Genomic DNA, 144,179 nt, shown 5'->3' on the forward strand with positions numbered 1-144,179 from the left:
CTAAAATTTAAACTATGCAAATATAGTTTCTCCATCCTAACTGAAATAATTTAGTTTTCTTCCAGTCATGTCTTCAATCTCCTGATATTTTACTCTTCATAAGGGTCACTGCTTCAGAGACAAACCTTGCTCACATTGGAACTCAACTTTTAGAGGAGAATTTGTGGTTGATTTTACAGATTTAGCCTTAATTCACCTTACAGCACATAGGCATGCAATAAGAAACTGCCTTTCCATGGTATCTACCATGTCTGTCTTTGCAAGCATATCTTGTTACCCACACCTGGAAAGACAAAACTTGTCAGTATGACAAGTGGTTAACAGTGAAAGTTTATACTAAGAAAACAGGAGGGAAATTAATCTCTTTGTTTATAAGAAGAATTTAATAAGAAGTGAGTTACATTTCCAGCAGGACCTCAGTAAGTTGGGACCATTGGGTACTTCTCAGTAGGTTCTCATGGGGCTTTTTCTGCTGTCACTCTTGGGGAAATATATCCAGAATTTCCCACTTGTAGCAATAACATTTAGATCAATCCTTAGCAAAACCATGTCAGGAGGGAGTTTGCTCCCTAACTTCAATTATATGTATTTTTTGCAAGTGTTTAACATTTACTTTGAATTTAAACGTGTCTTTTGTTCAAATGATAAATTAAATATCATATAAAAACCCACCTGCGTACAAAGGTTACTGAGGGGGCAGGAAGGAGAGCTCAGGAATGTGTACCTGGTATTTCCATGAGCTGTGGAAGGTGCAACACAGCAAACACTGCACTAAGTCAGGCAGCCAGACTTTATCCTCCAGGAGGGGAACAAGGATTTCTCTGCTGGTGCTGTCCATCAGGGAAGAGAAGGGAGAAACCTGAACCCAGGTCCTGAGGTCTTCATCTTCAAGCCTGGAGACACATTTGCTACAGGCCCCATCAAACAGTCCTTTACATGATTTTTTCATCTGCTTGGAGTGATGCCACCTGACTGAGGAATAACGAAGTCCATTACTGTGGTGCCAGGGCACCTGAGCTGGAGTCAGGGATGCAGCTGCATGGTCCCTTTACTCCATCATTGCTCCACCAGGAGTCAAATGAGGGCTCCTCCACCACCAGGCCCTCCTGAAATCTTGAGGATTTTAGTATCACAGCTTTCCTTCATGAAGAGATTGATACAGAATTGTATGGGTAGTCAGACCTTCCCTGAAATGAAATTTACCCAGTAAAATATATAAATATATAGTAGACACATGAACTATTACAAGTGATTAATAATTACATTTTTGGTTCAGTGTGAGCTCAGGTGGTGGAAAATTAAGTGCACACAGATTTCCCTTGATGTTTTTTCTTCAGGTGCTGAGTCCTGTGAGCTATGACAAGGCACACCATGTTTGTGAGCTCTGTGAAATTCAGCAGCACACCTTGGTGCTGTGAGATGTAGTCAGAAACATCCTTACAAACAGCTACATTTTTTGCAGCCAGAATGGAAGTAAATGCACAGCAGTAAAGTAATACTGTAAGTGATAACATGCACCCTGCTCATCACTGCCACAGCTTGACCTCTGCAGTAATATTGTGCTATCATATTGAGCTCAACTAGCTCCATTCCACAGGGCAGAATGTACAAGATAAAGTACAGAACTGTATGAGAAAGAATATTTATTTAAACATTGTTATTAATGGCTCATTGAAATACTGTGTGAGGGACACATACATATTAAAACAGAACTATAGCAATTTTCAAGTTTAATAAAAGGTTTTATAATTAAGGTGTAACGTGAATAAATTTGTTCTAAATGTGTAGTGAAAATACTGCATTTCTTTTTTCTAATGAAGCACATGGAATCTAAGCTTACAATCACCATGTGGATACCTGATTGTGAAAATAACAACTATAATAATTAAGATGGTGCAGGCTGCCATTTTCTCTTCATTTGCAGCATGTACTCCTTCTTTTTAATAGCTCCTCTCTACCCAGGCATGTTTCCTTGGGGGAGAAAAGAAAGTGATCTCAGAATTGTTGTACCCATTATTACTTTAAAGGAACTACCAAATGAATGCAGTAAGTAGAGAGGAGACACAGCTAGAGTTTTAGGGTCACAGCACTGAGCTGTAATCCTTTCTTCAAAGTAGAGACATCATTCCAGCTAGTTCTGAGGGAATAAACAGGAGATATATCACTTTAAGGAAATGGATAAAAGGAGGAAAGGTAAGAGGTACACTTTTTAAAGGCAATACATTTTTTCTTAAACATTCAATAGATCACGTTGGTGAGCAAGAAAACACATGAAAAATAAATAATCCACAATCAAGCAGGCCCTCCACAAACAATTTCCAAGTGTCTAATTTAGTTGCACAGGAAGGAAATTTAATGTGGGCAGAGGCTTTATACACAACCTGTATCTTTTCCTTTTTTCTTCTTTTAGGCATAAACAATGAAGAAAAGGGATTGTTAAAAAGCAATGGGAAATATCTTGGGATTTTTTACTTTTAAAGAAGAAAATATATGGTGTTGAGTGTTACAGAGAATGTGATGGTTGTATAATGAGTGCCGTAAGAGGAGATAGACTGATTTTACAGGGCACTTGCACCATAAATGAAACATGAATACAGCCTAATTAACCTGATTAGAGCTATTGCTTCTACACAGCAATTGTCTTTACATAACACATCCTGCTTGAGTAACAGAGTCTTATTATCTGCTGTTGTACTGCCACCGATAGCTCTGCACTCTCCTTGTTCTGTATTCACATGGCTGAATTATGGTGCAGTGATGCCATTTCCATCCTGCTAATGTATAGCCTAATGACAAAGCAGAGATTAGCCAAACAGCTCCCAAGCAACCACAGCAGGTTAAAACAGATATAATCAGTTGGCTTTTTAGCCTTCAGTTTTCCTCATTTCAAAAGATTTTTAAAAGGAAGCTTCACACCTATTTCATATTTAACATTCACTCCTTGAAATTTTTGCTCAAAATATTCAGCATTTGTAAGAGTGGCACAGCCTCCAAGATAATGTTTGATATTCTCTCCAGAGACATCGTCTAATGAATGAGAATGTGTTCGAGGTTGGGCTAAATTGCCATATGCTTATTCTAGTACATTCACAAAGGGATTTTTTTCCATTAGATTGTTTTAAAAGGGGTTTTGGTTTTTTTTCGACTGTTATCCCAGTTTGATGCTGGCACACCACCACTGGAGTGATAACTGTGGGAATTGAATACAAAGTTTAAAAACTAAAACAGGTAGAAATGCTATTTATATGTTGTCTAACTTTTGATGTATGCATGGTTTGAAAAATACTGTTAGTCTAGATTAATAGAATGCCTGTAGAATTTTATTCTGATAAATTTGCTTTTTGCTAATATATGCTGCTAAGATAAAGCCACATTTTGGTGCATTTTGTGAAGTAGTTGTTGGGACTGTTCCTAAGGCCAAGTGTGCATTGCCTGTCATTTCCAGACAAAAGATTGAAATTACAAAGGGGAATGGGGAATCTAACTCTGACATTCTCAATCTGAAAACAGATTGCTTTGATACGACTTAGTTTTACTAAGAAGCTCAAAGGTTTTTATTTGTATTCAAATATGGAAAACACATTCTGAAGCCTGACAGTCCACCACTGTGGCTACCATCATTGGCTCATCAGCCAGCATACTGATTCAGTGGCTTCAGGATTTCCCCTCCCCTTTCAGGATATACTATTTCCCAAGTCATTCAGTAGGGTTAAATGTTAGACAACTTGCATCTGAGGTTTGAGTCATGTCATATTTGAGGACTGGTGTTTGCTATGTAATTCCATTGCACTAGAAGATAACTAATAAGTTTATCTTAACCCTTAGGCTTCATGGTCACAGAGTGATTAGCTCCTGTGGGGTTGGTGCTGACAGCAAGCCAGGTAGCCCTGAAATTCAGCCGTGTCAGGAGTCCAGCTCAGTCACTTTGGGGATGAAATGGTGACAGCACAGACAGGACACAGAGCTCTGTGCACTGCACTGCCCTGCTCAGCAGCCTGAGCTGCTGCTTGGGACTGCCTGCCTGGCTCCAAGTGTCATGGCTGGTAACTCACCTGAGGGAAGAATACTTGTGTAAGGTTTGTTGTGACAACTATGGCTCTATAAAGTGCAGGCACTGCTGCAGGGAGGTGAGGAGAACCCACACCACCCCTTGCACCTCAGGATGAAAGCAGGAAGAGGGAGAATCCTGGTTTAGCCAACTTAGCATCACAATCCTTTTTTAGGAGGCATTGTGAACACAAAAAACAGCTTCTGCCACTTTAGAAAACAACCCATGACCCTCTGCTGTACTGCATGAGGATGCCTTTCTATCCCTGGAGAAGCAATGCCCAAGTCAGTGGTGGAAGAACTTTGAAAAGAAAGAAATTCTCAAGGCTTTATTTTTCTTTACAACAGTCCACGTTTATTACACTGCAAAAGTTCAGATTCTCCTAAGAAAGGAATTGGGCTTATTGTTTTTTATTTTCAAAGTGTGGAGCTGTAAAAATATATAATGATTTCTCAAAATTGTGGTCCCACTCAAAATGTGCAAAATTTCTTAATAATGAAGGGGAAACCACTGATTTTTCTTAGAAGTCAACATTCTCAGTTATAATGATAGTTCTTTTTTTGTTTCAAAGACATTCATCTTACTAACACACTGCTTTATATCTTAGCAGTACTGCAAGAACAGGATGGGTCTGGATCATCCCTTTCTAGTGCCAGAGTAACAGACAGGTCTATGGCATCAGGAGGAAGCTCACCATGAATTTACTCTCAGCATGGAATATGTGAGGTGGGTGATACCTTAGTTTCACTGTGGGTCACTGTGACATTAGGTCATGGGTCAGATTAGATAAGATGTGTATTACTCCTAAGGAAGGAGCAGATAATACCCAGCCAATTCAAACAACAGGCATTGACTTTACTCTCACAAAATAGGTAAAAAAGGCAACATCACCTACCAGGATTTAATGAAAGACTGTGACTTCCAAAGTATAAAAGGTCTGATCCTATACAAATAAGAACACATTTTGTTTTTAAGTTATTGTGAAAGTTAGTTCAGTTATAGATTAAGCACCATCATTAATTTTCATCAGTTTAAAAGAAAGTTGCTACATGGTTATTCCCACAACATGTATGTATTAATCATCATAGTATTTTCTGTCTAATTCAGTTACAGATAAAGGGAGTACTGATATTCATACCTGCTTATCAAGGACTTCAGTACTATGGTTCAGCATTGCCCATAAAAATCAGAGGGCAAATTAACTCTTGAACACACCTTTGGCTAAGACCCTGAAGATTTAATTTAATCCCCCTAGTATAAGGAATTAAGGCTGAACAAATTTGTATATCCAGGAGAAGTCGGATCTGGATGCAGATCCAGGCCTGCTGGATCAGCACAACTACACAACTACATTTTCTCCCATCTTGCAGAAAATCTTTTAACCATTTGACTGGGAATAAAGGAAGATTAAAGTATGATAAAAACTTATGATAAAGACTGTCTTTTCCTGCAAGAACATATCACTAAAATTCTATTCTCCACTGTGGTATGTGCAGCCTTGATGTGTAACTGCTCAAATTCTATTTTCAAGACTTTTAAATATAAATATAGGAAAAAGTTAAAGGCAGGCCCCTGCTCTCTACTCTCTGTACCCTGCATTGAAGTCAATGGTATCTGTTCATGGAGTTTAACTGGAGTTATAACTAGGGTGTGCTGACACTAATTTGCTCTTTGAGAATTCACTGTAACTTCAGTGCAAACACTCGAGGAATAAAACAGTTCTCAGTATGAATAGGACTTGAAAATCTGCTCTAGTATGGGTACCACTCAGAACACTAAAAACCTATGAGAACTTTATTTCAGAAGCCATCCAATTTTTTAACTATTCAATAATTTTTAAATAACAATACCTAAATTAATTTCCTTTTGCTCACCTTTGGAGAGAACACTAGGAAGATGGTTATTTTCTTGGTTTTCAAAAGCAAATAACTGGGAAGAAAACTTCTATATTTAATTTTCAAGAAATGCCTGCACTGAACAACAAATAATGTCAATCTCAAAACTTAAATTGGACATAATTATCCATTTTTTAATTCTTCAGAGAAAGCAATGGAATGAAGCCAGAGAGATTCCATGGATGTTTTCTTCAGTTTTGTCTTGTTGGCTTTCCTTTCCTCTTTGAAAATTTATTTGTAATTCATTCACTGTCTGAATTTCTTCTGGAATAAAATGATGTAGCTCCAATTAAATGGAATCGGGTCACTTTACTGCTGCTGTGTATTTAGTATTTTACAGTTGGAAGATGTGAATGTAGGAAGATGTTGGTTGATGCTGACTTGTTTTTCTAGAGACTTTCTAACAGGCAGCTGAGTTACCTTGAACTGATTATTAGTGCATAAACCCTCTAATTGAGGACTTATACTGTGCAAAACACAAAGAACCATAAGTACAGCCTAGCAAATAATTCAAGCATTCCTATTCACCTTCCCAGAATTTCTGGACACTGTAACACAAGTGAAAGGAAATTTGTCTTCCTCTTGATTTAGATTGACTTAAGATCTTTCCTACAGCAAAAAAACAAACAAACACCCCCCCCCCCCCCCCCCAACTTGGATTCATATATCTGTGAGTTTTCTGAAGTGAATTTTAACTTTACCACTCCATTCTGTACTTGTGCACTTCTAAATATTTGCAGCATATACCACAATCAGGTATAATAAATATGTGCATTTAAGCATATATATTTTTTAACTCCTAATTACTTATACAAACATTTTATACCACTTGTGTTCTTGGTCTAGCTATCACAGACATCTACACTTCAGTGCAGGTGCCAGTGGCTGCCACATCACACAGAGCCACAGCAGAGGAGCCTATTAACGCAGCCAAGGCTCTTAACACAAGATTTTCGTGTCTATAAATATCAACTATCTTTATTAGTGTAATTATTATTTATAAGCATTAAAGATATTTTCCAAATCTGCATATGTTTAGCCTCTCCAGACAGCTCCTGGGCTTTCTGTAGCAGCAGAGTGCTTGAGCAGATCATGGCAGTGCCACTGTTGAACTTGGAGTTAAATGATATTACCATTTTAGGTAGAAGTGGTGATACTAAGTGGCACTGCAGGCCCCCAGCTGGGTAATAATTAGCACTGATTCCATAATTGCAGAAGGCTGATCAATTGCTTTATTATATCATCTTATACTATATTATACTATACTTATTAAGAAACTCAGTAACCCTTGCAGACAGTCTGATACAGCTTTGACCTAATTGGTCAATCCATCCAAACACTATCTAGTGTCCAATTAAGAAATCACCCTTTGGTAAACAAATCTCCATGACACATTCTACATGTGCACAACAGCAGGTGCAACAAGTGGAGATAAGAATTGTTTCTTATTATTTCCTCTGATTTTCTCACAGCCTTCCCCGGGAAAATGCCTGGGAAAGTCTGTGCCTGCTCTCTATGGCCAGAGCTGCTGCCACAACTGAATTATTCAGTGTCTTTCTGGAAGATAGCAGCCCTACAACCTTTCAGCTCTCCTCACCAACCAATCTACAAAGAAACGTTGCTAGGCAAAACTATGGAGGAGTGTGGGAACAGCTAATCTTCCAGGCATAAAAGTAACTGCTGGTATCAGCAAAGGAAAATTAAAATATGAGACATACAACTGTAAAACAAAATATGATCTAAATGAAAGCACATCAGCAGATCCATCTGTAAGTTTCTGCTCACTCAACATGTTGGGAAACATATAGAAAAAGATAAAAGTGCATGTACAAAGACTTAGGCAACGTCTGAAGACAGGATAACAAATGTTCTGTCTTAATGAAGCATGGAAAAGAAACCAATCTCACAGTAAGTTTGAAAAGCCAGGCCAGTCACCTGGGAAACAAGAAAAAAAGGCAAACCAAGAAAATAGGCTATCAGCCTAAGCTCCACAAAGCATTCACAAAATATAAGTACCATAGACTTGTAAGTTAGTGGTTAATGGGCTCTAAAATGATAGAACTGTCTATAGCACACATGGAAACACAGGTATGTGAGCCAACCTTGTCACTGAAGATTACTGGAGCAGCAGGTTCAAAGCACATTGCAATGAAGACCATTATAGGAGTTTCTAGATACCTTTCTCTGACTCCAAGGAGCAGTTTAGCAAAGAGTTTGAAACAGCCTTTCCATTCTGAAGTTACAGCAAATGAGATTTCATTGCCATTTAATGGGTAAAATTCCTCATACAGGAACAGTTAGACTTGTGGACAGTTCTTTAAAATGGACCTGGACTGAGGTGATGAACCTCCAGCTATAAGAAATAAGGTGCAAGGAGCACGACTGAAGGCAAGAGGAGGATTGTGAATCAAGGAGTGTGATTCTTCAGAGCCAGGGGAAAGAATGTCCCTGAGTCAGCCTGAGCTGCCTGCCATGAAAGGTGGCACAAGGTGTGAGGAGAAGATCTGTGACAACTGTATGGAAGTGCAGGTTCAGAGAAGCAGCCAGGTTTTTCAGGAGGGTATTCCCTGACCCCAAGAGATAAGGGGAGCCTACTTTGCTAAAAAGCATGAGACACACAAGGTGCTGACAAACAGCCTCAGATTGATCTGGAGAGCGGGAAGGGATGATGGACTTCTCAGGGAAGGAGCTATTCGATTTCTCATCAGAGCACTTTGCCCTCACTGTCACTCATTTCGCTCTAGAGCCTTATAAGATCTTTAACTCAAAACAGGTGGTTTTGTCCTACTAATGAGACTTAATTGGAAACCTATTGTTTTTACAGGGAGACTCTAAGGTCTCCTCGATAGGCAGATCGAAATAACATGAGGGAGAAAGGGATTTAAACTGAAAGACACGAGTGACATTTTGTCCGTTATTACCTCAGTATTAAGTAGTTTATTTTTGTCTCTCTGTCTTGGAGAAAAATGGTTTGGATTTGCCCTTGAATATGAAAGATGATAGAGAGGTTTTAAACAGTTTAGATAAATACATGGTAAAAATTGCTCTGGAAACAAATGAGAATAATTTGAAGCTACACAATAAAAAAGATAGAGATATATAGAAAATTCTACTTTTCCATTTTGAAGTCCATTTAATATACTTCAGATTAGCAGACTGGAAAAAGGTGTCTACTTCAGTCTCTTATCTGAAGCCAGGAGCAAGTGTACAATGCAGAAGAAAGGAACCAAGGAAAACTTTTTATTTTTCTCTTTGATGCCTTCACAGATCCTTCAGAATAGAAGAGGGCATCAGATACTTTCTTTTTCTTAGTCTTGAAGAACTTCTGGAATAACTCTGAATTTTATGTATTCTGTTTTTTCCAGTTACCTTTTCTTTTTTATACAGAAAACTTATTTTAACATCTCCCACCATCTTTAACTTGTCTCTTGCTTTGTTGCATTGTAGAAACAGTGACTGTCTCAAAGTCAAGTGATGGCAACAATATTCCTCAGATGGCTTTTTTCTCTCCCTGAAAAAGCCCATCCTGCAGTTCTCTACACCTTTCACTAATATACATTACGTCATGGGGGCTTCAGGAAAGACTGAGTATAACTAGGGAGAGGTAAATACTCCTGTTAGATGTCCAGAGAATGGGAGCTCCATTTAAGCCATCCTTTAGGTGCAGCTGCCTCCTCCTGTGGTGCTCTGACTAGTCCACTGTGTCAGGTTTGGACACCAACCTTGCCCTTTCCCTCCCTCCTTTGGGACCTCACACAAGATTTGGGGGACTCTGTCTTCCCAGACTTCTCACAAAACTGGTCTTGTGCTCACCATAGGCATTGCTAACAAATGAATGATCAAAAAAACCCCAAAACCCAACCAAAGAACCCCAGATACCAAAGCAGAGTTACCTTCTGTGTGTGCGTGCCGTGTTGATTACCAGGGATGTAAATAGCTGCCACAGAGATGCCAAAAGGCAAAAAAACATAACTTCACCTCAGCATTATAGCACAAGGGGCAAATGGAAAGTGAGTAATAACAAATATATGAGAGGAGAGTGCAAAGACCTGATTCATATGCTGGTGAAAATTCATGTGCTGTGGTGGGAGTAAGGAGCTCTAAGCAGGGGTGTAAGGAGAGAGAGTAGAATGCTGACTTATGAGCTTCACTCCTACAAATACATTACTGTCTGACAGTAAAGTACCAGAGACAGCACTACCTGAGGTGTATCTGCCTGAAGGAGGTTAACAGGAATGCCATCTCTCCTCACATTTCTGTTTCTCATTCTATTTCATCAGGTAAGATCTCTCTAGCAACAATTTATCATAAACTCATTAGCAATCTCTGATAACCATGTGCTCTCCAGCTTTGTTTTCTCTCAATTCTTATGATCAAGAAATACACAGTTTTCTCTTCCCTGATTTTCTTCAGGTTTTTTTTTTTTTTTTTTTTTTTTTTTTTTTTCTAATGAAAGCCTGCAGTATGTAATGAACGATTGCTGCCAGGAGCACATTGCACGGTGTCTATGTGATGATTATGTGAGTGGTTCACAGTCTTTCACGTTCCACAGTATAGAAGTGAGCCTTTGGGGCAACTCAAAAAGTTTTAAAACACTTGATTTCATTCAGGGAAGAATCAAAGAGTTTCACTAGAAGAAATTGTCTTTACACATATAAAAAAGGGATCTTTTGGTTAGATGACAGAAAACCTGCATTTTGTAATACCGCAGGGGTTCTTTTAATAAGTCACTGAAAAGTTCCATTTGACAAGTCAAACCTTGAAATTTTTTTTCATACTTATTATAGCCAAGGAGGTGCTAACCCAATACAATGGGCAAAGGAGTGTCATCACAATACAATAGACCAGACAGAGTTAGTACAATGCTGGGCAATAAGGGATCTCACTATAATGAGTTGGAGAAGCAGTGTCTGCAGCATAAGAAGCATGCTTCAGAAAAGAGAAAAAAATGTGTTTGGTTTGTTACTGGTCATTTTATAGCTGCAATTGTAAGTCAATGCAATGACCTCTAGATGCTTAAGAGTCTTTAAAAAGCAGAATGATCATTTCAAAGGTTCACAGGCCAAAAGAAACCATTATAGTCCCTAACTGGGGGCCTCAGTAACACAGGCTTATGATTTCTGCACAATGTTGCCTCTATCTGACTTGGTAATTCCGAATTACATCAGTGGTGTTAGGCTGAGGCTCAGTTTGGACCTCTTTATTGCTCACATTGCTGCACTGTGAGAGCTACAGAAGTATCAGAGGATGAGATGAGAGTGTTTTCTCTTTACTTCCATTTAATTACATTTGAAAAAAAAATTGCATAAATTAAGTCAGCAATCTCCTTTTCTTGTACTTTTTCAGTATTGGTTTCCAAAATCTTTATTATATTTTTGGCCCTTAAGTCACTTTACTACATTTATGCTCATGTTCAAATTTCAAGGTGCACTAGCTCTGGCATCAGGACAATCCTATAGCAAGTATGAAAGATGTTTGGCTGGAAGAACATTCCCACTCACCACATCATTCTAAAGCACAACATGGGCAAAGGATGCTCAGAACAAATCCATACAATATGCTATATGTAAATCTCCACAGGATTTCAGCAAACTACACTCTGCAAATTTATGTGACCTACTTTTTCAGATTGCTTAGTGCATAATAGCATCCTTGCTGTCAATCACATGGCAACTGCAAGTATAATATATGCCCTTGATGTGGAAAGAAGAGAACAAGGCATAACTTGAATAAAACTTGGGCAAGATGTAGAAGAAAATGACGTGGGTAAGAGTTCAAATTTACAGCACAACAATACAAATGCTTGGTGGGGGGAAAAAGCTCTGCTCAGTTGCTGGAGACCAGAATGAAATATATGGGGTAAAATGGAGTAATTGTATACAGAGACACAGTTTGGATCACTTAGATATGCATGTGACAGACATCTGAAAGTCCAACTAGCACCTTTCCTGATTACCCAGAAGCCCTAATGCAAAGCTTCATAAAAAAGAGTGACATCACTGAATCACAGAAGAAGCTGAGTTGGAAGGCACCTCAAGGATAATTGAGCCCAGCTCCTGGCCCTGCACAGCACCATTCCCAGGAGTAACTCCATGTGCCTGAGAGCATTGGCTAAAAGCTTCTTGAACTCTGTCAGGCTGACTTCCCTGTGGAGCCTGTTCCACTGCCCAACCACCCTCTGGGTGAAGAACTCTTTTCTGATATCCAGTCTGAGCTTTTCTGATGCAGGTTTGAAGAGAGAAGGCAAGCACAGTATGTTGGAGTTAGCTGGTGCAGTACAGTTTAAGGAGGAGTGCATTTCTGGACCTGATTTTTAAAACATTTTTAATAGTTTAGTACTAGTGAAAAATGACATTCTTATTTAACATGGAAAAGCTGTAGTGGTATATAAGCTTTAATTCAAACATGGCAAAACACATCCCAGCTGCAAACATCACTTTTGACTTCAATAAGACCCAATTTACAGTTACTAAGAAAAAGAAACTATGAAATATTTCTGAGTTCCAATTGCTAAATGGCCTTCAGGAGTCAGAAAACTTGGTTTTGTGGTTCAGGCAGTAGATAAAGCCTGAGAAGAACTGGTTTCAATTTATGGATCCGTGTTGGTCTTGGAGCAAATCACACTTAATACAAAATGTGGATAGTATGTCATGCCTGTTGCACTATAAACGTTTTAAGGCAGGGAAAAGCTCTCACTAGGTGAAGACTCAGCATCTACCTCAAAGAAATATCTATCCTGGCTGAGAGGATGAGGTATTCCTATATTAGAAATACTGATCAATAACAAAAACAAATATTCCTGTCTTTTCCCAAACTCTCCCTGGTTGCTGGAACTTATCTCAGATGTGAGATTTGGTACACAGATTTTCTTCTGCACTTAGCTTTGCTGGGGGCAGACAGTTCCTGCTTGCTGATAAACATCAAGAAGGCTGGCAAATAAGAAAATGAATCCCAGTTTTGAGGGAAAAAAAAAGAAGAAGGACCTGATAGAGGAAAATATATGGTGGAGATATTCTGGTCTGCAGATGGTGAAGAACTTATCCCAAGTGCTTTCAACTTCACCAGCTGGCACTAGCTAGAACAAAAAGTTCTCAGAGAATTAAAAAAGGCTGCTTTCACCTCAAAAATAACCCAAATACAGGGCTAATGATTAAGGAGAAAAAAATATGTTTATGTAGCCAAGCATCCAGAGTTCAGAGAGTGGGGGAAAAGCATAAGCAAGCAAAGATGAGAGATCTAAACCTATGTTGTGTTTTTTTTTTTTTTTTTTTTTTTTTCCCTAGCCAACATTCAGGGCAAAAACTAACCTTTGCTCTGAATTCTCTTCACCTTGTTCCTCTGTTTGATGATCCATGCAGTCCTCACCATCCTACTTCTCTCATCCTTTCTTTTCAAAAATCCCTGCATCTGCAATATCACTGAGATTTGCTTCTAGGACATAACCTGGCATGTGGGATGAGGGCTAATGGTTTCAGTAGATATCTATGCTTTTTGTTCTCAAGGGAGATGGCATAGGTTAGAAAATGAACTGGCCCCTTTCAATCAGTGTTATATTCTTGCTTCTCTAAGGGACATTTGGGGTATAATGTGGTGGTAAGACATGCTACAGATGGATAAAACATGGTGAGAAGTTGGTTTTATCTGCCTCAAATTAGACATGGAGACAGAAAGGACAGCAGTTTCTGGACATTAGGAGGAAAGTTTGTTTGGCAGGGTTTTTGAAACTCAGTCACATATTTTTTGTTTAACAGCCTACAAGATAGTGTATTATAAGACTGAGTGAGTGTTTATGATCTGTGTTAGAAGAGGATTATGGGATGTAAGCTTATGTCTGAAAGGCTGGCAAGGATGAAGGAGGAGGCACTGTTTAGGGCCCTGAACCCTGGAGAAATGGGAGCTGACCACCCCACCTCTGCTCCATGGCTCCTCCTGGGGAGGAACAGCAGCTGCCCCCATTCCCTGGGGGGATTTCAGCACACAGGGATTACTTCACTCTGGTATTTTTGGAGGAGGATAGCAACTTCCTTCAGTTTATACCTACATTGTATTTATTGCTAAGGGAATCTAGCTTCCCATTAAGTGCCTCTGATCTCAAATAGCTCCAATTTGAGCCTTCATTTTTGTGAAAGCATGTAAGGAAAGACCTATGCTACCAAAGACAGCTCTACTTCTTATTCTTTAAAGGCTTTGCCAAATGTTCTTATTTAATAACAGTTATCTTTATGTAGTAGCTGTATCTTTTCATAAGCTAATAGTTGTAAAGCACTGTCTACTTTGCTTAATGATACTACTTTCCCAATATAAAACAGGTCTAATGGGTGTCAAATGTGAAAGCAATATTCCTGCAATTTATCACTTAAGCCTTCTTTCACTCTTTTGGGGTGAATTGTTGTATTTTTAAAAGGAAATTGATTGCCTTGAGTGTATTCTTTTGTTCTTCTACATTAACAATTCATGAATGAAGCCAATTGCTGCAACACAGTCTTCAGTTCCTTGTCCCACCAATAACCTCAGCTGTATCCTGGAGGGTAAACTCACACTGCATCAATCAGCTGTCTCCGTGGTCTGCAGCACAGCCATGTGAACTGTGGCTTACACTATGTTCTCCTTTGCTCCCTTGACTTTTGGCAGTAGGGAACTCCACAAAAATGAATTAACTGCTACAATGTTTTCTGGCGTGCTGTACTTTACATGATTGGAAAGTTATGTTACTAGAAAGAATATAGACATTTACTCTGAAGCTCAGAACCAAATGCCAATGGTCAAATGACCCTGTGCACCTTTCTTCTCTGCCCTGCTCTTTTCACTATCATTGTTAAGAACTGGGCCAGTCCAGTTAAAAAGATTCTGGGAGATTAAAGAAGTTGCTGTTAGGGAACATTTTGGACTACTTATTTTTTTTTTTTAATAACCCAATGACAGAAAAATAACCCTGAACAAGCCCTATAAAATGAGTTGGGAAAGGCAAAGAGAACTTTTAAGTTTAAGAATACATTGAGATTGCACCTGCAAATGAGTTCATTCACTTCTTTCCATGAGCAAACCCTGTGCTTCTATTCCCAAATGAGAAATAAACACCCAGGGCTGGTCAGGCAGACATCCAAATGCCCAGACTCAGTGTAGCTGTGTGCCCACAAAACTCAGATGGAGAAAATGGAAGCTGTGAATGTGGACTTCAGCCTAACTTGCAAAGCTGGAGCTGTTGTGCAGGAAAACTCATCAAAGTCTGCTGCCCTGGCTGGCCTTCAGTCACTAATGGAACCTCTCTGGCATGTCCTCCTCACCGCTGCTGTCTCCTCCCTTGAAAGACACCTGCTCCTAAGCACATTTCCCTCCTTTACTCCTCCTTATTTTGGGTCAGAGTCTGCACATAAGCATGGGTATACATGTGCCTTTTGCTGCTTTAGCTCCCCTCCAGCCAAGTTTGCTGTCTCCATGCAGCACCCTGTACCCACACACAGCTCTGCACACCCCAGGTTGGACCAGAGCAGGTTTCACCCAGGAATAACACCTTGGGCTCCCTGGACACACTTATTTGTATCTCAGTTTCATCATGGTACTTGGTGTGGCTGGTTATAACAATTTGTACAAAACAACAAAAAAACCCACTGCTGGATTACAAAAAACCAACTGAAAAACCAATATTGAAAAAAGCCGTCTTTTGTGACAAAACCCAAAAAACCTAGCAAACAGTTACTTTATTTCCTCAGGAAAACAATACATTAAAATGCAAATAAGTAGATCCTCCTTTGTAATTTAAACTATATTTAAGAGAAGCACATATGGCCTAGCTGCTTCAGCATTTGACCTCAGTGAGATAGAGGAGGTACAAAAGATTATTGGTTTGCAGATTGCAAGACAACAAGCAGTACATCTGAAAATGTAAAACTGAGATAACTCTTCTTATAGATGATCCTAGGAGAAGATGAACAAGTACAAGAAAAAAAAAAGAGTCAGAGAAATAAATGACAGACCTGCTGTAGGTATTATGACTAAATATCTAAAAAAAGACCTGTGAAAATAATTTATTTTTCTGATTCACCACTTAAATTTCTTGAAAGTCTCCAAGAAATCTGATGTCCACCTGATCCAATTTTTTTTTTTCCTAGAATTATCCACATTTGAAACAAATACTGCCTGGGATTAAATTAAAATGTTTATTTTAGCTGATGTTTTTTAAACTTTGATGCATTCTCTGAGAATTTAGAAAATAAAATAAGTACTTGAAAATAAAGGGATTGACTCATAGAGATCACTGCTAAAATAGAAGAAAGAGAAGAGCAAGTAATGACGGCACCTTTCACAAAATGGAGCAGAAGCAATATCTGGGTTGTGGAAAACCCAGACTTAGATTTCACCTCTCCCAAAGCTGCAGTCCAGATATGAATCCACCTTTCCTTTCCTATGCTCATGCCATTTTTTTTCAGAGAATCATTCAATAAGAGTTTATTTATGTGTTCATTATTCAACATGATATAAAATTATATCTATAGACCCAAGTTGCAATCGGGGTCCCACACGCACCAGGAAGAATCAACGAGAGAACCTCACGTGGTGGAGAGAGAAGATCTGCACCCTGTTCTTAGGCTGTGGCAAGACACAAAAAGGCAAAAGTTTTCTTGTTTGTCCAAAGCAATCTGTGGAAAATGGGATCAGAAATTCCAAGTCCTGTACAGTGATTTTTCTGAAAAACGTTCCACAAGACACACTGTAAAGACTCTCAAATGTCCCTCCACCCTTTGCCCCCTGAACTGGTTGTGCTGAGACTCCAGGAAAGCTCTGACCAGATAACCTTGATCGACAAAACATTTCACAAAGACAAGGGCAAGGTAAACTTCCCTGGACTAGTCTGCAGTGTCATAAATGTTTGCAGAATTGACTGTTCCCTCCAGAGGCAGCCCCATGCTTCACTGTCCCTGCTGCATACAAATGAAGTCACTGCACAGCACAGCCAAGTGCATATGCTGTGGTGTGACCTTCTGTTTGGTGACATCCATCAGTGAATTGCTCTGTGCTAGTGGCTGTCTGAAAATCAGCTGGTACATGAATTTCTACTCTGATTTCACTAAAACCCAATCAATAAGGGCACATAGCTTTAGTGCTCTCATATACCTGCTCTGTGAATAAAATAAATGAAATATTTGCACAGACTTTTGTGATTCTTTTTAAAGGGCCTGTCCAGAAATTGGAACATGTCAGGAGCTCTGAGGAGGGGACTACAGACAAGCAGCATTGTATGCACAAGAACAGCAAAGTCCTCTCTTCTAGGTGAAGAAAAAGGAAAATCAACCCAAATATCAATGAACACTTATAAAAAAATCCTGAAAGGTTAATTGAGCATAAGTTAACATTGCTAACTCTCTGATGCTGGATCCTTGTGAGCAGGTAATCCTGATGCAACTAAAGAAGCATTATAGATAACTTCCCAAATGCAAGCACATATCCCAACTATATATATATTTGAATATAAATTTGTAAAATAAAGCTCTCTTGGCATGATAATTGTAAGGATATTATGGGGGAATTTTATTTTTCTGGTAAAAAAACCCCAAACATTAACCAACCCAATAATTTTGTAATTATGGAAAAATTAGGTAGGAAGTGGAAACAATGGCTCACTTTGTATTCTAATAAGAAAACTGGGGCAAAACAAACAAAAGTGCAAATATTAGTTTCAGAACAAAAGGAGATTCTTCTGTACTGAGTGTGTCACTAAGCCCAACATGCCCCAGCTATTGAAAAACATCCATGACTAATTTGAAATCTTCTGAAACAAATTGCTACTAAGGCACATACAGAGCTGGCCCACTCAGACCAAAAAAGATTCAATGCCCCTGGTGGCAACACTGAGAAAACATAAATACTTGCTATTTTCTGAAGTCCATTCTTAGGTATTGTCTTTTAGTTGCAGACAGTACGTGTGGCTCTGTGAGTAAGAACAGCAGAGCCAGCTGAGACAAGGGGGTTATTATTCCTAAATGTTATGTTATTGTCCTTAAAACATTCTTTTGCTAAGAAACAGTGCAGCAAGATAAAAACAATGGCATTATACTCAGGAGGAAAAAAAACAATGGCTTTGGAAAAAAACATCCCTGGGAAATGGAGAGGAGGCTTTGTGAAAGAGCTCTTGTTTTGCTTTTCAAGGCTTTACACGGGACCAAGCACACATAATGGTTAAGAGCAGAGACCAGAGCATTTAAATGAGGTTTTCAGAAATTTACTTAATAGATACATGTTTTACATCAGGGACAGATGATAATAACTTTCCTTGCTCTGGGATTTTGATTCTGATAAAGGTGTAGGAAAAAGATAAACATATCTGCTCATGTTTATTACTGTTCTAGTGAGAGAAAGAAATTTGATTAAAACTGTCATTTACTTTATAGCTACAGAAGTTAGATGCTAGTCTTTGGTGTTCAATAAGAGTTTGTTATGTCATCTCAAGAATTAAAACTTGTAGGTGTCCTATCTTAAATCTTAAAACTTTCTTGCAAGTCCTCTTAATTTTTGTTCTTATTCCCCTTTTCCAGCTGCCCACAATTATAAAAGTAAATGATTTCAATATGATGCAAAAGAGTAAACAAACCCTTACCCTGCAATTGTTCTAGGCACTGTGAAAGAACAAATAATAGTTTTGACAGGTAGACAGGAGACAGGTCAAAGTGATCTCCTGAAAGTCTGCCTTCAAGAAAGGGCAGCAATGCAAAGCTTCTTTCCTTTACTTTTCTTCTACTTTGTTTTCTTTCCTTCCCCTCACTCTCCTAAATTTCAGGGTGACCCAACAGCATTCATAGATACTGAACTAAAATAGTGACTTTGTTCACAGCAAACCATAAGGCAGATATTGTAGAAATATATTACCTTTTCTGCATTTTTAAAGTAGTATGAGATCCCTTTGCTTTCACATAATGATATAGAGCCATTGCCATTTTCTCAATCTATTACAATAAAATACACTTTGAACATTAACTACTTGAAAATATGGTAATAAGAAACTTTCTTTCAAGAGGAAAAGTTTGGACACAGGAATGGGAAGGGTACAGCTCAGCAACTTTTTGCTTCTGCTTCTCACTGCTGGAAGAAGACATCCTATCCAGTTAAAAAAAGGCAAGTTTGAAATAATAATTTGGAACCCTAAATTATGGACCTTCAAAAATCATGCAAACTCTGCAAAATATTTATAGCGACATCTATATATATTCCACATATATCTTTATGTGAATAATAAATTTTAAAATTCTTTTTAAGGACCTCCTGTGTCTTTTTCTGAAAATTCATTCATGTTCTCAAGCTTTGGCCATCCCCCAGGCTATGGAGGTTAGATTTTTCTCCCCCTAATGGCAGCTAGCACCAATCATCACTTTCCAGCAGCTACTCTGGTAGCATGTGGACAGCCTTCCCCTGCTCTGGGGACAAAGGGCAGCGGGGACACCTGCCCTGGCACTCGTGGCTGCTGTGGTTCACGGGCACTGCAGCAGAGCTGGGGCAGGAGGCAGCTCCTGGAGCAGTGTCCTGGAAGCAGGCAGGGGCTGGAGGTGCTGATGCCCTGTGCCAGAGCTGCCACCTGGGTGTGGAGCTGCCAGAGGGGCCAGTGCTGCTCACAGAGCGGGGCTGCTCCTGCCTGTGCAGGGAGATGGGCTCCAGGAGGCACCACCAGCACACACCAGAGGCTTTTGTGTTCTGGTAGCTCTCAACTACACATTTGCTTGTGTTATTACTTCTCATGCTGGCAGGCTTAAACCACCAAGGGTAATCCTGGGACAAGCTACAATTACAACTTCTTTCTGTTGTGGAGACATGACCTTTGACTGTTTGATTGCAGCTGGCTTTGGATCAGGGCCTGTAGCCAAAGCTGTGTCGCTAGCATAACATGCAACACTCTCTGCAGAGCCTCTAAGTATAAGCCATCACTTCTCTGATCTAAAATACACATAACTGCAATGAGCTGTGAGATCCTCCAGCATTTCACAGCATATACAAGAGATTTATTAACAAAGATTTTCTGTTTCCAGATAGAGAATTATATAGAAAGGCAAATTTTTAGCTTTCATGAAGAAATGAAGCCCTGACTGTTTTAAGAAGGGGTGAATTCTGTGTGTGTGTGTGTGGGGGGGGGGGGGGAGGGTGTGTGTGGGGGGACACACCTTTTCCATGTACCACTTGGTAGCTCTATGAGAACAAATTTTCAGAGGAGCCAGAAAAAGCTGACAAAATCATTGTAGCTTTACAGTCCAGTTTAGGTTAAAACAACTACTAAAAAGGTGACATGGGCATTCCACATTCTCTTGCTAGATAAATTTGGGTCATGCCTTTTACATACAGAGTGATGGCAAATTCTTATTGGTAATCCATACACACAACAGAATTATACTTCTGAGTTCATGAAAGAACTGTGGTTAAGGCTAGTCCAGCAGTCAGGCTGCTACAAAGGTTGTGCTACTGTCCCAGCTTCAGGCACAGCACAGTGTGGATCAGTGGGACTCTGCCTGCAGCTCTTCTGTGCTGTGCAAGCTGGGACCAGCCTACTCTGACAGCAAAATGGGCCTGTGAGAGGAGCACTGCAGCTACCAGTGCACTAAATATCACTGAAGATTCCAGCATCAAAAAACAACCCTAAAAAACTCTCTCAAAAGCACCTGCCCTGTCATCTTCTTCATAATACAGTTTATCTGCCACATGTGCTTTGTAAAAGCATCAGCCTATTAAATTCAACAGAGTCGACTTCAAACTCGCTAAAAAGGGAAGAGGACACCATGGATATATTTTGGTCAGTCACAGTACAATATTTATGGCCTTTCTTCCACACTGCAGTTATGCTACAATGCATTTTACCTGAGTAGACCTTGTTAGACAAGGAAGTGTTTCCAAAACATTACAAATGCAATGAAGTATAATGAGTCCACTTCCAGAGAGGATATTCTGCTATGCTCCCGGCCTTGACTGGGCAGCTTGTTTAAACATCAGGTTAAATCCTTTTAAAGTGAAGTGCCTTATAGACTTATAGAGGTTTGGCAGCAGTGCCTTAATGATAAAAAAAAAAAAAATAAAAAAAAAAAATCAAGAAACAGAATAAGGTCAGCTCTCATTTTCTTTCAGCTAACTACTCCAGCAAATCTATCCCTAATTGTTTTTTCACACACACGAATTCTGCTTGGAATTAGAGGGAACAACACGTGTTTTCTTCTTCCTCCCCAGCCAGGCATCCTCCCGATGCTCCCCCACCTCCCCTGCTCCGGCCCTAAACCTTTGTTAGGTCCCTCGCTCTGGGGCGGTTTTTTGCGGCGGGCCAAGCACCGCGCCCAGCGGTTCCAGCGGTTCCAGCGGTTCCCGGCGGTTCCAGCGGTGCCAGCGGTGCCAGCGGTTCCAGCGGTGCCAGCGGTTCCAGCGGTGCCAGCCCCCGGCAGGTGGCACTCGGGCTCCGCGGCGCCTGTCGCGGTGTCCGCGGGCGCGGGGAGTCACGCCGCGCTCCTCCCGCGGGGAGCGCAGGCTCACGGCTGAGCACGCCGCGGAACCACCGTGGAAGGAGAGTTCAAAGCACAGTTACTACTCCCCTCCATCGAGAGGGGAATATATGTGTAACTCCTGCTAGTGTTAATGGGAATTGTGTGTGTAAATCCCCAAATTCCAGCGTACAAAGATGAGAGTGTCCCTGTAAGGGTCTGAATTATGCATTTGAATTAATTCTGACTGTTGGGAAACTCATAATGCTGTGGCTCTTATTATAAATTTATACTTAGTAGGACTAAGTTTCACCTGAAACAACAGAGCCTGAAGTGTTATTTGTTCCAGCACATTATTTTGTTAGATGTGATAATCAGCTCACAGCAGGACTGTGAGAGGCTACTCAGCTTGTTGACAATTCTGGGTCCCATCCAGCTTCAAGCAGCTTCTGAAGCAGCTCTGAAGGCTGCAGAGAGGGATCCCAAGCCTGGCTCTTCAGTGAAACATGGCCTGGGCTTTGCTGACTGTCCAAAATCCCTTCCCAGGACATCCCTCTCCCAGGCACAGAGTTACCTGCTCTGTTTCGTGTGCACTCCCACCCTAAATCAAAGACTATAGGTGAGACTCAGGAGAGCTGCTGCTGTTTCCAACCCCCTGTATTTTGCCAGGTGGATGAGATTTTTTTCTTATGAGCTAAGTGCCTAAAAAAGCAGCCTGAGGTGGAGGAGGAGCTTCAAATCAGTTCTCCTTGATTTACTGGGCTACTTTCTAGACTATTTAAGGAATTATGTGACCTAATGGTATGACTTCCATTGGCATTACCTTTGAATTAGGAAGGTGCCTTTCACAGGAGCTTTTGTCCCACATTTATCATCTCAGCCTCAGACCTCTTTTAATCTCAAGGTATCCCTTCTCTCAAGGCTGCACATTTTCTGTCTGGTGTGAAAGGAAGGAAATCCTGTCCTGACCCTCATGTGTCAGCAGCTGGATTTGGTGATTAGCCACGGTGCTGCAGGAGGGATGCCTTGGAGCTGGGGGAGTTCCGAATGGGGAAACATGTCTAAAGAAGCCATGTCCATGGCTTCAGCCTGCCCTATCTTACCTTCATCACCTTATCATATGGCCCAGCACCTGCAGGGAGGAATAAAGAGAAAAACATAGGACAGCTGTGGAGGGCCTGAGGCAGCAGTGCATGTGTGGCAGGGAGAGGTTGCCTTGCCAGGGGTGTGCAGCTTACAAACCTCAGGGATGCAACAGTGCTGGGTGTCAGCATGAGCTCCATGGCCACCATGGTGCAAAACAACTGCCAAACAGCCCCTCACCTCTTCCTATATGGTAATATTTTCTCCTCCTTCCTGTCTCTTTTTGTTCAGTGCTCAGACACTTCATTCCTCTCAGCTACCCCATGCGAGAGCAGCCATGCGTGCCCTCTAATCCTGTGCAGTCTCAAGCTTAGGCTGAAGCACACCAACACTTAATGCCACCCTAGATTTAAATACCAATCATAAAGGCAAGGAATTGCTTTATTGTGAATGAATCCTTAATCTATTGAGTTATTTGGAACAGCACAGTTAATTATTTTTAAACCTTCCTCCCCTACCTTAAGCCTGGGTGCGTCTCCAAAAAATTCACTTTCAAATCTTGTAATGGAATACAAGTATTGCCAGTCCTCATTAGAAACACCACAAAAGCCACAGCAGCAGTTCTGTGTTCCTTGTAATGATTTGTTTTACTGATAGATCAAGCAGCCTGTTGACAATGGCTGACTGCAACTGATAGCCTCTTCTAACAAGATAAAGAAGCTGTACATTTTATTGATTATAAAACAAATTGGGTTTTTGTCTCTTTAAGTTGTTTATTGGATAAAATTGGAGAACTTAGGCCTTTGAAACTGCAGCTTGCCATGACATTATAATGAATTATAATCCTAAACTATTCATGCTTCCTCAAAGGTCTGACCCATTTGCCTGCCTTGCAAGCGTGTTGTAAAATGCCCCACATGTACATACATATTTTCAGGAGCTTTTTATTCAAGAACTGTGGCAGACTGGAGAAAGAAGCTGAATGGGCATGAGTCCTCAAGATCCTGGAATTTTAAGACTCTTGCAATATTTTTTTACAAGCTGAGAGCTCAAGGCAGACATTTTCGGATAAGGTTCTTAGTTTTTCATTACATAGCAGTGGAAATTTTTAATCCTTTCTGGCTCTGAAGATATATGTTCCTGAACATCCTGGGGATGGAGCCCATCTTGCTGAAATAAATCTAACATTTTCTAGATCAATTTTTAGGGTCAGATCTTACAGAAGCTTAAGGCAAATCAAGATTTTTAAAGACCAACTCCCAGTATCAGGACCCCCAAATCTGCTCTCAGCACTTTCTTGCAACCCCAGATGTCTCCCTGCCTGAATCCAAGCTGTGCATGCGTCTTCAGCTCTGCCTGTGCCTTTGCTCAGAGTGGAGCAGGTAGATGGGGATGTGTTACTGAGTGACACTAAAGTCCCCTGCCTGGCATGGTTTGAAGGGGAAGGCCAGAGAACACCTGTGACCATCAGCTCAGAGTGCCTCAAAAACATCAAAGTGTCAACTTTACTCTTCTAGCAGACAGAGAAAGGGAAGGAGAAATATTGCTTGTGCCTTCCCTGACACATCCTTGTGGGTAAGAAAGCTGGAGCACCCGACTGTCAGTAAAGCTGCACAGTTGACACAGCAGCAAGAAGGAGCCCTGACTCCTGCTCTCCACTCTCAGGGCTCTTTTTGTTCTGTTGCTCTTCTTGCTCTTTTCCTGCTCACCCATAGCAGTGATAAATGAGGAGATGGGGGTGGGGTAGGGAAAGTTTTGGAAGGAGCTGTCAGAGCACAGGCTTCCACCTACTGTCTCAGGAACTTCCAAAAGGAGAGACACTTGGGGCCCTCTTGGGCCCATGATTTCTTGCTTCAGCAGCTGAGATTTGTCAGGAAAGCACACCCCTTCCATGCTGAGCAGCAGTTGATGGGCAGGTTTCTGGCAAACACTCCCAAAAAGTCAGATTTGGATTTGAACCTTACAGGAGCTGGAGCACATGCTACCTGGACCCACTGCTCTCAGTTACGAGGCACTTAGGATAAGTGGATCAGTGTCACCACTGCAGTTTGCTATGAATCAAGTGTAAAAAACAACCCTGGCTCTGTTGTTATGCAACAGGAAGTAGGCTACCTCTCCCAGAAATACTAATCTAGCACACAATAATAGCAATTGCCTTTCTAATCACATCTCTCTTAAAAGGACTTGCTATTCCAGTATTCCTCTTTTTCTAAACTAGTTTGTATATATGAGAAAAAAATACAACATATCAGATACCACACCACCCTGAAAAACATCACTCTGGACTGAGCATGTTGACCATATGACCCTTTCCAGCCTCAACCACGTTCAGTGAGGAGGAAACACAGAGGCGGAATCCACAGCAAGTGACAAGGGAAAAGTGAAACTCACTTTGCAGTTGCTTTATGGTGGGCAACTTGTGAGCTGCTGCCCACAAAGTGATGAGGCACCTCAAATCACTGCAACCAGCATGGCACTTTCACCTCTGATGGACCTCTGTCTCCCTGTAAGGACCAGCTCCTAGATCTGCACCTCTGCTCTGTCAGCCTGGAAACTGGCTCTGAAACCCAGCTCTTCAAACTGGCAGTATTTCCACAAATGGTGACCTACTGATTACACCCACACTTTGGTGCTTATGTGTCTTATTTTTTTTTAAATTATTATCCGAAGTGGTTTAGTAACTCCATCATAGATTTCAGTGGGGTGCTTTGGATTAGGAGACTGGTTTGAAAATTTTGACCCAAGTATATGGGTTATTACCAGGCAACATCAATTCACTCAAGAGGATCAGTTAAAAGCAGCTTGCAGTGCAGCAGTTCATGCTACCTCTGTCCTACAGGGATGAAAAGTACTTTGGTTTCCTGTTTGTTGATTGGGTGCTTTCTCCAGTGCTCGAGTCAGTCAAAGGAACAAAAAAAAATTAACAGAGCTTTATAGAAATATTACATTCTTTCTTGGAGTGGAGGCAAAACAAACAGAAGTTTAAAGTAAACAATCTCTACCAGCAGATCTTTTCCCCTTTTATTGCATGAATTACAATGCCCTTCAGCCAGCAGAAGGCAGAGAAAGTTCTGCCAGGAAAAAGAGTTATTTGAAAAAGTTTACTTTAAACTTTTGTTTGCTTTGCTGAACACACACACACATAAAAAAAAAAAAAAAGAAAAAAGAAGAGAGAACCTTTCTTTTTCCACTTTAGTGCTAGGTAGAAAGAAAATGGATTTATCTTTATCGACTGGTATGTGATTGGCAGAAGTAAAGGCAAGTTTCCTTATAGTCATGCCTCTGTGCTCAACCATGACCTGGAAGAACATTGTGAGAGATAAAGCAGGACTGTCCTGTTCAACAAGGACATGCAGAGTAGTGGAAAAACAAAATAGGAGTATCTCTGATCATTCCACTGATATAAATAAGCACAAAGCTACGACAGCCCAATTTTATTCTAATATAACTTCTCAATGAATCTTTTTCTTCTAAATCTCTGTCCCTTTTGTAATGAGGACAAAAATTGCTGTTTTCATTCTCACTCTTGTAAATCTGGAGTAACTGGGAAAGATAAAAAAGCTCTTTGTTGGCTAGGACAAAAATTCTGACTAAAAAGTAAAGTGTTCTCAAAACAAAAACTATCACCTTTTGTGAAAAATGTTCCCATTTCTGATCGGTTCTAATGTTTTCATTTGAAACAGACTTCTTGATCAGAAGTTAATAAAAGTATGTTGTGAAATAGAGCATTTTATAAAATGTATAACAAAAATAGGTGGTTTCGTGAAGATTTTATAATAGAATAAGAAAAAGAGACAAAGGAAGATAAAAGGAGAATTCTAGCAACGTATAAGCAGAGGGGGATAAAGCTGAATAGCAGTTGGATTAGTGCAGCATGAGTTTGTTTTTAAAGCACATCCCTTTTCTGCACTTCCACCCTCTCCTGTTTGCCCCACAACCCTGACCTTGTTCCTCCCCATTTCAAAAGAGCCGTCCCTTCTTATTTCCCTTCTGACCTGCATTCCTCACTGCTGGCTGTAGTGTGGTGATAAAGGCACCAGCAAACCCAGCCAGCTTGCCTAAGATCAGAAGATACGGAGGGTGATGTTAGCAAATTAACTGACTGGTATAAAACAAAGGGGGAAAAAAAGTCGTCAGGAAGCTGAGAACTTTTGAACCCATTTAAACAAATACGTGGCAGAGGAGCAGGCTTGTCTTTTACAGGAATAGCGTCTGCAAGAGCCAAGCCAGAGCTTGGAAACCACAATCAGATGCAGCCTGAGAGCAGCTCCTGGTAGGGGAGCAAAGCTGTTTGAGAAAGGGGAGTTCCTGCTTGCAGAGGGTGGGACACAAAGGGAAGCTCCTCGCTGCCCTTTCTGCCCTTGCAGACCTGGGCTCAGCCCCTCCACTCTGCAGCACCTGCAGAGAGACAGCCAAGCCTCTGAACACTCCCCTGTGACTGTGTGTTCAAGGGCCTGGGTGGCAAAGAAAGCATGCTGTACTGAAAATGATTGCAGTTAAGGCTTTGAGGTACTCAGAGACTCATTTATTTAGTACTATTAACTGGTTTTCCTGCTTCTCCACCAGCACTATGAGGGTTAATACCTTCCTCCTGGGCTGGCCTCCAGAGATACTGCTCTCTGAGGCTCCAGCTGGCTTTCAGAAATCTCCAAAGTTTTGCTGCCCTCATTAGGGACAGATGTTGGATTTACAATTTGAAATGTAGTGTCCCTAAAGTAAAGAATTGTGAAATCCCAGGAACCCACAGAATCGCTCTTAAACTGTGCCAGTGGTACAGATCACAGAAAACATGTCCTCATATAATGCTGAACACAAGGCTTTATTACCAAGAACATCACTTTCCTTCTCCCCCTCCACTTTGTCACAGAATTCCAGTGCAGCTTTCCCTGGGTGCCTCCTGCCTGCCTTTTGCTGCTCCCCCAGAGCCCCACAGCAGTGGAGTCTTGCTGTGCTGGGCACACTGGGACTGGGCCTGGCAGCACCACGTCCCAAACTCATCCCACACGGCTCCCACATCTGCTGACAGCACAGGCACAGCTGCCTGCCCCAGCTGGAGCTGCGTGCTGGTTCTGTACTGGAACCTGCTCTCCTATTCCAATACATTTATTACAACCAGCACCTAAAATAACCTGACCCAGAACGCACCTCAGCTACTGCTTTTGTCATCAAAATGGACAGAATTTTTCATCACCTCCATTCAGCATACTTGAGAGCCGCCTCTGGAGCATGCCTTTGTCACAAATTCTCTTCCTCTCTTCCTGATATAGAAAGGGGGGACCTGAAACGTGGCTGTGCTCCTGGAGAGGACATTTGCTTTGTCGAGCAGCCTGTATCACTCCTATGCAGAACTTGACAGATAAAGCCTCTGAGGTCAGCCTGCATGTCACCACACACAGCCCTTCCCCAGCAGCTCTTGGGCAGGGAAGAGACTTGGTACAAGTGCCACTTGTACCATCCCCATTAGCATTGCTTTGATTTTGGTCTGGGGAGAAGGCCTAAAATGACACAAAACATGGGATGATTTCCCTATGGGCTTGAAGTAGATTGTATATAGTAGAGAGAATCTAATTTTTTGGTCATTCAAGTAGTTAAGATAACACTGACCACTTGAAAGGATAGGTTACTTTAAAACATGGTTTTATGTAACTATTGTACACTATGCATGACCAGAGAGCACATTTCTGTTCATCCTTCTCTGCACAGACATACAACGTATGCAGAGAAAATATCTCTGAAATGGATGCAGCCTAAGGTTGCCAGATTCAGAAGGATGCTACTAATTTATAGCTTATAGCATCTTTCTGAAGAACACAATAGTTTTAAAGGAATAAAAAACAACTAAACAAGACCATTCAAGCCATGCAACAGGCTCACATGGTTTTATGAAAGCTGTGCAGAACCACAGGGTCTGTCCCTTCTCTCTTACTGTAAACTTTTTCCTGATCTTCCTGCAAGATTATGCTGTCTGATTCATTAATGCGTAATATTTTTAGTCTAGAAATTTTGCACACAAATAATTAATTAAAAAGATAACATACAGGATGTAATTGGGAGTTGCTTCAAGGATCAGGTGATTTTTTTCACTTTTGTTTAGCTTCAGGGAAGACATTCTTACAAAATTACCATTTAATGCTGCTCTCCTTTTCCCAATAATTCATAATCTGTTTGTGTTGCTACCATACTCTGAGCCTCCTTTGAGTGCTACCACCTCCGCTTTCCCAGCACTAGTCCCTTTTCCTTTTGGCAAATAGAGTTATTCAGGTAGGGAACCATGAGGTTCTCTAGATGATAACTCTCAACTATCTATTTTGTAGTAAAATTTATTAATTTATCTTTCCCCCCCACTTTGAAAATGTTACATATTAGGGTAAGGACACACTCATGCCTTTGTTTTGCTGCTCACCAAGTATCACTGTTTATACCTTTGTTTCCCTGTAGCAGCACTGGTATCCCTTACTGAGTCCAAAGCCAAATGCTTCTCTCCAGCCGCCTCAGCTGTGCTGGGGGCTTAGGCTGGGGGCTGGAAGGGAGCTGCAGGTCAGCTGAGGCAGCTGGGTGCACCACAGAGTGGGGGTCTCTGGGGGCTGTGTCCTCACCAGTCCCTGCCAGGGAAGGGTGGACACCTGGTCCTTCCCCATCCATTTACAGAGGGAGTAAATGCAATAATGATCTGAGAACGAGGAATCAAACCCCAAAGTCTTCAGGAGCTGTATTATAGGTATTAAGTGTCAATCATAATGAAGGCAACGCTTGACAATCATATGAAGACAGAGCTGAGCATGAGAAGGGGGATTATCCTTCAGCAGGACATGCACTGTAATTTCAGTGAGGATATACTTTACTGTTTTCTGCTTCAATGCGACCCACCTGCCAGAGAGGAGTACAGGCTGCCTCTCCCTGAGCTGGCAGCTACACTAAATGGGTTACAGCTGCTACTCACTTCATTTAGGGTCTAACCCCTTGGGGACAGAAGTCATGACTTGCACCCAGGATTTTGATGAGTCCTAGTTGGCTATTTGCAATTGGTTTTTCTGCAGCTCTCTTACACAGCATGGAGCATATTTTCAGCTTAAGAAGTGTGACCTGATCTTTCATCTTGAGCATAAATGAGCTCATACTAACATGGCTAAGGTGGGCATCTGTAAGTGGTGGGAAAAAACCCACATATGTTAAGTGATAGGGACAAAATCAAAAATGGCTGAGGAGTGGTAATCAAAACAACTTGAAGTTCACTTAAAAATAAAAAAAGAAAAGGCTTATAAACATCATGGAATGAAAAACAGCTAAATTAATTCCACTACTGATAATGAGCAGGAAGCCCAGTGCTTGGGATCATGAGTTTATGCAAATCTGTTATTACTGCAAATTGGCATCCTAAGACCCTGATCATACAACACTTGCACATATGCTTAACTTTATGCACATGAGCAGCCTCATTAACGCCAAAGACTTAGTCGTGCATAAAAACTGAGCAAATACATGAGTGTTTGTAAGATTGGGATTTAAACACAAGGGATAGAAAACAAATTTACTGTATCATCAACAATTATTTCTGAAACCCAGCAGAAGCCAAGGTGATGCCAGAAGTCTGCATAGTGCAGAAGCATTCGAAGAGAGAGAGGAATGGGATTTTGAAGATTGTAGCTTTTAACTCAATCCATTAGACCAAATAATGGTGAGCCAGACACAGGAGGAAAACATCCCTGCCCAGATTAAAATATCACTGATTTTAACAAAGTAAACTGGATTGTCTCTTAAAAACTTAGTTTTAAAACTTATTTATTATAAAGAAGAACAGTTTATAATCAACTTGGATTTGACTAAATTAACACAGCCTCACAAAAGTCTTACAAAATTAATTTAAATGGTGTTGGGTTTATGTGGATACAGAGCTGACTGCAGCATTTATATAAATAGTTACAATAAATACAAAGGCTTACATTGGAGGGAGGTGCTTATTGCACTGCAGTGAAGGCTGATGGTCAGTCTTGGAGCTAGTTTTAATTAGAATATTCAGCAATGCTTCAGGAAACAGAGGAGCTTCCCCTGTGTTTGAAGAAGATACACATTTTCCTTGGGGAATCCAGAGGAGTAAATACAATAAAATATGAGCACTTACCAGCAAGGCAAGAAAAAAAAAAAATAAGGAGCTGCAAAACAACATCTGTAGAAGTAAAGTTTCTGCCAAATTTAAAGCGATAGTTCTGGAAAAGGAATTCTGGGAATAATGTAACCCTGTATTGGGAATAATGTAACCCTGTATTGGGAAGATGTAAAATAAGGCCTCTTCAAAACATAATTGTTATTATAAAAAGAATCAGTAATAATTTATGTTTCATGATAATTTCACTGTGCTTTTTAGGTATTTTTTTGTTCCACTTGGGAAAAGAGTACACTCTCAAAAGTCAGTTTTACTGTTACTTCTTGGTGTGTATGGAATTTTTTTCATACTTTCTGTTCTCCTGACCCAGTAGGACTGCTGCTGTCAATATTGCTGTGTCACAATAAAGCTGATGGAATTACTGTATTTCATATTAGTCACATCTTGCCACGTGTTTTGAAGCAGTTCCAGGGCCTCCAGGTTTCGTGTGTGGCCATGGACCTGACTCCTGGCAAAGTCTGGATGTGTCAAGGGCTCTGGGTTGTGCACAAGGTTTGTTCAGGAGCATTGTCATGGAGATGCAGAGTCTGAGGACAGCAGTCCTGTCCTCCTGTGGCTGCAGCTCCATGGACAGGCTGCCCGCAGCCACGGCCGTGGGGCTGAGCTGGCAGGGGCCAGGCAGCTTGTGAAAGTGCTTCAGCACATCTGCACTTGCCACTTTGGTTGTTTTTAAATGGAATATCAGTGCATTGATGATCAGCTGTTTTCATGTCTGCATTCATCTTGAAGGCATAATTTTATATAAAAATTGGATGGGGATGGCTTTGGTGAGGCTGCACTGTCGCTTCTGTCTCAGCACAGCACTCAGCACTGAATGTGTGAGAACCAAGGGAAAAGAGAAACACAGGCTGGAGGAAGCTGCTGGCCACTGGCCCTCCTCCTACCACCTCTTTTCCCAGAGGAAAGTTTTAACTTTCTTAATGGGTTTTGACCTTTTTGTCTAATCTATACAGAATTCAAAGAAGGAGGTAGGGCTTTTCCTGGGGTTAATTGGCACATGGCAGGAGTGTGGTTATGAAGTATTATGGTAAAGATATAAAAAGTGAAATTATTGATGAGGAAAGTGATGATGTAAGTGTAGCAGCTGGAGGAATCAGCCCTGAAAATACTTGCTCTGATTCACATAATCATGTGCAGCATTGCTTTATATGGGTGATCAACAAGGTGCTCAAGTTCTGGCTTCAGAGCATCCCCATGCTCTGAGCTGAAGGTCTGTGACAATTGGGGAGTGGAGAAAAGTCTGAAATAAATTTGCACAGAATTTATCTTGTTTTAAATGACTACCTGCTTCATTCCAATAGGTAAAGAGCAAAGAAGATCTGTTAGCACAACTCCAGAAGACTGAACCTCCCAACAGGTATGGTGATAATATTGCAGTTTCTTTAAAATAGTATTCTAATTCTGTGAGGAAATATTTATTTCAGAATAGATGAGACTTCACCTTATTTATTGTATTTTGAAACACACCTTGAAATGCAAGAGTGAACACAAATTTCTGTTTGGTTTAATGGAAAAAATTTCTTCATCAAGCATTTACTTTCAGAGTGAACCTTAATATTTTACTTTTTATATGTCTGATCAATCAATGATTTTTTTACTTTTTTATTTTCCTGTTGGCCCCACTGGACATGTCACACACCTCTAAAAAGTGTTTAGTCTTAAAAAGTGTTGAAAAATACTTAGTTTTCAGACCAGTCAGCTAGTTGATCTGATAAATAGATTACATTAATTTACTTTTGTAAAAACAGTTTGCATAGCACTTGGGTGCAGGTTTGCATAACGAAATTGTAACTAATGCCTGATTATTATTTTTCTGATTTGATACCATAGACTAATAGAATAATCCAGGCTGGAGGGTCATCTCATCCACCTTCCTGCTCAGAGCAGGGTCAGGTTAAGATCAGATTGCTGGGAATTTTATGCAGTCTTAAAAACCTCTAAAGATTTTAACAGAACAATATGTATGAACTCTCTGGGCAATCCTCTCCAAACCTTGACTGTCCTCATGGTGAAAAGGATTTTCCTCATGTCTTGTTGAAACCTCTCTTGTTTTCAATGTATGTCCAATCTCAGTCCTTCTCTCTCTGCTGGGTTGGGGTTCATGTAACTAAGGGCTGTGACAAACAAACTTTTAATTGCTTGTCAGTACATCTGCATGTCCTGGGAAGTTGCAATGTCCTTCAGGGTCGGAGGCAAGAAATTGAAAAAAATTTATCTGTTCTTTATGTGCTATATAAGAAGATGAAAACTCATCCTTGTATGCAAGGAAAACAATTTCAATGAAGATCTGACCCAGAGACAGGAGAGCAGTTTTCCTGTAAAAGATGTTCTTTCATTACAAAGACTATTGTAAGCTAAACACTTATGATATATTTTCTTTCCAAGGAACTTTTTCAATCTCCCTGAGCATGCTGAAGTCATTATATAGTTACTAGAGATGCTTTGTCCAGATCAGCTTACTATAGGTTACAGTTCTGCAGGAGATTAAAAATGATGGGCTGCTAGATATCCTTCTAAAAATACTCTTTTAAGTAATATGTATCTGCATTTCCCAACCTTAGAAGAACATATACAACAGCAAAGGAAATACAGCAAATAATTGAGGGCAAATGATATGTAACAATGTGAACTTTTACCGCTGTATTTATTTAAATGAATGGAAATGTCAAAATGTGAAAGCAAAGCACTCCAGTTTATTCACATATTTTACATTCAAAGAACCAGGAGATTTCTTTAGTATTTTTTTGAAAAATAGACTACTCTTTTTTCAAAAAACTAGACACAGGCATGGAACATACTTAATGAAGCCTATCATTGAAGTGCATACAATGAAAACCTTGTGTATAAGGAAAAAAGATAAAAACCAAAGTTACCATTACTAAAAAAAAGATTTCCTTTAATATAAATAAAATACAGACTAGTGCTTTATTTTAACAGACAACACAATAGTGGGATTTATTAACAACTACATATTTACAGTGCCTCATTGGCAAAAATATTGTGCTTCATCTGAGATCCTAGACACTTCCTGAGAAGGCAATGTGGGCAGGAAATTGCTCAGCACTTCACATAATTTGGGTGCTAAAAGGGTGAAGTTAAAGCATACTTTTCAAATAAGTCAGATGCCATAGGTGGAATGGTTGTTGCATTGTGTTTATGCTCTGATCTGCCAAACTTGCACCTCGGTACTCCCTTTGATTTTAGTAGTTCTAGACATACTCCTGAGGTTAAGTGCAGGATTGATTCAAACCCAGGAGCCTCAGAGGAAGACAGCTGCTTGGCTCAAAGATGCTATAGAAAACTGCTCTACTTGGAATTTTACACGGTACAGAGCCACATTACCTTGAATTTAAATCCGTGTTCTTCTGCCTAGGTGATTTCTACCACTTTAATTTGATCCTACAAAGTCTGGATTCCAACTATCTGTGAAGTGACAAACCTGTGAAAGCATCTTCTTCCCACAGCCTCCAAAATCATAGTGCCAGTTAAGCAGATCTCAGTCTTTTTGGCAATTAAATAAAACAAGAACCAGATCTTTTTCAAAGTATTCACAAAATAATCTTTCAGTTATAAAATGACTGTCCCACCATTCTTGTATCAGATCTGACCTCAGCTCTTTAGATCTAAACAGTTCTTTAGAAGTTATAAAAATAAAGGATTGATTAATATACAAATATTTCAGAGTGATAAGAGAATAATATTAAACAAATTCCTTTTTTAATCTACTTTAAATTAAAAGAAATGTTTTCAAAAGTCTAGCCTGAACCAGATCTTTATCTATTGACTCTTTAATGGAACCCATTCGCTGCAGATGGTCACATACAACTTAATGTATGAAGTTCTATACTACAAAAGGATGGTGAACATGTTTCCATGAGCAAAGCACTTCATAAAATCTGCTGTGCTGGTTGGTTTTTGATATCTTGCTTTCAAGAACTGCAGATATTTTTAATTTTAGAAACAAAACCTCAGTCATGAAGTCTTGAGGTTCTTTAGAAATTTGTTTCTTTCCCTTGTCTTTATGAATATTTGTTTTGCAATGATCCAGTTTCTTTTGTATACTGTTAGTATACAGAATAATACAGATGTTCTGCATGAATGCACATGTATGTACAAAACCAGTAATTCAGTTAAGAGATATGCTTGCTCACTGGGTCATTTCATACTTTCACAATACCATATTTTGCAGTAATATCCATAACAACACCATGTAGGTTTCTTCTTCTGCTGAGATGCTTTTGGATGTTTTCCTTCCCTTTATCTCAAGCAGCCAAAACAGCAAGGAACATTTTTGAACAATCTATAATACTCCTCCTGAATCTGAAATAAAAATATTGAATTCCATTAAGAAATAAGTTTATTAATAGGTCTATATGTCTTTGAACTCATTTTGTACTGCTCCTGTCACTAGATGTTTTAGGGTGGGGCTGACATTTACTTTAGGACAGACTACTGAAGAAAGTAATATCCCAGGGTAGTGTGAGTGAATCTTGCTGCTAATTGAAAAGACTGGAAGTTTTATTGCACGTATTGTATTATTTCATCAGGTTAATGACATTGTAACCAGTTTTACAGTTAAAAAGCCCAATTTTCCTATGTTTCATACTTCAGTTTTAAAATTGGAGAAAATAATGTGAGAAGGTAAAAGCCAGACAGAGGTTCTGCCTCCACTGAAAGCAGAAGTTGAGCTGGACACCCGGCCAGTGAAGGGACATGAGACTGAGTCACTTCCCACAGGGGGTAGGATACTTACCTTTCTAGACAACACACAAAGAAATATGAAGATAAACATCCCCTGGAATGCATTGAAGATTGTAAAAAGATAGGCAGTAACCACAGATCCCTGGACCACATGGAGGACCCCAAAAATCCAGGTAGCCCCAAGGAGGAAGAGGAGAGCAAGGGCACCACGAGCACAGGATCTAGAGAGGAAGAAAACATTGTGAACAACACACAGGCACATGCTACTTGCCTTTTCCTCCACTTTGTGTGGTGAATGCTGCCTTGGAAATTTTTTCACAACTGCGAGGGCCTGAGAAATGCAAGTGCAGGGGCTGCTCTTCAGGGTGTGCTGTAGCACTGCAGCATGAACAAAGTCACATAATCACTTTGGAAGAGCAAAGGAGTAAAACTGGAGGGCCTCAAAACACTGGCTTCTTTAATCTTCAGATATGTTTTCTCTGGTGTACTGCAGCACCATATGATTTGATTTAAATCTACTGTTAGTGTAATTCCCCAAGGAAAAACATATGTCTGTTATGAAGCATTCCCCCACTTTTCTTCCTCCCCCCTATTTTCCTCAAAAAAAAAACCAAACCCAGAAAAATGTTCAGTATGCTCTTAGGTCAGTGCATGTGCATGACATCAAAGGATTCCCAGGCTGCCTCTCAGGTTCATTGCAGAGGACGGTGCCAGTTGTAAAACCAGACTCTTTATAAAATTGTCTCTTAAAAAAACAAAACAAAACAAAACAACCAAAAAAAAAAAAAAAAAGAATAAATTGTTTTTAGAGCACAAGTACTCTCAAATAGTTCCTGGGTCAGCATATTGGTGCCTTAAAATTTTAGGAACTGATTGGCTACAATTTTTTTTCCAAGATGCTGTAGAGCCCTGCTCACAGACTTGTGCAAATTACAGCATGTTGTCTTGGAAATGAAGCCACTGATTACTTTCTTATTCATTCTCAGCTCAGTCATTGCAGGACTTCCTTTGAACAGCAGACATTTTTAGCACTGCTCCCCTGAAAATGAGTAATTTTCAACTTCATTAGAAACAGGTCACCACATGAAGCTATGAAAGGTGAGGAATAAGAGAAAGTAATCAATCAAACAATTGCTAAATCCTAACTATAAATCTAGTGCAATGCATTGAAACTGCAGGAGTGTTCCTAAGCAACACAAACAGTAAGTTGTTTTCAATGTTCCCTGTAGTACACTTCAGCTTTTCCTGCACAAATGGTTTTCAAGGTCTCTATAAATCAGTTTTAAAGAGAGTGAGTTGATGGAAAAATCATAGCAGCATGCAAAGTAAAGAATCCACTCCATCCCCCCAGTGCCACAGAAGCATAATGTCCTACTGCAGACTTCTCCCAGGTAACAAGAATGCCTCCAATCTCTTATCACTTGTTACTTCAAGGCAAATATTTTGGTCCCATTTCAGGTACAGATTTGAATTCTGTTTTGCCTTCCATAGAGGCTGTGGAAAATACTTGAGAAAAAAGGACAATTACTTCTTAAACTTTGCCATCAGCCTTTACCCTCTGGTTGAAATGGGTCACTTGTTTTCTTTGTGCATCTTTCACACACACCCTACCATACAAGGTATGGTTCAGTGGGAATAATTGCAAAATGTACGTCCAAATATGTATAAGGGTAATAACAGAAAAAAAATATTTCTTTTTCTACAGATCTCAGGATGTTAAACTGTTACTGTTGAATACTCATTTTCATCTCTGTCTGTATTTAAACCTACGGAGGGTAGAAATTGTACTGAATGGCAAACTTACCTTATATTTTCATAACAACTGACTTCTGGCTTTAACATTGCAGTGTGTCGAAATACTTTATAAATAATCACTCCAAAAGCCAACAAATTAACCTGGGGGGAGTGAAGAAAAAAACTTTTAGTTCAAACCACGATACCTTTGAATGCCAGTAACTCTTAAACACTTAAATGAAACAAGTCAGATAAAATTTTTGTGTATCTGAGATCTACAGAAGCCCAATCCAGGAGGGGAAAAAACCCACCCTGTTCTGATTCACTTCTATTAAAAAAATATGAGCCCTGAAATAATTATTGATAAAACAGGGACGTAACCCTACCTTATCTCAACAGTATCACCACCAACAGTCTGCAAATGTTTATTGATTTTATTGGCAAATCTCTTCGATTTTCTGCTGAGATTATTTTTCCTAAGTAGAAATGGAAAGGAAGGGAAATGGAAAAGAAAACAAAAAGGAAAAAGAAAAGGAAAAGGAAAAGGAAAACTGAGAAACTCCCAAAAAACCCTCTACCCTACGGATTTTCTATTGTACTGTATCATATTGATCCCAAAATATGTGTGTCTTTTGTTGCTAAATAACATTAATAGCATTATACATTTTTAGGTCTTTGGGGTGTGAAAACTTTCGAGTGACAGGAAAATGTTAGAGGCTTACACAAATAATGAAAAGCTTTTACTGAAAGGCTTCTTGCATTATATCTTCTATGTCTTTTTCATAGATTAATAGTTTTGGTATTTTTTCCTTGATTTTTTTTACAATGGCATCTCTTGATTTGAGTTTGAAACAAAGAAAATAACTAAAATAAACAAGTTTGCAAATGATGCTCAGTTGTGATTCTGATCCTCTCTTGGCTTGGATAGGCTTCACTGATCTTTCAGTTAAATTTATACTGCATTCCTTTAAAAATGTGGATGGTTTCCTTCTTACTTTGCATCATTTAACATCAAAATATATTTAAAATATTAGCAAATGAACCAAATTTTAGCTATGTGTCATTCAGGTACTATTTGTAAATCCTTGGTTGCAATCCCTTTGTCAGTTCCTGTGGGCTTCAGGCTGTAGATTGAATAGAATTAATGCCTTCCACAAGTTGTTTCTCCAGAAAGACTGTATGGTTTTCCCCCTGCTTCTTTTTCTTAAAAAAAAACCCAAACCAAACCAAAAACCCAACTCAAACTAAAGTCTCTGCATTAACAACCAAAAAGCTGTTGGAGCACAGCACCACTTGAAAAGGAATCACTTTTATTTGTTAAGACTCATAAGGTATGTCCTTAGAACATTTTTCTTATGTCAAGGGGGAAGTATCTGATATTAAAGCAGTCTCTGCTTTAATTAGCTGCATGCTTATAGTTTAATGCAGCATAATATATTTACAATTTGATAAGACAGGAGATACAGCTGATGAGCAGTTTAGGGAATTAATCTTTCATTGAATACCTTGTACTAGTGCTCATCATGAGCTATTCTGAAGCTCCTTATATTTAGAATTGTAATCTGTGATATCTCCTAAACCAGCAATATTTCAAAGTTAATTATGAGTCAGTCAGAAGTTGTGGATAATTATATGCAGACTTACTTTTTTCCTTATATTTTTTGGTGAATAATATATCAAATAACTTCATGCATACACTGTAATCTGCATAACCCACCTAATGTACTTATTAATTTGAAAAAGGTAGCGGGAAATGTGATCAAAGTACCAGAAGTATGGAGAACACACTGCAACTTCTTTAGAAACTGCCAGAAATAGGTTCTGTGAGAAGTTCCATGGGCCAGCCCCCCTTTCTCACAAAACCAGCTGCAGAACTGGCAAGGCTTTGCTGAGCAAGGATGGGGCGGGCAGCAGGCTCCATTTCTCCTTGTCCCAGTGGGGCTGCTTTGCACAAATGCTATTTGCACTGTCCGTTTCACAGGATAATAGGATTTGGCCTTCTGCATTAAAGTAATACCCATTAGCTATGATCTTTTCATTCACCAAGCCATTCTAATGGGAATAATCTGTATGTATCAGGGGAACAGGAGAGGTTAACACCAGCTTCTTGGAGTCAGCTGCCAGAACACAATTATTGTACAATATGTCTCAGGTAGCCTCACAGGAGGTAATGTTACAGGGTAATGAGGGTGAACTTAACTTCTGAAACACCCGCTCGTTTCCAAGATTTATTAAAGTCTTAAGTTGGTCTTTGCCCCATTTTTAAACACTCCATTAATAAAAAAATTCTATAGCAAAGTGAAAGCTTACAGACTGGCTTTACACAATGCTTCAACCTAAGCTAGAAACCTCTGGAACTTCATTTTGTCCTTTGACGGGGGATGAAATGGATAACAACAAGGTTATAGTAACTACCCTGTGACACAGAAATGAAGCAAAACACGAGGGAAAACAATAGCATGTACTCATGGGCAAATTCAGGAGAAAAAAAAAAAACTACCTAATGTAAACAATGTGTCAAGTGTGGCCTTTGGAGAAAACTGGTAATCCAAAAGATATCCCAAAAGGTATCCTAAACTTAATGCATCCTGCTTCAACCTGATACTCTGCATGTTCTTTGCTATGAACATACCAATGGCCTCGACTATTTCTGGGAAATGTAAAATAAAAAGCTCATATTGGATGGCAGGACTGAGTATGAACACTAATAAGTTGAACTTATTAGGACTAAACAGGAAACAGAATTGATATCCCCAAAGAGCTATATGTGTTCCAACAAAAGGAATGAGAATCAAATCACTTCAAATGCCTAGCCAAAGATACAAGCACTTAAGACATTTGAATTTGTGTCTAAAACTGAGTTTCAAACAAGCAGAAATTGAGGTAGTAGGCTGTAAAAGTAATTTAAATATAGATGTACACAAGAATTCTTGGGTCCTCAAATTTTCCGTCTGGGGCAGAGGGGCTTCTGGATGAGAGACACTGAAACATCTAAAAAGTTTCAATTGCTCCTTGCAGCCAAATCTTGTTTTATACTTACTTTGGTTGCAATCATGTGTTTTCATTTTTGTAATTAAACCACAGTCTTAAGATCTTGTTGAATAAACCTTCAATGATACTATAATTAAGACTGCCTTAAGGTGACAGGCCAGGTGAATGAGGAGGAGATGGCAAACATAAGGCACGCTGTCCCCGGAGAGGGAGCAGGCTGGAGCAGAGCAGGATGTGCAGGCAGCTGTGACACCGAGCTCAGGACAGGCTCTCACAGGGCCAGCCTGGGGACGAGTTACCTGAATAATGAGCACAGTTAGGCTGCAGCTTGGGGCAAACCCAGAGCGAGAGGTGCTGCAGCACGGCCACAGTTTTATCGAGTGAATAACGATGTCACAGAGTGACACGGCGAGTTCTGGTGCCTTTGTTTTCAGTGCTATTACATGGCTGAGCAGTCAGAGAAACTGCTGCGTGTCCTGAGAGGGGCTTCTCGGCAGGTCTAATAGACTAGAGGGGAATTGCATTGATTCCAAGCCCTGAACTGAATATTTTTTTTGTATTTTATTTATTTAACAAACCACCCCAGACTGCTATTGGGCAAACAGTGCACTAAGTCCTTATCATTTTACAAAGAAAACCTCTGACTTTTTCCCTACCAGAGCAATTCTCTGAAGTGCTGAGCATCCTCAGCCCTGCCTCCTCTGCAATTCAGTGGGAATCATGTTTCACTCATCATTGCTCAGGTGCACTACAGGACTAATTTTAATAATTAATCTATTCCTTTTTTTTTTTTTTTTTAAGTGGTTAATCAAAGTCAAGGACTGATACAGAAAAAGCCTCCACTCACAGCACCTTCGGGGAATCAAGTCTCCCTAAAGGTATTTGTAAAAGTATTTTTAGCCTTCTTAAATTCTAGAGATGTTGTGGTATATTTATGAACAAATGAAATGTTTAAAATATATTTGTGTGAAATAGACAATGAACAAGATAAATTATTAGAATGCCCATGAAATCAGAATTCTGTAGATATGGTCAACTACATTTATGTAACTGTATAACACTGGGTAATCTCTAAGGAGACACAAACCTGCATGAACTGGGTTGTATTGTACATCCAAGATTGAGTTTAAAGGAAGGATGGTAAGTGTTATATCTCTCTCTGGGACATCACATACAAAAAGGGTCAGAAGGATTTAGGGTTTTGGAGTGACTTCTGGCCCCATTAAGCTAATATGCAGAATGCCAGTTAAATAGTAAAACTCCTATAACCACCAGCATTGCCAAGGCTTTATCACTACACACCACAGAGAACTGAATGTCCCAAGACATTCAGAGGCAACAGTGGCCACTGCTGCAGGTTTTAGCACTTGGATGTGTCATAGATGCATACTGTGGTAAAGAGCAGGACAGTGACATTTTCCTGCAGCTGTTTTGGGGATTTCCATGTTGCAGTTCCCAAATTCAGAACTGTGACTTTGGTGGGTTAGGCCCAGCAGGCACACAAGGAAGAGTTCAGAGCAATTTGGAGTTGTACAGCTCCTTGGACCAGATCTGACACACAGCATTGATCTGGATAATGTTCTCTTATAGGAGACAAAAAGCAATTTAGAATTCAAAGAAATTTCCTGGTGCTCTCCTAATGATCTGGTCAACTATAAGGAGGCTTTGCCGAAGGAACTAGCCTGGGAAGCTCTGTTTAATCAATCATATGTATTTTAGAATAGGATGGGAAAAGCAGTGTTTAGAGTTAACCTACCTCCACCTACATCTAGGAATGGCTCTGAAAATCTGCTTGCAGATTAGCATCCCTCCCTCTGTCTCCCTACTACCTGGGCAGGTGCTTCTGCAAGGAAGAAAAGCTGGGCACGGACAGAGCAAGGTGCTGCTCTGGCTGCCACTCCTATCAGGTCTGGGACTGCCCCAGCAGAGAGCACTGAGGAACAATCTCATCTATTGACTAAGCAAATTACCAACTTCTCTGTGGATTGCTAGTATTTTAGAAACTAAGTAATAATATAAAAACGAGCATGTAGGTCCTAAAATCCTAAACATTCCAGGCTGCTGGAGTTCTGCTAATAGCACATTGCCTAGCAACAGCTATATTTAAAATAGGTCCTTAATTCCACTCTGAAATGTACATATTTTACATACTGAAAGAGTATTGTAGTATTCTGTCCTCAAGTAAATATGATGTTAGTGCTTCAAACTACACAAAACTCTCTCTATATAGATACAGAATGGTAGTTATTGTTAGTTGAACACGGAATAGTATGAACGACACAAGATTTAATAAAACTTGCAAATAAAAATATTTGCACTCATGTTGAAGAGCTGTAATTTCTTTCATAATTAATTACAATTAAATTGTAAGACTCTGAGTGAAGTGATCTATCATAATTTTGCACCATCAAGGTAGCTGAAAGCTGTCAAATGTGACAACTAAGACTTTTTTTTTCCTTCTTCCCCCTCTTCCTTTTTTAAAGCAAGACAAAGCGCACTTGAAAGCTCAGAGGGGAATGGTCTGTCTTTCGTGGTGGTAGCTCAGCCAGCACCTGGACTTCTGGTGAAATTAAATGGATCAGGACAGGACATTCAAAAATTTTTTGTCCAATACTTTTTTTCCTTGAAAAATGTCAGTTCATTAGCACTAAAAGACATTTACTGTTTTAGACTGTGTTTTCACCAGGAAACGATTCTTGACTAGGATAGCTTTTCTGAATAAAACCAGAAAGGACACTCCTGAACAATGAAAATCCCTGTGGACAGCACATTTATACAGAATGTTGGAGACATGGGGCACAATTTTCTGTTTTACTTAATATTCAGACTAGGCTATGACCCTTGGTTTCTCCAACTCTGTATAGTTATTCACTGCTACTGCTGGATCTATTCCATGCCCTATAAATAATTAAATATTCACTGGAGCAGGAAGACCTGGATTTCCCTTACCCCTCAGTTCTTCATCCAGGATTATCTAAAGACAGTTTTGTTTTTTAAACACTGCTGCAATTGTTTAATATGAGGCTGACGTTTTGAGAATATTACCAATACACGTTATTTATAGAATGAAAAAGGAATTAGTAATTTCATGTAGGATATCTTTGTGTAAAGAGATACACCCCAGCCTTTCAAAAGTTATTAAAACATTTCAAATACCAGCCTTTAAAGGCTCTCTAGTGTTACAAAGAAGAGAAGGTATAAGAAAGAGGCAGCTAATTCTAAAGACTCAGACATACTAGCTCTGATTCAGTCTGAGCACTTTACATTCAAACTTCAAAAATGAAACCCCCAAATCATTCCCTTTTCCTTTCTTAGTCTCTGTCTCAATAATTGATGAAACCATCTATATGCTGATGTCAGATCTCACAAAAAAGAATGAGAAAATTTCTCCTGCTGCTCTCTTAGGCATATACTTGAATTTTTTACATATATCATATTGAATTTGGCTCTTTCAAAAAATGTCTGAAGTTCAGAGCAGCTGTATCTATATCAGTCTGTACAATGACCCTCATTAAGAGTATTTGAATTAATGAGCTTGTGATGGTCTGAGTTCTGCCAGAGAGAGCAATACATTTCTGCCTTTCTGGCTGGATGGCAAATGGCTGGGTAAAACGACAACGTTCAGTGGGTCATCATTATTTCAGTCAGGAGAGAATGGAATTAAGTTATTAACAATGCAACCATTTAAGCTTCAAAATGAAAATGTATGCTATATTAATTGCATGAAATTGGACACAAGCTGGCAGTCAAACAGTCAGGGTTTGTCTCCTGACTGATTTATCTCATTACCATGTCCCCAGTGAATATATCTTTGCGAATGCTTTAAGTATACAACAGCAGTCTTATCTGCGAGTAGGAAATGGAACAATACCATTAATGAACCCCCTTTAGGCTGTATTTTTTGGGAAATATTTTCAATTATTCAGGGGTAGAATTTTATGCTTCTAAGCTTTTAATGATTTCACTTGTTTTTAAAGTTAAAACATAGCCAAATGAGTTTATTACAAATCCTGACATGGGAAAAAAAAAGTTCACATAGGAATGGTTTTTATTTATGAATACTTCAAAGTTTTTTTTTTACATACTTCAAGCTATAGATTTAGACTCAATTGTTTCCTTTATATTTTTAGAACACTTAAAAGAAGATGCAAATAAATAAATAAATGTGATTTCCATGCTTTTCATCAGGGTAAACAGCTTTGCAGACTTGTGGATTCAATGTTATTTCTTACTGGATTGCAAAACCAAACACATTATTTACCATCAGCTCTGCAGCCAAGGGCAGGAGGGATGAACCAACAGAGCTGTATCTGACCTTAGCCATAAATGTTACCCCAGTTAGATCCAGTGGTAGGACTGGGGTCTATTTTGCTCACAGTGTAAATAATTCCTAGGTTTACTCTTCTTTTCCAAGAATCTTTTGAGATGTATTTTCTTGTGAGTTGGGAATGACATAAATCAGACTGTTTAATGAACTGGTTCAAGGTGCATCAAAAAGTTCAGACTACACATTGCTCCTATCCTATGGTTTCCTTCCATACATGGAAAACTTTCTTAGGCTGCATCTGGAGCCTCATGCAGGAGCCCTGCAGGAGTTTTACACAGCAAAGAGAAGTGACATAGTTGTATATCATCTTTTAGCACAACTAGCTTCAGTCACTAGATGAGCTAACAGGAAGGAGAAAGTATCAGGACCATGACTGAGATGTGAAGTCTGAGAACAAGCTATATTTTCCATTTTGGAGGTGTGAATATTTGGCAGAAATGTATCCATACCTTCCACAATTTGCCAAATCCTCAAGAGGATTGGCCTTTTGTTTTTTCAGAACTATCTATGATTCTGCTGTGGACATGGTCACAAAATCCCATGGTGTGATTTATTCAAAACCACAAAAACTTCGTTTAGTGTCCAAGTGAGATTTCCAAGCACAGCATTCCTGTGCAATTACTATTGTGAATTTAAATTTGTCTGTCTGAATGCCTGTCAGGGATGAGTCAAAGGGGCAGTAGAATAGTGGAAGAAAACCTGATTCAAGTGAGATGTCATGTGGATGAAGTTATTATGTAACTGCAAAGAAAGTCCAAAAGACATCATCAAGCAAACCTATGGTGTCCTTTCAGTGAACAATTTAGGGTAAGCATATATCTTTATAGTAACTGTGCTTAGAAGAAGGCATATAACAGAACCACCAAGAAGATATTAAACAATTAAAAATCACTAAAATACAAAACAACAAGCCCAACCTATTTCAGCCAGTTGTATGGCTTTCTTGAAAAAAATATCCACAAAAGCTGATTATTCATGGATCCATTAAAAGAGTGGGCACAGTGTATCTTTCTAGAACCGAAGGAGGATGTGTGAGACATTAATCTGCTCTGAGCTGTGGAATATCTCAGGAAATCTGCAGCCAGCTGGCACATGCAGGTGCTCTTTTCCTTTCCCTTGACATCCACCTGTGCTCCCTCCCCTGCTGTGTCTGCTTGGCTCATTCTGGGTGACAGAGGACACACTTCAGTTTTGAGTCTAGTGTCCTTCCAGTGACTGCAAGGGAGAACTTAATACACTTTTTTCTTACAGAACTACTAAGTCGATTTTTAAAAAAACCAAACACTTTGGAACATCCTTCAAGGACCCTTCAGCCTTATGTGATGACTTTGTTACTATGCAATAACATAGGAACAAGTACTTTTTCTAATTACATTACTCTGAATAATGGGCACACCCTCTTTTTTCTAAGTATTTAGGGACAATGGAATTGGGGCTTTAATGGCAAAGAGAAAAAAAATAAAACCTTGAGTCATGTGAAATATCTAGTCTTGCTGAAAAATTGTATCTATTGGGTTTGTCAATATGGGAGCTGTGTCTTGGAGATTGAAGCTGATCCTGTCCACTGAACAGGGCAAGTATTTTCTGACTCAGTTATTATTTAGCACAGCAGGTATTGTTGCTGAACAGCACTGTGGTTTAAACTAATCTGTTTCAAGCAAAGTTGCAGGCTTGGTCTTTAATGCCACTATATAATTAATTCTCTCCACTTTATCCACAATGGCATAAGAAATGCCATGGAGACACCTTTAAATGAAGCCACTGAGAGGCTAATGAAAAGGGGACTACTACTCTTTAAAAAAGAATAATAAAGGCATTGCTAGTCCCAGTAGGAATTCATTTCCACTAAAAAGGCAGACTGAGAAATAACAGTAGATATAAAAAAAATGTTCAAAACTGCTATTTTCTGAAAAAATACAGTAAATGGTAGAGTATATATTTCACATCTATCTAAGAAACTTAACTAAGCATTTATCACCAAAAAAAACCCATAGAATTTTTCAGAGCATAAATATTCACTGAAAAAATGTAAGATGGTGCCATGTTTTGTCATGGTGGAAGTCAGAGGTCAAACAACATTTTTGATAATAGTTCTTAGAATATCAAGAAATATCAGGAATACTGATTGTGCAATGTTTCACTGAAGAACAGGGATAATAAGGTGAGGAAGCCCAAAGAGGCAGTGGACTTGATGACATCACTGTGATGTGACTCACCTCAGAGGGACTGCTTCTTTTTGCTTTCTATTTTTAAATGATAACAATGGTCTTTCGGACCATGTTCTTTATTGAAGCTTGTGAAAATTTCATATCTGAGATTCTTTGAATATTTATTTTTATAAGAAAGATGTTAAGTTTGAATAGTCTAGATTAAGTACATGAAATTTGTGGGTATATGAGAAAACAGCACAGTAATGGATTTGCCAAGAATTTTTCCGCATTGATTGCAGCAGTATTACTAATCTTGAATCAACCTAAATGTACAGAACTGAATAAGTATTAGAGCTGTCCGTCAGGATTTGATAAATGCACTAATACATTAATTTTACCTTTTTTTGTTGAATAAATTATTTGAAAAATAATGGTAAAATTCATCAAATAAATTATCTGATGAATGTATTTTTTAAGTAATCGACTAGCTCTAATGAATATGTAGGCAGTTCCTTAATGAAAAGCATTACTCTGCTGCTAGCCTGCTTTCATCACTCATATGTCACTTTTTTGCATTTTGCAACTGCAACCTGTATATTTTATTAATTTACCCATTCATTTATACAAGAAAGGTTCAAACCAGTATGGTTAATCAATCACTGAAGTTCTTAGAATAGTTTTGCTTTACAGTTGATTATTCATTACATTTATTAAAAAAGAACTTGGATTTTCTGTGGACACCACTCCCAAGAATTATTCTTGGCGTGTACGTTCTAAGTCAAGTGCACAGGAATGCTCTGAAAATTGCAGGGTTCATGTATAAGCCATTTTTATAGTTGTAAACACTACAATTACCAATTATTTCAAGAAACTGGAACTTGAAGACAAGCCAGACACCTTCAAAATCCCTAAAAACACTCATTAGATGAGTAAAACAAGGAATAGCATGCAGGAGCTACCTCCCTCACTGCACACCACTGGGATGTTTGGATAAAAGCCACAGAGAGGATTATTTGGATGATGTTCAATTCTGGAAATGTTCCAACCTCAAAGAGGAAGTCTGTATTTTTTTTATTACAGAGGTGATCTCAACAAATGATGGTGATAGATTTATACTGTCAAATGGCAAATTGTACCTATTAATGTTACAACACGTCACACTTCTGAGTCCTGGTTCCTCACAGAGGTGTGCCAATTTATTGTGGCAGTGACAGTAGGTACAACAGTCAAGTCTGCATGACTTTGTCGATACTGTAAAGGTACAAATCATGAATTCATGGGTGACTTTGAACTTGCTGCATAAAGCTCAGCTGAACAGATTTGATGGGAGAACATTGTGGGAGACAGGTATATTAGAAGGGTTGGCTAGAGCTGTACTTGGAATAGCAGTGATTCTTTTCCAAATTTTCCTTTGAGTGTCTCATAGACTTTCATAAGTACAGTGTTAATAGCCCTTGGCCAACCCTTCCAGACATCATTTCTACTCTCAAATGGATAACGAATATATAGCTGAACCTCAAAATAGGTACAAGTGGAAGAACTTATGCTATGTCTATAGAGTTTAAAAGATTAAGTTTCCAAACCCACCAAGGGTGCAGAATAAAGCTCTTACATAGGTCTACTCCCACTCAAAAAGCTATGATGCCAGAGGTGGGGAAAGTCATGTTGAAATCCTCCAAAATGGGAAGGAGTTTGTTGTTGACAGATATTACATGCTAATCAAAACTGCAGCCACGTCACCCTGGCGACAAATAGTAATTTCCATTCTGCACACTTATAACAGGGAGATTTTTACTGGAAGAGTGTATTACAATAGAAAAAAAAGTCTTCTAGGACTTCTTTTTATTCTCTGTTACTACCCCCCCCTCCCCGCCCCTTTTTCATACCTTGTGTCTCTGGGGTTTATATTTGTCTCTGCCTCAATCAGTCTTTGGCTGCCATGTGTGTGAATGTTTGTCCCTTAAAGCTTGAGATAAACTCACGTTTCTATTAAAAAGTTTAAATACTTGTTATAAATAATTTCTCCATACTTGTATGCTTTGATCTAATCTACTGCATAGTTTTAGTTAAAATGGTTGTGGTTCTAAAGATTACAAATATTAGGAGGAAGGAATAAGTTGTAGAAATTATCTTCAGTTTGCAGCTTGTTTTCTAAAGGTTTAAAATGCTCTTTCTTTGCTAAGTCCATCTAAAGAGTTTCTGACCAACTGCTTTTCATGTACAGTCACCAATCTAATAATAATAGTAATTTTAGATGGGATCAATAAGGCCATTGCTTTGCACTTAAGACTTCTAATAGAACCTTAGTATTAATAAGCAAACACCTTCAGAAGCAGTGTTTCTGCTTAGGCAATCAGAGGAGAACTTAATTTGTACTCCTGATAAACACTTGAGCTCTCTATGCTTCATTATTACAACAGATTACAGCCCAAGGACATGTTTGAAACAAGGTGCCCTGAGACAGCAAACCCATTGGTACAGGGGTGGTTCTGTTCATCATTTACGCGCTGTCTCAGAAGCACATTACAGTGTAATCCAAACCACAGATCTCCTGGGCCCCACTCACAGAAATGGAAACCAGCATTTGGGTACATGGCATTTGTCCTGACAATGATTTTAATGTTTTTGTGCAAGAATTTTGTGGTGAGTAGCCCTCCAGAGAATTGGTATCCATGGTCTCCCAACTATCTTGGAAAACCTGAAAATGCAATACTATTAGTAGCTGAAGCTCATGATTAAAGGTAAACTTGAAGCTGCCAGGTTTTTCAGCTTTCAATATGATGGTTGCAGTGCCCTATTTGGTTATCCCAGAACAAAAGTGCTATTTTCTTGTCAGAGGTCTTAATTAATATTTTTTTCTTCTTTCTCGTTAATTAGCTGTGGGCAGAATGAAAATATTAGGAAAAGATTGGCTCCTGTAATTAAAAGGACTGCCTGAACGGCACTATGGAAAGAGTTGAATCTCTTGTCATGTTGAAGCCCATGCAGTGTTCTCAGCAGGAAGGCTGGACAATGGAAACAGAATTACTACCAGCAACGTGCTTTCCACGAAGACATCTGACACCAGCTTCATCTTCTAGTGTCAGTGCCTATTTTCATTGGGTTTTCCATATTTTCCTTTAATACCTGGACAGAGCATGAGCAAAATACCCGGGTCCCTGCACTTTTAGAAAATATCCCTCTTGCAGTTCAGGCTTCATTTTGCTATCACTCCATCAAAACAAGCTGTCAAAACCCTCAAAAAAACCCTGGAGCAGCTGAAGCACCTTGCTGAAAGCAGATTGCCTCTTCCCCCGTGGTCTACTAGCACATTGTTAAGAGACAATAAATGAAAGTGTGTGAATACTGTGAAAACAAGTTAGCACAAAATACTTGTATAACACACAAAAAGTAGCTGAACAACCACAGGGCTCCTTGCTGTTCAGCTACGGGTTTTTTCATGGCTTCACTTAGGCAAAGGAGTGAGATAAAAAGAAACTGTCTGGCTGCTCTCCTCATACATAGGAGGGCTGCACTGGCATACAGGCCTGGATCAATTTCTAGCACCTCCCTTTCCCCTTTTAATTTGCAGGGATTGCTGGAAGATCTGGAGTGCTCAAAGAATGTCTACAGGCCTTGGAGTCCAGCTTGCAGGATTTGCTTCTGCAGGCAGCCAGATTTACAGCAAAGCCACTGCAGACCTGCTCTGTCTCTGTGCTGTGTACCTGAGATCCCCATTGGGCACAGCTCAGCTGGAGCTGAAAACAAGGCTACAGATGCCTACCCTTGGGGCATTTTCTATGTTTTGATAATGTGATTTTCATGTGCAAACCCTACAGAGACACGTCATTGTGCATAAATCTTTACTTGAAGGCAGATGAGGAACAGGAATGAGAGAAATAACAACAAAACCCCAGCCCTTCTGCCTCCATGGAAGAAAAGATAAGGTTCAAATAGGAAAGAGGAAATTGTAAAGTTAAGCCTAAGAATTGCAAGAATTTCCTAGTAAAGAATGGTGTCTTGCTGTGATTTCATTCCATCTCAGTAACCTGTTGGACACCAGGGCTATCTTACTCAGAAGCACTGACCCAAGGGAGGTCATGATGCTTTGCCTCTCAAAATCTGCTGTGCTCCCCAGAAGGGTGAGATGGGGAGGCATAACCTTGCAGCTATATCTGTCAGGTTGTTCCCAGCTGTATCCAATATGCAGTGGAAATTTGGCATGAAATTTGACCAGAATTATACCTGATACTTTATTAAGCTTTGAAATGGATAATGCCTTGAAATAAAACTGTTTCACTACCAAGTTGTATGTGTTAGGATCTTACACTTCTTTTTTTTAACAAATCCTCACATTATACCAAATAGCTTAAAAAACAACACAGCTGTAACTGACTTGACCATAAGTGTTGTGAGGCCTTGCTATTGCACCTTCTCCTTCTGTTAGCTCCAGCTATCAGTGTCAACACAGTCATACAGAATAAAGCCCCATTACAGCTAGAATGGTTCCTTAAACTTTATAGCACTTAGAAATGCTCCTGAAACACCAAAAACATCTCGATTCAGAATTGAACATGTAATACCTGCCAAATTTGCAGGTTTGAAACCACTTCCAATAGGAATTAAAAAGGCCCACTTCACAGCTGAAATAGGGCTATCAATACTTGACTTGTCTGCCCATGTGAAATAGCAGGTTCTTTTCTCTGACGTCGCAATTTAGTTTAAAATGGCTTTGATGATGACAGGGTACATGCGAATGATAAAACCACAAAGATGACAGTCTAATCTTACAAAGATGACCCATCACTGATAAGAGATTAAGTCACACAACATTTGAAAAACCAGATTATCTGTCTGCTAGGATGGTGTCTGTGTAACACCTCCTGCTGAGCCATGCTGAGATGCCAGTGACATACAGAGATGCTTCTCTGCAAAAACTAGAAATGCTTCACAGAATTTCAAAACCATTAAGATAAAAGAAAGAGTAAGAAAAAACTCTTCTGATATTATATTGAACTTTTTTTGTCAAACATTCATTTTTCAGACTAGTAAAGTATTTAGATGTACAGCATATAAATAATTTAGAGGTACTATAAAAAGGCCTAAATTAGTCAATTCTGCCCTATAATTAGCACTCACAGCTATGCTGGCAGTGGGTGGGTGATTATTAAACACCTTTTATTATTGGCTTTATGTACTACAATAAAAAATTAAAATTATACTTACAAGAATTATTAGACATGCAGGTCCTATAAAACTCCATATAAAGTTATTCTTAGTGCTGAGCCAACATCTGAAAATTAAACAGCAGAAAATGCCTTGAAATGTGCTTTTGTGATTATTATCTCCTTCTGTAAGATGATTTGAACACAGAAACAGTGACTTACACTTCTGTGGTGCCATAGTACTTGTATCCCAGTGCAGCAGAGATTCCAACGACCACGGCTGGGCTGACATAGCCAAAGACATAGAAATTCTTGTGCAAGAAACCCTTGTTGTAGATGACTCCCACAACTATAAGGTAGAGGTGAATACCTTCAATGCACATCCATGCAAAAGCAGCTAGAAGGAAATAATGGAGTAGTCCAGCAGTAATTGAACAGAAGAGCTAGAAATGCAATCAGAGAAAGCAGGAGTCATAATTCTATTAACAGGCTTTTGTCAATATATATTATAACAGTACATGCACAGTAACTGAGTGACCTTAAAGTGGTGATTCAGCCCAGCTGGAATGCTGGTTAACAAGAACTTGGTCTACTCCCATTTGCACATTTGCTTATTAGTGTTTTCTGTAGCAAATGGTAAAATAAAGACACTAATTCAACTTTTAAAATTAGTGCATGTCTTCCCAGAAAAACTGTATAAGTGGTTTGACTAGGTTGATCCTATTGTTATAGTTGAGTAGTCTATTGGCTTGATCTACAGAAAGTTAATAAATTAATTTTTAGTATTTTGATAACATTGTAATTAGGCATCACAAGGAATTATTTCTGAAATAGAAATACAGGAATTATACAACAGGAATTATTTCTGAAATAACTTTTGTTATACAAAATGTTTGTAAATTATATTTTTCAATCCATCAATAGTGGAGTGCTACCTCAGGCATAGCAGCTCATATTTTTTCAAGTAATTTTAAATTCTATTCAGCTTATAGGAGGATATTTTGATAATTTATGCATATTTTTTTTTCTTAAAACTAATCTGAGATGCAAAAATCAACACCCTAGCTTTCTGAAAAGCAAAAGGGAGAGGTCAAGACCTCACATTTAGTCCTCCAGCTAACAGCTCAATATCTCAGATGTCAGCTTGGGATTGCAGCTCTGGCCTGATTTTAGAGAAAACTGTCAACCTGGGAGCCACCAAAGTGGCTTTATACAGCATCCTAAATAAAGTGAAAATGCTAAACACATTGCGATCACAGTCTCAGTAAAGGTGACAAATATTAAATGAAACCCATGGAGCAAAGTCAATACACACCAGCTCATATGAAGGCCCTGCTTCTTTAAATGACATTTTGTATTTCCTGTTACTGTACTGGGAAGTCAGGGTCACTGTTGTAGATAGGAAGTGTGGGGAGTAGAAGAAAGATCATATCTTATACTGTATATTTATTTTGCAATACAAAATCAAGGCACAAGTGAAAACTACCCACCTTATTATTGTTCATATTAATTCCAATCAGAAAAATAAGTTCTGCCAGGAAAAGGCTGCAGCAGAGGTTTTTGTGGATTGTCGTTCTAGTGCTTTGAATTTCACTGAAGAACCAGAAGGTGAAAATGCACATGGAGAGGCAAATCAACGAAATAATTATTCCTAGCTGAGTGATTCTTGTAAGAATGCTATAATTTGTAACACCCTGGGGGAAAATTATAATATAGTATTTAAAAGAACAGTTTTATAACGTCTCAAGAAAGACCTCATTCTGTAATACAGCTCTTTTCTTCTTTTCTACAAAATATTAATCAAAACTGTTTGTAGAGTTTCATTAGAAATGTACACTTTGGATAATCTAAAAAATATTGGGTTTTTGTGAGACAGATATAATTCTAGGGGAAATTAGTAATAAACTGTATATATTCCTGTTCTTGCATTTTCTGATATTTCTTAACAAAACTTTTTATTAACATCAGTATCTCCTAATAAGATTTTCAAAATCAGATCATTTTAGTGAATGACAAATACACTGGCAGCAGGACATCTATTAATATGACACAAATATTTTCTAATATAAAAGGACTTATCACAGCAGAGACTTAGATAAGCAAAACTGAATAACTGTCTTACTGAATTTGCAACATGATCAAAACAAGACTCTGAAATAACAATCACTTCAAGTAAATGCTATTCCAGATATTTAACATGAACTTTCTCCAGAGAAACACAAGATACTTCAATACCAGACGTGAATATTTTCTGTATAAGAATACAATTTCTTTTGCTGTTTGCTATTTGAACAAAGAAACTCTGAAATACGTGACTGTACATTAGCAAAAGGAGAGCATTCAGCTGACCATAAAATGTATCTAAGAATATTTTTACTAAATAAAGGATGAGAGATTCTTTACCTCCCAGCCTTTCTTTTCAAAATAGCTATATAGGTACCTGCAAAGGTTTTAAATTTGAACTGCAGACCTAGGATGCTATTTAGCAACCAGGAAACAGCCTCTATCAGCATGAAATTCACAGTGTGAGAGAACTGTCTCAATACAGTATATTCATGCTAATATTCTGCTTGCTGTCAGTTCTGATACCTTATAAAGCTGCTTCCTGAGGCAGGACCTGAGCTCCTGCAGATCCCCACTGAGACCCTGGAAATCTATGGAGCTTCTTAATATAAGAAGGACATAAATTGAGTGGCCATTCTTCCAATTTTGTGCTGCTTGTAAGTGTCCATGTTTAATAGTCATAAACTTCAGATTGATTATGCTGCTGCAAAGTCTCCAGAGAGAAATTAAAGCAGCTTTTTAGACGCCAAGGTTAGACAAATGGGTGGCAAAGTTTTGAGAGACAGAAATTCAGGGCCATATGGTTACTGACCACCAATGAATGGCAGATAAATCCCACAGCAGTATTAAAGTGAGATGTAAAATGAAATGCAACGCTCCAAAAATAAGCACAACAGACTGTGTTTTTGGAACAAGATACTTTGCTGCATCAGTGCTCTGTAATACTGCAGAAAGGACATAAGGAAATTCAAACACATATGGGAGGAATTTTGTTTGCTTTGTGCACAATAAATTGTGTGTTTGCTGAACAAAACAGAGACAACATAAAGGGGGGAAGTATGCAGGTTGCACTAAAATAAAAACATAAGGAATGAAAACAGAAGAAAGTATTAGGTAAAACACTAAATTAAAATAGCACTTACAACGGAGCCACCTGAGGACATCAAAACAGCAAAATGAGTCAGATGATTACATTTGCATGAGATATGAGTGGAGTTGGAATGTGTCAGCTCACAGCCTTCTGTAGCCCAGTTGCCATTCATTGTGTCTGAGTAGTTCCAAAATGCACATTTAATGTCTTTATCTGCAGTCTGGAACAGAAACAAGATGTTCTGCTGATGGCAAAAGGCAGGATATTTCCCATCAAGAGACCTTTCTTACGCTAGACCGCACAATTCATTAAAAAATGCTTGTTAACACTGGAAGGTTGGGAAACAAAAAACACATTCTGCAAGGCCTATTCCAAGCAATTAAAACATGGCTGGGGATGGAAGCAATTTATTCACACAGCTAAAACCCCACCAAACATATAGTCTAATCAGATTACTGAGCTCTGCTGGCACCTGCAAAGATGCTGGAATTTTTACCTATTGAAAACATTGTTATGTATATGCTTGCACCTGCTGAACATGGAGTAGACTCCAAGGTTACAGCCACATTGCTCATCCATTCCAAATGAGCAGTTCAAAAACTGAGACTTATTCCATGCATTTTACAAAGCAATCTGGGATAAAGCCAGGGTCATATCACACCTGCTATATCACCTGCTACACAACAGTGATGAGTAAGACCATTACTATTATTTAGTGCAGTTAGTGCTTACTAAATCTAGTCAAAGACTAAGTCTCCCTTGTAATATAGGCTTTATAAAGATATGCAAATTTATATAAAGGTGATTTCTAACTCAGAAGGGAAGTAACAAATTTAAAATCTGTGTAACCAAGTTAGCACCTTGTCCCATTGCTCAGCTCTCTACAGAGTTGCTTTATTGTCATGTTTCTGATGATTCTTTGTGCTGTGATTTTTCACATATGATTGAAGCCAACAAAAATTGTATTTGCTGGAAGTAAACCTCTCAGTTTTAAATAAATGTGTTAAGATTTCAGAAATAGCAAAGTTTCAAAACTGTAGGTTCTGCTATTACCCCCTAATTCCAGGTTACCTTTTTTGCATTAACCTTGAAGCATTGCTTCTGTTTTTTAGTATATATCCCTAACCATCTGATAAACTTTCAGAAAGAAAACCCACCTAAATACAGAACAATCAAGATCCTATAATTTTTCTCTGGTTCAGACATCTACATTTTATCCATACTACAACCCACCAAAGATGGCATTATTGCCCTTGTTTTCATCCCATAGCAATTTTCCTCTGTACCATATTTAGCATATTGCACTTAGGATGTCACATTTGAGATTAATCTTATTAGAGTAATAAATTGTAGCTTCACATCAACAAACAACAGAATTATGTCTTAGCTCATCATATGCTGCAGGTATGCTTACATCACATAACATGATTAGCTAATGTTTTGTTTTACTTGAAACAGATAATAAAAAACCCCCTTACCTTGGCATACTTTAAGGTAAATGTTATTTTCTCGAGCTCATAGAGTGTGGGTGGATTGGAGCTAATTGCAACAGCTATAACTGCTGAGCTAACTGTGTGTCTCTGCTCGGAAGGGTCTTTGGAGGAGAGGTTTTTAGGCGAGGAAAGCAGAGACCCGATGTTGCTGTACCGCAGAAAGACAACGGCTACAGTGCCTATCAATCAAACAGACCATGGTTAGGGGCTCGTGGGTTTTTATGGAAGAACAAAATTGAAGACATTAAGGAAGCAATAAACAATAGACATTATAGCTGCTATTGCATAAAATATGCAAAACAGATGGAGTCTTTGTGGAATACTTATAAAAATGTTTTAGCGACAATGAAATATAGCTTTATTTAAAACAATGTAACTGGCATTAGAAATAAAAATGCGTGTTCACACTGGCAATACTAAATAGATATATGCATATGTATTTTTCCTAGAGTAATGTATGCTTGCTGCTGTTCTGCAACTGGTTACACATGTGATGTCAGCTCTTATAAACTGAAATGTCTCCAACCTGAAGTAAATACTGGACTTCTCTAAAGTACTTGGCTTGCTTTGACTTCCATTACAGTGGACACAGGATGGAAAAAAGTAGAAGATATTTTAGGTTTCAGTGCTGATCTTAAAAAATGTAGAGATTTTCTCCCTGGTACCACAATAAACCACATTTTTAGATACTGATATGAGTCGAGATACAGATTAGATGGAAGATAAAGATTTAAAAAAATCTTTTCCATGATTATTGAATTATGTGGTGTAAGTCCAGAACTGTATTTATATTTAGTGATACATGTATTTATATTTATTGTAATTATATTTAGTGGAAATACATGTATTTATATTTAGTGATATGTATTTATATTTAATGACAACAGTAATTGTAAGCCCTTTCTTTAGCACTCTGAAGTACAAGCCAGATCTAGGTCCTGCTGGTTTTGGTACTAAAGATCACACATTCTTGCCCTAGTGAGCTACTCTCTGAATAGAAAAATGCACCAAATTTTGAAGGAGCAGTAGCACAGAAAGTTGAAGGTCAACTGTATGTCCAAAGTCATACAGCAGATCTATGGCTGAGAAAAGGATAAAGCTCAGGTCTGCAGTACCAATGCCCAGTGTGAAAACTCATTGGATACTCACTGTGCCACTGGATATGATAGAAATATCAGTTTTGAGACAATAAAGGAGAAAGAGTGATAAAAATACCTTGTGTTCTTTGTAGTTAGCAGTGGGGAAGTTCAGCCTTGGTAAACTGCACATTAGGCTGCTTTCTAGTGGGTAAAAGTCTATCCAAGGTGTTTATTAACCCGCCTACCCTCCAACCTTTTTTTCTTACCATTTGGATGAAGTTCCTTTCTCTTCTTTGGAGAGATCTTTATGTAATCTCCCCCTGTGTATACATGAGGGTGGATGTGTTTCATGTGGTGTGAATCAAAAGCAAAAACCTTGAGCGCTGTAAAAGAAGAATAATACTGTATAAATCACATTATGACCTACCATAATTTAGAGTTGGGTTAGTAAGTGTGCTACTGGATTGCATAATTACTGTGAATTTTAAGACTCTATCCTTGTGCAAAATATTTCAAGAAAAATGTCATTAGTATAACATGTTTGTTTAAACATCTATTTTTTTTTTCATGCATACATTTTGCTTGTATACTTTTTGCTCCTTCCATGAAAAATATAGTCTCTTATTTACCTTGCCTTAAATTAGGTACTGCAAAAAACAATGTAGGTTACTTTAGGAAGAGCTATTGCTTTATTAAAAATGTATTTCTGAAAGGAGCTACAAATCACAATTATAAAAAGGGAAGCATAAAATTCTCCACTGAATAATAACGTTTGATAAAAGCCAACTTTTGAAAAGTATATATTTTATGGTTATCTATCCATGCTACCAAATACACATTACACCATGGACTAATGATGTGTCTTGTCAAAAAGCAAACAAACAAGCATCACCCCTTAGGACAAAAACTACATTAGAGACTATTGAGCTCTTTACTTCTTTACGGTGCTGAGTTTCAATCACCCAGGATGGGAAAAAAAAGAAGTCAATCAGGCTTTGTTTTAAAAACAAAACAAAACAAAGCAAACCAAAATAAACCAAAACAAATCTAAAACTTGACTGACAGAGGAATATCACTAAGCTAGACCATCTGCATTGCTTATAGCACAGCACACAAAAATAATATGAGCTATTCAATAGACCAGCTGTCAGAAAATGTTTGTAAGGGCCTAAGAAATTGTTTTCTTTGGCTGGAGTTTTGAAAAGCTCATAGTTCAAGAGCTTGCACCAAAAAAAGCAGTGGAGAGAGAGGGGTGATGTTGTAGGTGTTATCCGAAAATAGTTGTGTGTGGCACATACGAGACCCGTGAAAAATTTATTCATGCTGAAAAACAGTAACAAAAAATTTTGGTGTTTGGGTCCAATTTCGAAATAGGCTCATCCAGTTTCCCATTTTAGAACAAAACCAAGGAATACAATCATTAACCTTTCAACACAGGAATTCCTCTCTATTCTCTTTATCAGGCTTTTCTGTCACCTTGGTGATTGATGCCTACAGTTCCACTGGAGACTGCACTCGAATCCTCTCTTCCTGACTTTCATGGCCTCAGCTCTGTGGTCGTGAGAGGTTCTGCTTTCAAGTAAGGGAGGTGTGGGGAGGGGGGAACAGGGGCTTTGCACCCAGCACCTGGCACTGCTCTGGACCTGCTGCAGACCCAGAGGTGCTCTGCAACAACCTAAGTCTGATTCTACAGAGCCTATGCCAAGGAACAAATGCCTCCCTTCTTTTTCATCATTCTATTTTTGGAAAGGTAAGGGAAGAACAGGTGGTTTGACCTGCCTCGAGACCACAGAAGGAATCTTACTCATCAAGTCATCATATAAAACAGCAAGCTGGTGAAAGACACTGAAGAAATGTATTAAATCTAAAATAAGAAATCAGATCACATACAGTTTGGGGACATTCAGAAAAATAAAGATGAAAGAGTGGCCATTGACAAAGGAATCAGCCATGCTTTATCAGGATTTGCAAAAGTGGCTGGTGTCAGCCTTACTCCGCTCTCAGTAGAAGGAATGGTAAAACTATTATTACCACAGCAAAATCAGCAGGTATTGGTGGGAAGACACCAGCACACAGGGAGAAGGTAGGTGAGCAAAATGGTGCAGTTGAGACTAACGAATTATCCTCCTGGGGAATTCCTCTTAAAATGAGAAATTCCTGTTGAGATAAAGCCACTCAAGATCAAACTCACTAGGTACAATCCTTATTCCAAGTTCATTTATAATAACTATGCTGAACCAAAAAGAGTCAAAAAAATCTGTAGACAGCAAGTCCAGATTTTGTTCCACTGGTGTTTTTTATACACATCAGATGCATAGGATAATTTTGTGCTTATAAAATGAATCTAGGCTGTGTGAGTATGGCCCTAATGAGAGGTTTAAAGAGAATATGAAAACAAGTTCCTACAGACTCAATTTTTTTCTTGCTCTGGACTCAAAGGTTTGGTCTTTGAAAATTATGATACCTACACTGAAAGTCAGGTGTTAGGTACAAAAATCATACAAATTAACACCTGTATCTTTCACATAGCACCATTTCTAATCTTCATAATTGTGCTGAAAAACTCTTCAGTTTAATCCACATCTAAAGTATACCTTAGAATAATTTTCTTTATCTTACCTATGTCACTTGCATTAGCATCCAGCTGGGCTGTCTTTTTGAAGCTCTGTGACATGAGAAGTGTTGCCTGCTCTGCAGTGTGCAGCAGCTTGGTCAGGCTCCTCCTTTGGTTATCTACAGGTAGAGCTTCCCAGACTGCAATTTTGTCTTTTTGTAAAAAATTGTTCACAGTGTTGACTAAAACCTGCAAGTAAAAGCGTGTGTTTTAAAAGAGTCATGCGCTATCTTTGGAATAAGGACAGCCCCACAACTCCAAGGCTTGATCCACTCACGTTAATGGTGGTGTTTTGGAGGGCTTCATTGTCAGAGGCAGAGTCACTCATGGTGCTCCATGATGAATAGGACAGTGCTTCAACATATGAAACCACTTCTACAGGCAAAAGAGGTCCCAAAGTATTTTTATTAATTTCTTGCAGCTTCTCCAGAGGTGTTTTTAAATGACTAATCTGAAAAATGCCAGAATTCATATCTTAATGAAACAATTAAAGCCATATTGCTGCACGTGAAAATGAACCTGATAGACTGGTTTCTGTTAATTAACCTACTGGTTTATAAGACACTTGTGCATAAAATCCCCTTTTCAATCAACAGGTTGATCTATAAATTATTGATATTACACATGTCTAGTATAACCTTCACAAACAACCACAATTAAAAAAAAATGGTATGCTATCATTACATATTTTTTCCCTGCAGCAGCTAAATTTTATTTATCCTGATGATCTAAAGTGAACTAGTAAATGCGCAAAAATAATTAAATATCAATGATATGATTATTCTGCTTCTGTATTAATCTATTTACTTTTCTTCTAAAATTTAACTCAAGAGGTGGGAGCAGATGGGAAGTATTTGTATATTTTTTAGTTGTTTTTTCTCAAATGCAAATTATAAGGCATGTAGTTGAATGAACTGTACTGCCTATTTCTCCTTCAGTGCTTCAGCTTATAAACTGCTAAATGCACTTACAAAAAACAGCTATTTTAAAGTATAGGCAGGAGAGTGTGGAATGAAGATTAACCTTCCACATTTCAGTCTCATGGCTGAGTAAGAGAAGAATTCTTACTTCACAATACTGGAATTTAATTAATAAAACACTCAACATCTGATTTTGTATGATCTCTACTCTCTGCTGTTGAACAGCTTTTATGGGCCTTGCTCTGTCTTTGACTGCAACTGGACAGAACTAGAAAACAGGTGAAAAATCTGACAGTTCTTTACATGAAAGTATTTTGAATTATTAATTTAAGGTTATATTGAGTATATATTTTTAAAAATCTCACTTTAAGATTCTGCTGTAACATTTACCATGGCTTTGCACCTAAGTGTGATAAGCAGGTATCATATTTGATATAACGTTTTACATTGCAGGTAAACATAAAAAGTATGTTAACCTAGTATTACATATAAGTTTTGTTAATAAAATTCTTTAAAATAATATATTTTGAGTCCAGTAACTTAATCAAATTGCTTAATATCAAATGCAAACATATGCAATTGCTTTTAATTTATTTATGCTTATGCTTCATTTTCCTTTAAAATGAGACAATTCTGTAGCTGTAGAATAATGGATAGTGCATTCATTTATACATTTTTAATTTGCTTCAGGAATATCTGTTTCTGGTGAAAAAAAGTATTTTCTGGTGAAAAATACTCTGGTCACAGATATTTGTTTCTATAAATCCTATATCACTTTACACACTTGCCTTTGAGGAGTAAATAAACTGGCATACCAAGATGCTATGGCTCCCTTTGCTATTTAGTCATTTGTTGACATTACTTCTGTAATCTATCTTGCCTTCCTTTTGAACAAGCAAATAATTGCACATCAGTAAATGCAGCAGTGTGTAACTCCAGAAATTACAGAAACAGCTGAGTGATTACCACACTTCAGAATTTTTCATGCATCATGACTCACTTTGCTGGAAAGAGAACATGCAGATTCCCAGGAAGTTATTATCATGGGTAGAACATACAAACTAGTTCAAATAATTTGAAAGTATTAAGACCCCTTCTGTCAACATGCTTAAGTTCAATTGTATGCTTCAAGGCTTCGTTAAAAACTGTTTAAAAACTATTATAATTGAAATTGCAGTTTCAACCAGAAACAATTAAAGGATTTGAAAATGAGTCTACAAAACAATGCTACTTACTCTGGCTAAAGTCCTATTAATATGTTCAGCTATACAGTCTTTGAATAACTCACACTTGGCCTTTGGATTTTCTGTAAAAATAAAAAGGGAAACTAATTATACATTGCAGTTCAATCAATATTCAATACATACTAATTGCAAAAGCTCTTCTGTAGGTCATTCCCCAAACCACCAGCATTCTGAATTTATGTACATAAACCACAGCATTCCATTCTCAAACTACAATTACAAAGACTTTACCTTGGCCATAATTATAGCATTGGATTGGAACGAGCTGTTTGATTCAGGTAGAGAGCTTGGTCCCTTTTATGGGACTTCCACAGGTGGAGCAGAGAGAGCTCAAATTTACAGAGTGGAGTACAGATCTGACAACTATGAGGAGGTAACCATTATTTCAGATGGATCTCATTGTACTGTTTAGCAAAAATACATTTACAAAATTATTCTATTCTCAGGAATAGTGGATGCCACATCCTTGCCTCTTTTTCATGTCTTGCTGATTAGTCTAACTGAAGATAAATAGGCACTGGTGTGTTTCTCAGAAGATGTATTTCTATAATAACACATAAACCTTTATAATATCATGTACCTTGGCAGGAAGTGCCATCATTTGGCTTAAACTGCAATTTTCCTGTGGATGGTTGATAACCTTCCTTACAGGAGCAGTTAAACCCTCCATCCACGTTTTCACATTTTGCATGATCTCCACAGGCAACACTTCCTTCATTGCTGCACTCATCTACATCTGCAAATATCATGAGAAATTGAATTTTTATTAAGTATTTACAGAATAACACCTTGCTGCTTTGTTGATAATAGCCCCGCACACTACAAGCGGTTTCATAATAAAATTTTATGTAATAAAAAAAAAGAAAAACTAAACCCACAATCTCAGTGGCAAAACCCCTGCCAATTATAATACTTAAGGATTAGAAGGATGAATCATAATTGATCATATTTTTATACCACCACTTTTATTGCTATATAATACTACACTGCTTGTGTTTTAAAACCATATTAATTCTATCATAACAAAATGGTCGACATGATGCAAATCATCTGAAATCCATTTTTCAGAGATTAGACTAAATAGATTTTCTCAGCTCAGTTAGAAAAAGAAAAAAACCCTGCAGACTTGTCTTTTAAGTTGCAGCTTTAAAAAGACACTGCAAAAGCTCATTCTGTCCATCCTCTTAATCTAAGAATTAAACTCTGTGCCTTTTAAAGTGCTTGGCATATCCTTTTTTTTTTTTTTTTAATCCACATTTAAATTACATTTGCCTAAAATGTCTTTTGTACCTCTAAATAAATTGCCATTAGGTAGACAAGTTCAGTAACTGGGTGGGGCATAGTCCAAGAGTAAAACCAATGAATTCCAGTAAGGGAATCCATGAATTGATCAATTTAGGAGAGCTGGGTACTAAATCCCTGGCTGAAGTACTGATTATTTTGCATTATTTGGCTGGCTAAAGATAAAGATCAAATAACTCAATTGAAAAAGCAAACTGGGAACTATACCAAATAATTCTGGAGAATGAAGTAATGGTCTGTGAAGTGCTGTGCTGGAAAGGAGAAAAACATGAAGAGTTTTGGGACAGGTATATCTGAAAAATGGAGTGGTACATGAGTGGGTTTAAAGTGGCCTGAGAACTGAACTGAAGGAAAGACAGCGCAGGGAATGGAGGAGAGAGGATGGCAGCTCCAGTCAATAACTGCTATGACGTTTAGTTTTGGAAAGAAATTGGTGAAAAAAGGAGAAATAGTTAATTGATCAGTGGAGGAGAAGAGCTATATGGATTGATAGGCAGCCTCTGCTCAGCCAGAGAGGGTATTAAGGGCAGACAAGCAGAAGGCAGATATGGGGTGGCTGGAAATACACTATTAGCATATAGGAACTAGTTTCACACTCTGCTTTTAACACAAGAATCTTGTTGGTTTTCAAGAAGGAGCACATGAAGGAGGAATAATACATGTGAAATAAAGTTATTATTGAAAAATGGAAAGATATACTGCATGTATATAGATATATAGAGGGAATGCAGAAAAATATCTGAAGGACACCTAGGGGCCATCTGTCCACTTGGACAGAGGTCTCCCTGGTATTCAAGGCTGAAGTCCCACCTCACTTTCATATATCTCTTTTTCTCAATGAGCCATTGGCTCTGATTTGCACCTGATATGCTGTGTTTTAAGCCTGAAGTTCAGAAGCTGCCATGGAAAAGCATTCAGACTGCTGCACAGACAGGAGGGAGATGTGGGGCTGGAGGTGCATTTGCCCTTCCCAGCCACCACTGCTCTGCAGAAAGAGCCACCAAGAAAGCAATGTGTTTAAATGGCTTGGTGCCAGCATGGAGGTATAAACCAGGAGGTTAAATTATGATTTTTTGCATTAGGGTAACAGTTGATTTTCATATTTAATGTTCCAAACTGCTAATGTTTCTCTTTAAGGAGCTGAGTTTTGCATTATCTGTATTTGTATGGTTTCTGTGACCTCAGTATTCATAGCTATGGAGCTAACCACATTATACATGAACCAATCTGGCAAAAGGGAAGGAAAATAGCATGATATAGTGGTACACACAGGGTACCTCATAATTAAATGCTGTCATTTAAAGACATGAGGCTAAAGTTCTTATGCTTGGCATTTAAATAACCTCTCACATCAGTAAATTATAAAGCTCTGCTTGAAACAAATGAGTGTCTGTCAGTCCCTTGTTGTGTGACTCTGTTAGACAGAGAGACTTTGAATGAAGTGGGAAGGGCCAGTTTGTCTAACTAGAAAACACTTCACCCTCAAACCAAAGATTTCTTTGGCCTTGTCAGCGACATGGAGGACATGTACATCTGAACAAGCCATTCATCATGTAATGCAGTGCTAAAACACCAGCAATTGACAACAATCTTTGCCAAAACTTACAATAACTTATAAATAAAAAAAATAATATTTGAATGCTTTTGAGAATACTGTTACTATGGAACAGATCTCCATATGATTTACTTATACAAATGTTCTAAAATTGTCATGACACTTTTCTTTTCATACACTTTTAGATCAGTAAATAATTGATTTGTTATTACTGGGCAGTCATGCAAATTCTTTTTGTAATTATATAAGATATTAGGTGTAAGAGATTTCAATGAGAAGACAGGATTATCCAAAAGAAGAACAGAAATTCAAGTATTTTGGCACATCTCTGGCAACAGAACTCCTATTTAAAGTCGGATAGAGACACCCTGTTGAGTACATGCAAATAAACTTTCTGCAATTGTGTTGTCCATATGGAATGGGTCCATATCACACCTATTTAATTTACTGCTTTCAGAAGAAAAAAAACAACTCCTGGATGACAAAATTAAAAGGCAATATGCCTGAACTTGCAAAGTACTAATCAGCTTCAAATCCCTTTTAAATCAATGAGATTTCCAGGAGCAGCCAACAGTTTGTGACAGTTGCAAGAATGCAGCTTTTAAGTTCCTGCTTTGAAATGCTGTGAGCAGTAGCTGTAGGCTTTTGTTTCCTTATATTTTGTAATTATGCTTTTTTAACCAAATATGCAATTGTTGGACCACACATGGACAACAGCTTGTCAGTGCTTTCAGCAATCCAATTTTAGTGGAGCTTTGGGGGGTGGATCCCAAACTCTCCTCCTTGATGTGCTGTGGGAGCAGGAGTGGGCTGCCAAGGCTGTGTGATCAGTCTTCACAGACAGCATTCCTGAGCAAAGGTTGAAGAACAGCAGCTTTTTAAACAGAAGAGCATTTGCCATAGGTCTGTAAAAAGCCCTGGCCTTTCAGTAAATATTCAAAACAAATCCTGGAGCTGAACTTTGAAGCTTTTATAATAGCTGCGATCAGAAAAATAATATCACCAACACCACTTAGGCTAGTGTGAAAATAGATTTATAACCTTTTATTTTATTTCTTTGCTTTGTCACTCCTCATCTATTGCAGCAGGCAAGGAAATTCCAATTAAATTAAAAGTACGGAGAACAGTTATTATGTTCAGTCTTGCCAATTACAGGATTGTACCTACATCGCTTTGATTCTTCACCAGCCAGTCAAGACAGCTTGATGTCTACATTATACCTTCTGCTTATTAGTAGCTTGCAAGTGATTGAAAAGTCCAATTGCAAAGGACTAGATGTTCCCTCCCTGTGTCTTCACACTGTGGAAGGCAGCAGCACACACAAAGTAGATTTGAAAAAGGCTATGAATGGCAAAGGTAGAAGAAAAGTTAGCAACGTGGCCCAACACCAGATTCCATCCACTGTACAGCTCCCTTGTCACAGCAAAGCATGAGATGGAGAATGGGAGAATGGGTGCCTTCCCAGGGCTCTCAGAAGTACCTGAGGAGATCTGATAGCATGTTCCCCAAAAAAAACAGAGTGGCATGGATGGCACTTTCATTTCACAGAGGGCCATTTTCATGTTTTTACTCTGTTGACTGGAGTGAAAAAAATAGGTTTCTATTTTACTTTTTTTATCTGCAGCTGGACATTCAATAAATTGTGAAGTCTAAGGAAAAGTATGGCTTTTGCACAAAAAATAGATTTTAATAGCTCACTTTCAGGACAACAAAAAATGTCTTCAGAAATGTCACATCTCTGCATTCCTTTTTTTTTCTTCTCCATTTCCTTTATCCTTTTCTTCTCCTCTTTCCCTTCCTACTGTCCAGTTCCTCCTCTATCTGCATCTTTCTTTGTCATCTCTTCAGCAATTCTACCTGATAACATGGATGAAATACTTTTGACCCTCAACTCAAAACTCAGCATTTGGACTGGATTAAGGGTGAACCAACATTTCTAAAAGCCATTGTCCCAAGATTTCTTTTGATCTGCTACCTTGGGGAACATTATCACTTTTTACTTGGGAGCTTATTATGGGTTCTGAAGAGGGAATACACAGGTATGTGCATGTGACTTGCTCACACATATTTATGTACTCACTTGCATTACTGGAAACTCAGGTAGGTTTGAGGGCATAAACAAATAGGGTTCATAATGGCATGCTCTCCAAAATTCAAGTTTCAAAGTTACTGCCATGTACATATATACATATACACATATTAAAAAGAAGATTTAAGACTTTGCATAATCTAAAAATATAATGTAGGGCCCCATAAACTTGTGTAGGATGGGTACCTTGTACTTCTCTTCTGTGATTTGTACTAAATAACTTGCACTCTATTTAAACTGAAATGTTGAAATTTGCTTCAGCTGTCACCCTGAATACACAAATGTCAGCTGTTTGTGTGCAAGTCATATCTGCTACCTGTAGCAGCAGAATCATTGGGTACAAAATATTATATTATGGCTTCACTGATGGATAAGGAAAAAAAATTAATTGTGCATCAAAAGGCTGTGTTTAGGACTCACATCTTGGTAAAGTAATTGGTACACTTGTTTAATGAAAAAAGGTGCCCACAGGTAATTTTTAATTTCAGTGTGTTTTGAAAGCTCTTGGCTCCTCCGTGTGGATATTCAAAACAAAGAAGTACTAAACTAAACTCTAGTAGAGGATAAAAAATAGATCAATCTGCCCAGTAAAGAGGAAAAAAAGAGAAGAAATTATCAAGCTAGGGGTAAGAAGTTAAAGTGACACAAAAAGAGTCAGAGAAATGACTTTGAAGACAAACTTCCGGAGCTGAGGAAATATCATAATGTAAAAATCAAAACCTGGAGCAGAAATGGTGAGAATATTTACAGCTCAATGTGCTAACTGTCTCCATCCCAGCTAATTTAAGAATGATTCATAGCAGCTGGATAAAGCAGAACACTTTTAGATGGATGTGAGCAATGGGCAAGAAATGTCGATTAGATCACTTTCTGGCTTAATATGCAACCACTCTGCTGATATTAAGAGCAGTGAGAAGAGAGGTTGTCAGCACTCACAAGCTCACAGGAGACATACCTAGAATCAGACACTGTCAGCATAAAGGTGTAAAGGGCAATAGATTTATTTCTCATTTTCCCATTCCCTGAGGACTTTTGCAACATACAGAGAAAATTACCAGGAGTTTGAAAAAGAGAAATAGTTATAGTTCTTCCATTGAGAGGAAATCCTAAAGGATTGCATGGTTGTTCAGAAATAACATTTTTCCAGAGAACTTTTCCTCCCCTGTAATCTTGAACGTGTTCCATTCAACTGCAATAGAACCAGAGGCTAATGAATGGCACAGGAGGTAGGATAACCACTGATCTTGCTTGTTAGACTTGAAAAATTTCCAAAAGTATCCTAACCAAGTTTCCAAACAAAAAAATATTTGAAGTATACTAGTGCAAACTTATAGAGAATTTGTTGATCCAGATCTGAATGCAGAATATTTTGTCACTTTCTTTTTCTGAGAACGTGACCACCTTGCTCACAGATCAATGAAGCAGTGGCATAAATGGGTGAATTAGTGATTTCTATGTTACCTTAACTATATATTTATTGTGTAAATCTGTGACGTGGATTCAAATATATTGCAAGCAGAGTCAAGATGCAACTGTCATTGAAAGCAATGGCAGCTGCTCTGTTGTCAGGGAGAAGTGTGGGCCTGAACTGGAATATTAAGCAATCTTCTTCCATCCAAACTATGAATTTTATCCCCAGACTCCAAACTTCACAAATAGGAAAGCATTTTGCTAGATTTCTATAATTAAGAGAAGCAACAAGGGAAGAGTGACAATGTAAAGCTCTCTGGCAGACAGTAATAACTTACCCACGCAGGAGGTTCCATCATTAGGAACAAAAATTTGTTGACCATTACTGGGTTTGAAACCAGACATACACGTGCAGTAATAACTTCCCTCTGTGTTTGTGCAATTGGCATGCTCTCCACAAGGCTGAGTAGCATTTTCACACTCGTTATCATCTGCAAGACAAATTATGGAAAAATATATTTACATTTGATGATTGAAGAAAGCAGTATTCTATAAGCTTAATTAGGCTCTGGTATTTCACTTGCATACGTCTTGAATGCTGAGCTGGCAGTCTTGGTATTTGTCTACATAGTTTTCCTATTGCCAAGGTTGTAATCAGGTGTTCAGCAGCACTCATCTGCCCTCATCCTGTGTGAATCAACAAGTGAGAGATCAGTGGGATACTGAAATGAATGGTTTAATTGGATATACACTTGGAATAAAAGATTGAGATGAGTGTGTGTTCTGCCACGGTTGTAACTGATAACATTTTCTTCCTATCCAAAAATCTACAGGTAGAAGTTGACTCTGAGGATGTGTTTAGGAATTTTGAATTTTTATAAAAAACAGAGGTCAAAAGGATATAAAGAAATCACCCCCTTAATTCTGACATCAAAGCAGAACCAGTATAGTTAAACGCACATTTTTTTAATGGCCTGTTTTAAAAGACCTTCTGTGATATTTCTCAGCATTACAGGAAAGCAGACTTACAAATTCATCCTACTGGCTGATCTGAGTCTTCAAGTATTTTGTTTTTTCTTAGTCACCCGAAAGATATTAACAAAGAGATGAGCAAGATTCAGGTCTTGAGCCTTACCTCTTAGCAATTGCTCTGCAAGTCATAATTTTTGTACCTGAAAATTCACATGAACAATTTTACAGGGCTAATCCTAGGCCTCCAATGACACAGTGAAAAGGAGTGATACACACAAGTTTGAGACTGTCATCTCTGCAGAGCCTCAGCATGTGCTGTCTGTATGAGCATGGGGATCCAGCAATCTTAATCAAAGGTCAAACAAAATCCTAAACTCCTGCTTTGAACTGCATAGTTGATCTCCTTCAGTGACTCAATAAAACCATTTCCTCTCCAAAATCTTCCAAGGTTTCTGTTGTCTATTGAATAACTTTCAGACCAAACTTGAAAAACATTTCAAAAGCTTTCTTATTCAGGCACTTTACTCATCAAACTGAGAGAAACACAATACTGATAAATCCATCTTTCCAACAGCCCATTTTTTTGAAGTATCCCAAAACTTTGAAACAAAAAAAAACCAATGGAAGTCTCCCAAAGAAGGTGGCACTCTTGAGTGGCACTCATGATAAAGGAAAAGAGTTAAAGATTTCCTGAAATGTACTGGGATTTTGTTTCTAATCTCAAGCAAAAGGTACTCCTAACATGATGAATGACAGGAAAGAATTCTAATAGGGAGAGAAATAACAATTTATTGCAGAAGAGAAATGATTTAGGAGCATGACAGGGAGAAAAAATATGATTTCAGAAAAGACATCCAAGGATGAGCTGTAGAAAGGTGCTCCTGCTTCCTGCTGGTCAGTGTTCTCATAAGCTGTTTACAGAGATAGGATGCAGATAAGGAAAGCGGCACGAAAGCTGGGGCAGTGACAAGATTAAAGTACAGCAAGAGCCACAAAGCCTTGCAGGAATACATTTCTGGAATAAAACTTAGTCACAATCCCCAGCATAACTCAAACAGGACATTTTTTGAGATTTGAAGTCTGATATGATTTTGAATGTGACTCAGTTGACTCAGAGATGCAAATATCAATTCAGAGCTGCAGTTTTCCTCAGGGGAATTTGGGTCAACAGTATCAAATGGATTATGCTCATTAAAACTAAAATGTAATGTAATTTAATGAGGAATCCAAGTATAAAAGCACCGTGCCAACACACGTCAACAATATTTATTCTACAGCCTTGGTATTCATGAGAATACAGCAGAGGATCTGTATCATTTGGATCTTAAAGAATGCCAAAATAAAACCTAATTAACATAAGTGGAATTATGATAGGAAGGAAAAAGTGTGATGTTGATCCCAGTTAAAAAAAAAAGCATGAGAGCATGAAAAAAATCTGGTTTGTCACGTAGCATTGCAGAGACCAGGTCCCAGAAAACTTTGCAAACCTTAATTACAGGGTCCACTTATAATGTATTTTGTGTGTGTCTGACTCCTTTGCAACCCAAATTTGCTTAGTCTTTAGTGATTAAAAAAAAAGAAAGAGTGGATTACCCTATTGTAGTTGTAAAATTAATTTGGACCTGGGAAAATATTACAGATTCTACAAAAGAGTATGTGTTGATTTTGGAAAGCGCATGGGATTGTAGTCTTGGAAGATGAAAAATAGAAGGTCACTGATGGTGGTAGGACTTGATTTAAAGTAGGGCAATAACAGAGCTGAGGAGTCTAAAGGCTACATGCAAGAACATTTCTTTTGGATTTTTTTTCTAGGAGTTCAACTATAGTCCTCTATATCCAGCAATATTGCCTTTTTTAGATGGTCCAAAGAATTTATAAGTAATATTAATATGATTCATACAGTGGCTATCAATAAATTCTCTAGAAGTATACCTAAATAACTTCACTGGATTATTGGTGTTTTTCCTCAATATTTATGATGTCTGCAAGGGGTTTAATGGTGACTGTATGGCCTTGGTAAGCTTGCTTATTGAGAGACCTTACAGAAACCTTTTGAACATTGAAAAACAGCAGTAACTTACATTGCAAACACAAGAATGAGTATTTCAAAGAGTTAAATTCACATGGAGCTTTCTTTTCACTATTTCCATGGTTTAAAGTAATACTGAGCAGACTGTGCTGGGGGATAATTTACTGGACCACATCCTGCTTGCACTGAAATAAATGACGCAAAAGTTACTGACGTAAGTAGGCTATGGAAAACTACCAGGTTAATGAGGAAGGCAAGAGAAGAAGTTTGAAAGAAACAGAAAGGATTTTCATATACAATCTATCTAAACATTACTTTTTACACAAAATATTCTACAAGATAAAAAATGATGGCAAAAATATTATTGAGTTCTCTGTGTAAACAACCTGAATTTTTTATTCAGACAGCACTCCAGTGAGGAGCCCAGGGGCTTAAAGTAATACTCCAAATTTTACATGATTTATAATGTCATTGGTTTTGTGATTTAAAGGATGTCATGAAAAAAACAATGGGATTTATAGATGAGAAAATGTTTTCTAACAAAATTTTCTGCCTATGCAGAAAGAATACTTTAAGTGACAGCAGTCATATAGTCCACCTGCTTTGTTGCTACCTAATTTAATTACAGCATGTGCATTTAATGCTGCACAGCTACTCATAGAACAGGCAGTATTTCGGGAATACACATTGCTTTAAAGATTTTTTGTCTCCCGTAAATTATGAAAAATTTGGAGACTTTAGAGGCATGACTAGCCAAATGACAAGGTTAATTATCATGGCTAAATGGTAATGTTATATTCAAGTCTGTTTGATACAGAAGGCATTTCCTGAATAGCTGCACTGTCTTGAGAAATGACAGTGGGACTGTAGAGCTAGTTGTTGGGATTCTAGGCTTGGTTTTTTTGGGTTGCTTTCCATTTTTGGTTAGTTATTTTTTTACATGGCAGTTCTATGATTTGGATTGCTCTAAAATCTCATTACCAATCAAAATGGAAGGAAGGTTATATATAATTTCCAAGGGAATTTGTGTTGAGTAACTCAAAGACTTGTGGGAGATACATGAATCTGTACCTGAATACTGGTAGGATGTTTACATGGTACAGTTGTATAATAAAATCCATTTTCCATTTTTACCTTAAAATTACAGCTAACATGTATTTTGCTGTACATAAATGTCATTATGGTTAGATAGAATCAACTACTGTTATAGTAATCAATGAAATGTAATCATACCTCTACTAGTCTCTTGAGAATGTATTATAGATTTTTAAAGGAAAAAAAAAAAGAAAAAAAATATGAAAAACTGATATACCCCTCTAGAGCTCCATTTTGATTTGAGCTAGTAATTCTGTTTTCAAACACTTGTGCTCATTAATATGAGTTCATTTTTGTATAGAGAGCATTAAATTCTTTTAGAAACTTTAAAACATACAAATACAAAAAGGAAGAATGATTTGTGGATTTTAGGGTCATGATGCACTTGGAAACTAGAGGAATCGAATGAGATTTTAGGAGGAGAAAAAGGAACCTGGAACATTTCCTTTGTTGTATTCCATATCCCTTTTAAAGTGCAAGAATTACAGTGTCATATATGGCAAATATATGGTATTTTAATAATGCATGGTTATGAAATTATAACCAAAATTTGGAAAACAGCTACAAAAGTACATAATTTGCTTTTTTTTGTTACAAGCATTGGAAAATTCTTTGAGTTATCAATTTTGGATAGAAGATTTTTGTAATACTGCATGCGTATTTACATGAAAAATATCATAAGGAAAAATATTTTGGTAGTGGATTTATCAAACAGCTATGAAGTATTTTCATTGCACTGGGCACATTTCTGTGATAGACTTTTTGATGTTATGATGACATATAATATGAAGAGTTAGTTTTGGGGTGAAACTTGACATATTGATTCACAATCACACAGAAGTTTTCTTGTTTTACTTTTTATACATTTTTAAATAAATTGTTCCTCCCTCCAAGTAACAAACAAAGTGGAAATCTAAAGTAAAACAGAATGATTTGTGCATTTTCAGTCCTCCCCAATCCATGCAAAATGAAATTTTTGTAGAAAAGAAGAGAATATTGAAGACTCCTGACCAGAGCTTGAATTTGTTAACCTGAGTTTTCCCAAAGCCTCACTGGAACAAGCATTGGTCCAACGCTGTGATTTTCAGAAGTTTAGTGAAGCCTGATGTTACTAAGGACCACAAGCAGCTCTTACACTACAATTTATGCACATTCTATTTAGTGCGCTCACCGCATGGCAGAGCGCTGATGCAATGAAAACATCAACAATTAATTTTCCCCTGATCCACACAAAACTATCTGTGGAAACCAAGCTTGCAGGCCTCTCTGGCATAGCCATCTACCCAGCTGGGTATCTGTGGGACACAGTGGCCAGAGGGTGGACAGCAGTGGGCAGGAAGGAAGGGCAGCCCGGCTGGCTGGCTGGGGCATGCATTGATTCACTGCATGATTCACTGCATGATTCACTGCATCCGCTGCTTGCTGACAGCAGCCTCTGCTGCCAGAGCTGCCATGGAGCCCCTGGGGGAAAGGAAAACTCCCCTTCCCTAGTGTAACCCTCCTGGGAGAACAGGGCTTGAAGTGCCTCACTTAACCCCTCAAAAGCAAGGGAATGAAAGGCTTCCTGTAAAACAAATTCCAATGCTACTGCCCCGCTGTGCTTAGCTTGTCTGGAGGTCTCAGAACAGTGGGTGATTTTACATACATTACTTCTGTGCTGCAGGACTGCATCTACTGCCATCAAAGCCCGGGTTAAGAACAGCAACACCATTAACAGCCCTGCCTTTCCTTTCTTGTGATTTGTTTCCATTAATGGCAATTTAACACAATTTGTTTATGATTCTCCAAAGATTCAGCATTCGAGCTTGGTCTAAATCAGCATGAAAGAGCAGATGCTTAGAATAACCACTTGAGACTGTAGAAACTGGGCTGGAAATCTCATTTAAATATGAATTGCTTTCATAATGGGCCTGATTCATCTTTGTCCTACACCTGGGCGGGGAACCATGCAGTTGCTGCATAGGAAATCTTACTGCTGCTGCATGCTCTGCCTTGTTAAGATTTCACATTTCCCTACAGCCTTCAAGAGCTTTTCACAATGCCTTCTTGGGGTGTTTTTGTAGCTTGGCAGGAGTTTTTAACCAGTTTTAACTTGGTGGCTTTGCAACTAGCTGGTCTCCTTTAAGGTCTTATTGCAGCAAAAAAATATTTTCTCTCACATCGTCACAGGCTATGTGTGTATAAAGGGATGATTTCAGATCTGCAGTTCTTTCATGTCTGGATGAACTAAAGGGCCTCACAACAGAAAATTCCCTTAGTCTCAGTTTAAGGAACAGGACAGAACAGTCTAAAAGAAGGAGGAAATTTTCCTATATATTAAAGTCACACTCCGGTTGAGTTTCAGAGAATGGACAAGGTTTGGAAGGGTTAATCTATTATCCAAACTGTTGCCCTCACCTCCTGTTGATATTTCCAGACATTATAAATGAACAGCATTTATTACCAGTAAGTGCCAGTGATGAAATTGTCATTTTGTTTAGCCACACAGAACATCCTGCCTTTTCAACACTTATGAACTATCAGAAAAGGGAAATCTATAATTTGTGATCACTCATAAGTGAAGAATGGGTTGTCGTGGGGTGTATATCATTAAAGGTACTAATGATTTAATATCATTAAAGGTACTTGACTGGAAACAAACCATTTACCCAGAGAGGTATCTGCAAGAATTTGAGAACAAAAAGGAACAAGGTGCTTAAATTAGTGAAACAGAAATAAAAGGGGGATTAAATAATTGAAGGAAGGAATAAATATTGACTGGTCCTGTCACAGTTTTTCCCCATCGCTTCCTCCCCTGCACCTCTGAGGAGCAGAGGTCCACAAGGAGTGTATCAACACCCTCGCATCACTCTTCCAGGAGAGACCTCATTGCTGTACTGACCCACAGAGATTCAGCAAGAAAACTTCAGAGCTGCAAGTGCAGAGCATCAGTTAACTAACCACAAATTAGTTATTTATTGTCTGACTGACAGCCTTTCCCTGACTGGGTCATGAGGGTAGGACCTGGGGGTGCTATGAAGATTTTCTACTGCAGACAAAACTCAGAGCTGGTCAGGCATGCCCTGCTTGTGGAGAGCAGGGTCCCAGGAGCCTGTCAGGGTGGTGGGTGTTGAGCACAGCCCAAGTGGCAGCTCAGGCACAAGGGACAAGGAGCTGCCACTCAGTCTTCAGGGTAGCAGACCACAACCTCCTTGTATCTGGAGTACTCCAGGATCCCCTTCTGTCTTTCTCCCAAAGAGAACATGGCATTAATTTGCCAGCTGAGAAGCTGGTCTGATGAGCTGTTAAAATGCAATGCTAAAGAAGGAGAGAGATTGTAGCAGAATAATGTCAGAGATGGTACAGTGGGAAAAAGCCCCAGAACACACTGAAGATGGACTGCTGGTGTTCCAAGGCTCGTTTTTGAGGTGAGAAGCTATGACTAGGTGAATTATTTGGAAAATTGATTAATAGATACTGAATAGGAGCGGATAAAAAATAATCCCCATTTCAGTTCCAGTCACATGCAGATCCTGGTTGGTTATGTTGTGAACTCAAGCAACACAATGCTCCCATCTGACAGGATGTGAATAAGTGAGATGTCACTAAAATCTAAACATTTTGGTCCCACGCAAGAGATTAGACAGAAAGAAAGCAGTTTAGGAAACAGTCTGATTAAGGGGAAATAAAAACTTCCAGGCAACACCGTCCTAAATTTCAAAACAAAAAAAGTATATTTTTTCAGAAAACACAGACAGGAAATGCATCAGCACTTTACAATTTGTATATGAAATCCAGAGTGGGGCCATCATGGTATGGGTGAGCAAGATGTGAAGAAGGTGTAGCTGAGAGAAAACACAGCTTGACTGAGTCAGTGGAACATTGAGCTTTATCTAATGAGCTTTATCAAATTTGCTACAAACACACAGGAAAGGCTGTGAGAAGAAATGTTGCTGTTCTATGCCAGGGTATGGGCTTATCATCCTTAAGTCACTCAGGACTACATCCTGGGGCCTGGAATGTCACATGGCAACAGCAGCACTGTGTTCCCACTGGGCCAGGCAGCTGGGGCTGGAAGCACACAAAAGCACCTGTGTGTGCTGCTCTGGGAGCCTCTGCCAAGCACAAAGGGCAGTATCAAATATTTAATGTCAGTGACAGTGAGCTGTGTGAGCTCATTGCACGGGTGGCACACAGAGATGGACACAAATGAGCAAATACAAGGGGCTCTGCAATAATTCATATATAACTGCTCAGGCACAGAGCTAGATGGTAAAGGCAGTTTTAACTGGAGTTGATGGGATCAATTTGTTTGGGGTGGTTCATATTATACATTTGGGAACTAGAAATTAAGACCAGGCTGCTGAGTTCCTCCCTGGAGTGGGCAGACAGGGGTGTTTGAAATAAAGGACAAGCTCAGGTTCATATCTAATTCTGAAGCAGGCTTTCCCCTAGCTGACTTGCTCCATTGCTCCTTGTGGCAGGCTCAGAAATACCAGGACTGTTTCTGCATTTCTTTGCAAGTGAATATGTTCATGTTTGGTTTAAGTGTGTGAAAAGCCTATTTCTATAAAAGTCTGACCTCAAACTCACAAATGCCCAAGGAGTGACTCCCATTAACCTACACCATTGCTATTACAGGAGCAAAGGGGCAAAACCTGCCAAGAGCAGAAGTCAAGAATCAAGACCACATTGCTCTTCCTTTCCTCACCCACACTGATTTAATTACAAAACCCAACCTCAACATCCTGGCAGACACCCCGTGTCAGGCTTGCTACTTCAGGATTAGACATAGTGTAATTGAGACACAGTGCAGCTGAATGGGGATATACTGCATTTGAACTGCTGGCAGTGTGCAGGTATCAGTTTTTTCTGAATGCTACCAGCAGAAATGTTTTAGAAACATCACTGTTATTAAATTACAAAGTTTCCCATTTAGCTTTCATTTTTAATGCTAACGTGCTTGTTTTCACTGAAAAACATCCTTTAACTGAAAAGTAAAACAGGACATGCACAGTCAGAATACTTTTGCTTAAAGGAAAGTAAGAAGCACAGCAGTCCCCTACTGAAAGGGATTTGCCAGTAGATAACCATGCCCCCTCCTGCAGAACTGAATGGCAGCTCAAGTAGAAGTTCTGTTGCAGCACTGCAAATACAACTGCATAAAAAAACCCCAAAACCAAAGAAAACCAGAAACAAAACCAAACCCAAACGAAACTACAGCCAGACAATACTGGAATTCTAATTGCTTGCAGATTTCCCATTGCATTTTCCATAATTCTGGTATAGAATCAGCACCATCCATGAGAGTAGATACATCAGAATGTGAGAGTGAAGTCTTGATTACATTAACTCTTTCTTCAGAGTATTTATTTATTCTCTGTACAGATATCTGTCCAATACTCCAATAGCCACTGTATAACAGTATTAAGGAAAATAAGACTCAAAATTGCTCAATTACCAACGTGCCTGGTTCTTGTTATTTTCAACACTAATTTCTCAAAACTCTGCTTGCAGAACTTTCTGAAACATAAACTCAGTATGACAGAATTTTTTGCATATTACATCAGAACCATAAACACTCTTGTAGAAGACATAATTCTCCAGTAGCTGCGAAGAGGTCATACATTACCATGCATCAAGTCTTGTGATCTATCTGATCTGCATGCATCAGATGTTAAATGCATCTAAAGAAACACAGTATAACCACATCAGGATCACTCTGTTAACATCTAAATCCCAAAAGCCACTAGATGGATGTCTCCCACAGACAGTTCCAGAGGGAACTTGGAGGCAGTGATCTGTCTGGCTTCCTCAACAATGACCCATAAAAACAGCAGGTGAAAGACAAAGCAAGAGGTCAGGGTGAACATGAATTCCTACATCTCACATTTTCAAACTACCTTCCTTGTCCATGGGAGATAAACTCTGTCCATTTACATTCCCCATTTTACCAGCAGTTTTGGAAGAGTAAAGAGGAACTGAATTTTACTTAGAAGGATTTTGCTAAATCCTAAGTTTAGAACTATAGCATTAAGACTTTCTTTGGGCAACAAGGACAGCTAGACACGTGGAAAGGACAACTGGGGTCCTCAGTGTTCAGCTTTTGAATCTGCTGCTTAAAAACAGGTAGTACGTTATGAAGCCCACGTATCATTGTGCTACATCTTTTTCAAAGGACAAATTTATTGCAAATAACTTCCTGAAACATATCTGAAACAGCATTAAGAACATTTCTTGCTTTTGAGATGTGTACTATGTTCCATTTTGGAAAAGTAGAGTAGAATAAAAAAATGTGGTAATATTTCATTGAGAGAAGTAGTAACTCAAATAACATGGAAGGCCATAAAACAGTGACTACAGAAGCTTTTTTTTTTCCATTGTGGAACAGTGTTCATTGATTTCTGAAACCACAGGCTAATTATGCTCTGAGTGGATGAAGTACCTGAAGGAGTCTGGTCTGGGCATCAGAGACACAGAGATCATTGTTTACTTTTGTCAAACCCGACTTACAGCACTAAAGCCAGAAGTATCTTGATAAAATTTGATTGCCACTCTTCAGGAGGTTAGGTGAGGTGACCTAATCTTGCTCTATAAAACACTTGGACCTATATTGCTCTCAGCTAATATTTGGGTTAGGAGATTAGAAGAAGATACTACAACAGTGAATAGTGGTTTTATTTCTTTTATTTTTTAAGTCAAAAATTGCATGTGAAATATTCATCTTCTGCAGTGCCCCACATAGTTTTCAAGTGGCTTGATGACTGTCCTTTTTATATTAGTCCTATTTGTGAGCTATCCCATTTAAATGTTTTGGAATTTAATAGCTTCACTTCTGGATAATAGACTAAATCATAAAAGGAAATAATTCCAATCTATAACTGAGAAAGGCCATTAATTGCTGGAATACATCCAGTCTCCAAACCTGAAGATATCAAATATGGTCTGGCAAGGAGGAGACAATTAGGCTGAGGAATTCTACCCAGAGGGAAAACATGCCAGCATTATTTAGCTGGACTAATGACTACAACAATAACCACTGAAGTATTTCCAGCTACTGTCAATGCTGCAAGTATTTAACTCCATGGTCGAAACATCTTAACTACTGACAGTGATATTCTCAGAGACTGACCCAGTGGATGATTTCGAGAAAAGAAAAATCACTATAAAATCATACAGGTTTTGGTGTTGTCTACTCCCTACATCCTCCCCCTTCCTTTTTTTTTTTTTTTTTTTTTTTCCTTCTGATGTGAATTTAAGCTAAAGGTAATGATAGAAGTGGAACAGGAGGTTATAAAACTTAGCAGGAGTTAGTTCTGTAGTACTGCTTGGCTCAGTTAAAAGGTTGCAGGTATTTGGATGATTATAACAGTTTTCCCATATGACAGCCAAATATCACCTTAGTGGAATTTGCTACTTTGAAAAGCATCTAGCTCTCCTCCTTTCTGTAGCAACCTCTTCCAAAAACCAGACTGGCCTTAAGACCAAATTTCCTCTTTAATCTCTCCCTCCTGAAACCTACTTTGAAGTGATGGAACTCATGGTCTCCTCATGCCAAATAGTCTGAGTAGCTCTTTCTGGACTTTTTTCTAAGGCATAAAATCTGGAAAATTTTTAGTTTCATGTCAAACAGCAGAATGAGTTAACTTACTCAGATCTCTTAATGAATTTTGAGTGTGAGGGGAGTACATGGCATCCTAAATCAATCTGAAGAGACTTTTCCCTTGCTGACTACACTAACAACTCTACTCTTCATTAGTTAATGCATCCTAGGTTGAAATATTCTGTTTATTCATAATCACTGTTGTCTACATAAATTTGTAATTTTCTAGTGAAGGTTTTTATTCTCAGAAACAGAGGCTAAGGACTTGATTATCCCAATGATACAAAACACTTAGTAGGCAAAAACCAAAATTCCATTAAAAGCATATCCAATTTTGGACAGAAGTAATACTTATACCATGGAATAAAGCTGAAATGTGGCACAGGTCAGAGATGAAAGCACTTTTAAGTTTGTCTACTATATACAACCTGCCACATAAAGTGTTATAATGTGCATTTTATGCCTGGGAGGACTAACAGGGAGGGTGTGGACATGCTGTAAAAATGCTGTGTATCTTTTGGCAAGGGGAGACAGGCTGAGTGTCACACTGGGGGGCTGCCTGAGCTCAGAGGTGTGTCCTACCACAGGCAGTGGTGCTGCTCTCTGGCCAGGTTAATTTGCCCTTTAAATCCAGTCTCTGTTAGCCTGGCCATGGCAGCACAGCCACAGCCCTGCTCGCTGTGCCTGACCTGGTTTATCCAGCACTGCACTCCCTCAGCCCAGCACTCTTGGAGAAAAAGTCCCAGTACAAAGCACAGAGAAAACACTGCTGCCACTGGATAAACTGAGGGGTATAATTTACATACTAAGATGACAGAACAGGAGGATTGTCACAAGGTACTGAATAAATGCACAGACAGATTAAAATAAACAGATTTTCACAGACTGCCATACTGAGGTTCCATCTGAGAGGGAGGCACTGCAGAAACTTCCACCAGTATTGTTGTCTGAGTGTTACTCAGCTTCAAAGTTCTCAGTTGGAAATGCTACAAACTTGCTTCCCAAGAAAATCACTCAAAAATGTAAAAAGAACCTTCCCTTCATATATTGAAATAAACCCCTCAAAGTGCCTAAACCCAAGTTCAAGCAAAAATAATCAAGATAAATATTACGATTACTGAATCAACTGAACTCGTAGAAGCATTGGGTAGATTTCTGCAGCATGTTAATTATCCCTGAAAATTGGGCCATCTAATTGGAAATGTGGTGAAGTGCTGCAAGCTTCAGTAAAGATGGTTATTTGTTTTCAATCTAGGAAAACTTTTATATCATGTATCAAATGTTTTATTCATCAAAAGAAGTCATTGCCTTTTGTCCTCTTCATCTGCCTGTGAATGCATCAATACAGACAGTTCTATAGGATAGCCTCAATTTTGCTCCAGAAGTCCTAACACAATCAACATGCTGAAAATCCCAGTTCCAGTTTGTTGGGAAATGCTCTCTGTGCTTGAGATTGTTGCAAATTTTACATTATTCTAAGGATTAAACATTTCACTTAGAGTAGGTTTACACCTCAAATCTAAATTCAGACTATGGACACAAAAAGTAGTGTTTAAAAAGACACTTATTTTCAAATCGTCAAGCTGTTATGTAAGAAAATAATATATTAGAGCTCAAATTCTTACACCAGCTGCTTTGGCTCTAGATCAGGCACTGTAAAGTTAACCTCCAGGACGTCTCCAGAGACTCACTGAAAGATCTGGGATACAGAACAGCTGGAGCCAGGGAAAAGGGCATGTTGGGGATGGGACAGCATGCCATGCTTTGGGAAGGCTGATATTTTACAGAGGGATGACTGTTGCTCAGAGGAGTGTTTAACCAGTCCTAAAATCTACATAAGGATTTGAGTAAAGAAAGGGCATGCCTTTCCTCCAAGGTGGTGACATCCATGTTACAGCTGCTAGAGACAACTGGCAGAGTCACCCTGTGACTTAGGGCTCAGGCAAGAAGGAAAAATTGTTTTCTAAGCAGGCTCCACTTTTAGACCATTAAACTGCAAGATAATGATGGGTTTTTTGAGGAGCAACAAATTCTTTAGAACTTCATTTGGTGCCTGTTCTAGCCAAAGGCTGCTGTGTTGTGATATTTTATGTTTAAACATATCCTCCTCTGACAAGCCACCAAAGTCTTTAAAGTCTTCCCATCTTTATTGCAGACAGTACTTTGATCTCAATGCCAGAAAAGGTCAACACAAGAACTTCAGAATTAGACTTGTTTACATCCAACATAAAATACAAATAAATGAATGTGGCAAGGACATCTCAGGCAGATTAAATAAGGCCACATTTTCCTAGTTCCACTCAAATTGTTTTTGTTTTTGCCAACCATTGTGCAAGCAATATCATCATCAAATCCAATGAAATTCACTTATTGAGGCACTTTCCCCCTCAAAATGTTTCATCAATCATAGCCCAGAAGGGCTCTGTCATAGGATAATTGCAACTTGGCATACCAACAAAGAGCATCCCAACATCCTCAGCTTCCTTATCTATACAATAGGCAGGGATGACAGCCATTTTATTAGCTGGGATATTGTTACCCCCATCAGATAAAATAGCATGTTTTGTTGCTTTGATGTTTTCCATCAGTAGAGCAGAGCTGTCGTTTCCAACTGCATGTTTAGAGAATGGCTGTGGTAGCAGCTTGTGCTCCCTCACAACACCCCTGCCCACAAACATCTCACAGAGTGAGTCAAGGGATGTACTAATTGCACTTTATCAGAAAGGAATGGGAAGACCAAACAGAGCTTCTGCCACAGTAATTTCTAGCCAAGACATAATTGTGAAGTAATTTCTTGTCTAAATACTTTTCTTTGAGGGAGAAAAAAATCACCAGAGAGCAAATTCCCTCCAAAAGCAGCCAGCTGAGAAGCCACACAAAAAGGATTTCAGCCATTCCTGTTCCACTGTCTCCACATACAGTACTATTAATCCACAGAATATTTAGTGAATTAAAAAAAACCCAAAACATTTGGGGTAACTACTTACATGTAACAATTTTCCACGATAACAAAAATTATAGCACTCAGAAATATGTATCTTGCTTCCACATGCTTGGTTAGATCACGCAGACTTTGAAGGATAACAAAAAATCTGTCATGCAGAGCAATATGCAAACCCATTTAATTTTCTATTTAAATTCTTCCTGACAGAGTGGACTTTTCTTGAATTTCAAAATAGGAAGTCTGTTAACCAAACTCTGAAGGTGGAAAAGTCTGCTTGTCGACACCAGGTTTATCTCGCTGCACCATCACTTGGGCAATAATTATATGAAGTGCTGTAGACAATAATTCAACATTTGCCTACTGCTACTGAAGACTTCCCATCTATACTAAGCACAGGAAAGTGCTCTGGACTGTCCAGTGGACTGCATGACAAATACTGTCCACTGGCTTTTATGCCAGCAGGGCTACAGCACAGAGCTTTGTGATGAGGGGTGTTGGAATGATAGCAGGAGCAGCACAATTAAAAGTCATTAACCCAGCAGGAAATCTCATCTTTGGTGGCTACTCAGCAAGGGGTTGCCCCTGATAACAGTGAGCAAAGTAAGGAAGTGTAAACTGTTCTGACAAATACCAGCATCTCTGTTGACCTTCACAGTTGCACACATGCCATGTGCCTTGACAGTCTGGCATTTCCACTGATGCTCTATCCAACAGCCCTGACATAGTGACTCCTCTCTCTGCTATGCCTCCACCTCCCCAACCCCCAGCTCCTAAGTAATTCCCAAATGCAAAAGGTGTGTTACTTCCTTTACATAGCAGTCTCCTTTCCCAATTTTCCACCTCCATACATGCTCCTGAAGACATCTCTACAACCAGAGGTTGTGAGCTGGATGCACCCTTGATTATATGACCTTGAGAGACTCACAGATTTCATTTTCTTTTATTGACTGTCCTATAGACTGTGGGTGGAAGCTTGTGGAATCACTTAGCCTGCCTTTGTCTCAGTTCCCCATCTACCAAATCCTTTCATTTACCTTGTCTGTTTTGATTTAAACAAAATGAGCTCAAACCCTTAAAGGTCACATTTGCTTTGATAGCAATATGAACTCATTTGGTACCTTGATCTTGTTTGGGTAAGCTTAAACCACATAATGAATCTTAAGAAATGAAACAAACTGAAACTTCCTTTCAAACACTGCTCTCCAGAATGTTTTTACTTCAAGCAAAGGATGGTGCAAGATTAAGTTGCACAGTTAGAGAGGTACCTTATTACCCCATTAAAAAGCAGAGCTAAAAAGGAAATTCTGTCATGGATTCGAGTGGTTGGGAGGTTTAACCCTGAATACCCTTTTGGTATTACAGAGAAGTTACACGTTGCTCAGGCTTGTCTTTAAGCCCTGTACTGCTTTTTTCCTTGTTGAGCACTGGAGAGGATCTGGAGACACGGAGGCGAGGTCCTGTAGCTCAGTCAACAGATGCCCTCCTTGTAGCAGCCTTCTCAAGCAGACTAAAACCTGCTCTAAAGAAAAGTTCCTTCTCCTATGGAAAAAATGTTCTAACATAGAATCTAAGGTCAAAATTGCAGGCAAAAAGAAGGTTGTTATAGTCTATTCTGAGCAGAATTGCTTGTTATTTTTATGCATCAATGGGCACCTAAAGGCTAAAGTGCTCAGTCTTTAGAAATGCCCCCAGTATATGAAATGAATACTTCTACAACATTCAGTATTTTTTTTTACTTAAAGCTTTAGCTCCTGAAATCACATTAACGACTCCAATACCAAAAACTTCAACAAAACCCCCTAAAACCCAAGTATCAGCAGCTCCTAGCAACAGAAATTTTAATCTATTTTAAATGAAAGAAAGTAAAATATTTTCATGGTTCCACTTTCCTGGTTTGCAGGATAATGCATACATGAGGTCTGATTCACAGATACTAACTTGGCAAAAAGGTTCTACAAATCCAGTGATCCTACTATTTATCTTATGAAATTCTTTGTTTTTTCAACTTCTCAGACACACCCTGGGCACAATACCTATCAAACTTCTTGGAAATTTATGAATATTGAGTTAAATAATTGTGCCTCCTTGTTTTGTTGATGCATTTCTGAAAATCTCTTTGCAAGAATGTGACAGATGATAAACTAACAACAAAGGAGACAGAGACCAGCAAATAATCAAAGCAAAATCAATGGCAGGGAATCACTCATTTCATTACCTGTACATATTTCTTCAAACAGCAGCTTCTGACACACTTCAGTCTTGCAGCTCTAACACCTGCTGACAGACTTAGCCCATATCTGTCTACCTGCTTCACTGAGAAAATAACTGTGTAAGGGTCCCACCTTGCCTTCTGCATTTAAAAACACGGAAGCACTTATCCTTCCTTCTTTTTTTCTTCCTTCTGCTCCTGCTGCTCTCTGCCATGCCTGCCTATACCCTGAAGCAGACTGTCAGTGGAAATCTCAGTGCTGCTTCCACTTCCTTCCCTTTTAATAGCTAGCCCTGAAAAGAGGTAGTAGATTGGCATCTGGAGCACTGGGGCCCAGGAAACTACTCAGCTGCAATTGAAACCTTGTGTGTGTCGGATGTGATGAGTTCTGAGAAAAAAAGTCAGAAACCTCCACAAATGAACTGCAACTGCCTGAATCACAGCATGGAGATAAAAGGGGCTCTTCAATGAACAGAGTGCTACTTGGCCATTTATCAAGGATTATTCAATTATCTAATAATGAAACCTTTAGTTAATGAAAAATTTTTTGAAAGGTGGAGGGAGAAAAAACAACAACAAGGACTTTGCTGAAGCAGATGTAAAACTGACACATCTGCCTCCCTCGACACAACCAAATTGGCTCTTTCAATATGTTTCATTTGTTCTCCTGCCAATTGCTGATCTCTCGTCAATTTACTTTCAGACTTGGAAGAAAATTAAATGGTTTGATGACATATTGGTATTTTATCTTTGAAATGCAAAATATGTATTTCAATGATCTTAGAAATGTTTCACTTCTTTGAAATGTTTGCAATTGTATGATGTTGGACTTGATCTCCATCTGGAACAAAAGAGTATAACTCCATCTAACTAAATGAATCTAGGCAGTTTATCACAGCTGGTGATCTTGTCCATAGTATTTTCATTGATTAACTATGAATGTATCATATACTTATTTAAAAATATGCAGTGTGAAAGGTGGCGACACCCTATATGCTTTAGGCATGCTTGAAAATACCTGTACTAGATGATTATCTAAAAATGCTTCCTAATAGCCTTAAATAGTCAAAATGAAATGACAGAACTGTCATCACAGCAAATCACATAGGGAAAGAAAAATGATGCCAACATTAACTGCATCAGCCACCTGCTCTATATAGGTTATTAAGATGATGGAAACAGTATGTTGGCTGTTCCATATATGCAGGCTAAAACCACCAGCAGCTCCAATGTTTCATAATACTAGCTGTAATTTACATGCCTATAATTTATACAGCATTTCTCAAAATGCTGGCTGGAAAAGACTGGCTACTGACTGAGGTACTCTGATTCCTTTCTCTGTAACTAGTTCCTTCTTCAGTCATAACTTGAAAAAATAATTTTGGCACCAAAAGCACTTTGACAAATGCTGTGTTGTGATTCTTGATATGGTCAGGACTGTCGTGACCCCATCAACAATAAGAGGGGCAGTCTTTATTTTGCCTCAATTCCACAGAAAACTCATTGCCAAAGGTTTGGGGTCCTATGAACACCTATGAGAGCTTGTGCTATATTAACACAGCTGCAGTCACTATTACTCAAACACAGGAAGAAGAAAAGGAGAAAGACATGGAGGTAATGGCAATATCCTCTTCATTAACAGTGTTTTAGCATGAAGGAGTTTAGAGGCAGACCTGAAAAACACACTTATCACCCAGCTGCAGGCAGTGCCTGAGCAGAACTTCAGCCCATCCTCCTTCAGGTGGCAAGAGCAGCTCAATCACCCTGAGCCCAGGAGTGCATCTCTCCAGCTGGGCAGGTAATGTCTCATGTGCCAGTCTTGATTTCATGTTCCTGCCCTAGGGATACCTAATATATTTTATCCAAGAATTGTTTAAAGTAAAATAATCTGTCATATAAATGAATGGAAAGAGGCTCATTTTAGGAGCCACTGCCATTATGACTGACCAATATAGATGGAAGTGCTCACATTTAGGCTTTCTTTACTCAAGGCAGTGGCTTTCTTCTCTTTATGCTAAGTTTACCCATCTGTAAAGCAGACACATTACAGTTTACCTAACTCAGAGAAATGAGATAATACAACTTTGGCAAAATAAAGGCTCCATCACATTGCTTTACTAGACATAAAATTGTAATATGAATATATGATTTTAAATCAACATTAAGACGGTGTAGACTCTGGGACATTTCTGATATTGCTTTGGCTGGATAATGTAATTTATTTTCAAACAGATTTCTAGAAGTGCTTGATATTCCCCAAAGTCAGCCTGTGTTACAAGATGTACATAGCTAATCTGCTGAGAAAAGAAATCATAAACGACACTTTATCCCGTATAATGTTTTTCATGAGAGCATTTTTCCAGTTGGTGCAATCTTGAAGTATGAATTGGATCTTGGGATCACATAGCCATGCCAACACACCCCTACGTTAGTCTGCTTTAAACATTCTTAATTTCCAGAGGAGGAAGGGGGTGCAAAATATTTAAGGCTGGCATATCTGGTTTAAAACATCCTTATATTTTCTTTTCTTTCTTCTTTTGTTTTTGCCTATTTTCATAAGGGAAAAATCTCATTACACTATTACCCATACTTTCCTATGTGAGTATTCTGAGCAGGGTATTAGCTATATTAGCAGTTAGTTTCCAGGGTGGAAATGACAGCATTTGCCTCTGATTGTCCCAGCACAGGAAGTATGACTCTTGGGAGCTCTCAGAACAGGCACCCACCACTGCCAGAAACAGAGCAAGATTATATAGCTTGCAAGAGGAAGAGCTTCTTGCTCTTGAGTGAGATTATATTGCTTTTTTTTTTTTTTTTTTTTTTTTTTTTTTTTTTTTTTTTTCCCCAGGAGCTAGACTGAATTTTTTGTAATATGCACAAAGTGCCCACACATAACTTAAAAATCAGCCATCAGATATTTTCAGTAGCATTGTTTTCACAGGATAATCCTTGGTGAGGTCCAAAACAAAATCTGTTATCTCTTTGATTAATGCATTTTAATGTCCAAGGAAGAGCATGGGTAAGTGACATAAACAAGAGAGTGAAGATTTGCAAGCAGTGACAAGAATTGTCAGGAAGGAAAACTATTATCTTTATAAGTGGCTTCTCAGAAGTCATCTCCCCCAAAATTGTAACTCTTCTTATTCACACTTGTGCAATACATATAAATGAATGCAAAAGCTTCATTAGATTCTATTCCTATAAATTATTTCAGATAGGTAGATCCCAAGGTCTTGAAGACGTTGGCCAGAAGATCCTGCTAGATTGCATGCTGAGAGCTGTCTCCCACAGCAGCCCTGGGATACTAAGCCACTGTTAAATATCTGTCTTGATGGAGATTTATTTTGTAGGTGCTTGAAACTGAACCATGTCACATATTTGGCAGGAAATGTAATCCCTTCAGAAAGAGGATTTGATCCTCAGTGTGATCTTGCCATTCTCAGGCAGGAATAGCTCTTGGTAAAGCCAGCACAAGATCTGTCCATGTATTTCTGTTTTGATTAAGGGACAAGTCCCAAACATGGGACTATGAGAGCAAAAGCTCCTGTCCCCACCAATCCACATGGCCCTGATGGTATGAGATGTCCTACAGATACAAACTGCACAGTGCACACACAAGATGCCTCCATCTGAATTAATCCAGAGAATTGCTGGATATTTTAAAAATTGTTTCCCAACCCCCCAAGTAGCATGTGATGCAAACAGCAGCAGCAGAATTACTATGAAGGAGGGTAAGGCATGGCTCCTGGTTTGAAGAGAATCAAAGAAAATGAATGAGTGACAGCTTATATATCCTCCCTTAGAGCTGACAGCTCCAGAATTTCCCCATCAAGTTGATTCCCAGTTTTGAGACTCTCTTTGGCTTGCCCTTCTCCTTTCTTCTGTTCAGATCATCACGGCAGCCCTGCCCTGCTCTCAGCTGTACCACACCTTTCTGTCCTTTCCTTCTGACTGTATGTATGTCCCACCTCTCTGCCATTCCTTGTTTTCTGCTGCCACTTCTCATGCGAGATTCCCACTGCTCAAGTATATGAGTTGGGATTTACCACTCCCTTTTCCTGAAGACCTTAGGTGTGAATCTCAGCAATGGCTGAAAGTACAACATATCTGGGATGTGGCATATCATTTGATACAGTGGCTCATAAAATCTTACTAGAAAAATATCTTATAATGTCTTGGAGAAGAGTGCTGTCATAGGGATTGTAAACTGGCTGCAGGATTGTAAGCAAAGGACAATGGGTCAGGACAAACAGCACTGCACTGAGCTGTGAAGGGGTATCCATGGGTTTTCCAGGAGCTGGTGTTAAGCTCAGTTTCATTTTACATATTTCTTAATTCTCTGAAAAAAGAGATGAACATTCTGAGAATTAAATTAATGGATGATACTAAATTTCTAGATATTTTTAATATCAATCAGGACAGAGTTACTTTATAGAGGAAAAGCACAGAGGATGGGAAGGGGAAGAGTCTGTGACCAGACTCAGCTATACAAATATATGAGGAAGGGTTTTATGTCCCAGCTGATAATAATGGGAGGCTGCTGAAAGTCCAGCCAAAAGCAGCTTACATCTGGTCTGTCAAAGACTGGAGCAGAGAAATAACAACAAAATCACCTTGGAGGCAATTATTAATTATAACATTTCTCCCCAAGATGCCAGATATTAATTCTCATTTTCTAGTCTGAATAAATTTCAGCGTTTGCAGTTTTCTAAGAGTTTGTGTAGTTTCATGCTACAGAGTAGCATGTAGCAATGTAATACAAAATGTCTTCATATAACATCTAACATATATATAACATATATATAACATATAACATCTCTTTTCTGAGGATAAAGGAGTGGTAAAAATCTTGATATTTTCTTTGTATGACTATCAACATGATAGTAATTTGCATGTACTATCAACATGATGAGAATAGAAATAGTAAAAATTGACACAGAGGCTCTTTTAGGAATTTCACTCTCTACAAGCAAAAAAATCCACCCAAATGGAATCTGCCTAGAGGTGTAAAAGTAAAAATTAATTCTGCATGTGCCCAATAGGTCCTATGTTACAGAATCATAGAATCACCAGAGAATGATTTGTGTTTGAAGGGACTATAAAGATATAGTTTTAACACCTCAGCTATGAGCAGGCTTTCACTAGACCAGGCTCCTCATGAAAAATAAGATTTTTTTCCAAGCACTATGCTTTGTGTGCTATAGAAACACCCATGAAAATATGTCCTTATCTATTTTAGTGGCAATATGTGCAGAGTGATTAACTATATGCTACCACTCTGTAAGAGATTGTGTCATGCTCAGCATGTAGAGCTGGAGGAAGAAGGTGGAAGCGGGGGACATTCAGAGGAATGACTTTTGTTTTTCCAAGTTACAGATGATGGAGCCCTGCTGTCCTGGAATGACTGAACACCTGCCTGCTCATGGCAGTGCTGAATGAACGCTCTCTTTTGCTTTTCTTGTGTGCCTGACTCTTGCTGTACTTGTGAAGCTGTCTATTTTTCAGCCTACAGGTTTTCTCACTTTTACTTTTCTGATTCTCTCCCCTGCCCCACTAGGGAAGGCAAAGCAGCTGCTTGTGGCTGAGTCGCTGGCTGGAGTTAAACCATGACACACCAAAAACATTAACATGTCAGCTAAAACAAAGGTATCCATCAAAGATTATACTGTTCCTTATTTTCCTTCCTGACTGGCAGACACTGATATGGAAAACTAGAGCAAAACCAACCTAAGAAAGTATATGTAACACACAGAAAGTCTCTTCAGGCTGCTTTAAGTCATTACAAAAGATGACTTCAGCAGAGGAACGAAAACCATGCCTGGCTCCAAGCACAAATCCCGAATGTTTGAGGAGGTAATAAGAGGTGATTTTAATCCACCTTTTCAAATACCTATCCCTGCTAGTGGCTTCTGTTTTTTTCATGTAAGTATTGCCAAAGAGACTACTTAGGGAGCAAAGTTAAAAATTTCCAGGAGGAGTTAAGTTGTAGTACCATCCAAGTAAATATAAATTTTGCATTTATGCAATGCAATTACTTGCATGATGTAAAACACAAATGTGTGGATGCTTTATTTTTAAGCAAATATTACACCTAAAAATTCTTAGGACTGGCGAGGACCTGGGCCTGAATCTCATTTGATGAAAACTTGCATAGTGACTTTAAATTTAGAGAATGCCTTTCAAATATGATAAAAAGTGTTTTTAATGGGTTATCTTATAATTTTTCCCTCTTTTCTCAAGAATTTAACACATCTTTTCAGTCAAATATTTGTAGAGACTTCTTTTTTCCAAAGTTTCTACAGAAGTTAAACAGAAATTTGCCTAGAAAAGTTATGTTGAGCTAGTTTCTGGCAGAAATCTGAGAGCATCTTTATGTCTGCACAGCATTGTGATTATCTCACAAATTCACAATACTTTAATTCTGAACCCTGCTATTTTCCATAGAGGCAATATCTTCAGTGCTAGTCTGAATGCTCTGAATGTTAAGTGTCTGGCTCTGGCTGGATTCCCTATATTTTTTTGTCTGTGAACACATAGCACATGGCTCTTGATTACTACTTTTAAATTGATCTGTGTCTGCTATGAAAATATATTGCTTCATAAAAGTCTTTCAGGGTATCAGCTTCCAAATTAATGATTTTTCTCTCAAGCTCTGACTTTGAGAGCTTACAGTGCAGAATCATGCAGTCCAGCTACTTGAATCAAATTGAAATACATCCATCTGCAATTCAGATCCAAATTCTTTCAGTGCTCTTGGCTCATCTCTAGGTAAAGAGCAGCTGTTGTCCTGTTAAAGTGACTGTAAATAATTCTAACTTCAAGCTTCAACAGTGAAATTCACTGGGGACCACTTAATCCCCAGGATGCTCCAGGGGCTGCTCTTCACAGTGGTGCTGCTTGCAGGGTCTGCCCAGCAGTGCCAGCAGCTTTGCAGTCCCCTCCTGGGGACACAATGCTGAGCCAGAAACCCTGAGTTGGGCTGATTTCACAGGGTGCTTGCACCCATACAACACAGGTGAGGAGGGGAAAACAAGCTAGGGTTTCTTTCTCTTGCTGCTTTCTCCTTTTTCCATGCCAAATAAGCCTCTCACTGTGCTTTTTAGGGGTTACATGTGTTCTGCAACACAAACAGTACAGAAAGGCTTGTTTAGAGAAGAGATTCAGCAAAATGTTTAAAGGAAGAATTTCCCAGTAAAAAGAGATGGGCCCTAACCAAGAAGGAAGGTACTTACTTGTTAGAGCAACTCTATCAGAATAGGAGATGAATCACAATGTGATATAGCACTATTTGAAAGGATGTTTTGAATGGAGCTGTCAGCAAGTATTTTAATAGCAAGTCTTCAATTTCTGCTTTATGGGGTTTTTAACCACCAAGAAGAAAACATAAGTAACAAGGAGGGATTTAGGAATTGTTTAGTGTTTGGCTGTTCAAAGAAAGAAAAGAGCCCTCCACATGCATTGCAGCTAATGAAAATTGCCATTATGGGGTTTTTTACTCCATTTGTGAATGCTAAACACTGTAATAATGCAAAGTCCTTATGATTTTCTAAATCTCCTCAATAAGGAGGACATTATCTACTTATTTAATGACCCAGTCTCTAATGGCAAGGAGCTGCTACCACCAGCAGCTCCAGCTCATTTGTATAGTTCCTCTCCCTAATTAAAAGGTCTTTGAAGCTAAAAATAAAGAAATAAATCAATCAAAACCACAAACTGCCATCAGATGATAGGGAAATAAAAGGCACTTCAGGGACAAATTTTCAATTGCTTGGCATCCACAACTGGGAGTATTCTTTTGAAACAACTCAGTCCTCCTTTAGGCACCTCAGATAGAGCCAGACAGTTCAAAAGTGCTCAACACATATTCCTTTGGAAAGTCCATCCCTAACTGTGGCTTTGTGTCCAACAGCCATTGTGGCTAGTGAGACTCAATCATAAGTCACCTACCTCCCTGCTGGAGAAATGTCACCAGCATCACCTCTTCTGCAGGAAACCATCACAAAACACCTGACTGTACTCATCCTGCTCTTGCCACTGCTTGCTGCTACAAGAACAGAGGCAGCAGGTCTATTTTTACCACACTGCCAGGGAAGGCAGCAATAGCCCTGCTCTTGGATTTCCCTTGCAGCTCTCAGAGCCAGATGTCCAGATTGCAGCACAGGCTCCTCACCAGCTGAATATCAAAATGGATGTTGCTGTCTGCATGGCATTCCTTAAGGTGCCTTTGTCAGCTTAAAAGTTTCTTGTATGGTGATCAGTCTAAGGCCAAAACTTGAGTAATAATTCAAGAGCAGTTTACAGCTAATGAAAGCTGCAGTGGTTTTCTCTAAGCACAGAAAATAAAGCTCTGAGGTTTTATAGCACATCCCTCTGCTCAAACAAGAAGCATTTGGTGGTATTAACATACTACCTGTTTATTCAATAGGAAATACAAAAAGTTCAGTTAACAGTTCTTTTTTTCTTCATTCTACAGCTGTGTAAATACTATTTCAGTCTCTCCTTTGACATCCACCTAAACCCGAGACCTTGTGTGCAAAATGATATAAATGGACCTCAACATACCTAGGACTGAATATTTGACTTCTGTGAGACCAGGGATGCCATACGATGCATCCCTGGAGTGACCTCATTTTCTAAAGGCAGCTTCACTATGAGTTTCCTAGATTTTAACCATAAAGCTGAGTATGATGAAAGAATTCTGGAATCACCATACCAAGATTTGCATGACAACACTGAAAAAGAAGCGAAATTGTAGTTCTGCATCGTTTACAACTGCTGCCCTGCACAGTTTCTATTTTGATCTGCTCAGATGAAAAGCTGTGTTAAATTTTAGAAACTTCTCCTCATCTCTGCTTTTGAGTCACTTTTGAAGGCTGTTTGCCTTTCCCATTTTCTCTGTGGTAGCTAAGGAGATGAAAGTCTTTCTGTATGCACCAGATATCCCTGACACGATGGGAGAGAAATATTGATATTTTTTATATTGCACAGTGGGTCATATTTATGAATTGATGCATGCTTCATCATCGCTGTAAATAATGTACATTTTAGATAGGAACAAAGGGCCTGAAACTGTTTGTCTGAGTACCTCCAGTTTCCTCTCCCTTCTGAACTCCTTACAGGCTGATTTTGGAAAGGTAGAGCTTCCTCAGGATCAATGTTACCCATAAAAATGATTTATTCAAGAGAAAAACTAAGGCAAAGCCTTCATTGTAATACAATTTTCCACCTACTCCTTTCCTATCACCACAAGGAAAAAAATGCAGGACTCAGAGCTCCTATTCAGGCCTGCAGAGCTTATCTGAATTTCTCTTTCAGTCCATGACAAGACCCTGAAGCTCCTCTGGCATTTCATCAGGACCTCTGATGTTACAGGGATCAGTGATGAAGACTGCCATGTGATGCAGAGATTATTGCTGCAATATTTCCCTGCCTGCCATGACACTCCTGATGCAAACTGTGAGCCAAGGCCCTTTTGAGCTTTGGGGGTACCCAAACTCACTCTAACATTAGGAGGGCACTGAAGATGGCTGTACTCTGTCCCAGCTGGGGGACTGAACAAGAGAAGACAGGACAATGGTTGTGGGAACAGACCCACAGCTCATCTGCACAGATGGGGCAGTGGTCTCCTTCTGTAGGATGAAATCATCTTTTCTCTTTGCCTTCCACTGGAAAAATTCTGGGGATAAAATCTGCACTATCTCAGGCTAATTTCACATTTTTTAAAATTGAGATTCAGACACTGTGCAACAAATAAAAAGTAAATAAAAGTCACCATCCAAGCTCATGTTCTCCCTCACTGTAACTTATGTAGATTGCTGCCTATGTGCCTAGCTTTCATTACAAATAAAACATAAAAGCCAGTGCATATCCTGAAGAACTGTTTTTCTTTATTGCAACACCATTACATGAAGCCTAGTAACATAAACAAAGATTAGACTTGGCTGTTTTGAACAAATAACCATTTATTGTCAAGGCTTTTCAGGAGCTTTCATTTTCCTTTTTGGAAAAACAAGATCCTGTGCCAGCCTAGCAAATGTGTAACATTAAATAATAAGCAAAATAATGGGACACCCTACCGCATTATTTTATAGACAATCTCAGAGTGTCACAGCTGTACATGTCCAAGCTAAGGCGGAAACCCAGTGAAATTAAGCAGATATATTCAGTCAAAACCTCACCATGTGGGATATGGCTGCTGTTCCTCAGTGCTGCAAGCAGCCTTTGGAGCAGGAGGATGCACAGGAGGAACCGTCCAGGGGCAGAGTGTTCCAGGCAGCCAGGGAGCACAGCCAGAGAACCTTTGCCCTGTTTCCTGTCCCGACACAGCCCTGAGAGCACAGCCAGGGGTGTCTCAGCCCCGGGGAGCAGCTGGGTTTGGGGGGCAGGTGGAAGGAGAACCCCCTGCACCTCTGCAGCTGCTGAGACTCTGGCCTCTGGTGCTCCTTGAATGTTCATTCCAGCAGAATTCTCCATTTTAAAGTAATTGTGTGTCTCCTAAGTCCAGCCAGCAGTAATCACACAAGAAGCTATCCCTTAGACAATGAGCAGAGATTATTCAGCTTCCTTGTACCCCAGTGAAACTGCAGCTTCCTTCCTGCCCCTGATTGGGGCTGTGATTAACCACGCAGTTCAAGGTGAAAGAAGAATGCAGCTCCAGGCATATATGGCTTCCTTTAACCTCAGCAAAACACAGTGCCAGATATTTCAATTAGTGTGCACCAAGGTCACAAAATCAATTTCTTATCACCGAAAACCACACATACTGTAAATTTCATTTTCAAGCCATAATCTCTAAATTAAATCTGTGTACCTAAAAAATATACAGTGTAAAATTGCAGTCCTTCAGCCCCCTCCCTCTCTTGCAGCCCAGCAGCATTTTCACAAACATCACCTGGCTTTGTGCTCTATATTTAGAGCACAATGTTTGGTTAGATTCTAATCTTCTTGGAGAAGTCATTATCTCTTTCTTTGGCAAATAGAGGTCCAAAGTGTCAATTACCTTCTTAAACTCTTTCATACACATAGGGCTGAGCTGGGTTTGATATTCACTCTGCCAACAGCTCAGTCGGCAATTTTTCACAGTCATCTACAGAAAAATTGTGCACCAGCATATCATCCTAGATAAATTACACATTTCAAATGTGGTTACATACAACTTCACCACTCCTGGCCAGTGTATTCTGGCAGGAGAAAATAACAAACAACAATTAAAAAAAGGCAAAACAAAAATCCCAAAGAGGACACTTTTCTGCAATGGAAGTCTATGAGTTCAATATAAAGTTATAGAGAAGAAAGTGAAATGAGTACAGTAGATTACTGGGCTATTACATGTAAATCAGCATAGCTGTGCAGAAATTACATCATCTCCTATGTGTGTAATTCCTGATGATACATCCCTTGTTCTGTGGGTGACACTGGCCTCATGGCCCAAAGGCAGCTGCACAGTCTGATGGTTGCAGAAGTCTCAAGGAAATTGAATGTATGGAAGCAATTTCTTTACAGTAAATCCTGTTCTTTCCTTAACAAAAACTAATTTAGACTGTACAGTCACAAAATGAGTAAAACTGACAATTTTGAGATTACCTTACTTTTTTTTCATAGAAAATCTGTTTTTATTCACATGCCTACTTATACACAGGTCCCTGTGTACATGGTTGTGTGCATTTAATATACATGTATGAGTATACATGTTCAGGAAATAATTTTCATTCTTTTATTTCAAACCAGCAAATGAGAAGAACATATTGTTACTGTTGGACCTCCTGGGACTACTTCAGATGTTAGAGACACAGGAAGGGAGTCATATCTCTGGTAAACACAAAGTAAGCAAACTCTGAAATAACACGTTTACAGATTCTTAAATGAACTTTCCCGCATCCTCTGAACATGTACATGTTGATTCTTAGTAACATAAAGCCAATGAAAGGAGAATTTTCTCAAGAAAGGAAATTAGCATTATTTGGCAAGGGTTAAAACACATTTTGAATTAAGCAAGTAAGAAACCATCCAAGTGCAGATGATCAGCCTAAAAGTTTGGGTAAATTTTTGAGAGAGACAAATAACTCTTTTCTACCACATCATCTACACACATTTTAAAAACCCTTTTTAGATGCAAACAGGACTAATTTAAAAGAGAGTCTGGTTATGATTAAAGATATAACAAGAGGAAGTTTTGTTTCTTTCTTGTTCTTTCAAAAATGCATTACTGTATTTTAGTCATGCTCAATGTAACATTTCAATAAAATGTAAACAAAACACATAAAAAAATAGAGGGGTCTTTTTTTTTTTTTTTTTTTTTTTTTTTTTTTGGCTCAAAGATGTGAATGTAATGAATCTGTCTAAAAAGTCCCTAAAATGGACTTTTTTCAAGGCTTCTAAAAGTTAGGGTCAATCTTACAAATGCTTATTGTGGGCTGTGCCTTTGGCCCAGGTGATCTGGCAGTAGAAAAGATGAGCTAACCCTCTGAAGATTGTCTGTCTCTCTCATTTGAGTGAGAAACTGAGAGGGATTTCTTAATTTCAGGAATTGACACTTTAGATGCACAGAATGCTTTGAGTCAAAACCTTATGGACTCAGCCATTTAAGACAATTGGAGTGAGGCAGTTTCCACCTTGCCTTATTCAGCAGGGTTGTATTGTTGCTCCAGACATCCTGCACTGCTTTCCTCCTGACTCCTGTTCTCATGCATCACCAGGCACTGTTGTAACAAATGCTCCCCTTTCAAATTCCTGACCTACTCTTAAAAAATTCAACTAAAACATAATTTGAATATAGCTATAAAAAATAAATTCAAGGCTATAGAAGCTGTTTTGACTAATACTGTTAGCTGAGGGTATGGCTGTTTCCAGGAAGATAAACATAACTCCATCCTTTGTGGCTGGAAGGCAACCATACAACAGCTGGTTAGTCCCCAGCAGCTTATGGACATCACAGCCACCAAGCCCTTCCCAAATTCACAGAAAGTGTGACATCTTGCACATGAAAAGGCAAAAGACATAGGTCCCCAAATGGCCAGGAACCTGCTATGTGAAAATTTACACCAGCACTTTCCTAGGCAAGTGGACTGATATGCACCAGAAGATCAAATCCTCGCAATTAATTTGTCCAGACTTTTCAATTCTGTGATCTGCCTACAGATTTAATCTGGAATGTGAAATCAAGATACCTCAGCTGGGTAACATCTCACAGCTCAGCAGTCAATCTCTGCAATTCATGAAAAGTAAAAAACCATTCAGCTGTATTATTACCAAAGAAGACACAAGAGAAGAAAACTTTCTGTCCCCTGGAGAGGAATCCTGAAGCCATGGACTAAGTTAAATATAATACCTAAATATGCAACAAACAGAATAGTGTGTCCCAACAAATCTTGGATCACTAAAATGTCCAACATCTAAACCTACAGCAAGAATTCTGAATTCGAAGGTGACTCCTGCTTCTTCCCTGAAACCATGTAAAAGCTCCAGCAGAACATAGAGGCAAAGAAGCAGAGATTAGGAGGTGCAGGAAGAGAAGGGGAAAGGAAAAAGGGTAAAGAGCATATCAAAAGGGCTAGGAATTAGTGATCTTCTTTGGCCCCCCATATAGCACATCCCAAGTTTTCCAAGCTGTCACATGCTGACTTGAGCCCTGTTAGCATTTGGCTAAGGCATATCTTTCTCCTGCTGTGCTATGTTAGAGCAGCTGCAATTTGCCTTTTTATGGCTTGTGGTAACTGATAGCAGTGAAATGAATTTAGGAAGTATGTGGATTGGATCTTCCATATCAGTGATTTCAGGCTATTTGGTAAACACAGAAGTGACATCCAGGGATGTATGCCTGCTGTTAAAAAAAAAAATATATTTTCTAGTGAAGAACGATTTTTGATAGAATAAAATGATTACACACAGTGGTTTTACAGAGTCATTTTAATTTGAAAGAAGAAACTCCCTCCATAAAATCTGTACACAAATTGGGTGCTGCAGAATGGCAACAATGACACCAGTGAATCCAAACAAATTCAGGGACTGCAATTAAAGTCAATGGTGGGACTCAGCAACATCATGTTAGAACACGGAACTGAGGTATCACAGGAAAACTTCTTTTTATAGCTGGCAAAAGCCAGAGAGTTCATATTTTGACCCTCCATAAAACAAGAAAATATGTTTGAGTTCAGATATTGAGCATGCTTTCAATTTGATTCAGCTGGATTCATACAAATTGCCCTGTGTTCTAACAGGGATTCTGTATTTTGATACAAAATATCACTTTGCAGTGATGTATTTTTACTTCTGTAAAATGATAAACCCTCCTACACTGCACTTCAGAAACAGACTTATTGCCTTGCCCCAGTAGGAAGTTTCTCCGACAGCCTAAGTCCTTGCTCAATCTTTCTGGAAGAGCTGTAACTATTTTACAAGTAACACTGATTAATCTTGCAGTATAATTTGCAAGTGACATTTACAAGAGAATATTGTGTAGGGATATCTGGGAGGGATATTGTGTTCAGGCTTTTCCTGCTTGCCTGCCTACCCTCCTGGAACAAACAGCACTGCTTCATTTTCCTTCCGTATTTTACAAAGTTAAAGTAAACACTGTGATCACACTGTTTACTTTAATTTCCTGCAGTGTGCCAGCAAAGCAGCAAATTGGCAGGCAGCAATCAAGAAGCAGCCAGCATTTGAAACAGCAGAGCTGCTTAGGAAAGCATCACTGATGCCAACTAATTTTCCTCTTTGTTTTAAAAATAAAATATTGACTTCTATGAAGTTTTACTTCTACCCTTATCTTTTTTAAAGGATCTAAAATTTTGTTCATTTCCTTTAATTTTCTTTCAGAAGGATGCTGGAATTATGAACAACACCTAATTTATATGTCCAACTCTTCTTATATAAAGAAATACATTTACAAATGGCAAATATATTCTATTTATCTGTAAAAAATCCATGGGATTTTTGCATGAGAGGAAGCTAACTTGTCTATAAATCAGTTGTTTCTGGGTATATCTTTATTTTTTATGCCAAGAGCTTTAGCCCATGCTACTTTAATTAGGTGTATGATATTGTGAAGCTAAAGCCTTGTGCATTACAAGCAGAATACATATCTGCCCAAGAACAGCCCTAAAATGCAAATAGATGTACTTTCAGAGGCCATTTTCTCTTATTTAATACTACATAAAGCAAGGAATATAAATACAAAAGAAAAGGTAAAGAGACTGGGAGAGTATTTTGTACCTCAGAGGTGTAAAACTTGACAAGGTGACTCATTTACGGCTTTCTGGAAGATATTGTACAGAGGGGATTTATTGCTCTGTAAGTTATAATTCTAATATATAAAAGAGGCCAGATATCACAATCAGTTATTCTCCTGACTATGTGCATTCCTGCATATATTCCTGCTGAAGACAATGAGATTATGAAGAGGATTAGCTTTTTGTTAGAGTGGCCAAAGTATGCCTTCAGAAAGTCCAAAACATGACCTAATTTAAAGTGGTTGAAATCTTGTGGGAAAGATTGTAAAAGGGTAATTATTTTAAAAGCCATGACTTTGACACCAGGAAATTAAATTCATATCTATGTGTCTTTATCTATACACAGCAAATCCAATAATCTTGAGCTCTCTGCAGTCACTTAGCCAGCTGGCAAAGGGAGCAAAGTCAAAACTAACAAACCCCATTCCTGAGGTATGTTGACATCAGTGATTCATGATTCATCAATAATGGTGCTAGGAAATAAATGTAAGAGGACATTATTGCCTTTTGCAGAACAGAAAACTCAAGGAAAAATGCCTAAGTGTGTCACAGTGAAAAGACAGGGCTAGCAAAAAATATCTTTTACAAGTATTTAAAAGGTGTTACAAGCGAGTGAAAGTAGAGAAACAAATGTAAACCTTTGCCTGTAAGAATGCACCTATAAATAAAAATGAGGTTCTCAGCTATGAAAGTTTAAGAGGACTAACCTGAAAACTAAAGTTTTCTGTTCAACATGTTTATAAGGAGGAAGAATTTGAATTATTTGTTTCAGAATAAAGTCTCAAAACAATTACTGTTCTGGTTTAATTGTCTACCAGGATAACCACAATGAAGAAGTTGGTTCTACATTATGCAAAATTACTAATGTTGTTGACAGTAATTATGATTCTCACAGCCTAGCTAAATAACAAAAAAGGGCAAATATGTAAACATAATGTACTACATAGGCCTTTTTGAAAATGCCTGTATTTGCACATAATTGATGACCTCCTTTGAAGGTGACTGCACTATCATTGTAAAAGCCTAAGATTATTAACTGAATAAAAATGGGTAGCTATCTCTAGAACAGCAGATACACCTGCTGCTTTTGCCACACAGAACAGCAAGATCTCATACATCATTAAACAACTGAGGCTTTGCTTTAGGTTTTCACAGCTTTAAACTATTCATGATAGGGTGTAGCCAACATTTCTAATCCTTTATAGAACCTACCCAATTAAAATTCTGGTTAATTTTTTATGCTATTAGAGGACTACTGCACAATATTAGTAATGCACCATGTTACATGCTACCCTAGAGAAACCCTGTCTCTCTTTCAGGGCCAGCAGCCACACAGTTCTGATATAAGCTTTGCTGCTTTGCTGGAGGGTAAGTGACTTTGGTGGCTGTTGAGGTATTTTACCAGAGAAAATGTTGGTCTCCAGACATGAGACTTGCTTCAAACCATTGCCACTTGACTACAATGCACCACAAATACACCTAACATCTTGTTTGCCTGGACTGACTTTGGAAAATTTATTTTAAAGACCGAGTTTTCAAACACTGAGTATAATTCTTAATAAGCAATTAATGGATTAACAAGATTTGTGAATGCATATTTCACTACACTGAATTTTATTTAACTGCTCAGTAAATGTTTTTATGAAATTTGAATGTATATTTATCTAAGAAAATACAGGTAAAAGGGAAAGTAAGAAAAAGTTATTATGTGAGAAAAAAAAAGAGCATGGAAGGCAAGATAAATCTGTCCTCACAAATTTGGATTTAATAACATTATAATAGGTGCATATATAATAGATGGGTTTAAGAATATCCATCATGGCAGTGAGAACAACAGGTATCCTTACTGAAAATTTAATTGATTATCCATAATCACAGACTTTCTAGACCACTACAGACAATGTAGTGGGTACAAGATGATGCTAGGTAAGTAAATGCTAGTTTGATTTATACGAGGCAGTATTGCTAAAATTGGCTTGTTTTTCTTCTTTCTCTGCATTATTCACAAGTGTAGGCCCTTGACTCTGCAAATATGATGTGCATTTATTGTTCAAACCAGCTGACTTTCATGGCACTCCAACTGAACTAGTGCAAGAGCAAAACCAGTGTTTTGAAGGCCATTTCTTTCTTTCTTTTGAGCAGCTTGATAGACAAATAAAGATTAACCTATCACAGCAAGGTTAACCTTCAATTCAAGCAATATATTTAGAAACTACATGAAACTTGATGCAAAGAAGAGACTGACAGTGTTTGTTCAGAATTTAGAAGGAAAGGCAAAGGGCAAATAATAATGCTGCCTACACTACTTAATGGGAGGTCATGAGGGCTTATGGAGGAGATGAAGCTAAACTATTATTAGAAATGCACAGTGGTAAGTGCACATGGGAAGGAAAAGTTACAAGCTGCAAGAGAAACCTCAACCAGATATCAGAAAAAACACTTTCACAATTGGTCAGGCACTGGAACAAGGGCCCAGAGAGGTGCAGGATTCATCCTTGGAGATACTCAAAACTCAGCTGGTAAAAACCCTAAGCTGCCTGCTCCAAGTTGAACATGCTCTGAGTGGGGAGCTGGACCAGACAACCTACAGAAGTCTCTTCCAAACCAAATTATTCTGTGATTTTGTGATTCCTCATTTTTGGTTATTTTAGCCATCTATATTTCCATTTTAAACATTCCCACCTTATAAACAAAAAAAAAAGAAAGGCCTTAGAAAAAAGGCTTTTGTACAATTTCTCAGAAAATATTAAAATTTTTCGCTTTGAAGACATGTTAGTGTAGGACACTGCTGTGACATAAAGTTTAATCCTTGAGCTAGTGGGCTCTTGGTTAAGCTTTTCAAGTGATCACATAACAAAAAAATGTATAGGTAAAGTCTGTTTACCTTTACAGACTGTTATGCCATTTCCTGTGTATCCTTGGGAGCAATAGCAGCCTGTTGTCCCACCCTGAACTTCACACCTGGCATCTTTGTGGCATGTCATGTTGCAGCTTGGAGAAGTGCAGCCATAGTCCAGCAAACTGGAAATCAAAACTGGAACAAAGGAAAATCAAACTTGTTTCATTATCTAAAACATTTATTCTGAGCTCTAAAACAAGATCTGGGCCAAAGGTTTCCACAAAATAGGTGTATTCCAGTAAACATCATCACAGACTCAGTTGTACTGCAGGATAAGGCATCTTTGGCAGAACAGCAGACACCACGGATAAACAACTCAAATGTGTTCTCAATGAGTATAAAATTGGTAAACTGCATAGAAGTTACTCAGTGATCAGGAGTAAACATTTGGATGGCTTTCAAAGCTCTCTAGTAGTTTCCAGTAAAGCCCAGGCATTTATTTGCACTCTGAATTATGTATGGAGTGTAATCCAAAGTGCCCGACATGTCCGAGAGAAAAACACCAAGGAAAATTCCCCTGATCACACTTTTTATTTTTATAAGCACTCCCTTACTTCTGAAGCTAACACATAGGCATGGTCTGGTAGATTAAGATGAAATGCCACGCATTTACATCATTATGATAGCACGGTTTAAAAGCATTTATGGTGTGGCAAATTATTTAAATTTAATCTCTCAAAACACTATAACTACTTTCCCATTGTATGAGTGCATTTCAACACAAAGGAAAAAGGAACCTCTTCTTTTGAGAAAGCTTATGGATCACTGTACTATCACACACACCCTGTAATTAGTTAGATATAAGGCATTTAACTCAGAAAGGAAAGTAAGTTTTTTTCTTTGTATTTTACAAATTGTTAGCAGGATGTAGTGAAAGTTGCAGAACACAAAAATCCTTCTGGGTGCTGCTTTCCCTGCAATTCTGCTTTTCCCTACCTGAATGTCATTCTGGATGTTTGCTAGCCTGGTGTTACAGTTTCATTGCCACATGAAATCTCATCAAGATGTTGTTTTCTTGGAAAAATTAAGACTTCACAAAAAATTCAAAAGAATTAAAATTACACACAATTTTAAATAATTATATATAATCCAAGTCAACTTAGATATCAACAAATTTCACATTTTCTCTGTGTTTCTGAGAGAGAGACTGTCTTCCACAGGGATTAAGACAGAAACCTGTTGATTCTGTTGTCATTTTACTGTTTTCACCATGTGAAATCTAAAAATTTCCTAAGCAGATGGAGAGAGAGAAGGAAAAAAACCCAAACCACATGCACAGAAATTCACAATGTTTCTGGTTTTTTTTCAGTACACAAGCCACAGTGAGATAGACAGGCATTTGGGAGTTTGGCTGTGGGATGGTACTAACCATGCATTTACCAAACCCAGCAGCAGCACTGATCAAAGCTACAGGGATTTCCAGTCCTGTGTGCCCAGCAGCTCTCAACCACCCCCAATATAATAATTGCTCTTTATCAGATCCCTCTCCCTTCTCACCTGCCACGCACTCCCCAGAGACAGAGGTTTCACCTACCTAGGAATGGGAGCAGTTTCATTGGTGATGCCGTTGCTGTGCAGAGCCTGGTGCAGAGCCCCTGTGTCAGAGAAACCAACTCCCAGCTTTGAAATATCTGACCATGTGCAAAATACGCACATGTGCCTGTCGGGATGTCCTGGAGCAGGCACAGCCCTGGCACTGCCCTTTGTCCCAAGGCTCACGCTTCCAAGAGGCTCCCGGGCAGGACAGGAAGGGTCAGGAGGGGCTGAGGACCCGCTCTTCTGGCAAGTAGGAAAGCAATGAGAAAGCAAAAGGGGATATCAGAGAGGGTTCCGGGTGAGGAGGTTAGAGGGGCATGGAGCTGTTTGGGAGAGTGGCTGGGGAAGGGGCAGGGTGGGGCTGGAAGGGGTGACTGCAGCCTGCTGGCAGCACAGGAGCAGCAGGTGGGGCAGATGAGGGAGGGTGAGGAAGAGGTGGGGGAGAACAGCAACTCGCTCGGTGTTTACGAGCTCAGAGGTGACGGTCTACACGCTTCCTTCCACCTCTTCCTGCTGACATGAGTACTCGTGAGCCCCGAGACTCTTTTTGTTGGAATCTCTTGGCTAAGTGCAGTTGTTCTTACTGCCTTCTTCAGTTCTGAGATGGATCTTTACTGCAGTCAAGCAATGTTGCTTTAAGGGTAATGGGATGTAAGGGAGGTACAGGAAATCACTGAACTGCACTTTTTGAGGAAAACAAAGACATAGGCAGGGAGGAAAGAGGCAGGAAACTCAGGAACTGAAGGAGACCAAATTTCTGTGAGTTCATGGGTTGTGTAATAGGACATGTTCAATACAGCATTTGGCATGTCTTTGTGTTTAACTCAAGAGCAGCTCTATTCTCATTATAGCATCTTGAAGAGACTTCATGCACTTGTATAATTCATTGATATGCCAATATTTCCTCTACTCCTGCCAGGGACAATGTGCCTACAGTCATTGCCCAGCTTTCTGGGGATGACGATCCCATCTGGAAAGCACTGTAAAACTGAAGCAATGACGTGTGTCCATCCCTGTAGATGCAAGCTGAGGGATGTGCACAAACAGCCATGCTGCTGGGAGAATGGAGAATCTCTCTAGGGTAAATAAAACACATAAGACTTTGAAATGTCACTGTGACAAAATATATCTTGTCTGACTAGAAAGTTTTGAGGCTGGGACTTTGGTAGTTACCTGATAGGAAAACGTCAGTCTGCTCTTGGGAATTATCTCTAGATCTGGCAACAGTTTTTTCTAAACTTTTTAGGAACTATTTTCTCACCACCATTTTCCAGCCTCATGATCACTGCAGGCTGGAGTTCAGTGGGTAAAACTCTACTCAGACCAGGGAGGTGTGAAGCGTGTAGAAATAGCACGTAGGTGTCTGGTTGGCACTTCTGGAGGACCTTGGCAAACAGAGAGGACGCTCCAGGAACCGGATGTTAATTTCTGATGAACTGCAGAATAATGAACAAAGGGTCCAGGTGTAGGAAGACTTTTTTCCTCCTGTTTGACTTTGTGATGGGGGGAGGACTTAAAGGGTATGAGAGGAAGAGACTAGGAATTTGTTTGTTTTCTTAAGTTTTCCCATAATCTAATGCATGGAGTCACAGAGGAACAAAAATCCAATGACCTGAGGACAGCTTTGATCTGCACATCCTGTCCTGTCCCTTGTGCTGGCATGTATTATAAACTCAGCTGGTCTGTACTAACTTACAAATCCTGCTGCTGAACTTCAGTGGAATAATAGGGGATGAAAACCTATAGTGCAGAAAACAAATGCTATTGTTCTGTGTCTTATTACTTCCCAAAATCAAGCTAAAAGATTTTAACAGTAAGCAACAGAGCAAGACGTTACAACCTAAGATTCAGGCCTTAAGAGCTGGAAACACATTTTTACCACTCAGAGATGTATATTTCAATTTTGTCTTTCAACCAGCATTTTGCAAGAGATGTCCAGATAGACTGGTTGGAGAGCAATTTCATAACCCCAGTGATAATAAATTTATAGTAAAAACCTAATTCCTTTTCTGATTCAAGGTCTAAAGATACAGGGAAAAGAAAATTGTGGATGACTCAGAAAAATATCCCCTAATCTTACTATTGGGAGATGAATGCCTCTTCTTTTTGCTAAAAAGGCACGTGATAACACCTCTTCACTAGTCAATGATTCAGACTTGCAAGGGGGACTCTGCCAAGCACGTCAGGGTGTTTCCATCTGGAGCAGGGCTGCTGACCAGCTGGCTCTCTCAGGTGTGCTGGGTGACCCCCGAGGCTCCAGCTGGCAAGGAGGGTTTGCACTGGGGGTGAGGAGGCAGCACATAAAGGAGAAGGATGAGGAAGAACAGAGCAAGGACAGCAGAAGGTAGGCTAGGTCAAGAGCAACTCGGTGATAAAAGGAGCTTCGATCAGATTTAGAAGGCAATAGGGAGACAGTGAAGAAGAGGGATTTAGGAATATCTTAATGAGATCTCAATACTGGGAGCAGTGGATTACTTTTGCATTACACTGCTTTAAAAACTGGCTAATGTCAGTGTCATTTAGAGGCTGAAGACAGCAAGGTCACAATAGGAATGGATGTGGAGAAGGATGGACTTGACAAAGATTTTATGGGGAGAATGAGGAGGAGAGAAGAGATTTCTGAGACATTTTGGAGATTAAACCAGAAGGATTTACTGATAATATCTATTGGCATACAGGGACAGGAGTTAAACAAGTGGAGATGAGCAAGTGAACACATGAAAAGGAGACACTTTCAAATTTGTGCTGTCAAAAATTTCAAGAAATACTGAGAAAAAAATATTGAGGTGTGACAAAACTGAAGTATTGATAGGTACCTGTCTTTATAGGCAGTGAGGAGGGACATGCAGAAGTGTGCATATTCCTGGAGAATATGTCTAAGCTAAATAAAATGGGTACAAGAATATGGAATGCCAGTGCTGCAGAATCCATCATTAAGAAACATTAAAAATAAATGGTTTGTGGAAATATTTCAAAAGTCAGTCTTTCCATTCTTATCCATGGAGAGCAAAGCCCCAGTTCTATACTTAACTGTATTGCTCATTTTATAAATGGGCTCATTTATCTTTGCAAGACTGAGTTGGGAAGGCATAAATAAATGAATGTACACAGGCTAAAATGCTTGACTTCAAACCACACGTTTCTGATTACTGATCACTGTGATTATAACAACTTACATGAGATTTTAGAATTCTCAAGCTGTTGTTTTTTGCCTGTGAACTGATGGGAAGACATCAGCCTGCTTTTGTAAATTATTGGGTACTTTCCAAGCTTTGTATCACCAAAAAACCTATTTATTCATAGTTATTTTAAAGGTAATTGGGATGCTGATTGTGCAGACAATGCTGTGAAAATAACATGCACAGCTGATAGCTTTCTAGAGCTCAATCTTACATAGCTTTCAAAAGATAAATATACATAAATACAGAGAACTGCTTTCATTCCAGAACTGCCTATAGTGCCAACAAAGGAGGAAAAACCAAACAGAGCTAGTATTAGATGTATTTTTTAAATAAACGGAAGCATGATCTGCTGTATTAAAGATATTGTTTGGTGTGATCAAATTTGGACTACTAGCTGAATATATAAGAAAGAATCTCACCAAACTTGCAGTTTGCCATCCTTCAGACCACAGCAGGTCATCCTCAAAGGAGATGGTGAGAGGGTGTATCAGATTGAGAGGTCCTGAATACCCTGGGTAGGGTTTATAAATCTTCAGCCTCCTTGGTGTTGAGTTCTGTGTATTTTCAGCACTCTCAAATGCCAGTATCTAAGACATCATGGTATAATCCACCGTGTATGTGCAGAACAGCCAAAGGTATATGCATGCAACACAAACATTTATCTTTATCACATAAGTACACATATGTATCAGTTACTGAATTGGGATAATAAATATTTAATACCAACAATAAAAATTATGATAATTATGATCATGATCTTTCCTTTCAGTCTTTGCTTTTTTTGACAAATGGCTGTTGAGTCACCAAGTTTCTTGCCAAAAAGAAAATATGATGTAAACCAGACAGATGCGTTGGATAAAGTTTTTTCTCTGATGCTTGCTGTGTTTTTTTTAATATCAAATTTATGTATTGGTTTCAAATCAAATTCAAAAATTTAGATGGTCTTTATTATACTTCAGAAATGTTTCATTTATCCTTGTCACTAGGAAAATTATAGGTTTTTTTCTTCTAGCCACTGAAATCTGGATACAATGGAAAATATACTTAAATGTCAGATCAAAATAATGATTTTCCATTATTGGTTAAAATTATTTTCAAATAAAAAAATCCATGGAAAGTATTTTTCAAACAGGCTACTCAATCACAGGGCAGCCTATCTCAGAGGGCTCTAGCTCAAAAGTAGTGTCAGCATCTGTTTTATAACTGTCTCACCTCACCTTCCTTTCTGAGTGCTTTACAAATCCTTATCATTTTATGTGCAAACATCATATTCCATCTGAACATACAAGGCTGAATAGATCTCTTGGGATGATGTAACTCTAGGCAATTCTGAAGCAATAAACACACAAACTCACATAAACATATGCATGCACACATCCTCCTAAATCTGCGTAGCTATGTCCATCTGAAGGAAATGGCACATTTCAGTGCTCAGAGCCAGTTCCTTTCTTCTCTTTGTTTTACCTTGGATGAAGTCATGGAATAAGGGAATTTAAAGTGAATGCAATGTTTCTGAAAGCCAGATTAACTGCCCTGAAATTGGGCTCTGTTTCTGCATCTGTTATAATACAGCAGAGATGTACAGATTGAGTATAAAGTTCCCCACAGCTAAAAGGGATAAAGTAATTCAGTCTCCATGTCTGTGTTCTCCTGGTCATGCTACAGTGAAATTGTAACAATAGTCTCATTTCTGCAGGAGAAACAGAGTGAACTCCATGAATAATGACACCAGTGAAATGCCAGACTACCAGTTTCTTTTAATACACTGATTTTATACCAGAGCAGCAGAAGCAAAGGGCTCTTACAGTGCAGGGCTAACATCTGAACCACCAGACAACGAGACTGGATCCTACAGACCCACGATTACATCTTTGTGCTTTTCACATGGGAGAAGAGCTCTGACACTTCTCCTTTGCCTGCTCCAGTGCCCGAGGCCGGCTGTCCCTGTCCTCACCTGGCCGGGTGGTCACCCTCCCAATGCTCCAGAGCTCCAATGCTCAGCAGAGCAATACCCCACAAAAGCCATCTTGAATGTTTTCTCCTCAGGTAACACTCTTAAAACTGGTTAATTTATGACATAGTTTTGGAGTCTTATCAATTAACTTCAATGTCTATTGAAGAATGACTTGATCCTAAGCAAGGACATCGGAATTTGGCCCTGCATTCCCAGGAACCTTGATGTGCCGTGGGGTGTATCTCACAGAAATACAGGTCAAAGGGATCAGAGGAGGTGGTGTGACCAGCTAAATATGTCCACAGGGATGGACAGAACTGTGGTCAGAATGAGGTTACACAATACTAGAACAGAAGATGCTCTTTTCCATCCTCTCAGTCCCTCACAATTACAGATGTCCTGGATGACAGTTCACAGAAGTTCTGGCCCTCTGCTGCTGCTGTGCTCTGCCTCACTTCTCACAGTTCTGCCAAGGCCAGAGCTTTCTTCCCCCTGCCCTCTTTGCTTCCTTACCACCCCTTCATCCTTTCTCACAGTGACTCCTCAAGAATTTGTGCATTTCCTATCTGAGAAGTCTCGCAGAAGGAAAAATATTTGAGGACCATGACAGGAAACAAAATAATACTCAGAGGAGGAAAATAATGAATGATCATTTAGGACCAAGAGTGGAAAGTTCATCGTATGAACTGCCAAGAGTGCTTTAAGTCAAACCCAAACATCTGCATTGCAAACAACAATCATATAATCTGACTTCTTGCATTATCCCTTCTGGGGCAGAAAGTACTCTATGGTGCATGGGCCAATAAAACAATTATTCTGCAATATTCCTTCTCTGTGATATCATCTCCTTTCATAAAGGTTTCAGGAGCATGAGAATTTGCTGGGAAGTTGTAATGTTTGGAGAAAAGTTGGCTGTAGCACATGGAGTCTAAGTGAAGCCCCTCCATTCAATGACAGCAAGGATAATGCTTTGAGAGCATGGACAGGAGGGACAGGTCCTCAAGCAACCCTGCTATTATCCAATTTCTCTTCTACCACACCAGTCACTTGGTAAACTCTGTTATTCACATGCACTGACTCCAGAAAGGGCTTTTCCTGGACCCCAGTACTACAAAGCAGAGAGTTCCTAGCAGCTAAGGAAAAGTTCAGACATTTTTGTTTGGACCAGTGACTTAGAGCCGTATTCTCCCTCACTCATGCTAAACATGGGTCATGTCTCTCTGGTGTTGGGGCACTAGTGGCTGGGTGCTGGCAAGTTCTGTTGGAACAGTTTAAAATGAAAATCTGAAGGATGCTGAAGTAGTTAGCATCCTTATATAAGCATATAAACTCATTACTAAAACTTTCTGTCTGTTCTCTCATGCTAGACCTTGGACTGTGGCGTGTCTTGAAGAAACTAAAATAGGCCTCTGACAGAATTGCATATTTATTGCATATATGGCACTGGTGCTCTGACACTCTCATGTCTTTGAAAGTAAACTTGCAAGTTTAACTTGCATCCTTCTGACTTCTTCTCATGTGTACTGGTCATTTCACCTGGAATTGTTTGACTCTGTCCTTTCAGAGTTGCCTTTTAACTTAAATTAATGTAATTTTATCCCCAAAAAAGAGAAATGAATTACAAATAAATAAATCCGTGATTATTTTTTCCCAGCTTGGACTCCTTCTTATAGATCTAGGGGTCACTATTTCTATCTTACTTTAGCCCTGCTCAGGGCTGGAGTAGGACTGAAGAGTTATTTCTGCTCGGGATCTACCCTCCCCCCTTTTATAGCACTTTTCCTTCCTCTCTGCTGCTGGATAGTTCATCCATCCTAACCCAAAGGTTAGGGCTAATTCACACCCCATCAACATGAACAAGCAGTTTAAATGATTTCTTGCAGCGTTCATTATCTTGTACCTGTCTGCAGTGAGCTTCATCTGGTATCTTGTTAGTCAGTCACTCAGGTTTTATTAGCTCCTCCTGAAATTCCTTACTTTGCTCCCTGATTTATATTAACTTAAATAATTTTGTATTGTCAGCAAATTTCAGCACCTTGTTATTCATTCCATTTCCCATATCATTAAATATGAGTGGTGAGCAAATAGTGGAGGAAATTATTCATGAATATTCATTTACAGTTAAAAGCAAATCCCATTTTCACAGCATTCGTGACCAGCCCTTGTTCACTTTCTGCAAACAACTGAGTACTAAAGATTTACTAGTGTAAATGCATGCAGAAGATTCACATTTTATTCCCATATAGAAATTTCTTCAAAAATTTCCACCTGCATGTTTCTAGACAATATTCACATTTTGGGAGTAGAGGAGATATCTCTAGAAAAGGGGACAGAATCCCAGAAGCTAAGAGTGTATTTGAAAGACCTATTCCTTTCTCATGCAGAGAGAATCTGACACAAGTCGAGAGAGGAGAGATCTGCATTTCTGCCATGCCCCATTCAACATCTGCACCGGCGCTCACCAACGCCAAGCAGAGACCTGCAGCCTTTTGTTGCCATCTGCGTGGGCTCCTGACTGCATTTCCAGCTACTCTGGCTTGTGGATTGGCCATTCCATGTATCCTGGCATTCTGCTCCAGTCCTGTCTGGCAGGGCATCACCCTGCCAGCATTGGCACTGCCTGGCCCTGGTCAGCTGAGCCATTCACAGCTGCTGCCCACGGCCCTGCTCTGCTCTGCAGCTGCACACCCAGACCCAGAGCAAGCTTTGGGCACCTCGTGAGCCCCTGGCCACCTTTGCATTTCCAGAAGCCTCCCTCACCTGTACAGCAGAGGTTGCACTGCTTACACCAAGCACAGCTCCTCTTTAAACACAGCCCTGTGCATTTCTGAAACAACATAATGAGATGTGTCATAAGTGAAGACCATAAAAGAATGAGCTATTTTTATAATAGCAGTTAAGAACCCATCCAGTCTGTTAGAAATTCTGTTATGAGTTGCACAGCAGTGCTGACCTAGATGAAGGTTATCTTTTGAATCCATGTAGATGCTGAAAAGAGAGAAAGAGAAGCAAGGCTTGTGAATGAGGCAGGCAATCTGCAATACTGACACAGTACATGAGAAACATCATTTGACTAAAACTGATGTGTCTTCCAAAAGGCAAGAAGAGGTTGAGTGGAGGTGGCTGGTGAGCAGTTTAATTTGATTGCCCCCATACTTTATTCTTATTTTTTTTTAAATTGTATCAATACTCTGTTAAGTGTGCATATAAGGAAAAGAACCCCTTAAGTTGCTTCAGTAAATTCAAATCTATGCTCCACATTTAGCTCCACGTGAACACAATGTCACACACACATACTCATAGTGGACAATTTGGCCTTTTGGGTGATTAGCCAAAATTGTTTTAAGGTCTGCTCCATGCATTAGTATAATGACAAAAACAGGACAGAATGGTTTGCAGAACTTAAAAAGCAGCAAGAAATATGTGTTTGCCTCAGTCATAGGTAGTTCTGTCTGTGAACACCCAGGTGTGGCAGGCATTTCCTGAATAAACTCCTGCCTGCAAGCTAAATTTTGTGGAAATTTTGGAAATTTTGTGGAAATTTTGTGGAAATTTTGCTCATGCATAGCTATAGGACTTGTTCTTTAAAAGAACTGGAATACAATAAATCTGTTCATGAACTCCTTTCACTAGTACATCGAAGTCTTCACTTACTAGATCAGATGTTTTCAGATTAAATATTTAAAACATTTTCAAAACACACTGCTGCTGTATGTATGTGGCCCAGTCAGTGCTGATTATACCATATGATACAGCTTTTTTCATAAGATTGCAGGAAAGGAGACGTGCAGATAGTCATATGCAACTTCCTGCACAGAAATGCCTGTATTTAAAGTGGAAAAAGAAAGGAAATTAAAATGAGATTCCATTGTTTAGATGAAAAAGTGCAAAGGTTCATGACTAAATTAATGTAATTTTGACTTTGACCTTTAGACAGAGCATTTAAGAGCTTTCCAATAATGACATCATATTTACTTGGTGCTCATACCTTAGTTTGCAGTTTAATTACTTAAAGAATAAACCAACTACAGATGTATAGTATATGCAGTATATAGTAGATATGCTATAACCCTTACACTTATCACAGTTGCTTTAATTAAATCAAGTGATGATGTGCTGGATTTCAGCTCACAAAGTCCTTCCCTCTAGCCTCACAGCCATGATCCTAGAAACATCTGGGTGCAAAAGTGGATGCTTGTGAGAAATTCCAGTGTGTTCCAGGCAACTACAGGGATGTAGATGAATGTATACATTTGCTAGTCTGTATTTCACACTGTTTGTCAATCTTAATTTTAAAAAATTCTCCCCTAGGTATCTTGAATTATCTTTTATTTCAATATTTTTGAAGCCTCCCTATCAAGAAGAGGGTTTCCTTGGAGATTTTGAGATTTCGAGTTTACTGAAGTCACGGGAACTATGCTACTTTATGCAAGCTGGGGATTTAGTCTGATAGTCTCATTTTAGTGAATACAGAGCAGATTGAATTTATCCAAACTTAAGAAAGCCACCTGAATAAGTTTTTTTGAACAATTCTGTTGTATCTCCTCTGTATTTACAGTGCAATTTAGCAGGCTGAAATTAATTTTTCCTCTCTGATTATGTTTTCAACAGACACTGGAAAGGTTGATGAATACAACATAGTTTTAAATGATGTGCCTTATTCATGCTTTTTTCTTTATGTTCCATTACTGTAGGGTTTGAGTGGAACCATATGATTATAGTCTTAGGTTGTCATGCAAATGGACTAATTTTGTTCTGTTTCCCATTCCCCTCACTGTCCTTGTCAACGCAACGGATAAATCTTGCTCTGCGTTCTGTTCCTCATAGACTTGCAGGGCTGTCATCAGAGTGGATTAATCTACTGCCTGTGTTATCACAAAATTCTCTCTCCTAACAATGACTTATCATCAAATTTAAAGCTTGATATACTTTATGTTCAATCTGTAGACTTAGTCTTGCAACAAAAATTGTAATGAGAGCTAAAAATGGTACAAAAATAATCCATTCTTATCACAGTCTTTGAATTGTAATTTCATGGATTTCCTTGAATACAGTATTTTACTGAACAATAGCAAGAGAGAACACGACAGAATAACATACTTGAAATTTCAATTTTAAATGTCACCTAAATTAAGCTTCCAAATTGTTTAATTAAGTGACCATAGCTCTCTCTATTAGTGGTTATTGTCAGCACAATCTCTGTGCAAGCAGTTCCTTTGATAAAATCCAGGGTGTGGACAAACTATTACTCAGCAGCATATAAAACACCACTAAAAACAATTATAATGGTAGGACTTAAACATAAAATAATACAAATTTTAGAGTTACTTCTTCCACATATAATCCTTTAACTCCCCCCTACATGCTTGGCTATTGCATGGTTCTTAAACTGACCAGTGGTTGTTATGCATGCTTGTAATTTATTCTTTTCTCAGGGTTCTCACACTGGTCTACATTACAAGAAAAAATGCTTTAAGCATTTCTTTAAAATATGTGTTTATTTATGTGCTCAAGATACTAGATGAAATAAGTTTTTTTTATTATTTTTCCCTCTGATATAAGGTATGAAAGGCTGAAAGAAACTGACTTAAGATACTCTACATAAAAATAGTGCCTTCTAAACTTTAAGCTATCTTGTTATTTTTTTAGTGTATTAGGTTTGTCTACATGGGAATTTTAGAATGAGGCAAAGAAGTCTGTCCTAGATTATGTTAAATGGAAGAAGGAGCTTCCATTACACTACCTAGAGCTTGTTTACAGAAATTCCTAGGTTAACCATTTCATTTACAGGTTCTGTTTTTTTTACTTCATAGTTGGCAATTTTGGCAAGGAACCCAGCACAAACTTTTGCACGTCAGCTTTGTGATTTTTCTCACCGTGCTTTCTGGGTTGCCTCCTACAACTGGCAGGAGGCCTGAGACTGGCTGAGTTAAACTGCCATGATGCTTTTCCCATAACTCAGCTGTGTTTTGCCAGCTTCATTTCTACACTGCCATGAGAGCAGCCTGGAAGACACACTGCTCACTTCCAGCAGTCTTTAATATGGGCAGGATAATGCCTTGTATTGGCACTCATGCAGTCAGATGGATTTACCCATGTAGCTTTGGAGGAGCAACATTCTGATTTCAGAAGAAAGAAATCTGGAGAATGAAGTAAAAAGCAGTGTGTAATTTGTTGTGTTTTTGGTAGTTTTGGTTTTGGAATTTTTGTTTTAGGTTTTTTTTTTTCTTGTTTTGTTTTGTTTTATTTTTCTTTGGAGGCCTCCCTCTGCAAGTGCATTCAGAAAGTGCAACATTGCTGCTTTCCTTGGCAATCTGTCAGTGTCTGGTAGGATGAATTCCTGTGAGGAAAAGAACTGCTGAAGAGTTTTATGCCAGAGAAGGTGATGATCCTACTAAGCTTTTTGGTGCTCATTTGAAGGTATATCCACATGAAAACCTTTTTCTCCCTGTAATTTAATACCCTTCATGCCTAAAATACTGAAGAAGTTAAAGCTTAAAACGCAGCAGCAACAAGCGGGGAGCGTACTGGGTATTATGGATGTTCCCTACAGACATCAAGGACTTTTGGCTAGGTCTGTAACATACTGAGCTTCCCTGGGTGGGAAATGATTGCCTCAGAAATGGAAGAAGACCTGGACAATTCACAAGATAAAACCTGTCTTGAAATGAGCATGCTAAAACAGACTGTCTGTTTTGCCATGAGCTGTCCTTTCTTACACCCACTCCCACACATCTCACTCTGCATCCAGAGTATAAAGAATGTTTTAAAGTTATTACAATTTCTTAAGAAGTGCTCCTGCTTTGAACATTAGCCTATCAATGCCGCATTTCTGATCCAGTGCTCTCTGCACTGTAGCACTGTACACAGCTCAGTCTTGGGAACCAAATTCCAGCCCTGACTTTTACAAATTCCACAACACATACACAGAAATGATGTGCATGAAGAGCTCACTGTCTGCAAGGTCATATAGCTTATGAGCACTGTTAAAAGTCTCCTCCTGGTAAGATTTCAGCATTTATGTAGAAAGGTTGTTTATCTCTCATTATGGTATCATGGGAATTTGTCACCTTTTCTTGTTTTCCTGTTTGGCTTCCACAATTTTAAGAAACTTTCCAGATTGTTAAGCACACTGGAAGTGTGCAGTGATAGAGCATCTTGCCAAAGTGATCTCAGTTTTCCAGGAAAACAGGGTGTTGGGAGCACTGACTGAGGCTTGGTCCTCTCTTGTCTTCAGTCACTACCACAAAATGTTTTTCCTTTGACTTGGCACAGGGAATAGGAGCAGGAATTACCATCTCAGTTTTATTTATTCCAACAACATCTTGTAGACATTTGCTTTTGTGACACCCATCCAGATGGGACTGAGCATGCAGCTATTTGAGTCCCAGAGCTCTACAGATGTCCAGATGGAAGACTGGAGTGCAGAGCAATCAGTGAGTAATTGGGTAAGTGATAGACCTGCTGCAAAGCAGCATTACCTCACCCTTAAGGAGGATTAATTACAAAAGACCTATGATGCCAATTAATTCTCTTTAAAAAGTTGTGTGTGGATTCAAGGAACTTTAAGTCAAAGAAGTTGTAGTTAGTTCAACATAATATGCCTACATAAATAAGCAAGTGTTGAAAGATATTAAGCACTTTTTATAGCACACTAGCAAAAGTATCTGATTTTTTTTTTTTTTTGTAAATGTATTCTGGAAACAGAAATAAACTGATCCCCCTGTCACCAGAGGTGGTCTTCCTAAAGCACAGTGTAACCTCTAGGTTTTGTCTCACACACAGCACCCAGTGCTGAATACTGAACATGAAGTTTGATCCCAAAGTGCTGATAAAATACAGCTGATTTCTCAGCTTAGGCTGACAAGATTTGTTCATGCTTAAAAAAATAATGCCTCAAGTGACAAGCCCTCAAGATTTCAAAGGAACCCTAAGAGAGTTTTGTTCAATCAGAAGGTAACAGAGATGCTCTTCCTGACACATTGCTGCAGTCTCAATGGAATAAGATAGACACCAAGGAGGGGGAAATACTACTGATCAGGTTAACATGAAAACTTTTTTGCAAGCACTAATTGGAATGCAAATCTTTGTACCATAAAAAACCTGAGCTATGAATAGAGCATTGGAGTTTAATTGATTAAATCTGTCACCTTCTAAAAAAGCCAGAGATACACCCTCTAATATACTTGACTCCCAACAGTTTTATTAATAGCTATATGGTGCTTCAGCTTCCATAGAGATGCAGGTATAACACACTGTATATTTTTACACTTAAGTAGATTTCCTATGAAAGGCACACAGCAGAGTGTGACTCACAAGGTGAGCAGGAACGTGCCTGCCAGTGGGGCTGGCTCTGCTGGCACAGCTGAGCTGCCCAGGCTGCAGCAGCAGGGCTGAGGCTGACAGCCACTGAAGAGCAGGGACATACAGAGGTTTGCCATTGCTCCATGAAAGAAATTACAATAAATTGTAACAAACACAGGTTGTAAAATACCAGGAAATCAAAGAGAAAGAATAAGAGGAAAAAGAAAATAAAGTCTGGCTAATTGCTGTTTAAATTTCATCAACATTTTTCCAAATTTCTGCTCTAAGAAGCTAACAAATCTATGAATCCTGCACTGAGAGATGTGCTTCCCTTTAGATAAGTATGACAGAGTGCATGGGTGTATGTGTGTGAGGTGGGTATCAGCCCCTCTACTTATCAGTATGCTCAAGCTTAATGCTTAACATGACAACTTCCCCCACAGCTGCTTTCTCATTATAACTCAAGTAGGTTAGTTTCAAAATTATATATCCACTAAGTCACTCTACAGATGTTCACTGTCACCCTGTGAATCCTCTGCCTTATTCCCTCAATGTGAATTATATTTTTCTGAAATCCTGGACCAACATTTATCAGAACATACATGTGAACTTTTCGAAATTACTGTAATTAATTGAGACTCTGTAAACTCCTTACCTATCCAAGAGCAAGTATAAAACCCTAAAATTAAATGCCATTAAAAATTATGGTATAAATTAAGGCCAAACTAGAATGCTTTTGTTAATCTTCCATCCTGCCCCCAAACTTTAAAAAATAAAAAATACTTCATGATCCTGTGATCCAAAGTAACAATACCCATGTATACAGCATGGCACATAGTATCATGCTGTTTCATTAGTAAGACAGCTATATATGGTTTGTGCTTTATTACTGCAATAGTGTTTAATAGATAGCTCTTGTACTTTGCGTTGCATATCTGGTCTCACATTGTGGCTCACATATTTATTCTTTAAAGAAGAGAGTATGAAAAGAGGAAATAAAAAAATTAATTCAATAGGCTTATATTTCTACTCTGTGTAGAACCACATGAACCTTTTCTGATTTTCCAGCAATTCCAAAAGGTCTGAAACAGTTCCAAACCACCTGAGTCAGAATGAGAAAGCATGAACTACCTGAAAACAGAAGATAGCGATTTAAAAATTAAAATGGTAAAGAAAAAAGACCTTCAAGTGAAAAAATCCTTTCAATTTGGAATACTGGAATATCAAGATATTGAATCAGATCAAAGCACTTTGACTTCTATTTCAGTTTTTATTAAATTTCCATCAATCTCTTCTTGACCCAAACAATTCAGAAAAATTGAAAGGGAGCCAAGGAAAAATTCATTGCCACCCAATCAGTGTTTTCCAACAAATTTGACCTACCCCTACTTTTTCCTGGTACTTGGCAAGGAGATTATTTATGAATTTTTCAACTTTACTTTTTATGCTTTTCTATAGAAAAAAATAAACACGACTGGGGAAGGGGTTCCAGCATAAATATATTTGACAGCTCATGGAGAGATAACTTGCTGCTTTTAATTCTGCTGGCTAATAACAGTATAAATTTACCCTGCACAGAGCCCTCCTTCTATGAGACATATTATTATATTGAGACATATTAAATGGGAGCGAATGGGCTGTTGCAGGGCAGGTGCATTGGGGCTGGCTGGCTGTGGGCAGCAGCACAGGAGCAAAGCCCAGAGCCGTGCTGGGGCTGTGGGTGATGAGGAAGGCTCCAGCCAAGGTTTCATGGCCACAGCAACTGCAGCGAGTGACGTTTGGAGTGGCCACACTCCCAGGAGCCCATCGTGGACCTCACCCAAAAAGGAGAAGGAGACCCTGGGAGGGGGAGGACAGGGAACACGGCTGTCACCTGCCCTTGCAGGGCCATGCCTGCTCGGAGCAGCAGAGCAGACACAGGACATGCAAACCTCTCCTCCCATGCAGAGGGACAGGGCCCGAGACCTGTAGAGGTGGCTTTGTTCAGAATGTCCCAGCAGCCAGCTTCAGGGTTCAGGGCATTTCCGTGGAGGAGCAGAGATCACAAATAGAGCCCTTTAATTAATACTGTACAGTATGTTCCCTATACATACTGTCTATATTTCAAGTGGTAAATTTATACAGGAATGGTTGGAAATGAGCAGATTTACTGCAAATACCACCATAAATAAACTTTCCTGAACCGACATTGGTAACGCAAACAAATGATTATGTCTGTTGTCTGAAATGCAGCAAAAAGCAAAATTGTGGCAGGTGTGACACCTGATAGCTAAATTGAAATTTATAGAATGCATATGGCAGAACTTCATTTTTCTTTTTCATTTAGTGATCAAAAACTAGATGACAGACAGTGCAAAATGAAAACAGATGAAATGAATTTCCGAATGGATCCTGCCAAGTTTCATTTTCTCCACGAGTTCTTGGAAAGCCCAGAACCTATTCCCATGTGCACGGCCAGAATTTGCAGATTCTGCTCTTTACCTCTTCATCTTGCCATCTGACAGTTTGCCAAGTCCTGTGTGCTACAGAATGATTGTGAAGAGAGGTCTGTTTATTATGGTACCAAGATCATTCTGTCAGACTTGATAGCCTAATTTTTATATGGAGTATAAATAAAATATAATAATATATAAATATATATGTATACATGCACACATTAATTATAAAAGTTTTCAAAGTCATAGTCATTATAATGTTTCCTCTGATGAAAGTAGAAAGACTGGATAATAAACGAAGTGTAATGGAAATTTGATGCGAGTTTCTAAATGTGGGCTGAGGTAAAAGGTGAACATAAGCAACAGATCCTTTTACTCGTCTGATATGAAAAAAGATTCTCTGTGGAATAAGTTTCAGACAGGCATGGAGAATTTATTTTTAATCAGCTTTAAAATACAGTCTATAATAAGCATGCCCTTAGGCAGTTATACTGTGCATGCCATCATAAAAAGAAGAAAAAAAAAAGAAAAAAATCTTACAATGAGGCTTAAGAAAAATGGTCAACTGGATGCTAGATTTTTTAATCTATGATTGTCTTTGCCCCTGCTGAGGACTCCTATATCATCTTTTCATCAGGAGAGTTTGGCAAAGCCACTCAGCGGGTGCTGTATGTTGAGAGCCACAAAAATCAATATAGGGAATATGAAGGCAATTTTTAAAAGCTAATGTGTGAAACATTAAAAATCCATGCAGTATAAACCATGTATAATCTCAGCAACTCCCTGGCTCAAATGGATCAAACAGCAGAAATTGTGGCATATTGCACACTAAAGTGAAATAACCTTTAAGGCTGAAGATTGATTCTTTTGGGAAAGTATTTACAATATGGTATATTAAGCACTTAGGATAGAAATAACATGCCTTCTCATAACAGGGATATACACTTGTGAAAGAAAACAACTGGACAATGATCTCATGAGCTAAAGGAAAGGTTCCAAGCTTACAGGGGAAAAGCTCAACATTTATGCCTTTTCATAAGAAAATTATTGGATAGTTTTCATTTCAGAGCATAACATCATTCAATTACAGCTTTTAATTAGGACATATTAGTTGCAAATTTATGTAGTGTTTTCTTGGAGACAACTGTCATATGCACCGAAATTATTTTGGCTAAACCTTTATAAACCTCTTAAGCACCTAATGAGGTCCAGTGCTAGAAGAAAAAATTGCCTTTGGCAGAGTTTCCATGTATCAAAGATATCCCACTAAAATCAAAGTGATTGTTCTGGGGAAAAAATTTGTGCAAAGCACCAAAGCATGTACAGTCTATCCCAAAGAGATGAGAGATGGGGAGTATTTCTGTCTTGGCTGGGTAGCTGGAAACATGAAGAACAGAGAGATGAGTGGACATGCCAAGGTTATGTAGAAAGCCTTTGTCAAGGCAGGATCTAAATATACATCCTGAGGGTCCTGGAGGGCACAATATTGTCTCATTTTGAATCGAAGTACTCTTTCTAATTCAGTGCAATCTTCCAAAACAATTATAGCCTACAGCATATGCACAATATCATTGAAAAAAATTAGCATGTGTTTTGTATAAAATTCCCAGCACAATTATCATCGTAGCACACTAGTATGAAATCAAGAGTAAAGAGGTAGGTAAAAGAAAATAGCAATACACAGAAAACACTGAGAAATGGAAAAATTGGAAGATCTCCACCAGACCCCAAACGGAAAGCTGAAGCAGACATTCCTACCCCTCAACCCTACTTGTCCCTGTACTGGTTGACCAGATTAAAAGGGCAAAGGAATCAAAATGTGAGTCTAATTGGAACTTGTCTCAGTTTCTGTGTAAATACGTACACAATGTCTCCAAAGAGATGTACTTTTCTACTTTGCCATAGGAATAATATATTCCATGGCTCCTTAATTATTTCATTGAGACCTATGGAAGTCCCTTATTAAAACTTTTGCTGTGATGCAAATTCACACTTTTTATTATTTAACATTTTTGTATTGTGAGTTTTGTATTTGAAGAATTTTAACTGGAACATTAAAAACCCTCCTCAGAACGGAAGCATATTAAGTACAGAACACATTTGCATAAGGCTTCTTAAGAGAGAGAATGTGATTAAAAATGCCTTTACAGCATCTAAAATACCTGCTAGCAGTCAAGAACTGAAGGAAGAAAACTGAAAGAAGAAATTCTTCAAAATATAATCAAGTCCTATGCTGTAATATTAAAGAAAAATAACAGAATTTTCAAAAATGTCCAGGGGAAAGAAAAACAAAAGAGTAAGATTTTTTGAATAACAGAGAAGGAGAAACAATCACCGAGGACTGAGGCATGGTAAAACTACTTTGTAAACACTTCTCTTCATACTTATAATGGGAATTAACCAGAAGCAAAAATGCATTGCGTACAAAATCCAAAAAACAAAGGGAAAAATGTAAAACTGAACTTCTTCATTCTGAAGGGAATGTAAACATGTACTTAAGTTAACCAAAGAATACTTCAGGATCTGAAGGGTTTTGCTGCTTGGGGACAAGGAACTAGCAGAGATGATAGCAGGGGGCATCTGACTGATTTTGTAGATCAGGCTCCACCACCCAAATATTAAACAAAATGTAGTGCTCAAGTTTAAACAGAGAGGAAAGAATGAGTGACCGGGATATGTAAACTTTTAACCTGGCTTTTGTTCCAGGTGAAGAACCTGAAAAGATCACAGAGGAATTAATTTATGAGAACTGATGGAGCGGAAAGCATCTCAGTGGAATCAGCTTGCATTTGCTGAACTCAGGCTAACGTCACCGATCGACTTTTTCCACATACTGAACTGGGCAAAAAAGGATGAGGTAAAATTAATCTGGACTACAGCAAGATGTTTTGATCTAGTTGCAATCAGAGGAGCCACTGAGATAATGGAGATGAATTGCTGGCTCAAGATGATGATATGGTGGGTGGTGATTAGTTTTCAGATAGAGTATTATCAGGCTGAGTCAAGGTTCAGCTCAGCCAGCACTGTACTACATAATCTCTAGTGATTTTAAGGCAGTGATTAATTTGGTCTTGGCCAAATCTATTGTTGGAATTGGGAGCAGCAATAAATATTTTCTTAGAGTTACTGTTATATACATTAAAAGCATCTGAGGGGGACTCTGGGTATTGATGGAGCAGCAGTTATGAGCTCTTATGTCAAGGAATGGAAGAGATAGTGAGTCACAATTTATAAAACAATTTTTAAGTGTTACTTAGAAAATTATTACAAATATAGTGATAGGGGAAAAGTAGTGAGTAAAGAAGAGGAAGAATACACATCAAATGGCCATTGAAAAGCCAGTTTTCTCCTGGAATGAATACAGGGGGACATAAACTATGCTTATTGCATAGTAGTGTGTATTCAGCTTGAGCTGAGTACAAAGGACCACCAAGCAGAAGCAGTTTCTCACCGCTTCCAGGAGTGTGACAGGCTGTGTGTGGCACTGAGTGGAGAATTCAGGTCAGCAGCTTTTCCAATTCAGAGAGAAGCTTCAAAGCAATTCTAAATGGCCCAAATTACGTTTAGAATACCAAAAAATACGCATTTTATGTGCAGTGGATTTTTTGTAAATGACATCACAAAGGGAAAAGTGGTTCCTGAAATGGAAATTTAACATGAAATGCAGATTTCTCTAGCCAAAATGCCATTGAGCCTCTGTCTCCACAAGAGTCATACAAAGGCTCTACTTTCCCTGCTATCAGCACCATTCCACATAGCCCTATTCTTTGTCCTCCACTTTAATGCCCAGGCTAGGATTTAGAGAAGTACATTACTTTGGAGATTGAAATAATTAATTTGCACTTGGAGAGGGGGAACATTCAATAGTCCTGCCATTTTTACTTCTGCACTGAGCCTCGGCTGCTTCTTCTCAGGTAGTGAACAGCCTTTGGACTCTTTGCCTTACTATTTCCCATGCTGGTCACCATTCTGGTGCTCAGGATACTGGTGGAAAGACAGATAACAGCTCATAAGAGAACTGATCAACTTATGAATGCTCTGTACCAGCCCTACTTTCTTACAACTGGATTGGCTTGATGGGGGAAGAAAGACTTCAAACCCAGAAATGCTGGCAGTAGCAAAGCTGTGCTGATTTGCTTAAGTATGTTCATTCAGAAATCAGTCATTCCAGTTCCAGTCCAGATCTGCTAGGATTGGAATAACAGTCTTTGTTGTTCAATGTTTTCTTGATTTTTCCTTTATACATACAAAATTTTGTATTCCCATACCTCTAACAGGATGTGTTTTTACTTTTTCCTGGCTCCTCTTCCTGGCAGGAAACTGGATCAGCCTCTCTGAATTTAATGTAGAAAGAGATAAGAGTCAAGTCGGTGACTTTGGACAATATTTTGCCATTATTTATTTCACAGAATTTTCTTCTCAACAGTAGGTACTATTTCCAGAGTATTTCCCCTGCATTTTTAGTGTTTATTCTCTGGGAAAATTAAGAAAAATAATAACTTTTTTTGGGGGGTGTCAGCCATCCTGCCAAAAAAGACAAAGAAACCAAGTTGGCTTTATTTTAGCAAATTAACCATATGCCTTATATCAGTGGGAGATGTGCCCCATTGAGAGGAAATAATCACCCCTGATTTTTTGGAGATCTATGCCAGGCTGTGGGCTTGGCTTCTGGTCTGCACACACAACATTTATTGATGCTTACAGGTTTGTTGGAATTATTCCTCTATGCTTATGCTGAAAGAGAGCAAAGCAGATGGGAAAAAGGAGAAATATTGGTTTAGCCTTACTTCCACAGCAGGGACTTATATCATAGCATACCATAATATAAATGAAATAATATAAACACAATATTACAAGATTGTGGTCCAAACACAGTGGTGTTCACATATCTGGATACAGTTTAAAGAGAAACTTTTCCTTTTCCTACCCATTGGAGTATCGAGCACAAAGCTTCTGACCCATAAACATTTGTGCACAGGTTCAATTTTTAGTACTAATAGCAATAAAACCTTTCCACTGGCCTCATCACATATTTAAAGTTGAGTATAAGACCTAAGCACTCACAGGGACAGAAATATGAGTCAGGGTTTACATGGAGAGAATTGAGGTCCAGAGGGATGCAGTTGCCAGGAAGTGACTATATATCAGAAGAAAAATTGAATTCAGACCTCTGAGGTCCAACTAAATCACAAGAGCACATTTCCTCTATTTAATCATTAGATAAAAAGTGAGGTTGAAGAAAAACTTCAATTTGTTTAGAAATATTTTTGCCTCCATTTTGGGACCAGATTTCAAAAACAGTACCTTTATCAAATTCAGAAGGGTGAGCACCCACAGAAAGTGCCAGTGAGAGACTTTGATTTCCCCTGTGGTTGTTTTCTTTTTTTCTTCCCTAACAAGAATTCCTACAATAATCTAAAATATCTGTTGTTTCTATCTGAAGAAGACAACAGTTTAAAAGATGCATACTCGTTTCTAGTGAGTTGAAAGCACAATGTTAACTATGATTTTATTGCCATATCTTTTGTTCTCTGGGTTTCTATTTCAAGGGTTTGATCAAAATTAATGTGGTCTCTCTACCCAATGGCATTTATTTTGGTTATAAGATTAGAAATGTAAATTTGCAATAAAAGAAGAAAATAGGAAGCTGTTTTTAATGAATATTTTACACATGACTAATTAACAGAATCCCCTACAGGAATTTGGAAGTAATAAGGAATTGACTGAAAATAAATTAAAAATTAATAAAGGGGTCTCCAAACAACTTTGTTTATGAGCATTACCAGTTGCATTCTTAGTTATGAATATTTCAAGCTGCTTTACTATTCAGGATGTTTTATTCTTGGAGTATTCATAATTTTAGAGGTGATTAGGTAAAAAAGGAAGAACACCACAAAACAGAATGTCTGGAAATGATAAAGCCTACCTGGGGAAAACTTGCTAATGCACAAATAATAGCTTAATATCCATTGTTTTTGTCTAATAATACCTGTGCTATGATGTTCCTCTTAATCCTCATCTTCTAAATGGAAATGCTCTCTAATTCATTGAGAAAAATGAAAAACTTCTTCCAGATATTGCCTTAAGAGCTGCAGCGATGCAGCTGTGCAGAGTCATTAATGAATGTTGGCTGAGCCCTGGACTGGGGCTGAGCCCTGGGCTGGGGCTGCTGCAGCACTCGGAGCTGGGGTGGGGATGGGGCAGCAGCACACAGCTGGGTGTCAGGCAGTGTGTGACCTGCTCAGAAGGGCTCTGCTAATGGCAGAAATCATGGGCACCACCCAGCTACTCTGCTCCCATTTTCTCTGCTAAACCCATGTGTTAAAGTGCATTGCAAGATAACAGTGCAAAAAAAATATACCTTTATATGTTTACAGTGTATAGTCATTTATATCACCATAACAAATATTACCTGGGGAGGGTGGAGGGGAAGCAGAAACACACAAATACCATGTGTTCTCATATGCCTAATGTACTGTTTTAGCTAGGTTAAAAGTCTTTGAAATAAAAGTGATTTAAATTCTCTGCCATTGCCTTTGATACAAAACTTGATATAAAATAATCCTCAGAGGACTTAAGCTAAACCATCCAACACCTTTAGCTGAGGAAGGTCAGAACATAGACCTGAAGAATAGAATAGAAAAGGAAATAAATGACCACTTCAAAATAAATAAATAGATCCCCTTACCTGTTAGATGATCTGAGATGGTCCAATCAATCTAGGTATCCTAATATAAAACATAAATTACAGCAAAACTAGAATAAAACAGTAAACACAAATGAAACCATGGCAGGTTTTGCTCAGCTGGTCATTTTCTTCTCTCTGAAGTGTAAGAACTGAAGTTTCTTCTTGGGTAATATACACCAGGAACAGAGTTCCAAAAACGTGACACAGTATATATATTTTTTTTAAGCAATGGTTCTTCCTGCTGATACCAAATATTAATGGAGAAGATACTTGGTATGTATGTTCAGAAGAGCCAATACATTCAGTGTAACCAGTGAAGACTGATGGTTCCCTCAACAAGAGCTTGATGATCACTGCTCAGAATGAAATGAAGAGCACAATATTTTTGAAAACTTGTCTTGCACAAATAAGAACATAATGCTGCTACTATTAGTAATAAAAAATAATACATTTGGTCACATATGGAAAGGGAAGTCACACATATTAATATTGGAAATTCTAACTCTTCACTTCAGTGGCACAGTTTCCCTGTCCAACAGAACAAAAAGCTCTTTCCTAGCTAAGTGTTTGGGCAAGTATAATTCCCATCTTGCTTCAGTCAAGGAATATTTGTCTCACAGGGGATGCATGTCACCAGTGTTTGATGGCTCTTTTCAAAGGCTGTATCAGACAAGATGTATATGTCTTATTCTTTCCCCCCCTGCCCAGGGAGACAGAAGAATAAGAGAATTCTGCTACCTCCCCTGATAAAATAACCCATAGAAAAATTAGATTAAAAGAAAATGAAAACCAAATCCCCCTTTTAATTCAATAATTGCTTTTACACTCTCACTGCCACCTGAGAAGTTTAAGGCATCTTAAATCACAAACTAACATTTAGGGTGTGACCTTCTCCCTTGGGAAAAATCGGCAGATCTCTTGGGAATAAAGAGAATTATGACTCCCATCATCATCAAATGCAAAATCCCTTAAAGTCAGTGAGAACCCATTACACTTCAGGCCTGGCAGTTCTCATCATAAAATTGAAAGTTTTTTAAATCTTCAAATAAGATTTAGCTAGGATACAGCTTTGTAGAATCCTTACTTGAAAAGAAAAGGTTGTAAAATGTTCTCCATGTTCTAATGCATGGAGAAACAAGAACTTTTCCATCACACAGAGGAAGATCCCTGATCAACAGCACAGACTAATTGATTTTTTTAAGTCTTCTAAACCAGAAATACTTCCCTGTGTTTTGCAGGATGAAACCTGATTAATTCATGGTCAGATTTGGTCTTAGGCAAACTCCAGTGAAACCTAGGAAATCTCCTAAGTCTCTGAATTCCTAGCGGAACATGAGAGTCTTCAGATATCCTGTGCTAGTAATTTTAAACAACAATAGGTACTCTTGAAAAGTCAAGGAATTCTCTCTGACTGTGAAGTCATTCTGATCTTTTTATTCCATTGCCCTTATCTAACAATGAACCAACTAAATAAAGCTTCAAACTGTTTTTACCAATCTGTACATGTGATGTGTTTCTTAAAAATTAGTAACTGATTATGACGATTTAGTTATCAGTAAAAGCTTTTAAATAAAACCTAAAATGTATCCACATTGTAAAAAGAAATTGCAACTTCTGAGTTTTATTGATAAGGCCATTTATTAAGGACTTTGGAGCTGATTTGCTCATTTGAAGATAAGCTTTGAACAACATTTCTTGGATATTCATTCAATTCTCCACAGCCTTTGTTCATTCCCCTCTTCCTAATGGAAACGCTGTTTTTTTTTTAATTTTTTCTTCTTTTTCTTTTAAGGTAGAAAATCACCTTGTGGTGGCCTGAAAAGACTAGACTGAAACGATGGCTGACACTGAAACATCAATAGCTGCCAGCAAACGCTGGCCAGGAGCCAAACCATTGGCCGGGAGTTTTTAGTGGAAGCCATAAAACCATCCATCATTCCCATTGGGAACGAGCGGCGTGTGTGGAGCCGTGCGCGGGAGTGCTCCGGGAGCGCTGCCACCGCTGGCGTCACCGCGGCAGGGCCGGGGCGGCCGCGGCTCTGCGACCAAACCTGGCAACTGCTGGACTCACAGATGCCCCAAGTTTGCTAGAAAGGCTTGTGGTGAAATTCATGGATGTTTTACAAATAAAACCCACAGCTGTTCCAGCTGTGAATAGGCAAGTTGTAAATAAGAGTTTGAGGTTCCAGGCCGATTCTCCCCAGAGCTACAAGGCAGTGTGGTGGGTTGTTGTGTGGGTGCAGTGCTTTTTGCCCACAGGAGGGGTGGAAGGAAGAAGGCACAGCCTCTCCTCCCCTCCCTGTAGCACTACAGACCATGCACAAAATTCATCACCAAATTCAGCTGTGTTTTTACACAGCCAGCTGCAGATTGTAAATGATGTGCCCATCCGTCGCAGCCCCCCAATCACCAGGCTAGCCCAGATATACGGGACCTTGAGGGAAGGCAGGTCAGGAGTTGGGCAAAGATTCAAAAGAGGCTGATTCCCTGATGTAGCTGTCCAGCTGTTTATTCCATGAGATGAAGGGGAAAAAGGAGAGAACCAGGAAGGGACATGGCCCTATCTAGGCTCAGGACAGGGAGGGCTTTCTGGCTCTCCACCAGCCCCACTGGGGCAGGAAGGAGGGGACTATACTTAGCAGATCCCAGTCACAGGGGTCCCTGGAAAGGGAGAAAGCATAGCCTGAGCGCACTGTAACATGCAAACATTTTGAATGTCAAACCTTTCAAACCACTCTACCAAAGAAGAAAACCGTGCCTTCAGAAAAACAGAAAGATCAAATACAGACCCTGACTGACACTTTGCAGGAGTTCTTCTTCAAAACAAGCCTCAAAAACCAAAAGAGCAATTTATATATCTTTTCTAAGGTTTTGTTGTACTAATTCTTTAGAAAACTGGCAAATCTTCTTCACAAGACACATGTGATAACAAGTAGACATAAGCCAGACTTCTCAGGTCATAGTGTTTAGTTCAAGAAAACTGGAAACAAATAGAACAAGAAGTGAAAAGTCAATGAAAATGTTGAAGTCTCTTATGTATAATTTCTTCAGGTTCTCATCTTACAATTAGTCTTCAGAGCAGCTATTACAGGGTCTAACTCTGTAATTCATATTTGTAATAAAGCAGCAAGCAGGTGAGCAGTAGAGGTAGCAGTAATTTGCACTAGACATCATGGAAATACTTACAAATGATGGCTCTATTGGACTCATATGATTAAAAAAAATAAATTATTCAATGCTGGAAAATGACGTGCAAAAGAGTCTTGTGAGGGCATACTAGTTATGTATACACTGAGTCATGCTCCATGGGAGAAACAAAATTCCTTTACTTAAAAAATAAAAATAAAATAAAAAGGACTAATATTGATTTGAAAGAAGTCTGATGTATAAAAATATATAAAGATCTAAAAACTATTAAAAAAATTGAAGTATATGTTTAATTGACATTTCTAGCATCTGTTTTATTTTCATCTTCAATTAGGAGCCAAATCCAAAGAGAAAAAAAGTGTTTTGGATCTGAGTCAAGTTAAATTTTACTGGATTTAGTTCATTTTTATCGAGTGCAGTTTCAATGCCTTTTATTTATTTATTTATCTATTTTAATGTCTCAGTCTTTTATAGCACATCTTGCATACGTGGGTGAGTTTTAGATCAGGAATAAAGCAATATACATTGACATTTCCAGTAAAAGCTGTAGAAATGTTATGAAACTCTGACATGCCTTCCTATCATCCCCACTTCTCCCTTCCCCAAACAACAGTAATTTCTGGTAGTTGTTTGGACTCATTGTCTCTCCAATGCATGCAGAATTTTGAATTTTGGCAAAAGCAATGATAAGGTATAACTGAGTCTTTTATTTCAGTCTCCCAGCAGAAGTCTTCCCACAGTGAATTGAGCATAATTTCCTTTCCTATAATGAACTAAGCCATGGTAATTTTATGTCTCTGCAGACACTACCCTAGCTTCTGTGCTTTCCCCAGATTTCCTACTGTGTCATGACCAACAACTCAGGCTACTTTTGGTGGATGCTTTACCTTCCCATCTCCTTCTCTGATATCTAGTCACTCTTGTGGACTCAAAATTTCTGGGAGTGCAGGTGGTGCACTGTCTCTGACCATTGCTGTTGTGGATCATACATCCCATTGGAATTATTCCAAACTCCCATGGAATCCTACATGTCAAAATTCACACCCAAAACAAATTGGGGGGCCATAAGAAACAACTGCCTGTGTTCTACTTTCTACCTGAAAATCTTGCTAATAAATCTTTAAATAAGATTTAGCTAAGATACAGCTTTGTAGGAACCCTACTTGAAAAGGTTGTAAGATGTGAGCAAGTCCCAAGAAAATTTTGTCTTTAATGACAGTACATTGACAGGGACAGAGCTTTTTGAAACAAAACCAACTATTTGCTGTAGCTGCGAGCTTGAACAAGGTGTATTTTATTGCTTATTTTCCTTGCTGCATTACCCAGGGACTGTAATGTAATTTTCTGGTGCCACCTGCCCTATTCAAATACATTAAAATAAGGATTCTTTGCTGTATTCTGAAGAACATAGCCACTTTGTCCTTTGATCTCAAGCTTGTATTAAAAATCATGTTTGGATGCTTGATTTGTTTTTACAATGAGTAAGCAGGCAGTGTTTTTTACAGTGGGTTTCCATAATCGGATATTCACTTCTATCAGGAACTTTTAAATAAAGTATAAAGTGTTGGCATGGAGAAAAAGTACAAAGCTATTCTAAAAGGAAGCACACTGATTAAAAATGAATAAATAAGTTCAAATAATGAAAGGCTATAAAATAAGCTAAAATCTACATTCCAATGCAGGCAGTGTATGAGGATCACAACATGTTTACCCTACGTTTCTATTTAACTCTACTGACAGCTATTCCCAGTAACACTGAAACAACGGCAACACATCTTTAATTCTCTTTCCCTTACATATGTGCATATATAAATATATGTGTGTGTGTGTTATGACACATAGATACTAGTACTAGCATTTCTTCTATAACTTGGATTAAGGCCTCAGTCCTGCAGTCTGGGAGACTGAATTACATCATCCCAGAGCTTTCAATGAATGGTATTTCTGTGCTCACAAGAGCTGAATCCCAGGTATTAAACTAAGAGAGAGGTTAAGTGCTTACACCTGTCTTGCCTGGGACCCTCCTGCTTTGATACCATTTTTATCTCCTTCTAAGAGATAATTAAGCCCCAAAACCACTTTCATGGGAGACCTTTGAGCATTCATGTATATCAGATCAGGGCTGGAATCTGTAGATTGCTGATCAAGACCCTTTCTCTTATAACATCAAAGTATTTCTTCTTTATTTCATGAACAGTCCTTGAAACTGCTCCTCTATCCACTAAAAAATCGTACTAGAGCCAATTAAGATGTCATATGAAATTGATTGGGCATTAAACTGAAAAATCTATGTTTAAAGCCTTGCCTTCATGCAAGCTGGCTTTACAACTGGACTGACCTATAGCAAATAAACAAGACCATCAGAAATGGTATGATGGACCATTGTATAAATGGAAACTTGCAGTCAGTCAGAAGAGTTTGCACTTCATTGATCAGCTAAGATTAGAAGAAAGATCTGTAAGTGCATGTCTAAAAATAAAGGGAGTTCTAACACATCTCGTTTACCTGGACCAGAAACTAAAATGCCTGGATCCCTCAACACTGTGGGGGTGAATTTAATGGTTCAGTAGACCAAAATACTGCCCTAAATAATCTGTAGCCAAAACCTCAGACAAAACAAAGGGCTCAACGTCTGTCATGAGCATTTCTGAATTAACATGTTGTAGCAAAACTGTTGTGTACTTCACACACACACACTCAAAAAAGTGAATTAATTTTTTGCATGAATATTGGCCATTCCAAAGGTACACAGGAGGTATAAATGTTAATACTTTTCAACATAAATTGTGTTATCAGTCATATATAGCAGTTACAAATATATCTGGAAGAAACAGGAGAATTGTGTGTAAAAACTTTATAAACTGGAGGGTTGGATTTTGGCCAGTAACATCTCTTATCCAATGCCTTATCAGGTAGAAAGCTCTCCTTCCTCGTGGATGGTACCCTGAGGGAGGAAAACTGAATGCTGTAAATACACTGAATGATTTCTTTTATAATGGTGTATTACTAATGACTCCCTAGTTAAGATTGGGTTGAGATTTGCATTTAAATCAAGGCTGAAACAGCCTTATTTCACACTTTAATGGTTGAGTAGTCTCTAAATTTGGCACAGTAAACTTCAGAGTAGAATTTTGCTAGTCACTTTCTTTAGTAAATATTTACTACACAGTTATTAAATATTTGCAAATGAAAGTTGCAAAGGAAATGGCTTTCTTTTGTGTTTAATTTTCTTGGATTTTACAGTCCTCAAGCCCAGCAAACTTCACAAATATCTAAGTGCATACATGTGTATGACCTTACAGGACCTTACAGTCCTTCAGATAGTTTTTACCTGGTAAATTACTGACAACATAGACACACTGGAAATTCTGAATGAAGCACAAACTGCTGTTTTGCTAAACCAGCCAAGCAGCCTACTGGAGCTGTATGTAGAGGATACCCTTCATCCAGGCTCTTGTTTTGTTTGAAATAAATTTTTTGTTCCTTGGTTTCACTAGTTCTTTTTTCCTGTGTGGAACTGATCAGCTCACCACATATAACACATCATATAATCATTACTGTATTAATGCTTATTACAATAATGGATTGTTTTGATTTTGTAGACTTTGATCCATAAAAAGGACACAATCATAACTGTAATGTGAAAATAACACTGTTTTGTTACAGAGATGGATAACAAGAGTTAGAGAACTTACCCAAAGCTAATCATAAGAACTGGAAAAGTGGGTTGTGAAATTGCATAGATCTGAGTGAATAATGTAGTTCCTAATTCCTGTTTTGAATCTTTTCATTGCAAGCCTCCTTTTAGCCCCATAACTTCTTCACTTCCTCACCTTTTTTATTCCAAGGGCCAAAATTCCCTCTTCAGGACAGCCTCAATCCAAGGTGCTTCACCATTCAGATATGAGATGTTTCTTTTGTACTAAGCCAGAAAAAATTCACCAGACTGAAGACAGAAAAGAGGTGAGGATTTGAATTAGACTAAGTTTAAGGTGGGTAGGGTTAAGGAAGAGGCCAAGGAGAGAAATAATAAATCAAATGCAAGCAGAATATCAGGTAACTTCAGAGCTTATTTGCCTTTCATAGCTGGTATTATGGGGATGTACAATCCAATGACCCCATCCATGGAAAAGAAAGCAAACAGCAAACCTGTGTGGACTTCATAGAGTGTAGCGAATATCAGGTTTAATGTATAATATTACAATTGGGTTATGAATAATGAGTCAAATTTCTCTTTGATTAAGTAGTGCTGGATTAGGAAATGAGTAGCCTCAGATCAAACAGCTTGTGGAAAGAATTAGCACGGTTCTCAAGAAGCCTAGCAACTAGCAAAAAAGAAAAAGGGAGAGAGAGAAGAGTGCAACAAAAAGTTCCCAGCTTCAGAAGGGCGGCGAGACTCTAAAGAGCAGTGAACCTTGGGTGCAACTGAGAGGTTGCCACATCCTGCCCTGTGAGGAGCACTGAAAAGCTGCCACAGGGATTTTCTTCTCTGTCCATCGTGTTTCCTCCAGTTCCTCTACTGTGTGTCTGTGTGAAAGACCCCTTTTTTTCAATTACATAAAAGGACAAGAAGAGATAAAAGATGGGTCCAGGAAGTTATGCTGCCCAGATAATGACCCTTTCTTTGTTAGAATTCCTAAATGTGAAATCCCAAAGAGAACAAATTCAGCCTCTCATCTTCTATTTCCCTTCCTCCTTTTGTCCATGTTGCTGTCAGTCTCTTTGACACATTATTCTTCAAACACTCCCTATCAACTCTAATATTTCCCAAGAAGGAGACTCTTTTATGTTCTTCATCATCATGAAGACACCATACATTTCTTTGGGTCAATGAACAACTTTCTCTCTGACCGTTCAACCTGACAAGTAAATTACACTCAGACTTTAGAAGAAAATAATGCATCTATGACCAAGATCAAACAAAACCCATACTAACAGTGTCTGATTCACCATGGGACCTTTACTCATTTCAGTGTTACTGGAAATATAGCTTATCAATGTTAACTAACCTAAATATTTTCGTGCTTTTAAAATCAGATGGAACTTTTAAGATTTCAGTTATCCCTTATGCAGAAAGCCTTTGATTATTTCTTGCAGCTTCCACTGACACAGCAGCTTTTAAAGACAAAGGCTGCCAGGCCAAGCATAGACCAAAGGAACGTGTAAATTATCTATTCAGAAGCCCTAGCTGGCTGCAAAAGAGACACCACTGGTGCACTTTAAGTGAGTGCAAATGACAATAAAGTGCTGCAGGTCATGGAAGGGAAAGCTAGTGACTGTCAGAAAAAAGCCTGGTAGTGCAGTATAGGCAAAGTAGGAGACAACTGAAGTGATGAATATTTAGATACAGGACGGAAAACAAAGATTTCCATGGTAACTTAATTAAATTTTTTTTTGGTGGAAACATTTGAAAATTATTATGGCTGAAACAGAAATTGAACTATAGGTTTTTCTTGAAGCCTAATTTATTTAGGCTAGGGTTCACAATTTAGTTCCTGCCTAGCATCACATACCAAAAAGACAGCTAAATGAGTAAATATTGCATGGTTGTCTTAATATTTGAAGGATTAGGTACATGAAGGGTGTGGCATACACGAGTAGGTAAGTAATACAAATCTAAGATATCAAGGTGCTAGTTTGAAGTACTTTTCACTGAGATGGGCAAAGCTTACCCAGCTACTGCATAGTATATACAGCAAAAAAGCAGAAGGAGATAGAAAATTTCCTATGAAAACCAGGACAGTCAGTGTCTCTTCTAAAAGACTTAAAAACAAAACAAATTTTTAGAAATAATTTACTGCAGTTTTATACAATATTACTGATAAGTAAATTATTTATTTTTTTTATGAGAACAACTGTGGGATGCTGTAAGCTGAAAAACTTTGTATTAAACAACCTGTTACTACACTATACAATTCCTTAGTTGAATCAGAATTACATCTTAATAGAGGCATTTCACACAGCTAAAATCAGGTAACTGGGACACAAAAAATAATAGAAAGGTCTTATCATCAGATACTTTGTCTTCCTGCTAGAAGAACAATAACAACAGTGATTAATAGTTGTGCAGAGAGATGTTTAGCTGCTGAAACATCCTTTACTGGTATTTTTCATCCCATAAAAATGTTGAAGATGTAAGTCTTCTTTAAACTTTTGAACTCTTGGAGATATTTGAGTAATTTGTACTTTAGGGAGATTTTTTTTTTTTTTTCATTTTTTAAGGTTTTTCAGATTCTGGAATTTCTATTTTTTTTTTCTGTCTACAGAAATAATTGCATGCTTTACAATCTGTGATTAGAAATAGTATACACAGTACATGTCCTTTTTCTGGGCAAACTTTGAAGTACTGAGTGGAAATCCAAACTCTTCAAAGAGTTTGTTACCTGCCAGAGTATGTAAGATGCTTTCTGCTCATACTTTAATAATCAAATTATTCTGTTGGTCCATCTCACCCATTTTCTTTTTCACATCAAGCTTTCTGCCTTAGTGTAGAAAGTGTGGTGGTGTACTTTTCCTTAAGTAAAATAATATTTTCCACATCAAAAAGCTATACACATAGAATCAAGGGTGGAGCTGAAAAGAAAATAGTGAATAACAAAGTTGCTGAAAAACTCAGAAAATCAAATAACCTTCCCTTCCTTTTTAAATGGGAGCAGAAGACTTATTAGCAAATTCAGGATGACTTATGAAAATATTTTTACTCAAAAAATGAAACATTTTGTTTTGACATCATTTAAAATTGAAATATTCCTTTATGGAAATATCAAAATCTGTCACTTTGACATTTTCTAAGAGAACATTTCTGAATTTTTATTTTTAAATTAATTTTTCATTTGAAACAGGCTCAAAGAAATTAAGTAAGCTTTAAATGAGGAAAAATACTCTGCTCAAGGTAAAAGAAAAAAATTTCCTTATTTTGAAGAAAACACATAAAAGGAACATTTTCCAATTTTCAGTATTTGTGGACCTTTACTTTCCCTCTAATTTTTAGTTTGCTTAAATCTGTTGTTTATATTCAGAACCTAAAACAAATGCTTTTGGTTCATCCACTTTCATTCATCTGTACAACTTGACTTCAGCTGGGCCACAGTGTTTATTGAATGAACAAAACTCTATATTCTCTGTTTAAAAAGGAGAAGACCACAGGAAGAGAAAGAGAGTGCTGTCATCAGCAGTGTGCCTGTGTGTGTCCCTGCCTGTCCATTCCTCCCTCCCCCCCTCACAGCTGATTCCCCATTTTCCATCTGTTTAATTTGCTTAAGCAGTTAATTAATTTATAGGCAACTTGTGTCAATATGTTTAGTTAGCAAGTAGCTGTCACAGGAGTATCCCATCCCACTAGTGGGAAGATGATTTTAGTTGTCAGATGAGAATTTAATGATATAAATGCTGGTATTTTGTCAGAAATCCTACTTTGCATCACAGGAATAGGCACAGGACATCTTACCTACCTTTTGTTTATAGTGGAAGGATACAGCCCTGTCCTCATGGGAGCTGCCCACCAGGGAGGGAAGGGCAATTTACCCCAGCATTTATAGGACCAGTTCAAAACAGGCATACCAGGGCATCATTTTTGTTGTTTCTCCTTTTTAGAGAAAAATTCTAGAAACTGTCAGTGCCCCTCTGAACTATGAGCTGTTTTCTTTATGTTTTTACAGGCAAAGAAGAAATTCCCTCATTGATTCTCTTAAGATCTTTCCTTCCTCTGAACTCTGGTCCCATTTCATATTTGGTCATTTCCTATTTCACAGGTACTCTGGGTTCTCTCACTAGAGTGGGCATTCATGCATGGAGACATTTCTTGTCAAATCAAGCTTGAAATGCCACTGCACTTTTGCTTTTATTAACCACCTTTACATGATAATCAACACCTTCCTTGCTGTGACTCAGCACAGAGCATTAGTGATCTATGTACAGCAGATCACTGCAGTTGCTGAAAAAAGTGGGTTTTTCCTTCTCCTCCCTGATAATTAAGGCTTTGCTTAGATGGCAGGAGTGAAAATATTAACACCTGGAAATGAGGGAAAAACAAACAGCATTGTTGAGTTTCATTATAACTAAGAGCTTTACTAAAAGGAGCATCAGTGCAATTAGAGTGTAATCCAAAGCCCATTAAAGTCATTGGGAATCAGTCCACTGAATTAAATAGGCTTTAGATCAGGCCCACACTGCATATCAGAAGGCAGTGCTATCTGAAGGAGATTGCATTTCTAAGTGTGAATAACACTGCTGCACACACAGCTCTGCTAACAGAAATTCCAGCTCTGTCACATTTTCTGTTTCTGGCATCCTCTTTTCATCAACATTTGTCTTGTGGCAGATTGTTGTTATTATTCTAAATCCAAAGTGCTTTCTGAAAAAGCATCATCATCATCTGGGCAGATATACTGAATAGTTCTATAACATAGTGGGCATGGCCATGGCCAACACAGAGCAATAATAAAAAGACACCTTGGAAATATGTCATTTTAATGTCCTATCAATTTTATAGGCATTTAAAATGTGTTGTAGATTTGACCAGAACTGGCTCTATAAGTGGGAAAAAAAGCACGATCGGGGTCAGTTGCTCAGAAAGCTTGAATGTCTTACAGAAGCCCCATGTCAAAAGGCCTTGAAATAACTATACATTCCTCCCTGTGATGCTGCCAGGACAGGGGAGGTGGCAAAAAGTATTCTAATCATTAGTAACAACTTTACTAAATCCCTAAATTCATTGCTGGCATCCATTGCTGACCCAGCTAATTATGGCAACAAGACAGGACAGATTGTTGCATTTACTGAATTTAGAATCAAGAAAAGGAGAATTTTAGTTTAGAGTCTTAGAGAGAGCTAAGGGAGCTGGCATTAAACAAAATTCCTTCACCAACATGTAGCACTCACCAGGGTGCTGGCTTTGCTCTTCCTCTTGCTTGGATGAACTTTTTTGTAGGGGTTATGCACTGTCTCTACCAGCTACACCTATGATCACCCATGGGCAGGGGATTTGTGCAGAACCATCATACCTGGGAGAAGCTCAAGGCACCCCTGTCCTGCTGTGCTCAAGAATTCTGCCTCTAACCTCTAGGGCTAGTCCTGCTTTCAACGTGGCAGTCATTGTGGGAAAGAAAACATGAGTCTAAATAGGCTAGAAGGAAGGGATTTTCTGTCTAGGCCCATTTTTCTCACTAGACACGTTTCCAGGACTTTGTAGAAGCTGTGTTTGTAGGAGAAATGACAGGAAGGTAAGGCATGTTTTTGATGTTTACTATATGCCTTACCACAGATGAGGGGACAAAAGGAAAAAATTATGAAAGAGATGCAAAAAAACCCAGTAAAACAGTTAACTTGATGGAGGAAGCTAAGAGCATATTTCTGTTCTTTACCACTCAGTCTGACAGGCAAGAGAAGAGGTGGTGGCTCTCTGGGGTTGAAGAAGGAGATAAGTATCAGTCCCTAACACAAAGGCAACTGGTGCAGCTCACAATAAGACAATGTTCTTTGGTGGGGGATGTTGTAAAAAGCCTTGAACAAAATTCTTTTTATATCTCAGGCCAAATAAGACAATATTAATACTGTCAACTAATTTTCCATTTGTAGCCTTCAAAGGGATTTACAAATGAATTCTGTGTTAATATCTGACATACTGACAAAGCAAGGAAACAGTACATGAACTACACTTGAAGAACCTGGACAATTTGAACCAGGCAGGGAGAACAGATAGAAATAATGGGGAACAGAAGACACATTTCTTTTTCACTCATCTATGACAAAATTCAAGACAAAGATTATATAAATTAATAAAAGCAGAAGAATATTCCTTTATCAAATTCTGGAATGGAACTATTAATTCTTAGATATGAGAGTTTACAAAACGCCCAAAGAACCTACTAGAAATGCTGTTGCTGAGAGCATTGAAGTTTTACTACCAGTGGCAAGTAATAAAATGTGGGAAGCCAAGACTTAGAGTTTGCTATTCCTGCTATAAATATGCATCCTCCTTCACCCAGCAGAGAAATTTAAATTTTAAGTTTTTCAATTCAGCTGCATCACTTGGAATTAATTTCCCTAAAGAAAAAGCGAGGGATCAAACAAGGTGGATCTCTGCTACAGTCACAAAATAAAATTGAACTTGACACCAAATATTAATAATCCTTGGGCATAACCAGTGGTAGAAACAGCAAATTTCTGACTGAAGGTGGAATAAATTAGGTCTAATAAAAATGGCTTGGATTAAATTTATGATTTGCAGAAGAAGCATCTAACACAGTTATATTCTGATAAACTCACATGTCAGAAACAGGCCAGAATATTTTGTCATGATGCCCATTGTCTGTCTTAGATGAGGCAAGTAAGAGTTTGTACGTCTGTAGCTGCTTTTTTGAAGAAGCCAGAATGACTTACAATCATCACTTATGAAAACAATGGAGAATGGATAATTACAAGCTGAAATAAAACTGCCCTGGTGAGAAACTCAAAAACAATCTACAAAAGTTTAGTCAGGTGGGAAGACTATTCTCCACTGGGAACAGCAATAGCACATCAGAGATGTAGTGTGGACATGCTTTTATGCAAAGTGGTCAAGACCTCAATTTCACATTTTGCATTTTCACATTCAATAGCTTATTACCCCATATACTTTTCTTCATCTTTTATTTAATTACAACTGGATGCTGAAATGATGTGCATTGAATAACTGGTGCCCCTTTCTACAGCCTATTTTTCTGCCTATTAAAAATTCTGTTAGACTTATAGTAGAAAGTGGTGCAACAAAGTGTTATCATATTGTGAAGTGAAGGGAATAAAATCAAATTAGCACTAATTTAATTTTGAATACAAGTGTCCACAATAAGGTCTTAAAGTGATTTAGCTCCACTATTTAATAGCCAATTCAGATTAATTTTCTGGTAGTCATGCAGATAAGATTTTATTCAATAGTGACTGACTTTTTTACTTTTGGGAAACTGTTTAATTGACAATGTAAAAACAAGGAAAGGTGTTCACTACAAAAGTGACACAGGAACAAACATATTAGCTATTGACTGGATAATTTAACCAGGACGTGACAACAGGAGAATTACATCCAGGTTACATAAAACCAATACTAAGTTCAACAGTCATTGGCAATATACGAGGAAGTGGATGAATTATCACAAAATTCTTGAACTTGAATAAATATAAAGGCAGAGAATAAATGTATCAACATGCAAAACTTTGAAACATGGTCAAGTCAGAGTGCAATAGTTTTGCTATTTTAAGCAATTTTGATTTCCGTTAAGGGCAACTTTCATCTTCTATTTTATCCACTCTGAAATAAGGTGTTTGTACTATGGTGTCAGGCTTTGCCCTTTTAGAAATGAAATTTTATCTCTCATGTATTAGTGCAATATTAGTATGTGCCTGATTTCTCACACACTGGCATCTTAAAGTGATTTTGTGAAGAAGATATTTTAAGTCATGCTTAAACAGAACAAAATAAAATCAGCTCATATATATTCTCTGTATAACAGAAATTGATTTTAACATTACTTTGGAGCACATACATCACTTCTGCACACTGCTTCCTTTGTATTTTCTGCAAATTCCATCTCCCTTCTAGCAAAACCAACAAATATAAAATATTGCTGCTTAAAAGCACATCATAAAATGTGTGTGATGGACATAAGTATCATGTGCTGAATGTCTGAATTGCCATACTTCCAGATGCTGGTTTGGGTAGATCTTTTCATTCTCTGTGCTTTCTTATTAGCCTCTTTGAGTTTTCCATTTTCCAAGAATTTTGCTTTTAATTTTAAGAGATTGTACTCATGCTTATCTGCACAAAGGTGTTGCAAAGGGACTAAGATGGAGGTAGAGGAAAAAAACCAAAGCAGACACCTTTTATTTTCTGTTCACCAGCATTTCTATGTGAGAGGTCTTTGCTGTATTTCCAAAAAGCAGTACTCCTGCAAAAACTAAGAAAGAGACAACTTCATCATTCTGCTTTCCTAAAATGTTTGCCTGAGGCATCTTGAGGAAAGCAGTAGACATATAATTGTTTGATTTAAATAAAAGTAACCAGTTTCACCTCTCAGGTCAGGTGTTATGGTGGGATAATGCCATTTAGATGCAGAGTCATTTCTAGAGCAACAAGCATTTTCATAGCCCAAGGAACAGTGGCCCAGCTCTTTAGCTGGCATAAATCAGCGCTGTGGCACTGAACTGAATGGAGCAACTCTGATTTACATAAACCAAAAACATGGTCCTGTGTTTCCAGAACCACATTTTGTAATATCCTGAGGATATGTTTTGAAATAAATAAATAATTCAGGGCTGTGTTATTCACCTGGCAAGCTTGACTTGCTGTGCTGATCCAAGACTCGAGCACAGCCCTTACAGCTGACAGGCGCCATTAACCCACAATTTCACAGCAATATCCACAAATACCCAGCTTGACTCAAGAATATTATGGAAACCACTTTCCCACCCCAGATCTCTGTCATGGAGTAACATCAAATTACTACTTAGCACAAGAGTTTCTTCTGAAGAAATTTGTCATAGATAGACATCTCATCCTTGCAGACAGCATTAGACTCAAAATCCTACTTTAATTAGTGTTTGATGAAAATGGAACAACCAAAGCAGGGCACAAGGGAAACAGAAGAGCAGTGTTATAAATAAAACTGGTTTATGTTGGTTATCAAGTGATGTAATTTAACAATATGAGAATTTTCTATACTAAACATCAGGAAGTATGTGGGAGCCCTTGGTAATTCCCCTCAGGCCCACTTGTATCCCATACTTTAAATTAAGCAGAGAGAAAAATACACTGGTTTAAATTTTACAACAATTTTGGCCTGAAGCAAACCTCACATTTTCCCCAATACAAATCAGCTGCATTAAATTCCCCAGACAGCTGGCATGAACACAGCCTCTCCACAGGACACCTGAATTACAAAATTAGCACATTCAGAACTCTAAATCACATTCCATTACATTAAGCCCTAAGGTCCAATGTTATGGAGAAGGAGAATAAATTGCAGAACTTCTCCTGAATTAACCCTCTTAGCACACTCTCAAAGTCAAATTGCTCTTTCCTCCCCTTTATGGAGTCATGGAAACTTAAACACTCCCTCCTCCCCTTTCTCATCTGTTTCTCTTGCCTAATGGCACAGCTTATGGGACAGAAGTTGAATACCTTGTCAAAAACTCACATTTGTAAATTAGAACATCACAAGTCATTTTTTCTCACTTAGGAAATGTGTGGGTTAATTTTTATGCCTGGTCCTTCAAGACAGTACTGACCCATCCAATTCTCCTCAGCAGCACACTGTTGAAGCATGATGGCACACCTGCCTAAAAAAAGCACATGCCCATCAGGTTTTCTTGTATGCAAGTTGCTGCAAACAAAGTAAGAATTCTTGGGAGAAGAGATGCAAGTTTGTGACACAGTGTCATGTAAAGCTATGCAGAATTGACCTGATTAG

At 38.6% G+C, this 144,179-nt stretch overlaps 1 protein-coding gene across 2 annotated transcripts; it reads right to left on the reverse strand.

The window, feature by feature from the left end:
* Positions 1–33,252: 33,252 nt before the first annotated feature.
* On the reverse strand, positions 33,253–105,470 carry ADGRL4 (adhesion G protein-coupled receptor L4). Of its 2 annotated transcripts, XM_021527315.2 has the most exons (16): positions 105,026–105,470; positions 103,477–103,626; positions 68,873–69,025; positions 62,759–62,914; positions 62,170–62,240; positions 60,292–60,465; positions 60,020–60,203; positions 57,667–57,783; positions 56,307–56,500; positions 54,881–55,048; positions 53,165–53,368; positions 51,897–52,117; positions 51,736–51,802; positions 37,133–37,224; positions 35,381–35,549; positions 33,253–34,947 (listed from the first exon to the last, which is right to left on the reverse strand). In XM_021527315.2, the coding sequence occupies exons 1-16, from the start codon at positions 105,045–105,047 to the stop codon at positions 34,885–34,887; spliced, it is 2,205 nt and encodes a 734-aa protein (XP_021382990.2). In that variant the 5' UTR covers positions 105,048–105,470; the 3' UTR covers positions 33,253–34,884. The 2 variants fall into 2 exon arrangements, with proteins under 2 accessions (XP_021382990.2, XP_021383011.2); XM_021527336.2 differs by lacking the exon at positions 62,759–62,914.
* Between the last annotated feature and the right edge of the window lie 38,709 nt (positions 105,471–144,179).

The sequence above is a fragment of the Lonchura striata genome, chromosome 9, assembly GCF_046129695.1.
Source record: "Lonchura striata isolate bLonStr1 chromosome 9, bLonStr1.mat, whole genome shotgun sequence".
Classification (NCBI taxonomy): Eukaryota; Metazoa; Chordata; class Aves; order Passeriformes; family Estrildidae; genus Lonchura; species Lonchura striata.

What these genes read in the sequence shown, in the direction of transcription:
- ADGRL4 (XM_021527315.2), bottom strand. Translation starts at nt 105,047, where the DNA reads ATGAAACTGCTCCCATTCCTAG. An exon ending in TGATGGAACCTCCTGCGTGG is followed by an intron (nt 62,915 to 68,872) that starts GTAAGTTATTAC and finishes TGATATTTGCAG; the next exon opens with ATGTAGATGAGTGCAGCAAT. An exon ending in TGATGGCACTTCCTGCCAAG is followed by an intron (nt 62,241 to 62,758) that starts GTACATGATATT and finishes TTATTTTTACAG; the next exon opens with AAAATCCAAAGGCCAAGTGT.